Genomic DNA, 144,179 nt, shown 5'->3' with positions numbered 1-144,179 from the left:
GAAAATTATCTGAGAAACAAAGACAGCAGATAAACCAGCACAGGAAAACTTATTGGCAAAAGCGAAGGAAACCAAAAAGGCATATGAATGTATAGACAGATTGTTTTGTTTGACTGTTGACTTTAGTTTCAGATCAAAGTTCTCGCAAAAGTTGATTAATCTTTCTCCATTTTTCATGGGCAGGAGATGGGTTGTTCCCTTAGTTGTTTAAACTTGTTTTAGAAAAAGGGATTAGGACTTGGTAAATGTTTAAAGGAATAACCCTTGTCAGATTATGTGTAAACAAAATTAATTTACATTGTTTGGCCTTCGCTGATGACTTAGCGGTGTTGTCCAATAACAGACAGAAGCGATTGCATCCATTGAGGAACTCCATGAAATTGTATCCAGAATAAGACTCTAGATTTCATATCAGAAAACTCACTACATCTCTTCGGTAACGAGATGAATAACCAATGAAAACCCAGTATGGCAAAATATCTCAAGTGTCTAAATTCAAATGCCTGAGGGAAGTCATCCAAAATTCAGAACTCAATCGCGAAGCAAACAAAGAAAGTGTCTCTAAACTACAAATAGCATACACAATCACTTGGAGCAGATATAATTTTTAAAAAAATTATCTCGAAATGCAAAATTAAGACATTATAAAACTATAATCAAGCATGAAGCATTATATGAATCTGAAAAACTGACCATTGGGGCAGATCATTGATTAAAGATGTAGAAATGTAAACAAGAGAAACTTTAAGGACTATTCTGTACAGGAGGAATTTGGAAATCTCATGACCTGTACCGATACTCAGAGAAAATCTCAGACACATTTAGGAAAATACGTTTGAAATTTTATGGACATATTCCTAGAATGAGTAATCAGAAATTGACCAAAGTAATTCCGAACGTTGCCCTATAAGAGGGTAAAAAGTAAATGGATGCTGGAAGTTGGAAACGTTCTTCAGGAAATAGACATCACAGATGACATTGCGTTAGACAGATCCAACTTCAGAAAGTTAGTCGACAATCACCGCTTTAAATATCATCCAAACACTACCACAATAAAACCTGGTCAGAATATTGCAATAAAAACCACAGTGAGATGATGAAGAGATTTTGGAAGAAAATAAGCAACGACATCAGTTCGCAAGTTCAATCGTGCTCCTCAGTTGGGCATAACGAAGAAGGAAATAATTATAATAGAGCATGGTAAGGTAGAAAGAGGTGACAGCTTTAAGTATCACGGCGAAATTGTACTGCTGAAAACCAGCGAGAGAGAAGCCCATTATACTAGGTGAGAGAAGATGGCTCCCGCTTTACGCAGGGCACATTATTTATACAAGAGGAAAGCCTTCTCAAGGCGAGATAAACTAAGACACTTCAATACAGTAATCAAAACAGCGTGTCTGTATGCTATCGAATGCCTCCGAATGACAGGAATGTCGGGACTAAGAGAAGCAGAGAAATTTGAGAGAAGATTCCTGCGCAGGTTAATGGGTCCAAAATTGTGGATGGCCAGTTTAGTTTAAGAGGAAGGAGAGAATTATACCAAGAAAGCGAAAGATTGATTGAGTCAATGAAGAAAGGAAGACTCAAAATGTTATGGATATCTGTTTAAAATGGACGAGAAGGGTCTGACAAAACAGAGTTTTATAACACTTGACGGTAGACCTAATGTTTCCGACAAATTGTTCAGGGAGGTAAGAAAGTACCTTGAGCAAACAAAGTGTAGGTCAGTGATCGACAGCTTCAAAGGCTTCCATCACGAAGAGAAAATACAAGATGGACTGAGGAGAGAAGACAGCCTGCCAGAGAAAGAACGCGAAGATTTTGGTCTATAAAGAAGGCTTCGACTAATGTGTAATAGTTGCTTAACGTAAACGAATATGAAAATAATAATAATAATAATCTTAAAAAATGAGCACATGCTAGTCTACAATAAAATATCTACAGCATACCCCCTAAATTCATGCTAGCTCAGACACTAATACACGTTCTTCTAACAGGAGACCTTATATAGAACTGAATGCCCCGCTTTGAATATGAAAGAGCTGATAAAGAAACTGAAAACCAAGTAATGGAGGATCTTCAGATCATATTGTGCCTTACAGACTCCAATACCCACCAAGCGCACACTGAGCATGTATCTGAAGTACTTCAGTAACGTAGAAATACCTACTTGCGTGGGTTGCTAAATACAGGCACACCTTACCAATTGTTCCTGTCCTCTTCTGCTCCGGATTCCTATCGGTAAGTCTGCGTGTACGGTTCGGCGATTAATTAAAACGAAGTTAAATAGGACAGGAATCGTCGTCGTGTGAGTTAAGGAAGGATCACATCACAAACTATACTTTATTGTCACAAAACATAAGATTTGATAAATACAAAAAAATTTGAATCCCTGATCACACAAATGAATTTACAAATGTATGACTCATATAGCCATGAGGTGGCAATACTTCGTCTGCGGCGTGAAGTTTCATAAATGCTGGAAATGGTAACTTCGTTTGAGCAGGCTTGCTTCTGAATTCGTTCACTAAAACGTCCGACAAAGAAAATACATGTGATGAGGGAGAGAAGATTTCGTTCGTCAAACTAACACTAGACTGTTCCCATACAATCGAGAAAATATACACCCGTACACTTCAGGACTGTAGGTTTACCTCCGAAAAAATAGGAAAATATCACACACAGAGGTTAATAATCAAGCACCGCTGAGATGCGAACTCAAGACCCTGTTTGCATACGGGCGACCCCTCTCAAACAACACAAACAAAGACAAACAATATAGCACAAATTCACAACACACACTAAATCCATCCACCTTCATTGGAATCTGAAATAAATATACAAATACATGTGGTCTTCTTACAGCATAGCACAGGAAACATTCTTCTCGGAGAATTCGAACTAGGTTCCGGTGAACGACTTTGCCAGGAGGGGTTGGCTCTCAAGGCTGTCTACAGGCCAGGCCAAACTAGAAACTATGTCATCAGGGCTCCCTTCATTCTTAAACGTATGGCATCCGTCAAGCGCCCCGGCTCCCCTCAACAGATGAGAAAGCACACTTCATTACTACAGACAATTCATAGGCGCTACTTGGCTTTCTTAAATCGCAAGCATTATCTCATCCATATCCATGCAAACTCATGCTAATGCTTAGGATTCCATGCTGGGCCGTCTATAAGGCCATTCAAATCTAATGAAGTCATGTCTGTAAATTCATATCTCTGGACTCTCCGGTCCGGGGTTCATGCTATACTCACATCCAAGAGAAACCCGATGCGATTATTGAGATGATCCTCATTAACACAATATTGTGGTCATCTGCCCTTATCTGAACCACATCTGTAATTCATGCAGCCCCCAAATAACACGCACATCTATACTTAGGACGCCCATAAATCCGTTAAAGCCTCCCCTTCGATGTTATAGGGCCGTTCCGGTCCCTACCTTTTGATGTTCATATTGCTACAAGACACCACACTACACCTAGAGAAATCACATAATCTAGAAACATAGGACAACACTACATCTAACATAAATCCCACAAAATCAATTACGAATAATATCTGATACAAAGCTATCATTCTTAAGCATGCAAAGTCCTGAGTGAAAAACCATACTTGCCTCGAGAGCTAAAAATTAATTATTTACAAACATATGCGAAGCTAATCCTGTACCTAATCCATTCAATAATAAGAAGTCTGCCCAAACTTATCTGGTTACGTTGACCTTTGCGGTCCTCCATTGTGGACACTCAGAAGTGCCTAGCCCTCCATTACACCGTCGTATTTACAAGAAGACAGCCCTGAGTTCTGCACTAGTAGTCCTCCCATGGTCCGGCTTCTGCTTGATCGTGTTGAGTCCGTGGATCTGCTACTATTGCCTTCTGCTTGACGTGTTGACCAGTAGATCTGCCTCTGCTGTCCTCTTGACTCCTAGTAGCTGCGCCTGGGTACGCAGTCAGACATCTGCACGTTCCCGTCGGTCACTCTTACGCGACTATCGCGCTAACTGTCAGGAGATACAGAATTAACGTATATTCCCCTATACAACTATCTCCCCCACTTAAAACAGCGTTAGGACTCCTATCTCTCTTATCCACGAATAGTTATTTGACAAAGTTTGATGCTTAACCGCACCCGCTCTCCTGATAATCATGCAGTTATTGAGTAGTTTTGTTCTAGTGAGCTATTCTACTGCATCTACGCTCCTGAACTCTGGTGTTAATTATCAAGCACAGTCCCAGCTATGATAAGTTCCATAGCCCTATCATTCAGCATGCTAATTCCTATCCCATTCAAGATAGAATGATAAATGGGAGTCCTACACGTATAGTTTGTGCTAGTGAGCACAGTTCTTTTTTAATATAGATTTTGCGGCCTAGATTCACTATGATAGAACCTTCACAGCGCGCGGTTCAGAATAGTTAGGAAGGGAGTTTACCTACAAAACACTGTTCTATATTTACTGTTCGTCTCGCGATCTAGCCTATGGCAATCTCAAATATTAAACACTGTTCTATACTTTCAGTTCGCTTTTTTTATCCAGCCTCTCCTCAGCTAACACACGTTTCGCACTTCCAATAGAGTTCTGTCCGACTCGTTGGCTGAACGGTCAGCGTACTGACCTTCGGTTCAGAGGGTCCCGGGTTCGATTCCCGGCTGGGTCGGGGATTTTAACCTTAACTGGTTAATTCCAATAGCACGGGGGCTGGGTGCATGTGCTGTCTTCATCATCATTTCATCCTCATCACGACGCGCAGGTCACCTAGGGGTGTCGAATAGAAAGACCTGCACCTGGCGAGCCGAACTTGTCTTCGGACACTCCCGGCACTAAAAGCCATACGCCATTTCATTTCAATAGAGTTCTGACTGAAACCTCTTCGCTCGGAAGTCACTATTTATTAGGCCATCTAGGCAAGCCACGCCAAGTGATTCCCCAAAATACACACTTGAGGTCCACTTGAGCTCTTTGTGTGGAGAAGAGTTTATTATCGTGGTTTTGCCGGAAATACTGAATAATTGCCGCTAATGATAATTAGAGAAACACATCCTATTACGACATTCAGAAAATTCTGCTTGATTTTTCTATCGTTTTATCTTTGCAGGATTCAGTCTGTGGGCGAAGATACACTCCCAGTTTCTCGTCTAGTCAACCCTGCATTCTTCCGCTTTTCTTCCTAGTGGATTGGTACAAGTATATCCCCAGACAACATTCGAGTAGTTTCATCTCTCTTTGGATACCTTGACTCTCTCACACAGAGCACCACGCCCTATCTGACGCTCCCAAATCCCCCTCGCACACTAGGTGTACAGCTGACGCCTTTTTGCTATCGACTGGCTGATTTTATACTTGATGTATTAGATATTGCCTACTCTGACCATGAACGATACGGTTCACTATGAAAGAAAATGCGTGCACAAGAAATGAATCACCGACTCATCTCGACAAAGGATGCTTGTCTCTTATGGTCTCGTGAGCTGAATGTGCACAGGGATACTGACAAATAAGTTCTTCACCTATTTTGCAGATAATAAAACCAAAAGTCCGCTTTACTGAGGTAGAGGATTTCAAGAACGCAATTCCCTTACAGCGAAACTTAAATCACACGACAATTTTCAAGAAAACCTGAAACTAAAATCACAAAATGAGTGTACCCACATCTTAATAGCCCCTAACTCAATCCCTGTGAATAAAGGCTGGTCGTGAAAGACCAGAATTATTACAGATATATAACGTTCTGTTCATTATTAGAGTATGATATTGTACTTGTTATGAATTAAAATTGAATCAAATAGTTCTCTTGTGTAGTTTTTAAGGCTGAGCCTTCATGGCTCAGGCGGGGGCGTGCCGACATCTCACCGCTGGGTTCCGTGATTCAAATTCCGGTCATTCCATGTGAAATGTTTGCTAGACAAAACGGAGGTGGAACAGGTTTTTCTCCGGGTATTTCGGTGTTCCCTGTCACCTTTCATTCCAGCAACACTCTCCAATATAATTTAATTTCATCTATCGGTCATTAATCATTGCCCTAAAGGAGCGTGAAAGGCTTCCGCTACAGGCACAATTCCTATCCTTGCCGCTAGATGGGAGATTCATTCATTCCAGTCCTGAGACGGTCGAATGACTGAAAAAGGGATGTGGATTTTCACTTTTCAGTTTTCAAGGCATAATTTTGTTGCGTATGATTTTCTACCATCTAAACCTTTTTTGTTTTGTTTTTTCGTGGAGAATTGTGTAAATGCCACATATACCTCTTAGAAACGGACATATTTAAGTTCTCATCTCCCTTCATTCCCAGCCCTCATTACTTTGTTAATGTTGCACAACTACTCACGGCTTAACATAAACCTCTATCAGCTTTGCGTATTTCCATTAGGCTCTGAATTAATCAGTTACGTGTTAGTTAATGAAGCATGAACTACCATCCATTCATATTCCCCTGCAAACAAAATCGTGACTAACACCATCTGCTGTTCATATTTATCAGCTCTTGTTCACTGGTTTTTGTGGTAACAACAAACACTTAAATTACATTGTATCGTTGGAAAATGAAGCTAGAAAATTTGTTGTACATAATTACAGAAGCTCTTCCAATATTTCATCACGGTTATGGCATGTAAATACTTTCATCGAAGACGGGGACGCAGCATATACACACACTTATACAAAGATGCACGAAATCTATAATTTTGAAGATAAGGAAATAGAATGTTGCACCGTGCTTGACGTGATGTTAACACACTTGCTGAAAAGTTTTCCGTCTTTTAGATGTAATTTTAGCATTTGTGATCCAATTTTAAGTTTTATTTTTTACATTCATAAAAGTAAGGAGATTTTTCTACTGTGGCTCCAGTCATACAGATTATTTCTTGTATTAATTGTTCCTACCTGTTTAGATAATAAATAATAAGTCCGTAATGTTGTGTATTACTGTGGAGGGGGAGGAGTGTTGTATGAGTTGCAGGGATGCTGGGGACTTACAATCACCCAGTCCCCAAGCCAGCGGGGTTATCCACTTACGATTCAAATCTCCGACATGGACAAGCATCGAACCCGAGGCCTTGTGAACCGAATGCGACTACGCTGACCATTCATCCAAGGAGCCGGGCTATAGTAAAATATCAAAAACCAATCGATATTTTCCAAAACAAACGGCTCAAGGAACACAAATCTTGGCAGAATACAAAATGATGTCACTCACATAATTCAATACATATAAGTGAGGCATTGACAAGGGAAAGGTAGTCATAAAATGTGAATTTTACAGGAGAAGAAAAATATTTTTTCCAACATTCTGAAGCAGATGTTACTGAAAATAAATCACATGAAATCAAGGAGTAATTCACGTATTAGTTTAACACACAAATGCGTGCTGATTATGACTCAGGCATAAATTGTGCGATAAAATAGGTTGTGAAAAATCACTGTCTGATCAGTTTGTCAGCTGATGTGTATGTTTCATGCAGAAATTTCACGATAAAATAAATTATATTTTTCATCCATGAAATCCAGTATAACCAATACTTCCCTTATGGTTCCCTTATGGTTAGTCTCCTTCCAAGTGGATGAAAGGTATGTACGTTGTTAATCGCATGATAGGAGGATATGGTGCTCTTTCCGCGGTTCTAACTCGTTAAATGATTGCCTCTTCTTGACTGAGGGTATTTCGGTCCTCAAATCCTCATCCAGCTCACAGTGCTAATATAAGTCGATTAGTATTTAAATATATATTGCTTTCTATGGTGAAGTCACAACTGTCCCCAGGCGTCATCATGATTACATAAAATGGTCGAAGATGTTTATCCTCTGTGAATACTGTATTCCCGCATCTCCTTCCGGACCTATTGTTGACCACACGTAGTACTTATTTTTGACAGCAAAGAACTAGTATGAACGTCATGTCAAATGCTAGAAATAACGACTTACCATTTTGAATGGAGGTATTCTGGCAACTGAAATATCAATATGACGAACTATAATAGCTATAAACAAGGTTTACTCGCAGTTGACTTTCAACAAATGGCAAAGATTACACCTAATTCCACCAGAGGCAAGGGATGGCTTACTACCTTCTCCATAACAAACCTTGTGGACTTAATACAGGTTCCGTGTTGCGCCAATCATAGAAACTAACCTACTGAACCAGTTGACTTGCTATCTTTTCCATGCAATTGGCACGAGCGTTTAGTACTTTCTCCATGAAATAAACTAAATTTCGATTTTTTTAACTACTTTTCCATTGTCAACGCCTCAATCACGATCTGAACATCGTAATTGAGGCGTACTTACATAGACAGATTTCCTTACCAGGTATGGCACAATAAAAACTCTGAAGTAAATGGTGATGAATTAACCCACACACACGCAAATAAACAAAGTCTAGGCCCTAATGCAATATTCCCTCGGCATACTGCATATCAAGGGCTATGAAAAAGAAGCAGCAATCCGGAAAGGGGTGATGCAATTCTGCAGTGTGTCCCACCTCCTTTTCAATGCTTATATAGAATAGGCAGTAAAGGAAATCAAAGAAGAATTTTGGAAAGGGAATCACAATTCAAAGAGAGGAAATCAAAACCCTGAGATATGCCGATTATATTGTTATTTTATATGAGACTGCAGAAGATGTGGAGAAGTTGCTGAATGGTACGGGCAGAGTCTTGGGAAAGGAGTACAAGATGAAAATAAATAAGTCCAAAACAAAACGAATGGACTGCAGTCGTAGGAAGTCAGGTGACGCAGGAAATATTCGATTAGGAAATGAAATCTTAAGGGAAGTGGATGAATATTATTCCTTGGATAGTAAAATAACTAACGATAAGTAAGTAAGTAAGGAGGGCATAAAATGCAGACTAGCACAAGCATGGAAGGCCTTTCTTAAGAAAATAAATTTGCTCCATTCGAACATCGATTTAGGAATTATCATTCTTTCTTAATCTGCTTATCCTTCAGGGTTGGTTCTTCCCTAGGACTCAGCGAGGGATCCCACCTCTACCGCCTCAACGGCAGTGTCCTGCAGCTTCAGACTCTGGGTCGGGGGATACAAGTTGGGAGAATGCCCAGTACCTCGCTCAGGCGGCCTCACCTGCTATGCTGAACAGGGCCCTTGGTAGGGGATGGGATGATTGGAAGACATAGACAAGGAAGAGGGAAGGAAGCGACGTTGCTTTAAGTTAGGCACCATCCCGGCATTTGCCTGGAGGAGAAGTGGGAAACCACGGAAAATCACTTCCAGGATGGCTGAGGTTGACTCAGTTGACCTCCCGAGGCTGAGTGGACCCCGTTTCAGCCCTCGTACCACTTTTCAAATTTCGTGGCAGAACCGGGAATCGAACCCGGGCCTCCGGGAGTGGCAGCTAATCACACTAAAATTTAGGCATTATGAAATATGTTTTTGAAGACTTTCGTTTAGAGCAGGGCCTCTCAAACGCCCAAAATCTCCCGCGTGCAAACTGCGGGGCAGAGTTCCTGTGCACAGTGCATCGGCCCCATTCGGCTCGGCTCGGGCCAACGCTTCGTCTCTGGGCTACTCGGCTAAACTCGGCTCAACTCGGCTCAACTCGGCTTGGATTTGGAGCGCTACGGAGCAAGTGAAGAAGAGGGAGACAGACGGAGCGATCGAGACAGGCGTGGGGAAAAAGAGAGACAGCCCTATTGCTCCAAATCCAGGAGTGAGGGTCTGCACTCTGGTCAACCAAGAGAAGTCGTCTTCTACATCGTGCACATTGCAAGCACCAGGTGCATGCACCCTGAGAAGCCCTGGTTTAGAGCGTGACATTGTATGGAAGTGATATATGGACGATAATTCGCTCAGAAAGAAAGAGAATGTAAGTTTTTGAAATGTGGTTTTACAGAAGAATGCTAAAGGCGAGATGGATAGATGGAATCACAAATGAAGAGATACTAAATCGAATTGGTGAGAGGAGATCTTTATGGCTTAATTTACGAGAAGAAGAGACAGAATGATAAGACACATCTTAAGACACCCAGGACTTGTGCAGTTGGTTTTTGAGGGAAGTGTAGAGGGTAAGAACGGTATGGGTAGACTAAGGTATGAATATGACAAGCAGATTAGGGCAGATGTAGGATGCAGCAGTTGTGTAGAAATAAAAAGGTTACAGTAGGATAGGGTGGCATGCAGAGCTGCATCAAACCAGTCTATGGACTAATGACTCAAGCAACAAGAACTGTATATGCTGTAAGGAAATGCCTGTGAAAAATTTGTCTTCACTTCGCAACCTGCGTATACAGGTGGTAGCATTGTCTGATGAACTCGACAAGCCGCTAAGAACAACGGAGCATCGTTCAGGGAGCTTTCTGAAGTGCTACTTAGGAAAAAAATACTGTTTACGCGTTGGCGCAAAATCGATATACTTGTATTCGCTCCAAGTCGACGGTTATCGTATCTCATATTACCTCCATAAACCGGCGTGTAATATACGATGGTGTATCGTCACAACAAATGCTAAGACATATCTCACCGAAAGTCAAAAGCAATGGCGGCCCGTCAAATAGAAAATTGGGTGTTCGCAAAATTTAACAGTAACAATAACGTATGAAGTGAAATGCTTGCCACTCGCCTAACTGAGCTGTGTGTAAGGGTATACCTTTTTAATATTGAATTTATTGAGCTCATGGTAGTCTCGTTTGATCAACATAAAAAAATCTAGTCTATGTGAAAACTCAATTGACATACACAATTAATCAGTACTTTTTCGAAGCAAGTCCAGACATAATGACAGATTACGCAATAAAAGTAACTCGCAATAGTCTTCACCAGCATAAAGACCGCGGGTTACCAAAGGATGTGATACTAATGGCAGTGGGCTACGAAGGGCGGGGGGATTAGAGGATATATCCCTCATGAGCTGCTTATACTCCTTATTATAAATAGATACTAAAGCAAAATGAAAATGAAAATCCACAGACTGTTTTCAGTCATTCGAACGGGTCACGAATGGAATGAATGAAGCTCCCATCTAGCAGCGAGGATAGGAATTGTGCCGGCTGCCGAAGCCTGTCGCACTCCCCTGGAGCAATGATTAATGTATGACAGATGAAATGAAATGATATTAGTGAGTGTTGCCGGAATGAAATATGACAGATAAAATCGGAATACCCAGAGAAACACGTGTCTCGCCTCCGCTTTGTCCAGCACAAATCTCACATGGAGTGACCCGAATGTGAACTACAGAACCCAGCGGTGAGAGACCGGCGCGCTGCCGCCTGAGCCATGGAGGCTCTATAGATACTAAAACATAATAAAGTAATCGAAACATCCATTGACAAAAACATCTTTTTAAAACGTGCTTTATTATTTGTATTATTACTGCCATTCATATCCTCCCCGTAAGAGCGTCCCTATTTGAGGTGCCAGTCCGCCGACCTCTCACTGCAGGGTTCCGTGGTTCAAATTCCGGTCACTCCAAGTGTTAAGCGGAGGCGAGACAGGTTTTACTCTAGGTACTCCGGTTTTCCCTCTCATCCTTCATTCTAGCAACACTCTCCAATATCATTTCATTCGTCAGTCTTAATCATTGCTCCAGAGCAGCGCGACAGGGTTTGGCAGCCGGCATAATTTCTATCATCGCCGCTAGATGGGGGCTTCATTATATCCATTCTTGACCCGGCTGAAACTGGAAACAAGCTGCGGATTTTCATTTTTCATCCTCCCTGCCCCCCGTTTAATGTATTTAAATGGAACCCTTCGCATTTAAAGTGTTTTTATAATATATTTTTAACTGCGTTGTGCCCAACTAAGGAGCCGATTAATTTGCTTTCTTTTCTTCCAATTATTATAATAATAATAATTATTAATATTATTATTATTTTTATTATTTTTATTATTATTATTATTATTACTGTTGTTCCACTGCCCCCAAGGAAAAGTCCTATCTACGTCACTGCTGCGGGATACTGAACTCTAAACCAAATACTATTGCTTTCCAAACAAATATGACATGGCACAAAATCTGTAGAGATAGCAGCACCATCCAGCAAGGTTTGGTTGCTGGAGTTCTGACGAAAGAGCACATTGGAAGTGTGCACTTCCGTTACGGTAACAGCGCCGTAAGGTATGATGTCATCATCACTCACGCATGCGTGAAACGTGCCACGGCGAGAGCAGAAGACCCATGTGCACATGCAAGCAATGCTGGAAGTTTGAAGCTTAGAACCCAGCAAATTTTAAATGCGGCAGATCAGAATTCTAATTAATAAATGAGATACCGAGTAATTAAAGGGTGTTGTTATGTAATTGTCCACGAGCCACCACTGGTCAAAGGTATCTCTGGTTTGCGAATGAGACAATGACACAAGCATTACATATACGGCTACACGCCGAGTGTCCCTTTGGCTGAGTGGTGGCGTGCTAGCGCTTGAACACTGAGGCTGAATATACGAACCCCGACGTGACCTATTGTTTGTATGATTTTCACTTAACATTTCACTATCGATCAATCTATTTTACTATTAGTAACATGAAATCACTTTTCGTTCCGCCTTTCACGTGAATTTGGATACGAGTAATAATAATAAAAATAATAATAATCTGCTACAACTCATTTTGAACAAGTATATTAGTAAACAACGTGGTCTACTCAGCTTCAGAAGGTCAATTGAGTAGAAGGGGCTTCGATTTCCACCTCAGCCATCCTCGAAATTGTTTTCCGTGGTTTCCCTATTCTCCTAAAAGCAAATGCCGGGATGATACCTAGCTTAAGGCCACGGCTACTTTCTCCCCCCTCCTGGTCTATCCCTTCCGATCTTTTCATCTCCCGACAAGGCCCCTGTTCAGCATAACAGGTGAGGCCGCCGGGGCGTGGTACTCGTCCTTCTCCCCTGGTGCATACCTCCGACCAAAAGTCTCACGCTCCTACGGACGTGAATGAAAAGCAAAGTCAGCTGAATGAGACGAAGGGGATTTTATTATACAAGGTAAGTCCATATCTCTGCTATGTTTATCAGTTTTAACACACATATATTCGGCTTAGAAGAGAGATGGCACCGGAATCTCAACTCTTCTGTTTTTAATGCTATTTTCTCGGGGCGTCGATATAGAGATCTTTTGCCCCTACTTGCATCATGTGATATGAACCTAAGTGTAATTGGAATGGAGGAAGTGTAGAGTGTTGAATGTGAGGAAAGGAACGTTAAACACGACACAAACTCCCGGTTCCCAGGCCAGGGATATTAATCATTTACAATTAAAAACCCCTGGCCCAGCCGGGAACCGAATCCGGGGCTGCCGGGTTACAGGTGGACGCGTTGCCCCCTACACCGCGAGGCCGGACTAACCCTCCTGGCTACTAGCCAAGAAGGTAATTGGGGATCAATTTTATTTTAAAAAAGGATCAGTTAGTGCAACGAAAGGTACACTTCTGATCACGACAATCTTCTTGTCTTCTAATGTAGGTTGAAACAAAAAGACCGAGCGTGGTGGTCGTGCGGTTAGGGGAACGCAGCTGTGAGCTTGCTTCCGGAAGGTAGTGGGTTCTAACTCCATCACATCGTGAGTGCGACATAAAGCAACTTGTAAGAAAACGGAAGAAGAACGCAACACGGTTAATGCCAGTACTGGAAACATACGTGGAAGGTATGCGTACCTTTTCTGTGATTTCATTAAGGTAATGTGCGTATTGCTATGCATTGCTAACTTAAACTATTTCATGAGACCAAGCTGGACCTCTGTGAGGGTAGTGACGACGCAGGAGAATGGCTGAAGTTGTCCAACATTGATCTGTGACCAATTGTAGTGGTTATTGATCAGGAACCGAAACTGTCCTTTTATTCCTTTCACATACATGTTTTGTAATAATAAGGTATACTTTAACTTGTACCCCCATGCCATACGAGATGATGGTAATTATTCCTGAATTGATAGTCTGCCTCCTTGGTGCCCAAAATGTACTTTTTCCATTTTCATGAGCACACCAGGAACAGATTCTAGTGGGAGATTTAAAGTTCCGTTCCCGAGCAATAATATTCTAGTGGGAGTACTAACATTAAGTGGCTGAGACATAAAGCAGCACACAGAAAACGAAGGAACAACGGTCCTATAATCATTGACCCTAAAGCCAACATCTTCGAAGTCAAGGTTAGCTTCCACTACTGTCAATGATCACGTCACGCTGTTGTGATTTGTTATTAATTTCACAAAGCAGGGTCTAATTAAAAAGACCATAACGTAAATTTAGTTCTGGGAGTGTCAACGTTGAGTATCATAGTTTCAACTGAAGCAACTGTATTTGCGACTGAAATTCTTTCATTTTATCAGCAAAAAAAAAAAAAAAAAACCGAATAACAATATTCACTGAGTGACCAGAAGTCATGGGTGGCTTAAGGAGGCAACTGCACCGCACAGGCTTCACCAACTGACGACGAACTCCTGTCCGTCTACCGACACCTCGACACAACGACGTGCAGGGGCCCCGCGAACATCGGCAGTAGACCACGGAACAGTGACACAGTGACAGTGTGTGGTTTCCAGTTGTATCGAGCTGATGGGCGCGTGAGAGCGTGGTTTATGCCCCATGAAGCTATGGATCCTTCGTGTCAACGAGGTTGTGTACAGGCGGGAGGTGCCTCAGTTCTGCTCTGGGCGGCGTCCTCATGGTCGCAATTAGGCCCCACTCTCGGCTGAAGGGAGTGGTGACAGGGGCATGTAATGTGGACATTCTTTCAGACCATCTGCATCCCTTTCTGCCCCCGAGGGTCTAACAAAAGATGGAAATAAGTTCATATCTAAACATTTTTCGTAAACCTACCAGCGTGTTGTGTTATGGTCTCATTACGATGGGGCACCGACCCGTTTTCATCGTAGGTCTAGGCAACACCTAACAGCGGTCACCCGTGAGCGATGGACTGCTCGGGGAAGTCCAATACCTTATCTTGCCCGTTCGCCTGATCTTAGGCCTCTAGATTTTTGGCTTCGCGGACATGAAAATACCATGGTGTATGCGGTACGAACAAATGATGTGGATAAACTACGACAGAGGTGCTCACGCTGGGCATTCCGTCCCGCGGGCGCCCAGCATTGTAAGCGGGCGGGCAGGCAGGCGATGAGCGTATGTCATTCAACCACAGTAACGTGGCTACGTCACAGGCCGTGAAGCTTGGACGAAGTTCTCCCAGTCACTCTATCACTGCAGCGATACCCGAGAATGAAATCCACGTCATTTTCAATTTACGTTGTAAGAAATAAGTTATTTATGTTCATTGTGGTTTATGTATTTTGACCGGGTACAATAAACTGTTAGGCCTGCAACCTCAAGTATTTTTATAATGTACGTAATGAATTGCAGATTTTCACTATTAAAATTTAAGAGGTGCTTTAGAAACATTTCTAATACAATACGGAGTTAATGTGGATAAGCTGTGGCTTGTAGTTGTTTGGGTTTAAATTGTCTGATAAACTCACTAACAATCCAATCATGCTTACCAAGAATAACATCAGCTAGGTTACTTGTTTGAAGGCATACTCTATACCTATCTGATAGATATATTTACATTGTTGTCGTACTTTAATCTTGAATAGTAAATATATATGTCAGAGCTTCCCAAACGCCCAAAATCTCACGCTTTCAACCTGAGGCGCAGAGTTCCCGTGCACAGTGCATCGGTCCCACTCGGCTCGGCTCGGAGCAGCGCGTCGTCTCGGGGCTACTCGGCTAAGCTCGGCTCAACTCGGCTTGGATTTGGAGCGCTATGGAGCAAGTGAGGAAGAGGGCGACAGCGGAGCGAGCGAGACAGGCGTGGGAAAAAAGAGAGACAGCGCTATTGCTCCAAATCGATGAGGGGGTCTGCACTCTGTTCAGCCAAGCGAAGTCGTCTTTTACACCGTGCACAGCGCAATGCACTGGTGCGTGGACCCTGAGAGGCCCTGATCTATATCCTCAGTCGTGATGGAACTCCCTCTCGCCATTTAGTGGCTAGCTATTATCATCGGACGCTTGTTAAATTTTAAATGTTACTTTCAGAAATTCATTGAACAGGTGAATTCACACAAAACTAGAACACTGTGCAAAATTAGGCAATAAATTTGTTGAATGTTGTAATTATCTTACTTTTTGCTTAATGAATAACAGGCATTTTACTTTTTGAAAAATAGAAATACTGTCATGTCTACCCCAAGAATTATAAATCTTAGCTTGTACGCTTAAACCCTGTATCTTTGCAGACTGTAACAAAAAATTATAACGTGTGAGTTTTTTTGGAACGTGTAAATACAAGAAAATAAAACTGATTTCTTATATCGGGCGCAGTAAAAATCAGTCCGGAATATCTTGAGAAGGCCAGGTTTTTTCTGCGATTATACCGTTAGTAGTAAAATAACTAACGATGGCAGAAATAAGGAGGACATAAAATGCAGACTAGCACAAGCAAGGAAGAGCTTTCTTAAGAAAAAAATATTTGCTCACTTCAAACATTGATATAGCAATTAGAAAGATGTTTCTGAAGACTTTCGTGTGGAGCGTGGCATTGTATGGAAGTGAAACATGGACGATAACTAGCTCAGAACGAAAGAGAATAGAAGCTTTTGAAATGTGGTGTTACAGAAGAATGCTGAAGGTGAGATGGATAGATCGAATCACAAATGAAGAAATACTGAATCGAATTGGCGAGAGGAGATCGACTTGGCTAAATTTGACGAGAACAAGAGATAGAATGATAGGACACATCCTAAGGCACCCAGGACTTGTTCAGTTGGTTTTTGAAGGAAGTGTAGGTGGTAATAACAGTAGGGGTAGACCAAGGTATGAATATGACAAGCAGATTAGAGCAGATGTAGGATGCAGTAGTTATGTAGAAATGAAAAGGTTAGCACAGGATAGGGTGGCATGGAGGGCTGCATCAAACTAGTCTGTGGACTGATGACTCAAACAACAATACCGCTTTATTTTAAATATTGCACCTCAATCAGCATTTCACTGAGTAGTAGAGGAGAGCTTCGTAATCATAATCGAACGTCAATGCTCCCTCGCTTCCTGTAAAGTGTGTCCGCTCTCTCGCTTCACTGTGACGTATGCTTGTTACGTAAGCTGCTTGCATTTACGTCACGCCAGCCCGGTCGCACTGGGTTAGCCTCAATGGGCGGCCAGCTGAGCACCACTGCACTACGAGAATGCGTGTTCAAATCTGCCAACAACCAGGGGTGTTCCAACGAACACGTGATTCCATGCGACGTAGGGTGGAAGGTTGCATTGCGATGGTTGACAATCACTTCGAACACATGTTATGAAGAGTAGATCAAAGTCATGGTGATCACTGATAGTAGTGGTAGTGGACAATAACTCTGAAAATATTGTGTTTGCGCTCAAAGTTTATAGGACTTTTCTTCCTTCGTTTATTACGTGCTGCCTCCTCTGCAAATATTTTAGCCTTTTTCAAGGACACCATGTACAAAGGAATTTGTTGATTAAGAAAGGGCATCATTAAATTTGTTTAGAAATTGAATTGAATTTCTCATTTTGAATGGTCATCACATCTTTTTATAAAGAAAAGAGATCAGTCCAGCGTCTCCTTCACTGTAATATTGTGATTGAAAAGATAGCGTTTTGTAAAGGAAGGGCATCGGTCCGGACTGAAGTCTACTTTTATGCTACTCAGTTGTAAACCTCTTTTATCAAGAAAGGTCACACTCCACAAGATTAAACAAATCTGTATAATTCAACTACTGATGATAAATTCCTCACATATATTCAGAGGGATCCTAATATTTTTTTCTCCACTTGATGGTAACAATTTTTACATTTCTATTGTGATAGTAAAATGTCCATATAGTCTTTCTCAATTTTCCAACAATTAGCTAAAATGGACTGAACCATTTCATAAAGGGACGAGAATTAACTGTTTACCAATATAGTCTAATTTTTGTTTGTACTGAAAGTACCATCATGATGTAAATAAATCAAGTGTAAAATACTTTAAATAATAACTGTTTAACCTGCTCGTCATCCACCACACTGTGATATCTACATTTTGAGGCATATGGTTACACACGAGATAAATACTCCCACGGCATCCAAAAGGGCAGAGCTTGTCTACTATTAATAAAAGTAAGTACGGGTAATTACAGCAAATTTAAACATAGGCTGATGAAACTCCACTTCATGTTTCGAAAAACAATGTACAAATTAAACTGCAAAAAAATGAAATATGGAAATTAATTACAGGTACATACATTTCATGGGCAATTATTACAAATTCTGCTTTGTTATTCATTTCACAAAGCAAGGTCTTATATGCTGTATATGGAACGTTGGTCATCACAAAGACCATTGAATAACATTATGACGTTATTAAATCAGCTCGTGTTACCTGGGTGTATATATATTGCTCAGGGCGATTCATAAAATGAGAACCGCACAACTTTCACAGGATGAAAAAAATACGCAAACATTAATTCCACATAGACGTACTTTGTGTTGGTGGTTCGGTGAAGTATACAAAATCAGGTTTTAATATTCACTCAACGTAATCAAAACCCAATAGCTTAATACTTAAAGTCTGTTATCGAATTTATGAGTTTCTTATTCACGTATTTTGAAAACTGGTATAAATATGATACGCAAATAGAATATGCACAGGAGATTTTCAAGTTACAGTGGTAGGTCAGCAGAGTAAAAATTAGTTGTGTCAAATTGCGACATAACCCCATATTTCAGCCATGGCGCAACGCTCATTAAACGCCATAGGGATTACGAAAAAGAAGGATGGATAGGGTAAACCAACAAAATATGAGAACATGTGCCAAACACAGAAATGAACTTATCCAGTATGAAAGGAGTCCGTCGGGAAGATAACTGAAACACCCCCTCCCCAGAAAAACCAAGGAACTGGACCAGCGGGAAAATACAGAGTTAACTACTGAATGGTACACATGTAAATTTAAATTATAATTAATATAGAAATGTGTAGACAAGAAATTCAGTTTTGTGGGAATATAGGGAATAATTCAGTAAATAAAAAAGAAAAGTGTTTAACAAATAGGTACGTAACTAATATTTGGTGAATAAAGGTTTAGTAAATAAAAAACTGGCGCACCAACATACTTAGTTTAACTCACTTTAAGGATTAATTTGTTTCAAAAATATTATGGTGAATTCATAAATTTAAGTCTCCTAGAAAAATATTATCTTGGGTGAATCAATGTAAAAATTTATCGTAGTTCCCAGTGGAGGGATAAACACACGAGGAAACATCATATTAAGCGTAGATCAAGTTAAGCGACACAATATAATAAGAGTGTAAGTACTACCCTGAAAAAGTATCTACTCAAGAAATCCGACCAAGAAAGATCAATCACCGATCATTAAAACAAATAAACACAAAATATTAAACCAGAAGGATTAATAAACAGGCAAATGCTATCACATTGATGGAGAAATAAATAGTATGTATCCAAGTACGAACTCAGCAATCCATCCATCCATAGCACTGAGCATCAACACCAATAATGCCCAAGAAAAACAAAAACAAACCAGCGTCCCCACGTGGAAAAAGAAAGGACAAGGAACAAAACCGATAAACGCGCAAGCAAGCAACATTCGGGGGGGGGGGGGACACAACAATGCAAGATCAAAGAAAGAAAAGCGCATGAAAATCTCTACTAGATCTACGACAAATCCCCACGTAATGTGTTAAAAATATTATGTAGAATGGCAATGTTTAATAGTTAATGTGTCCTAATAGATTAAAGAATAATATCTTGAATTATTCACATTCAATTACACATTGAATAATAATAATTGGTTACGTAACCATATTGAAAAATGAAAAGTTTTAGCAGCCTAGAAAAAATTAAAATAACAATGGAAATAATAATAATAATAATAATAACAATAATAATAATAATAATAATAATAATAATAATAATAATAATAATAATAATAATTTATTCAATTACTTTTCAAGTCCATGTTACATCCAACGGTTCTACGCATTTATATACACATTTCTCGCACACCATTTACGGTACCTGGACCGCCTCCATCTGGTCCATCATTCTTTACAAGTCCTCCGTCCAAACTCGTTATCCAAGTTGCCTCGTCTGAAGTCGATTAGCACACTCTCACGCGTTCTTTTTAGTACGATGGGCTATAGGGAGGCCTGTAGCTGTTTGCTCACTTCCAATTTGTCCATGTGTTTCTTGAACAAGTTGGTGACTAACCCGTCCCACGTTATTACCATAGGGACCATCGTCACCTTGGCTTCAATGTACATAAGTGAGAGTTCGTTGGCTAGCATCTCGTACTTTCTTCCTTTAGTCGAACCAGTCTGTTTCAGGATATTTTTGTTTGTGATCCCAACTTCAACATTCCTTACAAGTTCATGTATCATCAGATCCGGTTTGTTGTGTTCAATGCGAAGCTCAGTCTGTATGATGACATCTGACTTTATTCTAATCCGCTGATTGGATATGACATTTTCCACTTTATAGTTCTTTATTTTCTTACAATTATTCAGCCCATACTTTTTGGTGAACATGAAATGCAAGCATCTGATAACGTCATTGTGGCGTGTTTTGTAGTCCCAATTAAGCATTCGTCCACATTGTGTTGCCAGATGGTCTAGTGTCTTATTGCCCTGGTTGCAGTGTGGGCACCTATGGAATATACTCCCATGACTAAAGAAGATGTTTCTGTCTTGTATCTTACAGAACATTCCTTCTTCCTGTGTAGATATATTCCCTCTCATTAGCCATAACGATGACTGTTTTACGTCTACAAATTTCTCCTGTTGTTCACGGAACAATGTGGAATGCATTGACTTAGCCATGATTCGATCCATTCGCATCTGTTTTTGTATCTGCTTAACTACTTTTACTGTTACATCGTTTCCTTCCTCAATTAGGTACTTCCGTTTCAAATGTTCTTCAATCAGCCCAAGATGGGTTGCATTTCTTCTTTCACTTTCTGCGATAAACTTCGTTCTTGTGTTTGTTGACAAATATGTACACAGTTCAAGTAAAATCAATTCGGCCTTCTCAGAAACATTTTGTAGTCCTCTTCTTAACTCATGTCTCTTCAGGTACAGTCGTTCCATATTACCTGCTGTTCTGACGATATTCTGCTCTCTCAAGATTCCTCTTACATTCAGATCAATGTTGTTAAATTCTTCGTGCTCGTACGGGATTAGGCCAATATAATAGTTAATAGTTGACAACGCAAATTTATTGCTGCAAACAGGATTCTTGCGTTCAACTTTGTTTGGCATACATTTATTACGCGTAATTCGATCTTGTTTTCTATGAAAACTTTATTCTCAGGTTTAATTACATTTCTCGAGGCTTCTAATATTCCTAGGTATTTGTAACCTTCCACCTCATTTACCTTATCTCCAAAGATATGGTTCGAATTGATATTGTTCGCTGACTTTTGCTGATTGATTGCAAAACCCGTGTTGTCGAGACATTGATTCGTCCACTGGCCCAGCTCGTTCAATGTCTGCGCATCTTTGGCGAACGATTTAATGTCATCGATGAAAATGAAGTGGTTGCACTCAGTTCTTCCTTGTTCATTTCTTGAAATTCTCGCAGTTCTTATTTAAGATTCTGCTTAACGATTCCATAACAATTACGAACAACTTGGGTGATAGAGCATCTCCTTGTAATATTGCTCTATTTACTTTCAAGTCACCAACCACTTTATTTCCACATATTAATGTTCTTTGTCAAGTGTTCTATTGACAAATTTAATGATGTTTTCTGGCATATGTACCTTCCGTAGGCATTCAATTAGATTTGCATGTGACAACGAATCATACGCTTTCTGAATGTCCACCCAAGCAGTACACAATTTATTATTGTACTTTTCGTTTACGGTTTTGCTTATAAGTGCTTGTTCCTTAGCGCTTTGACATCGGTTGCGTGTTCCCATTTGATTACTTGAGATAATATGGATCACGTTACAGAAATCATTGACTATTACCACGAAAACTTTGCTGATTAATTTGAATAAATTCGAAAGGCATGTAATTAGCCTCAGGAGCTGCCGTATGTTTGCATTCGGGAATTTTGGAATCAAATATGTTATCCCAGCATAAAGCCCTTCATGGATCAAGTCTGGGTTTTGAATTATTTCGTAGATTAGTTGTTCTAACCTCTCATGTAGTGCATACATTCTCTTAATAAAGTAATTATATACAAAATCAGGTTCTGTTGCTTTCCAGTTCGCTAGGTACTTTATACACCTGGATATGACCTGTTTTATCTTATCTCTATCCATGTCTACCTTCACTTCCGCTGGACTTAGTTCTTGGATCAGTTGTTCATAATCTTGTCTTTCATCATATATCCAAATTGTAGTCCAAAAGCGTTTGGTTTCTTCAAGATGAATATATTCAATTACTGTAAATCTATCGCCTTCAAGGTCACGATAGAAGGTCTTCCTATTAAACTCAAATTTTCGGTTTGTGTTCCTAGATGGTATACGACTTTCAGCTATCACTATCTTCTTCTTGTAAATAGCTACTTCCTCAAGAATCGTATCACGCATCTTCTGAATATCACTACTCTTGTTTGAATGAATTTGATTTTCTCGACATATTCTAATCAATTATTTACTTGCTCTTTCATTTGGGCGGTGGGCTTCAATTGTTTCCAATTTTCTATTCAATTTGTTGATCGTGGCTTCGATAGAGCTTTTCCAGCCAGATACCATCTCATACGTCTGTTGGCATGCATACAACACGTCATTCATTTCGGCGATCGTAGTTATTTTCTGATCTGCTCGTTCCGATTTTATGATTACATTCATCATTTCGAGTATTTCTTGATTTATTTCCTGGCTAAATATATTCTTAGTTCTTGTTTTTGCCTCTTTCTTCTTACAATATTCATCAATATTTGTCAATAATATTCGTTTCACTTTGAGGAACAAGTCTGTGTTCTTCACCATAGATGGCATTTGTATTGAATTATTTTCTTTGAGGTTTTCCGTTTCAGATGCATTAATATTCTGACTCGATTGTATAAGCATTCTTTCTGATTATATTAGACATGTTTGAAAAATGAATAACACCGAGCTCGATAGCTGCAGTCGCTTAAGAGCTGAAAGTATCCAGTAATCGGGAGATAGTGGGTTCGAGCCCCACTGTCGGCAGCTCTGAAGATGGTTTTCCGTGGTTCCCCATTTTCACACAAGTCAAATGCCGGGGCTGTACCTTAATTAAGGCCACGGCTGCTTCCTTTCACTTCCTAGGTCTTTCCTATCCCATCGTCGCCATAAAACATATCTGCGTCGGTGCGACGTAAAACAAATAGCAAAAAAAAAATAATTAATAACTGGTTTGATATAAGGCAGTTTGGGTTTAGGAAAGGTTATTTCTCTGAAGCCCAACTTGTAGGATTCCAGCAAGATATAGCAGATATCCTGGATTCAGGAGGTCAATTGGGCTGTATCGCGATTGACCTGTCTAAGGCATTTGATAGGGCAAAAATGAGTGCAATTGGACTTGACAAAAGAGTGACTGAATGGGTTGCTCTGTTTCTAGAAAATAGAGAATTAGAGTAGGTGAAGCTTTATCTATCCCTGTAAAAATTAAGAGGGGAATTCCTCAAGGCAGTATTATTGGACCTTTACGTTTTCTTATATATATATATCAATGATATGTGTAAAGAAGTTGAATCAGAGATAAGGCTTTTCGCAGATGATGTTATTCTGTACAGAGTGATAAATAAGTTACAAGATTGTGTGCAACTGCAAAATGACCTCGATAATGTTGTAAGATGGACAGTAGGCAATGGTATGATGATAAACGGGGATAAAAGTCAGGTTGCGGGTTTCACAAATAGGAAAATCCTCTCAGTTTTAATTACTGCGTTGATGGGGTGAAAGTTCCCTTTGGGGATCATTGTAAATACCTAGATATTAATATAAGGAAAGATCTTCATTGGGGTAATCACATAAATGGAATTGTAAATAAAGGGTACAGATCTCTGCACATGGTTATGAGAGTATTGAGGGGTTGTATGAAGGATGTAAAGGAGAGAGCATATTTATCTGTGGTGAGACCCCAACTAGAGTATGGTTCCAGTTTATGGGACCATTACCAGGTTAGCTTGGTTCAGGAACTGGAAAAAATCCAAAGAAAAGCAGCTCGAATTGTTCTGGGTGATTGCCGATAAAAGAGTAGCGTTACGAAACTGTTGCAAAGTTTGGGCTAGGAAGACCTGGGAGAAAGGAGACGAGCTGCTCGACTAAGTGGTATGTTCCGAGCTGTCAGTGGAGAGATGGCGTGGGAGGACATCAGTAGACGAATAAGTTTGGATGGTGTCTTTAAAATTAGAAAAGATGACAATATAAAGATTAAGTTGGAATTCAAGAGGACAAATTGAGCAAATATTATTTTATAGGAAGGGGATTTAGGGATTGGAATAACTTTCCAAGGGGGATGTTCAATAAATTTCCAATTTCTTTGAAATCATTTAAGAAAAGGCTAGGGAAACAACAGATAGAGAATCTGCCACCTGGCCGACTGCCCTAAATGCAGATCAGTAGTGATTGATTGATTGATTGATTGATTGATTTCTGACATCAATTTCTCCTTGGTCAAAGCGTTGTTGAAACTCTTTGGTTATTTTCGGCCACCATCCTCGGGGCATCCTTCTAAACCGTGCATCAATCATCTGCTGTAATCTTTCGATCCATTTTACTTTGTCGCATTCTTTAATCTCATTGACTAATGTTACAAATACAAGCTCTTTGTTTTGTGCTTCTGCCGCCCCGAGCATGTTTGGGCCATCTTCCCTCTCTCCCTCACCTTGTTGTACAGCTGTAGACAGGATTATTAGGTCGGTATCTCGCGAGACATCGTTTGATTCTTTCAGTTTATTTGATGATTCGATGCTCGGAGTAACCATTTGATTTTGATCACCCGTGATTGTGTTAGTAGATGTTTATATTTATCACCAGAACATTACGCGAATGACCCACATTAGCACTAGGTGTATAACTGCGCTCTGGTGTTGTTTCCTCACAACTCAAGTGATAGTTCCACAAACGTATTGCTCCAATATGCCTTTAACGGTGATTTTATGAACTACTTATTACGTTTCGATGTTGTCTAAGCTTCGATCCTAACTTTTATTCGTTTAGGTTAAGTACATTCATGCAACCGTAGTTCGTGATTCTTAACGACACCAAATACTTCACACAGACTCACCTTTATTGTCCGTTGATCAGCGTTTGCTTCTTACACTCCTCACAACTAATACTGTCTGTACTGTGCAATATTGCTTTTATAAGTACCAATTCACTATCACTCGCAAACGATACGACCTATCACACAGCCGCCATCATTGAATAATAATAATAATGATAATAATAATAATAATAATAATAATAATAATAATAATAATAATAATAATAATAATAATAATAAAGGAAATGATGGTTACACACCGCATTCAAACAACACGAGGCAAGTTACGGTCTCAATATAAAGCAATAATAATCAACAAAACCAAAACGGTGTAGGAAGAAAAGATAAAGACCGAAGTGTACGAGGGCGAGGAATAGCATGTCCCAAAATTATACATATATAAATAATAGTTAAATCCGAGCTCAAAACAAATAATTCAAGGAAAACACGGATAAACAAGCGAAAAGAGGTTAAAGCAGAAACAGAAAATTTAGATAAGTGGAATAATATTCAAATCTCAGTCCACAATAATGCACCTAGGAATTTTAAAAACAACAAAATGGCGCACAAACGGCGTCACAGAGAGAGGAACACAAAATCATCATATCACAGCTTTCACAGGAAAACGAATTAAAATTACGCACAAAAAGATAAAATTGCATGACCAAAAATATTAAATACATGGGTAGTTATCACATGCAGTCCACATGCGCTGAAAATGCACGTTATTTATGAACAAAAGTTAATTGTACGTAACGGAACTGAGTAGATATTACATTTTCTGAATTAACAACACTCACAGGGATGTTAGGATAAGTTTTAACAGACTCCTGCTGATCTGAGCTTCATTTTTACAGTCGGCCGCCGAGACATGATTCGACAGGTCTGCTCTCCATGGAGTCCAACGACAGACAGTCAGCGCTTCAGGCTAGCGTACACACGAACATTTGAACCGGGCGAATTACTTTCACTCTGGCGGAAAGTGTTTGCGCTATCGCACACTAGGTACGAGTAAGCTTTTTCATTACCATATGCCGTGAGAGTCCACAATAAGTCACATGTGACACTCAGAAGCCACAACAAATGAGTCGCTCACAAGTAATAAAAACTCGAGTAGATGTAAGCTTTATGTGAGCAGAATGAAATGAAATCAATGTCCAAATACACCTTGAAATGCTATAAAAGTACATATGCCGTATAGAGACATAAACCGAATACAGCAGCTTATTCATAGAAAATTTAAATTCCAATAAGCATGTCTATAACTTTAGTTACGTCATAAAATACACCGAGTAGCCCAAAGTCACGGGTAAATGTGTTCCATTAGAAAATGTGCCGTGTATAACCCCTACGCTTTGCGGCTAGTTGCGGCGTAGCTGAGGAGTCTGTCACAGACACCAGTGTCGTGAAGATGGTAACACGTCGCGAGTTAATAGACTTTGAACGTGGGATGATCATCGGCGCACGCCGCATGGGTCGTAGCATTGCGGGATTTACGCAAGATTTCGGGTTTCTGAGGTCAACAGTATCAAGGGTGGATCTTCAATATCGCAGAGAGAATGTTACCACCTGCGTTAACCGCCGCACGAGAAGACCACAGGTGTTTAACGAACGGACATCACTTCGGCTGCTCAGAACCATACTGGGCGCTCGACGGGCTACTGTGAGTCAGATCACCGCTCAGTTGAACGTTGGGAGTCAGGAACCCGTTTCTACCAGAACGGCAAGGAGACAACTCCACCGCATAGGCTTCACAAGCCGACGATCAACCCCTGTCTCTTTGCTGATACTTCGACACAGAGCTGAACGGCGTGCATGGGCCCGCGAACATCGGCAGTGGACCATGGAACAGTGGCGGCGTGTGGTATGGTCTGATAAATCCCGGTTCCAGTTGTATCGAGCTGATGGGCGCGTAAGAATGTGGCGTATGCTCCATGAAGTTATGAATCCTTCTTGTCAACGAGGTTGTGTCCAGATGTGGGGTGGCTCAGTTCTGGTCTGGTCTGATGGAGATGCCATGTCTCAACAGGACAATACGCCATGTCACCGCTCTGTGGTTCGAGGAGCACACCAGTGGAGTTACGACTGTGGATTGTCCCTCCAGATACCCCAATCTTGATCAAATCGAGCATTTATTGCAGGGCCTCTCAAACGCCCAAAATCTCACGCGTGCAGATAGAGGCGCAAGAGCTCCGTGCACTGTGCATCGCTGCCGCTCGGCATGGCTCGGATCAACGCTTCGTCTCTGGGCTACTCGGCTAAGCTCGGCTCAACTCCCCTATACTCGGCTCAAGTCAGCCCGAATTTGGAGCGCTACGGCGCAAGTGGGGCAGAGGGAGACAGGCGGAGCGAGCGAGACAGGCGTGAGGAAAGAGAGAGTTAGCGCTATTGCTCCAAATCGAGGAGTGGGGGTCTGCACTCTGGTCAACCAAGCCAAGTCGTCTTTTGCACCGTGCACAGTGCATGCACCACGCGCATGCACCCGGAGAGGCCCTGATTTATTGGATGCTCTCCATGCTGGTATACGCTCCATGATCACGTCACCAACTGCACAGGACCAGTTGCAGTTAGCAGTGCAAGATGTGATGGTCCTGATCCGTCCAGAACGATTCCAAAACCTTGTAGAGTCGATGCCTCGCCGTATTGTTGCCGTTTTGAGGGCTCGTGGACTAGCAACTCCTTATTAACATCACATTCAGTGTCTTCCCTAGCTGCCTCTGTGGATCAGCGGTAGAGTGTCGGCCTCCGGATCCCAAGATAGCGGGTTCAAACCCGGCAGAGGTAGTCGGATTTTTGAAGGGCGGAAAAAAGTCCATTCGACACTCCATGTCGTACGATGTCGGCATGTAAAAGATCTCTGGTGACACATTTGGTGTTTACCCGACAAAATTCATTAAAAATCTCAGCCATAGACGCCCAAGAGAGTTTCGGTTTACTCGGTCTGCCATCTAGTGGTGGCCTAGAGTAAAACGGAACGTCGAATTTGACGAGCAGACAGCCAGATGGCGTCAGATTGAAATGTCTGCACACGGTAGCTGAGGCCATACGATTATTATTATTAGTGTCTTCCCTTGACTTTTAGTAACTCAGTGTACACGCACGCACATTAATGGTGTCCCGAGATAAACAATCAACACTGCCCCACTTTAGTACTGAAAAGGAGGGGGGAGAGTAAAGGGATAGTGTTGAAGGCCAATCAAGTACTGAAAAGGAGGGGAAGGGAGTGAACAGGTAGTGCTGAATACACAGTGTGTGTATTCCGGCGTTATACTGTAACATTGTAATAAGATGGCTCCTATCCTATCACAGGTGAATCGAGGCCGTATTATTGGCATGTGGGAGGCTCACATGGTCCCCCAAGCAATAGCACAAGCAGTACCATGCAGTCTTAAGACAGTTTGGAGATGGATAGAAATATGGCAAGAACGAGGTGAAGAAAGATCGGTATATCCGATATAACGCAGCTACAATATATTCCTAACTAGTATAAAATACTTTTCGGTTAAAAACCTCCTTTTCCTCTTAATACTGTAATTATCAGAGTAGGTTACTTTTTAATTTTTTATGTAAAATGCTATTTGTTCGGGGCGTCGAACTATAGAGTTCTTTTGCTCCTGCTTGCACAATATATGAACCTGCATGTAATTGGAATTGCGGAAGTGTAGAGTGTTGAATGTGAGGAACGTTAAGGATGACACAAATACCCAGTCCGCAGGCCAGGGATATTAATCATTTACAATAAAAGCACCCTGACCCGGCCGGGAATCGAACCCGGGGCGGCCGGACGCGTTGCCCCGTACACCGCGGGGCCGAGTGAAGTAGGTAACCTAATGCTGTACTTCAATACATCCGCCACTGTGCCCATTTCGATCACAACGAAGTCTTGTAGCGGGCTGTCTGCATGCAGTCCATGCAGCAATGCGTTAAGCGAGAAGGTGAGTCATTGTGCCTTCGATACTACTCCTTCACTCCCTTACCCCATGTTTGTACTTGATTGGCCTTCAACACTACCCCTTCACTCTCACCCCTTCTTTTCAGTACTGGAGTGGGGCAGTGTTGATTGTTTATGTCGGGACACCATTAATGTGCACGTCTGTACACTATACAGATATTCGCTTTCTTTTGCTGATGAAATGGAAGAATTTTAATTCCAAATACAGATGCTTAAGTTGAAACTAGGAGACTCAACATTGATGTTTCCAAAAATAAATTTATGATATTCAGCCACTAAAGTTATGAGAATAAAACAAACTAACAGGTTCGCTGTCTGAAAATATAATCTCCGAAAATCTGGATCTTGATACTGAGATGACTGCTACCGCGAGTTGGCCGTGCTGTTAGGGGAGCGCAGCTGTGAGCTTGCATCCGGGAGATAGTGGGTTCGAACCCCAGTGTCGGTAGCCCTGAAGATGGATTTCCGTTGTCTCCCACTTTTTCACCAAGCAAAATTCTGGGACTGTACATAAAGGCCACGGCCGCTTCCTTCCCACTCCTAGGCCTTCCTTCTCCGATCGTCGCCATAAGATCTATCTGTGTCGGTGCAGCGGACGTAAAAAAAGTAAAAAAAAAATGAAAAATGGATGCTCGCACTGAAACTTAGCCCGTACTGCATTTGCAAAGCAAAGAAGCAAAGTCATCTCCGTACAGGCCATGAAGGCCCTTGGAGGGGTGGAACGTAAAGGCTTCCACTATCCGTAACCTCGGCACTTGATGGGGTAGAGTGGTTAGCTCTACGTCAGGCCGCCTTTGCCCCCAGGAATTAACCTGGTACTCATTTTTGGTGTAGGCTGAGTGAACCTCAGGGCTATGTGCACCTCCGAAAGTGGAAATCTCGTTTCTTAAATTTCACGACTTCCTGACGGGGATTCGAACCCACGTCCTTCCGGGCGGACCGAGCACGCCTTTACCGCCTCGGCCAGGCAGCCCCTCTGTACTGCATTTGATATAATGATATATCTCTCCTAAGTTAACAATTCAATATTTCATTTCAGCCAAGGAGTATTAATATGTTTTTCCTGCTCTGCGACCTTGTATAGAATGCTAGAAGCCGTCATTATTATTTTGAAGGGAAGAACAGATACATAATTTCCTCACTTATCTTCGATGGGAAGAGGAAACGGTCTAGATCCATCGCTTCGAAGAATAAAGATAACGCAAGTAAAAGGGAGAAACTGGCATGAAGTTGGCCGATGAAGAATATCCCGCTCAATATTATTCCCCAGCAGAAAGGTGTTAAACCGCCTATAAAAATACCCAGATGAAATCATTTCATTCTTCCTGAGATACTCTCCAGTTTATCTGACTTGGCACTTAATGCCAATTTGACCCTGTTTTAATGCCGGATGCTCTACCTGCTACCAACTCTATGTAAAGGGGTGTATTCTGTACTTTGGTGTTTGGTAGTGTGGTATGTTCTGTTTAGATGAAGATATGTGTACTGAGACGAACACAAACAGACATACAAAGTGATCCGAGGGCGCAGTTCAAGCTGTGTAGCCTTTAGCATGTATTCAGGAGAGAATAGTTTCCAACTCCACTATAAACAATCCTGAAAATTGATTTCCTGTTATCACACCAGGCAAGTGTTCGGACTACTCCTTAACTGAAGAAACGGTCGATTTCTTCCGTAGCTCAGTCCCATCCTGTGGTCGCATAGGGGAATTCAACCTACAGTCCGGTTAGAAACTGAAAGTGAAGGCTATTGAGAATCACATACAGTTGATATATCACCACGATATGTCTAGCTGAAAGTAGGCTAAACTGAAAGTGGCATACGGATCCGAAGAATGTAACAGCTTAATAATAATAATAATAATAATAATAATAATAATAATAATAATAATAATAATAATAATAATAATAATAATAATAATAATATAATTATAATTATAATAATAATTATAATTATTAATGATTATTATATGATTATTATTATTATTATTATTATTATTATTATTATTATTATTATAGTAATAGTAATGTTATTTTCTTTACGTCCCACTAACTAATTTTACTGTTTTCGGAGCCAGAATCTTCTGAAATATGCTCTCTAGAGTGGGGATATCATTAAAGGGAACAATCTGGGGTTGGAGAGGGGTGGTGTTCAATTCCGATTCAGCACGATAATATTTGAAGGTGCTCATATAAAATAGTTTTGTGTCTTTCGCTTTACTAGCTTGTAAAAGATTACCTGTGGGAGAATATTTAAACAGTTTGGCGTCTCTGGAAGCAGCAAAGATGGGTAGTAGAATGTCATCATCTTCATCATCATCATCATCTGTTTACCCTCCAGGTTCGGCTTTTCCCTCGGACTCGGCGAGGGATCCCACCTCTACCGCCTCAAGGGCAGTGTCCTGGAGCTTCAGACTCTTGGTCGGGGGATACAACTGGGGAGTATGACCAGTACCTCGCCCAGGCGGCCTCACCTGCTATGCTGAACAGGGGCCTTGTGGGGGGATGGGAAGATTGGAAGGGATAGGCAAGGAAGAGGGAAGGAAGCGGCCGTGGCCTTAAGTTAGGTACCATCCCGGCATTCGCCTGGAGGAGAAGTGGGAAAACACGGAAAACCCTTTCCAGGATGGCTGAGGTGGGAATCGAACCCACCTCTACTCAGTTGACCTCCCTAGGCTGAGTGGACCCCCTTCCAGCCCTCATACCACTTTTCAAATTTCGTGACAGAGCCGGGAATCGAACCCGGGCCTCCGGGGGTGGCAGCTAATCACACTAACCACTACACCACAGAGGCGGACGGTAGTAGAATGTAAAGGCATGAACATCACTAGTAGTTTATTAGATATTCCTTGACAAGTAGCACAGTTTGAGGTCGTATATTGTCATCCCATAAGAATCATTGTCCACAAGCCAAGATGTCACATGTCGTGAAATTTTTTAGTTTAGAACTTTGGCCAGTAATGTTTTGTCATCTAAGGTTCAATATTGTACGAATATTGTCGACAAATTCTCGCTATTCGTAATATATGTACTGCGGGTCAGTATTTCTCCAAATATATTATCAGATAGCGGTTTTCATAGGGGCGTGATAAACGAGTAGCATCTTCACTATCTCTTCAACAAAGCAGTTCAAATGAATGTTTGAATTAAATATGACTTCAATTCCTTATCAATCAGATTTAACGTAGCACAGGAAGCATCGTAGTAATGACCAGGATATAAAATCTCTTCTGTTTATGAAATACCTACGTTCATTATATGATAAATCACATCCCCTTGGAACTGATATATTTTATGATACACCCCAAATGAATTTAATGCATCTTGCAGTATATTTTGAATTCATTTTATAATTTGTTAATTAGTTATAGCAAAGCAAAGCAATCTCCATACAGGCCATGAAGGCCTTTGGAGGGGTGGAAGGTAAAGGCTTCCACTATTCCTAAACTCGGCACTTGATGGGCTAGAGTGGGTTGCTCTATGTCCGGCCGCCATTTTGATGTAGGCTGAGTGTACCTCAGGACCATGTGCACCTCTGAAAGTGGAAATTTTATTTCTTAAATTTTTCTACTTCCTGACGGGGATTCGAACCCACGTCCTTCCAGACGAACCGAGCACGACGTTACCGCCTCGGCCAGGTAGCCCCTTTGCCAATTAGTGGTCCTTATTTTCTCATTGTCTTTTAATTTTCATTAAATGATTTTAATATTATAAAGCATAGGCTAATGTTTTTATTTGTCTATGTAATAATTATATGGTTAATATTGGGTAATTTTTCATTACTAAGCAAGGTTGGCCCGCCTCTGTGGTGTAGTGGTTACTGTGATTAGCTGCCACCCCCGGAGGCCCGGGTTCGATTCCGAACTCTGCCACGAAATTTTTGAAAAAGTGGTACGAGGGCTGGAACGGGATCCACTAGGTCAACTGAGTAGAGGTGTGTTCGATTCCTACCTCAGCCATCCTGGAAGTGGTTTTCCGTGGTTTTCCACTTCTCCTCCAGGCAAATGCCAAGATGGTACCTAACTTAAAGCCACGGCCGCTTCCTTCCCTCTTCCTTGTCTGTCCCTTCCAATCTTCTCATTCCCCCGCAGGGCCCCTGTTCAGCATAGCAAGTGAGGCCGCCTGGGCGAGGTATTGGTCATCCTCCCCAGTTGTATACCCAGAGTCTGAAGCTCCAGGACACTGCCACCCAAGAGGCGGTAGCGGTGGGATCCCTCGCTGAGTCGGAGGAAGAAAAACGATCCTGGAGGGTAAACAGATAAACATGAAGATGAAAAAATAAATAAATATGTATAAGCTTTCTTGTATGCCTCCTTGCTGCTATTAGCAGAAGATTTTCATAATATTTTATATTTGTGAACTCTAACGCCTCTGAATTATACCAACTGAACCGAACTTGTTGAAACAATGATAACATTCACGTCTAAAACTAAACAGTCAAATGCAAAAGCAATCTCGATACAGGTCTTGAAGGCCTTTGAAAATCTTTGTTATTTGCTTTACGTCGCTCCGGCACAGATAGGTCTTATGGCGACGATGAGGCAGGAAGGGGCTAGGAGTGGGAAGGAATCGGCCGTGGCCTTAATTAAGGTACAGCCCAAGCATTTGCTTGGCGTGAAAATGGGAAACCACGGAAAACCATCTTCAGGGGTGCCGACAGTGGGGCTCGAACCCACGATCTCCAGAATACTGGATACTGGTCGCACTTAAGCGACTGCAGCTATCGAGCTCGGTCCTTTGAAAATCCTAGGCACTAAGTGGTGGTAAGTGGTTAATGGTTGCTTCCAGGAGTTATATCCAGCTACCAGTTTTTCTTGTCGACTGATTGAACGTCAGGGTCAAGTATCTCTCCAAAATTTGAAGCCCTATTCCGAAGTTCCTTGACTTTCTGATGGGGGCCCGAACCCAAATCATTTAGACTGAATTGAGCACGCCTTTACAGCTGTATAGAACTTGATTTATATTCTCCGAGTATATATCTGTTGCTGCGATGAATTGATAAGAAATAAAGCGTGGGAGAAAACATGAGTCACAAGGAAACTTTCGTACTGGTCGAGCAAGTAGAACATATTCAGGAAACATTATGAAGTATTTCTAGAGCACGATCAAGCAAAGCATTCACCACACACCACAGTACAATAGGAGGCAATCAAAGCTGAAAGACTAAAAGCATGTTACCAGTAAATCACTATACACAAGGTCACTCAGGACATTACTTGCATACGTATATAAAAACTCTGGCTCGCGTGTGAAACATGTGTATCTTTCTCTTGCTTACCAAAGAAATACGAGCCTGTGAAAGTAAGTGCAATTTTGTAGATTTCCTTTGATGGAACATAATGTAGCAAGTATACAATAAACATGATTTCTTATCAAAGTAAATCACTTATAGCACACAAAAAAGTCCGTCATTTTTAGGTAAATTAACTAAATTGGTAGGCCAAACATAAACATGTGGGGTGAAAATAGGTTCTCTTAACACTACTTTGACATCAATTTTCGTAAGTTTACTTCTATTAAACTTTGCTACATGCAAGCATTTGTACGAAAGCTTGAAAAGAAGAGTACTTCTACTGAGTGTATTATTATTCTTGCCTTAATTAGTCCTTAACATCAAGGTCACCAACCTAACTTTAAAAGATAAAATTTCCTTGATCTCTTCTAGAAAGTGGCAAGAATGTATAAAACCGAAAACCACTTGCAACATGACAGCATAATACTGCTGGAGCAGGTTCCATAATGTTTCCTTATTGTATAAACGTAGAGTACCTTTCTCTCTCTCTCTCTCTCTCTCTAGTCTGAGAGAAAGCCAAACCGATGATAGTGAAATTTAGCACAGATGCTCCTATGAGGTCATAAATAAGAGCTAAGAAACCCTTTGGTGATAAATATCGTTAAAACTTGTGAACTAATATTTGATTGAGGTTTCTTTCTTTAACTATCTTCTCCTGCTTTTTCTTTGTCTTCTACCGCTTATTCCACACCGATGGGGTCGCGGATGCGAACTGTTTAGCACGTGTGGATTTAAGAATGTTTTACGACTGAACGCCCTTCCCAGCGCCACCATATGTGGCGGGATGTAATATCCCTTGTGTGTTCATGTGGTGGTTTGCAGTGTGAAGTGTTGTGTGAATATGAAGAGTAGAGTGCTGGAACAAAAACAAACACCTTTTCCCCAAGCCAGAAATATTAATTAGACGCGATTAGAGTCCTCCACCCAGCGGGAATCAAACCGGGTACATTCTGAAAGGAATGGCTCAACTATGACCATTCAACCATGGGGTCTGACTGTTTCTTTACCAGTATAATTACGTAAAGTGAAATCCGTGCGAAGAATGGGTATTCCCGTTAGTAAATAATATTAATAATAATCCGTTTCGAGTTATAAATTGATTAAATCCAACAACCTCAGTACAAACTTCAATAAGAAGAAGACAGACAAGCGTAATTTTGAAAACTCTGCACTGTCACTTCCAAGATGGCCGTGCAGTTAGAGTCGGGCAGCTGTGAGCTTACATTCAGGGGATAGTGGGGTTCACTGCCATCAGCCCTTGAGGCGGTTTTTCGTGGTCTCCCGTTATCACACCGGGCAAATGCTGGGGCTGTACCTGCATTAGGGCCATGGCTGCTTCCTCCCCACTCTTAAGCCTTTCCTATACCATCGTCACCATAAGACCTGTCTGTGTCGGTGACACGTAAAGAAAATTGTAATTTGATTTTAAAAAATAGAATATGGACAAGTCCAATTTTAGAAACTCGTAACGATGATTTTCAAAACAGAAGAATGTTTAATTAGGGATACCATGATTACAAACATACAGCAATTACCTATAATTTTCTGAGCTTAGTCCGGTCGTATTTGAAAGTGCCCAAATACGAAAGCCTTGTAAATTTTTAGCGCATGTAAGAATTCCTGCGGTTTAACATTCTGGCACTTCTGCCTCTCCGAAGAGCATACCAGGTGTATGCATAAGTTTTTGCCGCTTTTTGTTGCAAAGCAAACACGCAATTATTAAGGGAAATTAATTTTTTATTTATTCAAAATATTGGCCATCGGCTTCTAAACTTCGCCCATCTTTCAGGTAAGGTATGAATACCATGCCTGAAAAACTGATTGTCTTTTGTGGCAAAACATTCGTCAAGCCATTTTCCAACTGCCTGGAAATTTCTGAAGTGCTGTTCTGCGAGTGCGTGCCCTATTGACGCGAGGAGATCAATCAATCAAACAATCAATAATGATCTGCATACAAGACAGTCGCTCAGGTGGCAGGCTCCCTATCTGTTACTTTCCTAGTCTTTTGTTAAATGATTTCAATGACATTGGATATTTATAGAACATCTCCCTCGGTAAGTTATTCCAATCCCTAACTCCCCTCCCTATAAATGAATATTTGCCCCAGTTTGTTCACTTGAATTCCAACTTTATCTTCATACTTTTAAAAACACCACTCAAACTTATTCGTTTACTAATGTCATTCCACGACATCTATCCATTGACAGCTCGGGACATACCACCTAGCCGAGCAGCTCGTCTTCTTTCTCCCAACTTTTCCCAGCCCAAACTTTGCAACATTTTTGTAACGCTACTCATTTGTCGGAAATCACTCAGAACAAATCGACCTGCTTTTCTTTGGATTTTTTCCAGTTCTTGAATCAAGTAATACCGGGGTGAGTCCCATACACTGGCACCATACTCTAGTTGGGTTCCTACCAGAGAATTATATGCCCTCTCCTTACTACAACCCTTAAACATCCCCAGAACCATGTACAGAGATTTGTACCTTTTATTTACAATTTCATTTATGTGATTACCCCAATGAAGATCCTACCTTATATTAACACCTAAGTACTTACAGTGATCCCCATAAGGGACTTTCAACCCATCAACGCAGTAATTAAAAACTGATAGGACTTTTCCTATTTGTGAAACTCACAACCTTACTTCTAATCCCGATTATCGTCATACCACTGCCTGCTGTCCATCTCACAACATTATCGAGGTCATTTAGCAGTTGCCCACAATCTTGGAACTTATTTATTACTCTATACAGAATAACATCATCTGCATAAGCCTTATCTCTGATTCCACTTCTTTACTCATATTATTTATATATAATCATAAGAATCATAGAGGTCCAATAATACTGTCATGATGAATTCTCCTCTTAATTATTACAGTGTCAGATAAAGTTTTGCCTAATCTAATTCTCTGAGATCTATTTTCTAGAAATATAGCCACCCATTCAATCAAACTTTTGTCTAGTCCAGTTGCACTCATTTTTATCAGTAGTCTCCCATTATCCACTCTATCGAATTCTTTAGACAGGTCAGTCGCGATACAGTCCATTTTACCTCCTAAATCCAAGATATCTGCTATTTCTTGCTGGAATCCTACAAGTTGAGCTTCAGAGGAGTAACCTTTCCTAAACCCGAACTGACTTCTATCGAAATAGTTATTAATTTCGCTAACATGTCTAATATAATAAGAAAGACTGCTTTTCCAAAAGTCAGATCGCGCCAGATCGGGGCAGTACGGCGGGTGTGGAAGGTTACCCCATCCAAGCGAATTCAAGATGTCTTGCACTGGTTTTGCTGTGTGAGACTGAGCATTGTAGTGTAACAAAATCACTTTGCCGTATCTTCTGGTCCATTCTGGTAGTATTTCGATTCATTCTTTATTTAAATTAATCATTTGTTGGCGATAGCGTTTTGCATTAACGGGTTCATCCAGTAACGCCTGCAACTGCTCGTCTTTGCACTGTTGTGGTCTACCAGAGCGCGGACTGTCTTCCACACTGATATCACCACGTTTAAATCGTCGAAACCATGTCTCACGTGTTCTAATCGAAGGATCATGTTCACCATATGTTTCTACCAGCAAACGTTGACTTTTCACAGTCTTTTTTTATATTATTAAATAAGAAAAGCAATGCTTGCAGCAAATGTTCTTTTTCGGACACAAACGTCAACATGATCACTGAACGATACAACACAGACGCTAGTGTTTGGCAAACTCAACTTGTGTGTTTGGCAGGGGCGGCCGTACCTTATGTGCTGAAGTGCTGCAGCACATTGCCTGTTGTGAAAATAAATTTTAAAAATATTATCTGCAATCAAATACACGTCAGCCAAAGAATGGGAAATTATTCAACTCCCCTCTCAACCAGGTAACTACTGGTGCGCTCCACGCCGGGTGCTGTGCGATCACAGCTCAGCGAGCTTTTAGCCAGAAACCAGGAACTCTGCCTTTTGCGCATGCGTGCCAAACTTTACCGATACAAAGAGAATGTGTTCCGATAGGCTGTGGAAACAACAGCCAAGATCACTTCACAGCGATTCTTCGTTCGACCACAGAGAAGCAGCACTTGCACTAGTCACACTTTCATTACGAACGATATGAGAACGTGGCAGCTGGCACCCTCTTGGCTCAGCGGTAGTATTTAAGAGGGAATCGCAAACGGGAAAACAAAAGCTGTTCGCGCCAGGTCTTTTAATACCAAAGAGGATAGAATACTACCAACTTGCCTATTCCATAGCCACATTTGTAAATCGATTAACTATAAAAATTGTACATTTTATGTTGTCAAAATAAGGACATGATTTTGTGATTTTCTTTAATTAAAAATGTCTAGTTTATAAATGACACTATAAAAACATAACATATAATTTTGCATTACGACGTTGCTGGTTTTATTTCAATGATGTTGGTAACATTGGGAAGTTCTGTTTTTGCGCACTCACACCAAGTGTTTGAGGTCGTGAATATTTTGCCATTGCAGGTGTTATTGTGTGTTTCATTATATAGTTTTATAGTTTTCTTGGGAGGAATGTGTATATGTGTTGGGGTTGTTTGCGTGTTTGTTCAGTGTGGAAAACTTAGTGGAGAGCCTCTTGAAAACCACATACCGGTGTGTTTCTAAATATTTTTATTTTTTGGAATGGAGTGGGTTACAACACAACTGATTTTCTTCACCAGCTGCCACTGGTGTTTGGTAGGTTAATATCAGACGAACAAACGTACGTACGTATGAAGCCGCGTATACACTTGAGCATTCGCCCCGAATGAGCATGTGTTGCCGATGGGGGAGCGCACAAGCACGACCCGCATGCCAATCTTTTGAGCAAGTTTCCACTGTGTTCGGACCTCGTGCGGACCGAGAACACGGTCTGTGTTTAGGTGTAGTGTAGTGTTTTGCCTGACCTGAGGCTACAATGGTGAATCGAAAATTGATCATCACCAGTTATTGTTATATGTATTTATTGCATTCCTTGAAAACAAAAAGGAAAAAGCGGTGATGGCAAAGAAAACTCTATGAAGAGAGATGCAATGCTCAATTGTTAAAAGCGGTCGGACATGAAACAGATGGCAATTTAAATTTTGTTACGAGAATGTCATCCGAGGATTTTGAATGGATACTGCATAGTATCAGGGCTACGATTGAGAGAGTGGACAATACATTTAGGAAAGCCATATCTGAACAGGAACGCCTATTGCGATTTCTGGCTACAGGAGATTCTTACACGAGTTTGCAGTACCTCTTCAAAATTTCGAAACAAGCCATTCGCAGAATCATGCCTGAAGTGTGCCAAGCCATCGTAAAGGATTATGCGAGGGTAAGCAAAATAATATTTAAATAAAACAGTCTATGAAAAAGAATTTTATTATAGCAAATACAGAGAAAAATACTTAAGTATTAATGAAACAACAGGAGTTTACATATTTATTTTCTTGCGGCACTCGTCTTTTAGAAATTGCATGAGGGCAGCAATTTCACTCCAAGCATCGTCCTTTTCTAAGATATTGTAATAGAACTCGTCCTTGGGATTCCACAGAACGGGATACTTGTGGTAGTACCCCAGGAGGATAAGAGAATTATCCTGGGACAATTCCATTTCAACTTGAAATTATCTTTCACACACACTTCTTTCACTTCACTTCACTTGCACGAGCGAGATCGCATATGCATAGAGGAAGCACTCGGCTCATACTGTTCGGGCTACCCCTCTCGTCACCAACGGTCCACACTGAGGTACCGACAACATTCGGATCGGGCTGAGGCGTGCGGATCCATTCGGTTCGCCCTGTACTCATCTGAGCAAAACTGGGCAAACGCATGCTCGTTCGCGGCGAATGCTCAAGTGTATACGCGGCTTCAGACGTACGTGTAAATTCATTCGCTGCGTACCCTTCGCTGGCGCCAACTCTCAGTGAAACCGGAAAGAACTTACGCATACACCTGGTAAAAGTAGTTAGGGAAGCATAAATCCAATAACATTATTATTATTTTCTCTACGTTTTAGGGAAGTTAACAAAGGTTTGCGTAAGTTCAATCTGAAAAGCATACAGCTGAAAGGAGAAAAAGAACCTACGCTTTGTTGCTCTACCCTTGTATCTGAAATGCATCAATAATGTTCTTTACATTTTTAACACATCTAACAACGGCAAAAATATAATAATGTTATTGATCTAATGTGGCACTAACTACTTTAACGGTTTTCGAAGACCCCGAGAGAATTTTATCCAGCGGGAGTTCTTTAACGTGCCCGTACTGACGTATTTGAATACCTTCAAATTCTTGAGTCGGAATCGAACCCACCATATTGAGTTTGGAAGCTCAGAGTTATCCACCTCGGCAACTACAGAACATAAAGCATGACTTCAAACATTACAAGATAGTAACAATTTCCATTAGCTTTTGAAGGGCACAAGCATTATATGATTACTGAACCATCACTTTTTAATATTATTCAGATATCCAGCACCAAACCCCGCGGCGCAACAGCCCTGAAGGGCCTTAGCCTACCAAGCCACCGCTGCTCAGCCCCAAGGCCTGCAGATTACGAGGTGTCATGTGGTTGGCACGATGAATCCTCTCGGCCGTATTTTTGGCTCTCTAACCGGGTCCACTATCTCATCGTCAGATAGTTCTTCAATTGTAAGCATGTAGGCGAAGTGAACCTCGAACGAGCCCTCAAATCCAGGTAAAAAAATCGCTAACCTGGCCGGGAATCGAACGCGGGGCCTCCAGGTAAGGGACAGACACGCTACTCCTACACCGTGGGGCCGGAAATTCAGATACCCATACAGGATAATTTTAAATTGAAACTTGGGTTTGTGGTATTTGAATGAACGTCTTTTCTTTAAATCATATCTATAGTCCTCTGAACCGACTCTGAAAATTTTAAGTCATCTTACATTTTACTCCTGCTGTACATTTTTATCGTCTGTCATGAAGGTAAGAACGTTTTTATCTAGCACATAACATTCTCAACTTAATATGCAGATGGAAGATTTACCGTAAACTTTAACTCGACCTCTGTCGTGTCACAGGAAGACCGTGGCACTGCTATTCACAAGATAAGGTCTTTCTTTAATGTAAGCTGATTCTCTCTTCGAACAAAAGGAGGTACTACTACTATGTGGTAATAAAGTGTCTGTTGCGGTTGGCTTTGAACGTTATCAGCCTGCAGCTCTGGCTGAGAGCAGCCACTTCTCAACGAACAAAAGACCGTGCTATACTTACAAGATAGTAGAGTTCGTCAGCTCACGTTGGTCTTAAATATCTCTTTTTATCAGCCTTGAGGTCCCGCTGACAGTTATCACTGTTTCTCCTCCGCTTTTCCCAAACCTGTCGGATCGCAAATACGAACTGTGTCGCACGTGTGGATTTGGCTCTGTTCTATGGTCAGATGCCCTTCCTTATCGTTATTGCGTGTTTCTATGGTGGTTCGGCGTGCTGTCTGAATATGAAGAGGTGAGTGTTGGGACAAATGCAAACAAAGTGTCTTCGAGCCACAAGAATTTATCTCGCACTCTTAAAATCCCCGGCACGGTCGGTAATCGAATCCGGGCTTCCTAGGGTGGCAGCTAATATCACCAACCACTACACCACAGAGGCGGACTACGGTTACTTCATAACATAAATTTGATTTAGTCTCTTCACGATTCCTAGAACTTTGAGCATTGAATTTTGTTGCATCGTAATACTATTTCCTGTTCATAAGCAAGCAGGAGATGTCTAGCTGAGGTGACAAAGACATATTCTGTTCACCAGAATGGACGTGGGTTCGATTCTGGGCAAAAATGTCGACAAATTTAGAAACTAAGATACCACTTTTAAAGAGGCACATATGGCACTAAAGTTCACTCAGCCTGCATAGCAAATGAGTATGTATGTTCAGTCTTCAGCCCTAAGGCTGGATGGATCCTCAGTAGCTCTGCCATCAGCTGTCATAGATGGCCTAGGCATTACTGAAGAGGCGTACTAGAGAAATGAGGAGTGAGGTTGTTTCCCGTTGCTTTCCTCACCGAGCCAGAAGTTGTTATTACATATCAGTCTGCCAAGCCCACTGAAATGCATGCACCAACCGACCCTATGAGCAACATTTTTACACCATTCATAGCTGGGACTGGCTGCAGAAGGAATGGTATTACTAGCATCGCCCATACTTCAGTCACTTTCATATTGTCAAAGCCAAGGATAAGACAGTGACAGATCAATGAAAGTACCAAAATTGCTCTAGCCCATGCCAGAAGACATAGTGCACTGTAAACACTAGGTCCTGCCAGCAAGATCGGGTTTATTACTGGGGTCAAAGTCAGCCGGACATAGAGCTAAATCTTTCAGATCCTGTCCACAGATACGTGTAAGTCAGGAAAATACTTATTTTTTGCTTCATATTTCCTGTACCTCACGGGATTTTAGACTTCGTTCTGTGTGTTTTTACTGGCTGATGCTCCAATTTTCTCCACGGAACCGAGCAAAGTAGCCGCGCGGTTTGGGTCACGTAGCTGTCAGCTTGCATCCGGGAGATAGTGGGTTCGAAACCCACTGTCGGCAGCCCTGAAGATCGTTTATCGTGGTTTCCCATTTTCACACCAGGAAAATGCTGGGGCTGTACCTTAATTGAGACCACTGTCGCTTCCTTCCTATTTCTAGCCCTTTCCTCTCTCATCGTCACCATATCGTCGACTCATTGTGTCACTGTGACGTAAAGGACATTGTTAACTTTCGTCAAGGACCTGCAGCGCTTGTGCAATGTTGATGTGTGTCTGTCTCTTCCAAAGAATGTAAACGTTCCCGGAAACATTCGTGAAGTAGAGGACCGCATATAATTCACCAGTTAAAATAAACTATATCACTAGAAAAAAAAAGGAAAGTATGCAAACCGATGTCCAAAACATTATTAAGTGCGATAGACTTTTGTGTCACCCCTAAAACTAAAGGACTTAAGCAATATGTATCATTTAATTCTTAACATTTTGTGTAAATGCAGGTAAAAGGCAAATACATTTTGAACATTTGACGGTTCTGACGCAGATTACACTCACAAAGTACAGTATGTGCACGTTCCAATTTATGTAAAATATATTTGAAATTTAAAATATTGAACCCATGACCTTTGTGCCCTAAGAACATTATGCATAGTGTAACAATTAAACTAAAAGTTGGATTCTTGATAGCATGGATTTGACACGTGACGAGGGGGTGATTACCTTCGGTCCCACGCTCTGGGGTACGTGACGTCAACCACACGTGTCGACGGCGGAAGAATCTCAAGTCATTTTTATGAACTATTTCAAAGCGCGTGTACATGGCGTGACCAAGCCAAGTAAAAAAAATATAGTGCCTATCAAAGGGGGTCAATCATCTCACAAATCGAACCCCTAAAATTTTTAAATGTCCATGAACACTACCGCCAGAAATGTAGCAAACATGTAGTCACTTTCAAAACTCTTGAAATTACAGTTGAGGTAAGTCAGAAAATTTATAGAAATTTTCTTGGCGGCAAAGGGAGATATCCGAAGAGAGGGGGTAACTGCTATAAATATGAAGGGACGCCATGACGAACTCTCCTTCTCCGGCATTTGTGATACAAAGCGGACGAAAAATTGTTGAGCTGCTCTGCGAAATCAAACAACGAAAGTAGACTGAGTTCAACTGCAGATTTCAGCCGGTGTGGCTAGGTCTTGAGTCCATGAGGAGATAGTTTTCTTGAGTGAAATAATTGTACCAGATAGGACGGTCAAAGTACTGAATAAATTCTAATGTGATCAAGTAATTCGTGTGCCGAAATAATTATAGTCCATCGTGTGCGCCCAGCAAACAAGTGAAGGGTATTTTCTTTTTTTTATGCTTTATTCCAGGAAACCTGAAGAAAATAATAATAAACTGTGAAGCCATGAATGTAAAAATGGCTAAATAAAGTGCCAGGGTCGTGGGTGAGCCCTATGACGAACACTGGCGTGACGACATGAGGTAGGTGACTTTCCATCTTACTACCTCTTATATCTTGTCTCGTGATCTCTAAAGGTGTATTTAAATGGGGATATACAACGCAGTGGTCACCCCTACTAAGTTTTGTAAATGTGAGAGTACGACTAAAAGAGTCATTTGTTTTATTTTCCACTTGGAAAAAAATTTTGAAGTCTTGCGAGTGCCGTGTAATGTAGTAAAAAGTTATTGAATAGGGTTCCGAAGTGATATCACGTCCAATGTAGATCGTCATCCGTGTGAGTGTACTGCCTATATTTTGTGATGTCAAATTAAGATGTTCATTCGACGTAAAATTTTTCTGTCTGCAATTTGACGTTAATAATAATAATCCATGGTTACTCATTTTCAATCGAGTGGAAGCGCGCTGTCGGGTGAGAACCTAGGGTGATGAATTTGGTCACGGAGAGAAACGTTTTTTTAATGCCCATTTTAAACTGTGTCTGACTGACAATAAAAAGATCTAGTAGAATGTTTCAGTCATTTTGTTCGTAAAAATCAAGTTATTAAATACGATATCATTTATGCGAAGTTATTCACTATTAATGCATTGTGCGATATTAGACGTCGAGATTTCTAGTAAGGATTTTATTCCAGTTCTTTGTCGATGATAATTGTGGAGCTGGGAAACAGAGGTTAGTTTTGTTGATATGAGATTTGTGAATCAGGTTGGACCTGTCATTGAAGCCGGGATACGGAAGCCCGAGGAATGTTTTATATGAGTTGAGATGAGATGTGCGAATCAGGTTAGAGTCCTGTCATTGAAGCCGGGACATGATAGCCCGAGGAATATTTTATAATGTTGAGAATGGAAAGAAATTCATAGAAATCCATAACGGTATCAATTGGCGACGCGTATAATTAGTGTGGGCATCTTGAAGCATAATCTGTGCATTTTGTTGGTTAGAATATCGTATTTGTTTAATTATGTCGGCAGAGTTTAAAGGGAGCATTTTGAGAAGCCAGTCAACTGTGAATAAACCAGGTGTTTCGTGTAACTGCCAAGCGAACTCGGGGGATGAGAGACCTCAGCTATGATAACGGGACCCGTGTGGAATTGAGATTGTAATTCTCGGCCAGGGAAAACGTTAAAATGCTGGATTTCGTTGAAATTCATAGCCGGTAATGATCTAAGTATTGTGAAATACTGTAATTGGGGACGTAATGAACATTTGAAATCACGAACTTTGAGTATAAAGAACAGAGTAACCAAATTCAGGGTTGTCCAAAATATAGAGCGATGGCTGTGATGATCGGTTTGTCTGTGAGGGGTGTGCAAAATTCATAATGGTATGACGAGATGTGACATCGTAATTATATGGCGAGTTGTTTGGTTTGTACGTAGATTATTAGGATATCCAAGTGTTAATAACGGTTAGGACTAGATTAGATTTTAAAAGTGTGAGATCACAAGACAAGATATATAGCTGGACATGAATTATGTAACAAATTCTTTTCCAGCCAGATAAACATCGCAATATTGAATTCACATCACAGCTGCGTAGGAATGTGTGAAGAAACCAGAGTCCGCGGAGATAAAATTTACTGATCTTTAACATTTCGTTAAATCATTTAAATTTATTTAATTATTAAATTCAGTGAAACCGCATTTAATCAAGCGAATAACTTGGAGATGCATTCTGGAAATTTTAGTTTGTTTTTCTGGGGAATATTAAAATATAAAGTAACGATTAAAGGGACATATCCGAAGGAAATGGATTTTACTGCCACAAAATTTGTGAGCATTGCTATTGTTGTAATTATTGAACTTTGATTGATTGAGCAGTGAATGTGCTGGGGATAGTAAAGTGGAAACTTTGGTCATCAACCGATGTAACTTAATTGTGTTTAGCCTTCAGCCTGGAAACTTGGATGGTCAGGGGTCATCAACCTCAGTGACTTAGATTAGGGCCATATGCCATTGTAGCATCATTTCCTTGCGGTCATCATCCACAATGACTATAAAGTAACTTAGAAGATTAGATGTCGTCCATGACATAGACGCAGGTCACATCGATTCAATTAAGGGTCCATGCCGTAGAACCACTGTGTGGCACACACCGATTGGACGGCCTTAATTATTCCCAGAGTCCAGAGTTCGTGTTACGAGGGCTGGACCATAACGAATCACTATGATGGTACATGTGGTCTCACATGGAAGCCGAATTTAAGGATTTCCAGACTTTCCTTTCTTAAATGATTAATAATTGAGACAATGGTTTCTAGTAAGAATGCCCGTCAGGCAGTTACGTTAAAGTCTCACACCAGTGTTCTGACGTTTTTGTAAAATGATTGTGGTGTCCAGTAGACACAATTGACTTCTATGATACCGTTGACATAGAATGCTTCAAAATTTCCTGAATAAATAGGAATCTTTTAAATAGACCTTTCATTCCAGTAGATAGATTAGAATTACTGAACCCTACCATTACCTCAGCAAGTGACGAAGAACCCGACACGACCCAAGAGACAGATCTCATGAACTTTGCTGATAGGTAAGAAAGGTAGGTATCCCTCAATATGGACCTAAAGGGTTCAGTAAATACCTAGGTGTTTTTCCTGTAATGTGTCATTCCCTTTCCACATGGCAAAACATAGAATTTATATTCTTGCTGTAACAATCTAAGAGGGCTCTGCTACTTATAAGGAACCAATCTCACTTTGTCTGGTGAGCACAATATTGTTGATATCGAATGCCGTTGAACGTCTATTTCTCAGCTGCAAGAGAAAACCTTGGCCAGTTGGGAACAATGGAAGATTCATCTTAAATTGTGTGAGAAATATCTGCCTTTGAATAGGAAGGTAATATGTAAGAGATGTAAGTTACGTTTCAAATATTTGTTATTGTTAACAGAATGAAGAAGTATTTTTAACATTTACAATGAACAAGGAATGGAGAACGAATCTCTGGCCTTAAACAGAAAGGTTCACTCCACGTACATGTAAATCAAACTCCTTAGGTACGATAATATGTGTGACTACTCTTGAAATACTGAGAATGAATCACAAAACCTACAGATATGATCGTCCTGAATATTTTACGACGCCAAGTGATTTCGCACCAATGGATTCTCCATTCTAATTTTTGATTCGGTATGGCTTGATAAGGAGCGCGTTTGCGCTTACGGGCACTTTGTTGTTTTCTTCTTCTCTTCCCACTCTCTCTTCCAGTGTTGCCAACTTATATTTTCAAGATCCGCTAAAAACTACTAAAAATCCGGTAAAATTCCGCCAAGAAATCCGATCTCAAATAATGAGTAATAAAAATGAGCAATATTAATAAATAATAATAATAATAATAATAATAATAATAATAATAATAATAATAATAATAATAATAATAATAATAATAATAATAATAATAATAATAATAATAATAATAATAAAAAATGTCTCCACTCAACAGATCTGTGAGTTTCACTGGGATTAACCCCCTGCCTGCGACCCGGCGAGCTAAAACTTGTAGGCGTTTTACTGCCGGGTGCAAACTAGGTGAATCCCCTACCTCAAGGGCCACACACAGAACAGGCCAGTTCATTAAACGGTCGTCCTTCATAGCATAAATATAATGCTACTTTCTCACAGTTTCATTATCTGTCGTCATTCGTCAACGAAGAGATAAATAACCATTCCCCACGCATTAAAAATTTATGACACCATGAGCTCATAACATCAAATCCAAATAACATGTCTTCCTCATGTGACTGGTAGCTACTGGAGAAGAAATACGGAATAGCTCGGAGACAGACTGGAGTACAAATTTTTTTTAAAAAAACTTAAAATCGATAAAACACTAAATTCCGCTATAATAAATCTAGAATTCCGCCAAAAATCCGCTGTCCGCTAAATGATATATTTCTCCGCCGACAGTCTTCTAATTTCGCCAAATTTAGCGGAAAATCCGCTAAGTTGGCAACACGGCTCTCTTCATCCTATCGCCGTGTTTCATTATTACGTCGTTCAGTCCATCCTGTATTTACTCGAGTAAGCTTTACAGAAATTTGTGTTTGTGAGTTAATGTTCTGAACTTTATTCCAATTTTAGTGGTTTCTTCATTAAATCCAATTTCACTTAGGGCTTCACTGACTTCTTTTAACAAATTATTGTGACTTTTCACTGATAAGGCTCAGTTTAAAATTCTTTGTGAGCCTGTTATTATCCATTCTATATAAGTGACCATAAAATTGCAATCTTCGTTTCCTAATGGTATCTGTGCTTTCTTTTTGTAACTTGATAGATTTCAAGTGATCTCTTTCTCATCAAATTCCATTTTCGCACTTTGGTATTAAGGTTTTTCTCAGGATTTTCCTTTCTTGTTTCTCGATTATCTTTATTCGAGATTTGCCACCAATTATAATTCTTTTAGATGTATAAAGAGCTTATGTTCTAACTACTGTTATGATGTCGTAATTTTGCTTTTTCTATATAGTTCGTTTATTTTATGTGTTCCAAAGCCTGCCTGGTGGCCATGATAGTTAAGGCGTTGATGTCTGAACGGTCTTATATCGTGGTTAGCCGGTTCGAACCCCGTTGGTCGAAAAACATTTCATCATCAGAATGTAGGGGAGGTGGTGGTATACAATTTATAATGATTAGATTGCGTGGGAAATTACAGGATTACATTTCAAATCTCTCCGTGCTAATATAGAGTGAGGGCATACGACGACGCTGACGTCGGATGGTGATGTTAAGCCTTGAGCAGACCCGTTGATGCTATTCGACAGTATTAGGCTATCTGCCGGAAAAAGGTTTTACCTTCTCCCATCCTACTATCATATATTACGTCATTTAATTCATCTCATTAACTCCTCTGATGACGTTGACGTAAGGAAGGGCATCCGGTAATTAAAATCCGCCAGGACAGATTCATCTCACCTCATATCCGACCGCGTAGAGAAACGGGACAGGGTTTGGACAAACATTGTATGTGTTTCAAGTAATAATTCAATATTCAATAATTTCACCTGGATACTTAAGTTTGTCAAGTTGAGCGATATTTCCATATTTGGTAATTAACGGTTGACTGTTGAAACCTGATCTAATCCCTTCCATATTCTTTGTCTTTACATAAGAAATTTGGAGTCCTATTTTGGCTGCTATTTCACAGAGTTTTTCTACAGACTGGATTGCTAGGAAATTGAGGTGAATATTGTAATTCTGAGATCGACTACGGTTGATCTCCCCATCAACTTTCAACTGATTAGGTTTTGTAATCGATGTAGTGTTTCATATGTAATTTGCTGCTCATGCATGTTAAAACATATGATGTGCTATTTACAAATAATTCGCCGCGCTGACTACCTGCAGGCTTTCCGCTAGGCAACAGTGGCTTAATAGGTTAAGAAACATTAGAGATGTAGCACCATGGAAAGTTGAACTTCCTCTTAAAACAATAATCACCACAACCACTACCTCCAATATTCCGTGAAGTATTGGCTCCTCAAATGTTAATGGACTTTTGGATCACCGTATACATTTTAAATTTAAGTAATATGTGGTATAGCATCCAAAATGGATTCCCAAAAGGTGAAGCAAGCTGTCATAATTTTGATGTGATACACCGATTATTCTGATACCGGAAAATGAATACGGTGTTAGACGGTTACAGTTACGTTTAAAACGACGCCGCAAACTCTGACTGACAGTTTTGATGAATACAAGAGAGAAACATGAACCTGGGGCTGCCTAATTTGGAGACGTTGCTGGAGGCTATCAAAATGGACATAATCATCATGTTTAGCCAGGAAAATCGCATATTAGAAGTCATCGGAGACCGTGCCATAGTATTCATTTTTTACTCCCCATTGGGTTCAAATTAGGCCTACATTGAGCTCGTTAGTTGAATTGCATTCAACATTTCCCATCAGACTAGTCTTGACGAGTGCATGTCCTCTTTTGACGATGGTTCCAGAAGTTACTGGGATTTCTGTTACATTGCCCGTAAATTAAGCATAGTTTAAATCATCAGTTTTCTTTTCTATCTCTTTTCCTTTCTTAATCCGTTTACCCTTTAGGGTTGTTTTTCCCTCGGACTCAGCGAGGGATCCCACCCCTAGCGCATCAAGGGGCAGTGTCCTGGAGCGTGAGACTTTGGATCTGAAGGATACAGCCGGGGAGGAGGACCAGTACCTCTCCCAGGTGGCCTCACGTGCTCTGCTAAACAGGGACCTTATGAAAGGATAGTAAGATTGGAAGGGATAGGCAAGGAAGAGGGGAGGAAATGGGCGTGGCCTTAAGTTCGGTACCATCCCAGCATGTGCCTGGAGGGGAAGTAGGAAACCACAGAAAATCACTTCGAGGATGGCTGAGGGAGGAATCGAACCCCTCTCTACTCAGTTGACTGCTTGAGACTGAGTGTAGCCCGTTACAGCCCTCGTACCACTTTAAATTTCGTGGCAGAGCCGGAAATCGAACCCTGGCCTCCGGGGGTGGCAGTTAATCACACTAATCACTACACCACAGGGGCTGACTTCTCTTTATATTACTTCAGATTATAAGTTACTCCGTTGTACACAGTACAAAATTATCCATTAAGGAATTATTTTTATTTATTTATTTATTTATTTATTTATTTATTTATTTATTTATTTATTTATTTATTTATTTATTTATTTATTTATTTATTTATTTATTTATTTATTTATTTATTTATTTATTTATTTATTAGTTTCCAATTGAAAGTACACAAGTAATGAAACCTAAAAGTATCTTCTTTACATAGAAGATATGTACGTATTAACTAACACTAATTGGTTACTCCTAACCATTGAAGGTAATGAGAATAATTAATAATCAAAAAGAACTATTAAAACTGTAAATCAAATGACAAGATGAGATTACTAAATAATGAGTAAATAGTACATTATATGCATTCAAATCCAGTGTTGCCAACTTATATTTTCAAGATCCGCTAAATACTACTAAAAATCCGCTAAAATTCCGCCAAGAAATCCGATCTCAAATAATGAGTAATAAAAATGAGCAATAATAATAATAATAATAATAGGATCCTCCGTGGCTCAGACGGCAGCGCGTCGGCCTCTCACCGCTGGATACCGTGGTTCAAATCTTGGTCACTCCATGTGAGATTTGTGCTGGACAAAGCGGAGGCGGGACAGGTTTTTCTCCGGGTACTCCGGTTTTCCCTGTCATCTTTCATTCCAGCAACACTCTCCATTCTCATTTCATAGCATCTATCAGTCATTACTAAATCACTTTGGGAGTGGTGACCCCTTCGTACTAATAGCCTATATACGTTTCATTCATTCCATTCCTGACCCGGTCAATGACTGGAAAACAGGTTGTAGGTTTTCATTTTCAATAATAATAATAATAATAATAATAATAATAATAATAATAATAATAATAATAATAATAATAATAATAATAAAAGTAAATGTCTGCACTCACCTGATCTGTGAGTTTCACTGGGATTAACCCCCTGTCTGCGAGCCGGCGAGCTAAAACATGTAGGCGTTTTAGTGCAGGGTGCAAACTAGGTGAATCCCCTACTTCAAGGTCCACACACAAAACAGGCCAGTTCATTAAACGGTCTTCCTTCATAGCATAAATAATATAAATGCTACTCTCTCACAGTTTCATTATCTGTCGTCATTCGTCAACTAAGAGATAAGTACCCTTTCCCACTCATTACAAATTTATGATACCATGATCTCATAACATCAAATGCCAATAACACGTTTTCCTCATGTGACTGCTAGCTCCTGGTAAGAAATACAGAATAGCTCGGAGAAAGACTGGAGTACAAATTTAAAAAAAAAAACGAAAAATTGATAAAACACTAAATTCCGCTATAATAAATCTAGAATTCCGCAAAAAAATCCGCTGTCTGCTAAATGATATTTTTCTCCGACGACAGTCTTCTAATTCCGCCAAATTTAGCGGAAAATTCGCTAAGTTGGCAACACTGTTCAAATCTACACCAATATACTGTAATTCTGGGAAATCGTTTTGAAAGGGTGTCCATTATTGAAGGAACATAATGTTGTAGTGCAAAAGTTAAAGTATTCTCCAAACCTAACCTAAGTTTTGGGTGATCGATGTCAAAGTAATAAATCTTTTTTTTTTTTTTTTTTTTTTTTTTTTGCTAGGGGCTTTACGTCGCACCGACACAGATAGGTCTTATGGCGACGATGGGATAGGAAAGGCCTAGGAGTTGGAAGGAAGCGGCCGTGGCCTTAATTAAGGTACAGCCCCAGCATTTGCCTGGTGTGAAAATGGGAAACCACGGAAAACCATCTTCAGGGCTGCCGATAGTGGGATTCGAACCTACTATCTCCCGGATGCAAGCTCACAGCCGCGCGCCTCTACGCGCACAAGTAATAAATCAAAGGGTTTATGAACTAAATTGACAGCTCTAATTATATCAGTTTATCTTGGCACTCGACAATTATTCATTTCTTTATTGAAGAGCTTACATTTCTAAACAAATAAATACAGCTAAATACTACATAATACAGTAAAACAATAAGTAGACACGTACACGATGAAAGAAAACAACGTTAATTTAACAAATGTATACCAATAAAAATAAAAAAAAACAATGCTTGTCGGTTGGGTTAGTTTAAGTCTCATAAGTTAACTATGCTCAATTATAATAATTACCATAATATTAATGAATTAAATAACACAATTGCACACTGCAGTGAAAAATATATTACTGGTTCTACAAATAATAGTAATGTTGGTGTTTAAAATATTGCCCAAACTTAGCGTACGTTTTAGGTTATACATGAAAAATCAATAAGCCGAAGGGTAAAAATCACAACTCTTGAAGACATTCCTATATTGTGTGACTAAAATGTCACGAAGACACTGTTCTTGTTTCAAATGCTCAGCTTTTGAAAAACTGAATGTAATGCATGTTATTGCCTTTAAATCCAGCACTACTTTTACGGTTTTCGGAGATGCCAAGGTGCAGAGGTTCTTTTATGTACCAGTGAATCTACCGACATGAGGCTGACGTATTTGAGCGCCTTCAAATACCGCCGGACTGAGCCACGATCGAACATGTCAAGTTGGGATCAGAAGGCCACTGTGGTACTGTAATGCTAGCTATATTTTTGGTTTGTGCTGAAGTCGGATTAGTAACCTAAGTAATGGTGAAAGCCCGAAAATGTAATGTTATGCTCTAATATGGAATTAATCTAGAAGTAAATTGCGAAGGTGATGTAAATGATTTCTCTCCATGTTTATTGTTACTCTAATACTATGAGTAACAGTACACTGTACGTACATAATCTTTTTTTTTTTTTTTTTTTTTTTTTGCTAATGACTTTACCTCGCACCTACAAAGAAAGGTCTTACGGCGACAATGGCACACGATAGGCCTAGTACTTGAAGGAAGCGACCTGGCCTTAATTAAGGTACAGCCCCAGCATTTTCCTGGTGTGAAAATGGGAAAGCACAGAAAACCATCTTCAGGGGTGCCCACAGTGCCATCAGAACCCACTATCTCCCGGATGCAAACTCACAGCTGCGCGCCCAAAACCGCACGGCCACCTAGCCCGGTACCTACATAATCTATATAATATATATATATATATATGTATATAAAAGATGTCAATTACCAATTTGCTTTTGATGCGCGTATTTCTGCAGCTACAAAACAGTCACTATTTTTAAAGAGTGATAGCATCCACACATGGTAGATTGTCTGACTGCTTTCTTGAACACTTATACTATCATTTTGAATAATAATAATAATAATAATAATAATAATAATAATAATAATAATAATAATAATAATAATAATAATAATAATAATAATAGTATAAGCGCCGTGCCCGTGGTGTAGAGGTAGCGTGCCTGCCTCTTACCCGGAGGCCCCGAGTTCAATTCCCGGCCAGGTCAGGGATTTTTACCTGGACCTGAGGGCTGGTTCGAGATCCACTCAGCCTACGTGATTAGAATTGAGGAGCTATCTGACGGTAGGATAGCGCCCCCGGTCTAGAAAGCCAAGAATAACGGCCGAGAAGATTCGTCGTGCTGACCACACGACACCACGTAATCTGCAGGCCTTCGGGCTGAGCAGCTGTCGCTTGGTAGGCCAAGGCCCTTCAAGGGCTGTAGTGCCATGGGATTTGGTTTGGTTAATAATAATAATAATAATAATAATAATAATAATAATAATAATAATAATAATAATAATAATAATTTCGTGTGGCTATTGCTAGCCGGGGGCAGACATTGTAAGGCAGACCCTCCGATGAGGGTAGCCGGCACCTGCCAAGCTTAGGGAACTGCGTATTATTGTGGTGGGGGATAGTGTTATGTGTGGTGTGTGAGTTGCAGGGATGTTGGGGCAGCACAAATACCCAGCCCCCGGGCCATTGAAATTAACCAATGAAGCTTAAATTCCTCGACGCGGCCGGGAATCGAACCCGGGACCCTCTGAATCGAAGACCAGTACGCTGACCATTCAGCCAACGACTCGGAAATTTTGAAGTTATTCGCTGTCACGAATAATAGACATTCGGCTTTTGGTAACAGCTACTGCACAGTGGCTGGTAGAGCTGCATACGGTACTGGATCGTGACGTCACAGCCCGCCGGTTACGTCAAGAGGTCGTTTTACTCGCCTTGCGGAAAGAATCTTTTCAATATCTTTTTAATGGTAGAAAACAAGGCAACTTACCACAATGTAAAATATTTACGTACTATTCATTTGTGTAGGCCTACTTTCAAAAAAATTTTTTTTGACAATTACGCATGTTCCCTATCCTGGATATAAAGACTCCATTCTACCTCTATTGAGCATTTTTAAACCCATACGGTCTGTTTGTAACAGAGATAGCAGGTTCATAAAGACCACTTTTCCACAAAAAATTCAAACGTTACCATACAAAACAGTCGTTGACAAATTTCTTCATGAAAAAGTACACGAGACGCCACGTATTGTTGACTTGTGTTCCTACCGAGCTCGATAGCTGCAGTCGCTTAAGTGCGGCCAGTATCCAGTATTCGGGAGATAGTAGGTTCGAACCCCACTATCGGCAGCCCTGAAACTGGTTTTCCGTGGTTTCCCATTTTCACACCAGGAAAATGCTGAGGCTGTACCTTAATTAAGGCCACGGCCGCTTCCTTCCCACTCCTAGCTACTTCCTGTCCCATTGTCGCCATAAGACCTATCAGTGTCGGTGCGACGTAAAGCAACTAGCAAAAACAAAAACAAAAAAAATTGTGCTCCTAAATAAAAAACTCAGATGTCTTCAAAAAACAGTGTATTAAATAATTTTCCTTTCAGAGTGCTAAATGATCATAAATAAATACCTACAGTATGTCCTTCGGCAAAATGTGTGGCGCGATGTTACCTAGAAACCGTGCAGCCTGTGATGTGAAATATTGATGGATGGCCATGGCACACAGATTCAATCAATCAATCAATCAATCAATCAATCAATCAATCAATCAATCAATCAATCAATCAATCAATCAATCAATCAATCAATCAATCAATCAATCAATCAATCAATCAATCAATCAATCAATCAATCAATCAATCAATAAATAAATAAATCAATCAATCAATCAATCAATCAATCAATCAATCAATCAATCGATACTAATCTGCATTTAGGGCAGTCGCCCAGGTGGCAGATTCCCTATCTGTTGTTTTCCTAGCCTTTTCTTAAATCCAAATTTATTGAACATCTCCCTTGGTAAGTTATTCCAGTCCCTAACTCCTCTTCCTATAAATGAATATTTGCCCCAATTTGTCCTCTTGAATTCCAACTCTATCTTCATACTGTGATCTTTCCTACTTTTAAAGACGCCACTCAAACCTATTTGTCTAGTAATGTCATTCTACGGCATCTCTGACTACTCGGAACATACCACTTAATCGAGCAGTTCGTCTTCTTTCTCCCAGTTCTTCCCAGCCCAAACTTTGCAACACTTTTATAACGCTACTCTTTTGTCGTAAATCACCCAGAACAAATCGAGCTGCTTTTCTCTGGATTTTTTTCCAGTTCTTGAATCAAGTAATCCTAGTGAGGGTCGCATACACTGGAGCCATACTCTAGTTGGTGTCTTGCCAGAGACTTACATGCCCTCTCCTTTACATCCTTACTACAACCCCTAAACACTCTCATAACTATGTGCAGAGATCTGTACCCTTTATTTACAATCCCATTTATGTGATTCATGTTCTGTGCAGCCCTCAAGTGGCTGTTCCTTGGTAACATCACGTTACAAAATTTATGACATAACATCATTATTACATACTATCCACTTCATTCCGTATCGATATTGTAATCAAGATAACAGATGAGGCGGAACCTCTTACTTAATTCTTATCTTGATAACATCATGAAGTAACACAAATGTTCGGATGATTCAGAGTTCTAAGGTAGGGCTATATTCGTTTCAAAACTTGTTCGACACTTGCGTTCAGAATATCTGGCTCACTCCGTAAATAACATTATCGTGTCTTTTCTTCCACAAGGTTAGTACATTTAACTAACACTTGACTCCATCCAGTCCTCCTTACCGTTTTCTTTGAATTACTTCGACCCTGTCATGACTGACTTAAAGTAATTCCGGAGAAGAAAACAAGAATATAATTTTAGTGTCCATCTAGCCAATAATATAACTTAGGGCTAGTGCAAGCACAATGTTAATATAATCGTACATTATTCACTAAATTTATACTGTTTTGACCAAATTAATTAAATTATATAGTTTATATTGAAGCCTCCGTGGCTTAGGCAGGAGTGCACCGACCTCTTAAAGCTTGGTTCCATGGTTCAAATCCCCGTCACTCCATGTGAGATTTGTGCTGGACAAAATGGAGGCGAGTGAGGTGTATTTCCGGGTACTCCGGTTTTCCATGTCATCTTACTTTCCAGAAACATTCTCCAATACCATTACATTTCATCTGTCAGTCATTAATCATTGCTCCAGAGGAGTGTGACAGCCTTTGGCAGCCGACATAATTCCTATCCTCGCCACTAGATGGTGCTTCATTCATTCCATTCATAACCCGGTCAAATGACTGGAAACAGGTGGTGGATTTTCATTTTCTATTTAAGCAAAGTATTAGTCCTCTACCCTATCTTACGTATGACCCCCCTTGTGGGTGAAGGTGTTAGATTAACATCCATGGTATTCCCTGACGGTCGTAAAAGGCGACTAAAAGGTGCACGAAGGGCTCTCAATTTGGGAGCGTGGGTTGGCGACCAAGGAGCCTGGTTCCTGGTATTGCTTCCACTAACTTGTGCCAGACTCCTCAATTTCTTCTACTATATTCGACCGCCTATGGTCAATTATTTTTCCCTTCCCACTCGGACGGTATAAGAGCACTCGAGACCCAGGGGGTCTCTGATTTTCACGCCCTTCGTGGCTCTTTTCTTTGGAAGATACCGTTTTTCGAAATCTAGGATCCCTTACATTTTTCTCTCTGATTAGTGATGTATAGAGGATGGTTGCCCCGTTTTACTTTCTCTTAAAACTATAATCACCACCATCACCACCTCTTACGCATGAAGTATATTAATGAGGACTTTCATCCACAGTGCCACCTAGCCCTGTTGAAACACCGGATCCCGTGAGATCCCCGAAGTTAAGCAACTTCGTGCGTGGTCAAGATTTGGATTGGTTGAAACGCGCTGTTGGGCGGGGGGGGGGGGGGGGTTAAGGGAATGGAGGAGGGGAAAGGAACTGGGCACTCTACCGTACGTGAACTCCTGCTCAGGCACACCTCTGCGGAGGTTCGGACCTGCCTTCGGGCAGAATACACCCTTACCTTATCATCCACAGTGGAATATAAATATCAATAAATTTAATCTCAGCAACTTGATATAAATGTTAGAAAGTCGATGATGATTCTTGAATTTAAACGGACCTAACATCTAGGACATCGGTCCTGTTAGAAAGTCGTTCCAGTTATCGCTGTGTGTGATATCAACACTGTTTACAAATATCTCTGTTATTCAACGAAGAAGACTCCATTGGGAGTTTGCACTGACATTCACTGGAGCCGAAAACAACTTTCCTCACACTGCGTCGGCGAGTACACAATAGCCTGAAGGGATTGTTTCCTTATTCCATCTCGAGACTTGATTGCTTCTCCCAATCACTCCCTGGCATCTTTCAACGTCCGGATGTTCATGTAGCAAACAAAAACGAAATAACAACAACGCTTGTCAGCTAAGTTCCTCGTGGAGCACAAGGCTCTATTTCCGGATACTACTCTTTCATCCTCACAGCATTGTGTTGCTTGTCTTGTGTGTGTTACAGTTTTTCTTGTCCTCGCTCTTAGTTTTGATATATAAAGAGAAATGTAACTTGGTAGCAATTTTGAGTCGGCAAATTGTCGGACGGATTTGTAGCAAAAATGAAATGAGAGAAATGACACACAACTACCGTCACAAATAAAGTTGAAGGAACTCAATTCTTTCGGAAGATAAATATCACGATCCATGAGAGGAAACCAATCTAACTCACTTCTCATCTTGGCTTAAACGCTTCATTATCGAGTGAGTTGGTCGTGAGGTTGCATTCGGGTGATAAGGGCTCGAATCCCACTGTGACAGCCCTCAAAATAGTTTTCCGTGGTCTCCCAATTTTACACCACGCAAATGCTGGGGCTGCACCATAATTAAGGCTTCGGCTGCTTCGTTTCCACTCCTAGCCCTATTGTATCGACCCCATAAGACGTACATGCGTCGGTGCGACGTAAAACGAATTAAAAAGTGAAACCGCTTCATTATCGTAGCGCAATAGGTTTTTGAGTTAACCGTATAGCAGCATAATATTCGGTGGTGCTCCTTGAGATCTAACCAGCCTCCGGACTGAAGGTATGTCAGACAAACAATTATGAAGCATGAGCTTAGTTTGTGATATCTGGAGCCATTTCTTTTTAGTTTCGACTCAGTGAAATGACATGGCGGATGGCTTTTAGTGCCGGGAGTGTCCGAGGACTAGTTCGGCTCATCAGACGCAGGTCTTTTGATTTTACGCCTATAGGCAATCTACGCGTCGTGATGAGGATGAAATGATGATTAAAAGGACACTTGGGCTCTACACCCACCCCCCGTTCAAGTGAAATTAACCAAATATGGTTAAAATTCCTGACCCTGCCGGGAATCGAACTCGAGACCCCTTTCACCAAAGGCTAGCACGCTAACCATTTAGGCATGGAGCCGGACGTTCGACTCTGTTAATTTATGACTGTTAGGTTCTGCAGTCTTCCGAAACTAATTTTGAATTACTGTAATAATTGTATAAACTCCGTGCAAGATAAAACATGTGGTTACAAAATATACCTAAAATAAATAAATTAATTTAATTAAGTTATACCTCAAAAAGAAACAGCCAGCCCCGTGGTGCAGGAGTAGCGTGCCTGCCTCGTAACCGGAGGCCCCGTTTTCCATTCCCGGCCAGTTTAGGGAACTTAATCTTGATCTGAGTGCTGGTTCGAGGTCTACTCAGTCTACGTGATTGTAATTGAGGAGCTATAGGACAGTGAGATGACGGCCCCGGTCTAGAAAGCTAAGAATAACGGTCGGGAGGATTCGTCCTGCTCACCACACGACACCTCGTACTCTGTAGGCTTTCGGGGTGAGCAGCGGTCGCAGGTAGTTCACAAATGTACTTTTCAGAATTAGTTTCAGCAGACTTCAGAACTTAACAGTTGTATTTTAAACAATAAGAACATGAGAATATGACAGTAAAGTTACTGTTTTGGGGAATATGCAAAATAAAACCTTCAAATTGTGCGATAAAATACAGGATGGCAAGGATATCACTTCAAAATCACAAGGTATCTTCGAAAAATCAGGTAACATCATAAGGAACCTTATTTTACGGAATATAAGATTTACATTTACTATGCAAAGTTATGTGGGAAACGACATGGAAAGGAATGTGATTGTAGCGGGGGATCTGAATTTACCAATTGGGAAGGAAATACGAACGACAGGAAGCATGACCAACAAATGGCAAATAAGTTAATATGGGAAGAACAACTGATTTAGAAAGTAATGGAATTAACTAAAGTACAAAACGCCGTTCAGCAAATAAAAGAGAAGTACATGAAACCAGAGGAGAAAAAGAGAAAGTCATGGATGACAGATGAAATACTGAACCTAATGGAGAAAAGAAGAGTCAATAAAGGAAAACCTGCAGAATACAGAAAGATAAATGCAGACATCAGAAGAAAGATCAGGGAGGCAAAAGAAAAAGAAAAAGTGGAGCAATGTGAGGAGATTGAGTTATATCAAAGTAGGTATGACAGCTTCAATGTACACAGGAAAGTAAGAGAAGTAACAGGGAAATACAGGAATGGCACTGGTGGAAAGTTAATAGATGAAGCCGGCAACTTGATGGTGGATTTAGAAGACAAGAAAAAGATCTGGAAAAAATATATAGAAGATTTATTTTAAGACACTAGATGTGCTTTTACACAAAATACAAATGAAATAAGTGGCACAGATATATTAGAAGAAGAAGTTCAAACAGCCATCAATCAGATGAAGGACGGAAAGGCAGTGGGACCAGATAAAGTAGAAGCAGAGTTCTTAAAACTGATGGATGAACATCATGTAAAATGGTTGACCAAAATTTTCAATCGAATTTATGTATCCGGGAATATTCCATCGGAATGGCTCAAATCAGAGTTCATCACCTTGCCAAAAAAGCAAAACGCAAACCAATGTGGAGATTACCGCACAATAAGCTTGATGAGTCATCTCTTGAAAGTGTTCTTGAGAGTGGTACACAGAAGAATATACAGACTGTGTGAAGATCAGATAGCCCCTAATCAATTTGGGTTTATTAAAGCAGTAGATACGAGAGAAGCCTTGTTCAGTGTGCAGGTCCTCTTTCAGAGATGTAGAGATGTAAATAAGAATGTATTTGCTTGTTTAATAGACTACCAGAAAGCCTTTGACTGTGTAAAACATGAAAAATTGATGGATATTTTGAGAAATATTGGAATGGAGGAAAGAGATCAGCGAATCATCAAGACGCTGTACTGGAATCAAACAGCGGTGTTGCGTGTTGAAGGAGAACACACCGAAGCAGTAAAAATCCTGAGAGGAGTGAGGCAAGGATGTATCTTGTCACCTATACTATTTAATTTGTATTCAGAATACATATTTAGAGAAGCCTTGGAAGATATAGAAGAAGGAATTTTGATAAATGGAGTGAGATTAAACAACATCCGGTATGCTGATGATACAATTGTATTTGCTGATACTATCCAAGTGCTACAATCACTAATGGATAGAATTGTAAGAGTCAGCAGCCAATACGGGCTTGAAATAAACATCGCAAAGACAAAACTCATGGTTAAAAGTAAGGAAAATATTTCCGGAATAAATTTGGTTATAAATCAAAAGAGTATAGAAAGGGTAAAACAATATACATACCTTGGAACCATAATAAATGAAGACTGGGAGTGCTCACAAGAAGTCAAGGTACGCATTGGAAAAGCAAGAAGTGTGTTCCAGAAAATGAGTAATGTGTTTAAAAGCCACAATCTAACTTTAGGGACTAAAATCAGACTTCTGCACTGTTATGTATTTTCTCTTCTTTTATATGGTGTAGAGACATGGACCTTAAATAAAAACACAGAGAAGAAGCTGGAGGCGTTTGAAACATGGCTTTATAGGCGGATCCTGAGAATATCTTGGACCCAGAGAATTACAAACGTGGAAGTAATGAGAAGGATGAACACAACACCTCAGTTGATCAAGATAGTGAAATGCCGAAAGCTGCAGTATCTGGGACATATAATGCGCAACACAGATAGATACAACCTACTCCAAAAAATACTCCAGGGGAAAGTCAACAGCAAAAGAGGTCCTGGAAGAAGAAGAATATCTTGGCTTGACAATCTTAGAGGCTGGTGCAATATGTCATCAGTTGAACTGTTCCGCTCTGCCACAAACAAGACGAAAATAGCCATCATGATCGCCAACATCCGAAACGGATAGGCACCGAAAGAAGAAGAAGAAGAAGAATGGAACCAACTAGAGGGGAAAATATCCTGGATGTCGTGCTGGTAAAACCAGATGAGCTCTATAGAGAAAAAGAAGTAATAGATGGCATTAGTGATCACGAAGCTGTTTTTTTCGTAGTTAAAAATAAATGTGTTGGAAAGGAAGGTCTTAAAAGTAGGACTACTAGGCAGTACCATATGGCTGATAAAGCAGGCATGTGGCAGTTTTTAAAAAGTAACTGTGATCGGTGGAAAACGGTAAAAAAATGTAAACACACTCTGGGATGTGTTTAAAGCAATTGTTGAGGAATGCGAAAACAGGTTTGTACCCATAAAGGTGGTAAGAAATGGTAAAGATCCACTACATTATAACAGATACTAAGAAGAAGGTGCAGATTGTAAAGAAATAGAGTTAGAAATGGCTGTGGAAGTAAGGAGAAATTGAAGGAACTTACTAGGAAATTGATTCTAGCAAAGAAGGCAGCTAATAATAACATGATGGCAAGCATAATTGGCAGTCATATACATTTTAGTGATAAATGGAAGGGGATGTATAGGTATTTTAAGGCAGAAACAGGTTCCAAGAAGGACATTCCAGGAATAATTAATGAACAAGGGGAGTGTGTACGTGAGGATCTTCAAAAGGCAGAAGTATTCAGTCAGCAGTATGTAAAGATTGTTGGTTACAAGGATAATGTCCAGATAGAAGAGGAGAATATTGCTAAAGAAGTATTAAAATTTAAATATGATAACAATGACATTTACAATAAGACACAAAAGTTGAAAACTAGAAAAGCGGCTGGAATTGATAAGATTTCTGGGGATATACTAAAGACAATGGGTTGGGATATAGTACCATATCTGAAGTACTTATTTGATTACTGTTTGCTTGAAGGAGCTATACCAAATGAATGGCGAGTTGCTATAGTGGCCTCTGTGTATAAAGGAAAGGATGATAGACATAAAGCTGAAAATTACAGGCCAGTAAGTTTGACATGCATTGCATGTAAGCTAGGGAAGGCATTTTTTCTGATTATATTAGACATGTTTGTGAAATTAATAACTGGTTCAATAGAAGGCAGTTCGGTTTTAGGACAGGTTATTCCACTGAAGCTCAACTTGTAGGATTCCAGCGAGATATAGCAGATATCTTGGATTCAGGAGGTCAAATGGACTGTATTGCGATTGACCTGTCTAAAGCATTTGATAGGGTGGATCATGCGAGACTACTGGAAAAAATGTGTGCAATTGGACTAGACAAAAGAGTGACTGAATGGGTTGCTATATTTCTAGAAAATAGATCTCAGAGAATTAGAGTGGGCGAAGCTCCATCTGACTCTGTAATAATTAAGAGGAGAATTCCTCAGGGCAGTATTCTTGGACCTTTAAGTTTTCTTATATATAAAAATGATATGAGTAAAGAAGTGGAATCAGAGGTAAGGCTTTTTGCAGATAATGTTATTCTGCATAGAGTAATAAATAAGTTACACGATTGTGAGCAACTGCAACGTGACCTCGATAATGTTGATATACGGGGTTAAAAGTCAGGTTGTGAGTTTCACAAATAGGAAAAGTCCTCTCACTTTTAATTACTGTGTTGATGGGGTGAAAGTTCCCTTTGGGAATCATTATAAGTATCTAGGTGTTAACGTAAGGAAAGATCTTCATTGGGATAATCACATAAATGGGATTGTAAAAATGGGTACAGATCTCTGCACATGATTATGAGGGTGTTTAGAGGTTGTAGTAAGGATGTAAAGGAGAGGGCATGTAAGTCTCTGGTAAGACCCCAACTAGAGTATAGTTCCAGTGTATGGGATTCTCACCAGGATTACCTGATTCAAGAAGTGGAAAAAATCCAAAGAAAAGCAGCTCGATTTGTTCTGGGTGATTTCAGACAAAAGAGTAGCATTACAAAAATGTTCCAATGTTTGGGCTGGGAAGAACTGGGAGAAAGAAGCCGAGCTGCTCGACTAAGTGGTATGTTCCGAGCTGTCAGCGGAGAGATGGCGTGAAATGACATTAGTAAACGAATACGTTTGAGTGGCGTCTTTAGAGGTAGGAAAGATCACAATATGAAGATAAAGTTGGAATTCAAGAGGACAAATTGGGGCAAATATTCGTTTATAGGAAGGGGTGTTAGAGATTGGAATAACTTACCAAGGGAGATGTTCAATAAATTTCCAATTTCTTTGAAATCATTTAGGAAAAGGCTAGGAAAGCAACAGATAGGGAATCTGCCACCTGGGCGACTGCTCTAAATGCAGATCAGGATTGATTGATTGATTGATTGATTGATTGATTGATTGATTGATTGATTGATTGATTGATTGATTGATTGATTGATTGATTGATTGATTGATTGATTGATTGATTGATTGATTGATTGATTGATTGATTGATTGATGTAACTATACTTGTCCAAGCATTTGTTCGAACGGTACATCAAAGCGTCGATACTAGCATCGATGAAAATTGCGTTCATTCCTCGAAACCTCGTCATGGCGCACGGCGTTTTGATTGAATCGCTTACCACCCAGGTACTACTTCAACGATCCGATGAGGTGAAGAACACTGGATGCCAGTTGGAAGCTGTAGGGAGGATTGTCCGGTATCTCCCGCCAGAAGTGTTGTGCTGTTGGCTGTGTGTGGCCTGTTGTTTTCATGCAGCAACGCGTCGACTGTTTAATTAACACCAGGTTTTTTTCCACAAACACTTCAGTGTGCCACAGCAACTTGTACCAGTCACTGTCGCTCCCCTGGTGAGGAATTCAACCATTTAGAAGAGGGGTTTCCAATTTATAAGGGCTCGAGGGCCATGTTGGAAATCTTAGTCATGTTCGCGGGCCGCACTTGATTAGGCCAATTTTCGTAAAATTCTGTAAATGGTACAGAAGCACCATTATGAAATAATATGTAGCCTATAGTTCAATTGAAATGAGGGTTTGATCATTTTAATTGCTTAAAACATTATTTTGAATTACATAATAGAGTGACCTCAGCTTGTCAGGTTCGGTTCTGGCTCAGTCCGGTGGTATTTGAAGGTGCTCAAATACGTTAGCCACGTGGTTGGTAGATTTACTGGCACGTTAAAGAACTCCTGTGGGACAAAATTTCGACCCCTCGACGTCTCCGAAAACCATCAGAAGTAGCCAGTGGGACGCAAAAGTAATATTATTACTTTAAATTTGGATTTTCAATGTTTTAAAATAAAGAAATCTGTTTAGAACAAGCGAATACTTGAAAAGAGGAACTAGTACACATTAAATAATAATTAGTTCTGACTTGGGTCTGTAAGGTGTATAAAATTTAATACGTTTTTGAACGAGCTAATAAATATTTTTGTGACTTTTCTCACATTATTTCTTACAGTTCTCTCGCGGGCCGTAAAAATGGCCTCGCGGCCACATGCGGCCCGCGGGCCGCCATTTCGAAACACCTGATTTATACCATACTCCCCGCAACTCCATCCTGTTACCCAGTGAGTTCCATCTCTTCGGACCGTTGAAGAAGTAGCTGGATGGTAAGCGATTCAACGACAGACAATATGGCCGTTTGGCGTGTCTCCATGTCGTGGTTTGAAGGACGACCTCTCTTGGTCAACTACTATTCTTTTTCAACCCCGATGGTATTAGGTTTCCGAGGCCTAGGGAGTCCTTCATTTTCACGTACTTTGTGGCCCTTGCTTTATCTTTTATCGACACCTTCGTTTTTCAAATGATTGGACCTCTTCCTTTTCCCCCTTCTGATTAGTGTTAATGGAGGAAGGTTTCCTAGTTGTATTTTCTCTTAAAACAATAATCACCACCGCCACATCAGGGACTGAACGGCGAAAGCAGAGTTCTTCCATGTAGGCATAGATGCCAAGGTGTACCGCTGGAACAAGTGCTTGGATAAGAATTGTGACTGCTTGGATAGAAACGTCTGTCAGTGACCTATTACTGTGTATCTTTATAACAATACTAGCATGTGCCCGCGGCTTTGCCCGCATTTAGTAATTCAACCATTAGATGTTTCTAAACTCTTTATTCAAAAGCACATTAAAGCATTATATTTATTAACTCACATCTTTTTGACGTAAAGTGCATGAAATGCATTATTTTTTTATTTTATATTGTTACTTTCAATGTTTAAGATACCGGGTTGATGGATGGTGCAAATAATATTAAAACCATATTAAATACAAAATATATTGTTTCCTCAGAGCTTCGGAATAAAATATAATAACGTCCTTCCATTTGGAGGTAAGATGTATATACTACTGTAATGTGTTTGCATTTCGAACTGTTGAACAATCCACATACAGTTGACAATGGCAAAAGCACCGTTTTCGAAGATGGAGTCCTACAACTTTAAGCAATTGTCCTATGTCAAAATTTCAGATCTCTGTGTGTCGTAGATTTGACTGAGCTTCGCATACATATACACCAACACTTTCGAATATTACGGGCTGATGGCTCCTCGTGTTGCGGGCCGAAAATGGCTTCCTACTCAATGGATAGAAAAATTACAGTCCGAGGAATACTACTTCGCCCGCGGCATGCTCAGTCATAATGGTGGCTTCAATAACATTCGTCATCAGTTTCAGAGCCTTGTTCATTGGAGAGGGAAGGATTCATATTCCTGAGAAGGATAATCGGTGCCACAATCGTCCACCCCAAGATGTTCGAGGGTAACGCAGGTGACTGCACTTTGTTCTAAATCTCTGTCGCGTAGTTGACAGCCTCATCTGTATGGCATGTCGTGTCAATAGACTTTTCAATTTATAGGAAACCGGGTAATTCTTGTGAGTGTTGCTTGTTGATGACGTTGACAGCTTCATGTCTTGGTGCAAGTATTGCTCTCATACACAGCCATTCGTCTTAGGTGAAAACCTATGCCCACCTATGACAAGCATTTTAGATCTTTGTTTGCCGTGGATTTGGCTGGGCATCGCACACATCAACACACAGACAGACAGACAGACAGACAGACAGACAGACAGACAGACAGACAGACAGACAGACAGACAGACATCATGGATTGAAGGAAAATGGCTCCCTATTCCACGGACTTACAATGGTATCCTGACTGATTTATATATTATTCCTTGTATATTATTATAGTCTATCATGTGTCATATAAATGTTTCTTCTAAATGTATGTGTCCAACCCTTGTCCGCTTTCTCTACGGGGTTTGGATATGAAGTGAGACGAATCTTCGTAGCAAATTTTTACGACCGGATGACTTGCATGGCGTCAACCTAATCAGATGAGTTAATGAGATGGAATGAATGACATTATGATAGTAAGAATGAAGAGGATGAAACCCGGCGCCGGCACAATGCCCACTCCTCTCGAATAGCTCGGGACTTTACGTCCCGATCCGACGGACGAATCACCATCAACAGCGCCTTCACACCAAAAACGGATTCCTAAGCCCTGGACGTAAAATGGCTCCTTGCATATTATGTTCTCTACCTATCTTATATATGTTGCCGAGCGACAGCGACTCTATGCATTTAATCTTGGTGACAGCACATTGGATTATCATATACCAATGCACGTTTCCCGATGGTTTTCCGTTCATTACTCACCAACGAAAGCGAAAATGAAAATTCCGGCTTCGAGGTGCATTCGGACCCCTATCCAGCTACCTATGTTCAAAATTTCAGATCTCTGCGTGTTGTAGATTTTGCTGGGCATCGCGCACAGACAGACAGACAGACAGACAGACAGACAGACACTTCCTTTTATAATTATAGATACAGCCTATTAAGAGATGAAGTGCAATTATATTGGAGAGTGTCTTTGGAATGAAATATGATAGGGAAAAACGGAGTACCTGGAGAGAAACCTGTCCCGCCTCCGTTTTGTCCAGCACAAATCCCACATGAAGTGACCGGAATTTGAACCACGCAACCCAGTAGTGAGAGGCCGGTGCGCTGCCACCTGAGCCACGGAGGCCCTGTGTATCTCCTTGCCAGCACTTGCTACATTATTTCTTCAAGCTCCCTTGTGGAGAATCAGGTTTGGAAACACAACTGAGTTATGTGCATATTTCTGAGAGTGAAAACGTTGAGAAGTCGATTACTGAGATACATAGAAGTAGGCCTGCAAACAGATGCTGTTGTTAAAACTCTGCTCTACAAACAATAATATTCAGTAGAATTCCGATTTTTACACAGCCGGAGACCCCGATTTCTATTTCCCGTCCGGTCAGAAACTTTTATCTGGATCTGAGGGCTGGTGTGAGGTCCACTAAGCTTACGTGATTACAATTGATGAGCTATCTGACGGTGAGAAAGCGGTCCCGGTCTAGGACATCAAGAACAACGGCCGAGAGGAATCGTCGTGCTGACCACACGACACCTCATAATCTGCAGGCATTTTGGCTGAGCAGCGGTCGCTTGGTAAGCCATGGCCTTTCGGGGCTTCTTTCGTTTAGTAAGCTCCTTTTCCTTTCGAAGCTCAAATAGAAGATTCTATTATGTATTATAGAATAATATAATATCTCATTATGTCCTCAACATAACACTATGAGCGTCAATCCTTCCAATAAAACTCAGACTCAAAGATTTAATTCAATACAGCGACACCATGAGGACGCTAAATGGCGTTACAGTTCCTGTCACACGGGTTCTGATAATGACGTTAACCTCAGGACACTTTCTATTTCCTCCAAACTTTGACAGATTTGGCACTAACGAAATGAAGTGTTCTAGAAAGAGCAAAAGTGAAACTTCAGTAGAAGACACGGAAGGGAAGAACAATATGATATGTCCAGGTTAGAAGTCACATTAATATTCCTCTAAGACGAAGAGGGAAATAGGACAGGCTCTTCGAGCACAAATTATCTTCTGCACAAGCCGATATTCCACAACAACGTACACAGTGCAAGGGTGTTCAGCGGGTAGAGATAAAGCATACTAGTACAGATGGCTGTGGCAGAATGTAAAACTTTATTCTCTTACAAATCCTGTCATGGAAAACGTCCGGTTTCTTGGCTGAATGGTCAGAGTAGTGCTATTCGGTTCAGAGACGCCCCGGTCTATTCCCGAAGGGGTCGGAGATTTTAACCTCAAACGGTTAATTCCCTTGGGTAGGGGAGTGGGTGTTTGTACTGTTTGAAACATCCCTGGAACACAAAACAATAACACACAGTTTTTGCACACAACAGATGCTGCCCACCCTCGTTGGAAGGTCTGCCTTACAAGGGCTGCACTAAGCTAGAAATAGCCATACGAAATTAAAACAAATAAATGCAATCGTAAGATAACGACATAAGGGACAAAATTCTATTTGGTATATTTATGCAAATGTTGAATTTAAATAATAATAATAATAATAATAATAATAATAATAATAATAATAATAATAATAATAATAATAATAATAATAATAATAATAATAATAATAATAAATTGCTGGCATTAATTAGAGCCACCCTGACCGATACAAAATCCAAGGTGAAGTTCCACGGATGTCTGTCGCATTCCTTTGACATCAAAACAGGAGTCCGACAAGGTGATGGGCTATCCCCAATACTCTTCAACTGTGTTCTTGAAAAGATCATCAGAACCTGGCGGGTGAGATTACAAGAAACCAACTACAGTCCATTGAGAATAGGAACCAAATCCAAGGGGATCGCAACAGACTGCTTAGCATTTGCCGATGATATTGCTGTTCTCTCAAACGACATAGAAACCGCTAGAGCTCAAGTTGAAATTTTAAAGGAAATTGCCGAACAAACTGGTTTGCAGATATCGTTTGAGAAAACAGAAGTAATGACTAACATCAATGAGGCTCCACCAAAACTCCATACAAAATACGGGGACATCACCCGGGTAGACAAATTCAAATACCTGGGTGAGATCATCATGAAAAATGAACTGGACAAAGAAGCACTTCAGGAGCGAGTACGCAAACTTGAAATAGCCTACCAAACATCCCGCACAATCTACAACAAAAAATGCCTTTCCCAAAACACCAAGATTCGTCACTATGAAACAGTTCTGAAGCCAGTAGTTCTATATGCAGCCGAAACCCTGTCTCTAAATGGAAGGAAGTTTGAATCGTTGTGGTAGGTTAGAGAATCTGAAAAGGGAGATGGATAGGCTAAAGTTAGATGTAGTTGGTATAAGTGAAGTACGTTGGCAGGAAGAACAAGATTTTTGGTCAGGCGACTACCGAATTATCAACACAAAATCAAACAGGGAAATGCAGGAGTTGGTTTAATAATGAGTAAGAAAATAGGGCAGCGGGTAAGCTACTATGACCAGCATAGTGAAAGAATTATTGTCGTCAAGATAGACACCAAACCAATGTCCACCACAATAGTGCAGGTCTATATGCCTACTAGCTCAGCGGATGATGAAGAAATCGAAAGAATGTATGAGGAGATAGAAGATTTAATACGATATGTAAAAGGTGACGAGAATCTAATTGTGATGGGAGACTGGAATGCAGTGGTAGGCCAAGGAAGAGAAGGTAGTACAGTAGGAGAATTTGGATTGGGACAAAGGAACGAAAGAGGAAGTCGGCTGGTTGAATTCTGCACTGATCATAATTTAGTCCTTGCCAATACTTGGTTCAACCACCACAAACGACGTCTGTATACGTGGACGAGACCTGGAGACACCGGAAGGTATCAAATAGACTTCATTATGATTAGGCAGAGATTCAGAAACCAGGTGTTGGATTGCAAAACATTCCCAGGAGCAGACGTGGACTCTGACCACAACTTGTTGGTCATGAAATGCCATCTCAAGTTGAAGAAATTGAAGAAAGGAAAGAATTCAAAAAGATGGGATCTAGACAAGTTGAAAGAAAAGAGTGTGAGGGATTGTTTCAAGGAACATGTTGTACAAGGACTAAATGAAAAGGCTGAAGGAAACACTATAGAGGAAGAGTGGAGAGTTATGAAAAATGAAGTCAGTAGGGCTGCTGAAGAAATGTTAGGAAGGAAGAAAAGATCAACTAAGAATCAGTGAATAACTCAGGAGATACTAGACCTGATTGATGAACGACGAAAATACAAGAATGCTAGAAATGAAGAGGGCAGAAAAGAATACAGGCGATTAAAGAATCAAGTGGATAGAAAGTGCAAGGTAGCTAAGGAAGAATGGCTGAAGGAGAAGTGCAAGGATGTTGAAGGCTGTATGGTCCTGGGAAAGGTAGATGCTGCATACAGGAAAATAAAGGAAACCTTTGGAGAAAGGAAATCTAGGTGTATGAATATTAAGAGCTCAGATGGAAAGCCACTTCTAGGGAAAGAAGACAAAGCAGAAAGATGGCAGGATCATATCCAACAGTTGTATCAAGGTAAAGATGTAGATAATTTGGTTCTGGAACATGAAGAGGCTGTTGATGCTGATGAAATGGGAGACCCAATTTTGAGGTCAGAGTTCGACAGAGCTGTGAGTAACCTAAATAGGAACAAGGCACCTGGAATTGATGACATTCCCTCTGAATTACTGACTGCCTTAGGAGAAACCAGCATGGCAAGGTTATTTCATTTAGTGTGCAAGATGGATGAGACAGGAGAAGTCCCATCCGATTTTCGGAAGAATGTTGTTATACCTATTCCCAAGAAAGCCGATGCTGACAGGTGAGAAATCTACCGCACCATTAGTTTAGTATCTCATGCCTGCAAAATTTTAACACGTATTATTTACAGAAGAATGGAAAAACAAGTTTAATTTGAGTTGGGAGAAGATCAATTTGGCTTCAGAAGAAATGAAGGAACACGTGAAGGAATCCTGACTTTACGTCTGATCTTAGAGGATCGAATCAAGAAGGACAAGCCCACGTACATGGCATTCATAGATCTAGAAAAGGCATTCGATAATGTTGATTGGACCAAGCTATTTATGATTCTGAAGATGATAGGGATCAGATACCGAGAACGAAGAATTATCTACAATCTGTATAAAAGTCAGTCTGCAGTGATAAGAATCGAGGGCTTTGAAAAAGAAGCAACAATCCAGAAAGGAGTGAGGCAAGGCTGCAGTTTGTCCCCTCTCCTTTTCAATGTTTACATAGAACAGGCAGTAAAGGAAATCAAAGAGAAATTTGGAAAGGGAATCACAGTCCAAGGAGAGGAAATCAAAACCTTGAGATTTGCCGATGATATTGTTATTTTATCTGAGACTGCAGAAGATCTCGAGAAGTTGCTGAATGGTATGGATGAAGTCTTGGGTAAGAAGTGCAAGATGAAAATAAATAAGTCCAAAAAAAGTGATGGTGTGCAGTCGAACGAAGGCAGGTGATGCAGGAAATATTAGATTAGGACATGGAGTCTTAATGGAAGTAGATGAATATTGTTACTTGGGTAGTAAAATAACTAACGATGGCAGAAGTAAGGAGGACATAAAATGCAGACTAGCACAAGCAAGGAAGAGCTTTCTTAAGAAAAGAAATTTGCTCACTTCAAATATTGATATCGGAATTAGAAAAATGTTTTTGAAGACTTTTGTGTGGAGCGTGGCATTGTATGGAAGTGAAACATGGACGATAACTGGCTCAGAAAGAAAGAGAATAGAAGCTTTTGAAATGTGGTGCTACAGAAGAATGCTGAAGGTGAGATGGATAGTTCGAATCACGAATGAAGAGATACTGAATCGAATTGGTGAGAGGAGATCGATTTGGCTAAATTTGACGAGAAGAAGGGATAGAATGATAGGACACATCTTAAAACACGCAGGACTTGTTCAGTTGGTTTTTGAAGGAAGTGTAGGTGATAAGAACGGTAGGGGTAGACCAAGGTATGAATATGACAAGCAGATTAGAGCAGATGTAGGATACAATAGTTATGTAGAGATGAAAAGGTTAGCACAGGATAGGGTGGCATGGAGGGCTGCATCAAACCAGTCTATAGACTGACGACTCAAACAACAACATATCGGAGATATATCGATATTTTGAAGACCGATATTTTAATGACATCGATATTTTAATACTGATGTATCGAAAAACCGATATATCGATATTTTGATGAAGCATTGTATGGTTTGTGGGTTCTCACAAATTCGGTACCTAACACCTTCATCATAGGCTACAGGAATTCACCCCCAAACTATCACATTAATTCGTTCCCAGCCATCCAGCTAGACGTACGAAGTGATCTGTCAATAATTTTGAAGAGCAATAAGAAGCAATTCGATATGTATTTTTGAAGTAAGGAATACATCAGATATTACATTCATACATAAAATAAGAATGATTTAAGGAATATGTACCAAAGGAATATCTGAAACAGTAGCAGCCTGTCGTCTTCGAAGCGCGAAAAATTTAAAAGCTACGCTTCCAAAGAAATCATGACTTGTTACCGTATGCTCTTTATATTCCATATTGTGTTTAAAATTAATATCGCCATTTGATATATTTTGTTTTTGGATCCGATAAGAATGTTTGTATCTTGCTGGAAATATGATTAAATAGGCATGTGTGGGGTAAACCGAAGAAGCACTTCAGGAAAATGCTATTTTCAGAGCTATTCATTAAATTAAATTCCTCTAATCCCCTCCACCGGCCAGGCGGAAACGACAACTCTTAATAATGGCCTGGTGTGAAATGAATTGATTGCTCAAAGTGACAAAGTACGAAAGCTGACAAACTTTTCACTCCTTGGTTTTACTCCTCATCCACCATATGTTTGAATGAATGTGCATACTTTCAATCACCACAGTGTTCATTCCTCTTTTGATACAACAGGTTCTTTCGAGTAAGAGGCAGGTATCTCGCGAAAGTCTCACAGCGCCTTGACTTCTGTATGAAGTAATGCACATCTGAGAGATATTCTGTTTCTAGGCACAAGTTTGAGAGGAGAGAACGTTGTTGACATTTTAACATCCCCTCAGACAAAACATTCCAATATTATATTAGAGCAGTGCTCTCCAAATTGTTCATGTACTGAGGTGCACTTGACTCTTGGCTAAGGAGGCGCGGGCACCGTTTGATGATGATGATGATGATGATAATAATAAGAAGAAGGTAAACATGAACTGCCTAGAAGAAACTAAGGCGGACCTCTAAGGAATGAATATTACGGACGATATCATAGAAGATCGTGGAGCCTTTAGTACAATAGTAGCCAAGCACAAATTTGTGGAGAAACCTAAAAGGAAAACTGGTGTAATGTGGTCCACAGAACTCAAGATGGAACACAGTGCATTCATAAAAAGATTTTACGGGGATAAGAAGGCGAAAACCATTAGGCCGAAAAACAATTTCAAACGCACACTTTGAATGGGCATAAGGAAGAATGAAATAAAGAATAATAATACACTCATGTTTATAAAAACCAGAACACCTTGAAAGACCAGAGATAGAAAGTTCATATTCACAGGACATGTGGATTAGTATAACCAAACCAAACCCCATGGCACTACAGCCCTTGAAGGACCTTGGCCTACCAAGCGACCGCTGCTCAGCTCGAAGGCCTGCAGTTTACGAGGTGTCGTGTGGTCAGCACGACGAATCCTCTCGGCCGTTATTCTTGGCTTTCTAGACCGGGGCCGCTATCTCACCGTCAGATAGCGGTGGATTAGTATATTCTGAGGATATTATTAGCATTTAAACTATGTCGACCCTAAGGTTCAAGGTCACATCGATGTCTCGGCGCACCACCGCCGACTGGTAAAATGTGCCTGAGGCTCTCGTTGTCGCTATAAACTGAAGGTAATGGATCAGTGTGACTTGAGCAGACGTCCAGGATGCCGCGCAGACGTATATGAGAACCGTATCGTTAAATGAGTGAGTTTCAAAGTGGGTGCGTTATTGGCTTGAGAGAATATGATGCATTCATCCGGGAAATTGCTGCTAGTGTGGGACGAAGTGTGTCGGCAGTGCAACGGGTGTGTACAGAATGGTTCATAGAAGGCCAAAGAACACGACGAGGTGGGTCTGGTCACACCACACAGAACCCCCCCCCCCTTCCCCGAGAAGATCGACACCTCATCCGAATGGCATTGCAGGACAGATCTGCGTCATTCTCGGCTCTGGTGCAAAAGTGAAACAGTATAACACATCGTTAATTATCAGGAGTGACAGTCCGTCGGCATTTATTACGGTCTGGATTACCGGCGCGTTTTCCACTTCTCCACCTACCAGCTTACCATAGACTAATGTGCATAAAAATGTTAGAATGCAACGGTGTATGGAACGACGTCAGGAATGGCTGCAGATAGTGTTTTCGGACGATCCAGGTTATACTTGTTTGAAAATGATGGCCGCATTTTGGTTCGCCGCAGACAGTGGGAGAGGCATCACATTGACTGAATTCGCACAAGACATACAGCGCCAACTCAGGGCCTTATGGTGTGGGGTGCTATTGGGTTCAACCATAAATCACAGTTAATGAGTGTCCAGGTCACTGTGACCTGTTTGACCTACGTGAATACCATATTTGAGCAAGATAATGCGCGACCAGATGTTGCTGCAGAAACACGTGCCTTTTTGTTGTAACAGGATGTCAGATTGTTGCCCTGGCCTACCCGATCACCTGACTTGTCACCAGTAGAAAATGTGTGGGATATGGTGAAATTACGGATGCGGCGCTGTGACCAAATACCAACCACCAAAGAGGAACTGTGGATCCAGGTGAATGCATCATTGATGTCTACACTCCACGACGCCATTCGCGCCTTATACGCGTCAATGCCATCACGCATGGAACAAGTTATCAGTGCCCATTGAGGACCCAGTGCCTACTAGGCAACAGGACGCATGCTGAACCTAGGTGTTGTTGTATGTTCAGTCCTCAGTCCTAAAGCTGCTTGGAACCTCAACAGCTCTGCCATCAGCTGTCATAGATGGCCTAGGCATCACTGAAGAGGCATACCAGGGAAATTAACAGTGAGGTAGTTTCCCGTTGCTTTCCTCGCCGAGCCAGAAGTTGTTATTACATATCAGTCTGGCAAACCCACTGAAATGCATGAACCAACCGACCCTACGAGCATTCATACCATTCATGGCAGGGACTGGCTGCAGAAGGAATGCCATTACTAGCATCGCTCATACCTCAGTCACTTTCATATTGTCGAAGCCAAGGATAAGACAGAAACAGATTAATGAAAGTAACAAAATTTCTCTAGTCCATACCAGAAGACATAGTGCACTGTAAACACTAGGTCCTGCCAGCAAAGGCATAAACCTAGGTGACTGAAATACTAATCGTTTCTGCAGAACATACTAATGAACATGTCCTGTGAATATGAACTTCCTACCTCTAGTCTTTCAAGATGTTCTTTTTTATGAACATGAGTGTAATAAGAAACATGTACGCTAATAATGAAGGAATATTTTTAAACGTATCGTACTTACGTATTCAATGAGAAATTTGGCATCTCATGTTCGCTGTAATTTAAGGAACTGTATTGCTGCTCATCTTTACTATTAAAACTGTGGGTTAGTAAACATTTAGACATGATTAGAATCACTGTATAAAATAAAAATTCGAATTAATTACTGATGGATAATTTACGCGGTCAACATAAATGAAAATTGAAGGGGTGAAAATACAATACTTTACTGAATACAAATAAAGTTTGAATCCAAGTTAGAGAAGAGCAAATACAATTTACTTATACAAGTAGATAAATAGCACACTGTTTGTGCTTACGATACAGTCCAAATTCTACTGAGGATTTTGTGAAACTGTCCACTGGCGTGAACAGAAGATGTTTTGCGAGGATGTCGGGAAGGATGGATTTATGAAACTTTCACAATGCTATCCTTTCCTGAAAAGTGTTCTAACTCGGAAATACCAAGTCTCAACATATTCACCTCATCCCTCAGCCATTCTCGATAACGCCTAGCACTCAAAAGAATGCAGGTGTTATAATGTACAGACCTGTCACAATACACGGAGTACGTTGAAAGCACACATCATCTGAAATATTAGAAGATGTAGTCTAAAGAATAAGCATTGCTAAAATTATGAAGAGAAAGAGGTGAATCAGAATTGTGGGGATGCCCGGGAATAATAATTTAACCATTAGTAGTATGTTCAAAAATATTCCGAAACTTTCAGCTACTGTTAATGTTGGCACAATTAAATCTGAGTTTGGAGGGTGCTTAAAAAGTATGCTTCGGGCGCCGCCCGTTTTGGACAGGCCTGTATTAGAGTAGCAATATGAAATCAAATACCAGGTAATTCAGGTAGCCTTTCATAAATATTAATAAAGGAAAACTTTCTTCAGCTAACCCCATTTATTTCTGGGGTCGCTGAAGACACCCAGGATTATTTTGATTTTGCCCGGGGTTTAAGACCAAATGCCCTTCCTGATGCCACGTGATCCTTGAGATGAAAATCTCGATCCAGGATAGACCGGGATCAGACCCTCAGCCTTTCTTTTACTTATCAATCAATCAATCAATCAATCAATCAATCAATCAATCAATCAATCAATCAATCAATCAATCAATCAATCAATCAATCAATCAATCAATCAATCAATCAATACTGATCTGCATTTAGGGCGGTCGTCCAGGTGGCAGATTCCATATGTTGTTTTTCTAGCCTTTTCTTAAATGATTACAAAGAAATTGGAAATTTATTGAACATCTCCCTTGGTAAGTTATTCCAATCACTAACTCCCCTTTCTATAAACGAATATTTGCCCCAAATTTTTCCTCTTGAATTCCAACTTTACCTTCATATTGTGATAGTAACCCAGCAGCTGAGCCCCTGAACTAATCTGAAATAATGATGTGATCTGTATAACACAGGGGTTTCCCAATGGCAACCCGCGAAGCTGTATTTTGAGCCACGCGAGAGCATTTTAAGAAATAAAATGAAGAAAATTTACCAAAAAAATATGGCATTGCTCGTTCAAAAATGTGTTAATTTGTATACTCCTTATAGACCCAAGTCAGAACTAATACATTCATTAATATTGTACCCTCTTTCTAGGTATTCACTTGATTTGAATACATTACTTTTATTTAAAGAATTAAAATCAATATTTCACTATTTTATGTAATGGTAAAATAGTGTTTTAAGCAATTAAAACTACCAAACCTTTATTTCAATTGAATTAAGCATATTATACTGGCATCTCTGTTTTATTTGCAGCATTGTGTAAAAAATGACCTATTATTAAAATGCTGCCCGCGTTCATGTCTATGGTTTCCAATGTGGCTCTTGAACCTTTAAATACTTGAAACACCTCGTAAAAAATGTTGTAACATTGCTAAAAGGAACAAATTCAACCTTAAAATTTAACATTAAATAAACGAATTGATAACACAGTGTATTAACATTGTTAAAACTAGCTCAATTTATAGCATATTTGAACTTCCTTTCATAAAAAATAAACAGGGGAGTGTTGAAAATAAAGTATGCTGATATGATTTCAATAATATTATCAAATACACTCATCTACAGAGGCAGGCCATGATCGTTAGAGTGTCAGTTCTAAATGTTTTATTTTTTTTTCTATTTGCTTTACGTCGCACCGACACAACATGGCGACGATGGGACAGGAAAGGCCTAGGAATGGGTAGGAAGCGGCCGTGGCCTTAATTAAGTTACAACCCCAGCATTTTCCTGGTGTGAAAATGGGAAATCACGGAAAACTACCTTCAGGGCTGCCGACAGTGGGGTTCGAACCTATTATCTCCCGGATGCAAGCTCACAGCTGCGCGGCCCTAACCGCACGGTCAACTCGCCCGGTCTACATGGTTTGACACCACGGTTAGCCGGTTCGAGTCTCGTAGGTCGGAAAAATTAACCAACAGAAAACTGGTCGGCAGGGTAGGAGAGTTTGTGGTATACATTCTCTGATCACTAGATTGCACGGCAGAAATCTGGATTAAATTACAAACCTCATATTGAGTGAGGGAATTTATTCTGTTGATGGTGATGCATCCGTCGGCTGGACGACGTTAAGCCTTGAACAGAGCCCTTGGTGCTTTTCGACAGGAGTAGGTTATGTGCTGTTACTGGATTTCACCCTCTCCCTTCCTACTATCATGTATGACGTCATTCATCTTATTAACTCTTCTGATGAGGTTGACGTTGGGAAGGACATCCGGTCGTAAAACTCGCTACGAAAATTCATCGCATTTCATACTCGACCCCACAGAGCAATGGGACACAGGTAGGATAGACAGACATGTACAATCGATCTACATCATCAATGGAATTTATTCATTTTTCTTTGTCATTTTCATCAGTCTTGCATTCACTGAAACTCGGTGTATCTTCTTCTTCTCCTTTTCTTCTTCTTTTTTTCATGGGGCCTCTAAATATTAGCTCTAATTAGCGTCGACCTCTAAGATCTTTTGCTACCATGTTTTTCCTTCATTCTCACCTAGATATACCCGCTCCTTTCACAAAGCTGCAGGTTGTTCTTATTGGGTCTTCCTGTATTTTCTCTCTCTCTTCACGTGGTAGTCCTAGAGTGGAGAGTCAGATTCTACCCAGTGCCTCACATTCGAAAAGTATGTGTTCAGCTGGTTCCTCTGCTTCATTGCATTTCCTACATATATTGTCTCTTATTACTCCAATTCTATATAGGTGTTTTTTCATATGGCAGTGTCCTGTCAACAGTCCTACTAACCATCTTATATTTTCTCTGTTGAGTTTCAATAGTACTTTAGTATGCTTCTTGTTTGGTCCTTTTATCAGTTCCTTTGCAAGCCTGCATCCTGGAGTATTTTTCTAGTTCTCCATTTGTTTCTCTTGTACCTATTTTCCTATGTAGTGTCGGACTTGTCCATAGGAAATCCCGCATACAGGTTCTGGGTCTATAAAATGTGTTTCTGCCCTTTCATGGCATGATATCTTCCTTTTCAGTTTCTTCTATACCTGCATGCCCTGGTACCCATATTAATTTGACAATGTTTTACTTTGAGAGCTTCAGGAGAAGTGAATGGCAATACCAGACAATTCTGGATGTTATCCGGACTACGTCTAGTACCTCAATGGCCGCTTGGATGTCTGTAAAAAAGAAAATGTTCTTATTCCTATAGATCATTTTCAGATTTTCTTCAAAACATGTTGTGATAGCTATCATTTCATCTTGAAAGATTGTAGTGTGTCTGCCCAGGCTCATCTGGATCGATCTCTCAGGTCTTCCCCCAATGATCCCTCCTCGTGTGCAATCCCCAGTCTTTGAGCCATCCGTCTACCGCATTATATCTTTTTCAGTATTCCATTTGTTGATATCCCAGTCTTTTTTTATTATCTGGCTCTCAGACGGTTTTTAAAAGTTGTACTTTGGTATCATGTGCTCAGAAGGCGTGTGTAGAACTTGCTGTTATTACTCTGTTAATTTTACAGTGTCCTAGATTGGGTCAACTCGGTGTGTAGGATACTATCTGCGTTTCAGGAGAAGTCGCGACAGCTTGTAAGTACGGCACGAGTAAGAGATACTACACTAAGCTACAAACATTGGTCGTGACAAACAGTGCGAGCTATCTGAAAGCAGGCCCGGATTAAGGGGCGGGGTGGGGGGTTGGCTATAGGGGCTGCGGGGCTGCAGCCCCGAGCCCCGCGTGCCAAGGGGCTCCGGTCCTTGGCCGAACCTAAAATTGTATAAAAAGGCCTGCTGCTCAACCTCCGTGCATGTGTATGACTACTTACGCTCCCAAAATATCGAACACGCACTCTTCCTTCCTTCTTATCAGCTGTCCACGTTAGTATTTCATCACTGCTAGAATCAGTTACCGTCCGGAGTCACGAATCCTCGCTACTTACGCACTGTTATTATTGTAAAGGTTATTGTTGACGAAAATTTCAATCTGGCAGCTTGCGAGTACGGGCAGAGGGGAAGAGGGAACAGGTCTAGGAAGTGAGCGGGAGGAGACAGGAAAAGCACGGTGGAATGTGAATGCTATACTATATCTTTGCATCAGGAAGAGAACTTATAATTCACCCCTGATTATTTCACCATTCGTAAGTTACAACTGTAATATTCTTGTAAAATGGATAGAAAATATCCTAGTGGTGCCAAAAAACGTACATTTGAAAGAAATTGAAAAGTTGCCGAGAAAATCAACATTTTTTGACAGGAAGTCTACAAGTGCTTCGACGACTGAAGAGACTGTTACTGGTGAATTGGAAATCTTCTACAGGTAAGCGAATAGTGTAATATCTAAGTCTGCTGTTTTCACGGAACTGGAAAGCATGAACATTAGGAAGATGGTTTTAGGAACAATAAAAGGGAATCCTGATGTGTATTTTAAACTTCAGTCACATTGTTTGGAATACTCGGAGTCGTAAATAATAAATTGCCGATCTGATTGGTGTAGTGGTAGCAATAATGACTGCCACCTCCGAAGACCCAGGTACCTTCCCCGGCGATGCCTGGGAGAGGGCTTGGTTACGAAGAATGGGAACCACATTTTTAAATAGCCCAGGGTCCACTTAGTTTTTTCCGGGTTGAACCATGTTGTATTTTTCTGTAAATTGCGTACAGTTTGCCTATTTTTTTTTGTCAAGGCGACTGAAATACCCCTACTCTATCCGAGGTAATCAGTTTCCCAGTTAATCTTTTCAAACTGCTAGTTTGATTGCTGCCTGGGAGACTAATTAACTCGGATTGAGTAAAGGTATTTCAGTCGCTTTGACAAAAAATACTACAATGTATTCGAAACGTCGGCAAACTGTACGCAATTTACATAAATACTGTTCTACCCGAAATAAGGACTAAATATCTCTACACATCGTGGAAGCTTCATTTCGACGATACGAATCCTCGCATTATTTGTTGAAAACGAATCTTGTCTTTTACAAGCATGGAGCCCACTCTTTATTTAGAAAAATCCACAGCCTGTTTCCAGTAATTCTACCGGGTCAGGAATGGAATAAATGAAGCCCCTATCCAGCGGCGAGGACAGGAATTACGCCGGCTGCCGAAGCCTGTCGCACTTCTCTGGGGCAATGATTAATGACTGACGAATGAAATGAAGTGATAGAGGAGAGTGTTGCTGGAATGAAGGATGACAGGGAAAACCGGAGTACCCGAAGAAAACCCTGTCCCACCTCCGCTTTGTCCAGCACAAATCTCACATGGAGTGACCGGGATTTGAACCACGGTATCCAATGGTCAGAGGCTGCCGCCTGAGCCATGGAGGCTTACTCTTAATTATATTAATGAATTTAGGAAATTATTAGTTACTTTGCATGTCTGCTACGTTTCATGCCGCCTACAAGGGCTTACTAAACCATACTGAAAACTGTACACGTCCACCTCTGTGGTGTAGTGGTTACTGTGATTAGCTGCCACCCCCGGAGGTCCGGGTTCGATTCCCGGCTCTGCCACGAAATTTGAAAAGTGGTACGAACGCTGGAACGGGGTCCACTCAGCCTCAGAACGTCAACTGAGTAAAGGTGGGTTCGATTCCCTCCTCAGCCATCCTGGAAGTGGTTTTCCGTGGTTTCCCACTTCCCCCCCACCCAAGGCAAATGCCGGGACGGTGCATAACTTAAGGCCACGGACGCTTCCTTCCCTCTTCATTGTCTATCCCTTCCAATCTTCCCATCCCTCCGCAAGGACCCTGTTCGGCATAGCAGGTGAGGCCACCTGGGCGAGGTACTGGTCATCCTCCCCAGTTGTATCCCCCGATCCAGAATCTGAAACTCCAGGACATTGCCCTTGAGGCAGTAGATGTGTGATTCCTCGCTGTGCCCGAGGGAAAAATCAACCCTGGAGGATAAGCAGATTAAGAAGAGGAAGAAGAAGAAACTGTACACTATTAATGCTTTTCACCTTGTATTACAGAAAATAATCAAACGATGTATTTTGAACTGCAGCTATACTACTGTCGTATATTATTTGATTCTATCTTCTGCGTGCACAGCGATTCTTATTCGAACTACCTCGACCTGGTACAGCTTGTGGGTCCCACGTGACGTCACAGCTTCGCTTTGCTACTGCGCATTGATACAACACGCTTGTTCATTCGGAGTAAGTCTTGTATACCGTACTGTGGTGTGACTAAGGATGGTCAAGAACTTTCGTCCAGGAGCAAAATCATAATATCGTCAAATAGGTAAACAAGTTCGTCACGGTGCCGAATGCACACAGCGCATTACTCCTTTACAACTGCCACCGGGAATGAATTGTTTAGAAGCCCTCTTATAGACTACTGCTGCTACTACTGAATGTTTTCATTTCTTCCCTGAAGTACAGCCTCCGTGGCTCAGGCGGCAGCGCTTTGGCCTCTCACCGCTGGGTTCCGTGGTTCAAATCCTGCTCACTCCATGTGTGATTTCTGCTGGATAAAGCGGAGGCGGGACAGGTTTTTCTCCGGGTACTGGGATACAGTTTGTAGGTTTTCATTTTTCTTCTCTTGAAGTTGGAGGCGGGCCTCCTAGACGGTGATGCCGTCTCTCAGGTCAGGAGATTTGTATGGGAGAAGGTGAGAGGGTAGGCGGCCTGGTCTATACTAGAAACTGTCCTGACATTCGCCTTAGTGCAGGAGAATGAAAAACTACGGAAATCCATTCTCATGACAGCCGATGGTGGAGACCAGCACCTCTCCGTCTCCAGAATACAGAGGCGTAGAGCCACGGCAGAACCGCGACCTCTCCCCTTTGCTCTGTTGGCTGGTAGGAATGCAGAGCTGTCGGACCACGGACCAGCCGTAGCCACTTCTGGGCCGGGACCCACTCTGCATCCGTCGACCGTTGTTTTGCCGCGCAAAAATTTAAATCCGGAAATAAAACAGTATATATTTCCCTGTTGAATGTGCTGTTATGTGTACCTGATTTTTTCATATTTATTCAATGTTATTATCGTACTAGCTGTATTATAGCTGCCTGTGTGGATCAGTGGTAGAATGTCGGCCTCTGGATCCCAAGGTAGTGGGTTCAAACCTGGCAGAAGTAGTCGGATTTTTGAAGGGTGGAAAATGTCCATTCGACACTCCATGTCGTAGGATGTTTTCATGTAATAAAAGATCTCTGGTGACACATTTGGTGTTTACCGGACAAAATTCATTAAATCTCAGCCATAGACGCCCAAGAGAGTTTCGGTTCACTCGGTCTGCCATCTAGTAGGCTTAGAGTAAAACGGAACGTCGAAATTGGCAAGCAGACAGCCAGATGGCGTCAAATTGAAATGTCTGCACACGGTAGTTGAGACCATACGAATATTATTATTATTATTATTATTATTATTATTATTATTATTATTATTATTATTATTATTATTATTATTATTATTATTATTATTATTATTATTGTACCGGGCGGTACACCTCCACGCCGCTAATTTAAAAATTGCGCCAGGTGAAACTCCTCTGCTGGAGGAAGTCTGAACTTTATCTACGCTGTTAATTCTTTACCTTCTCAGAAGATGTCACCACGTGGAAAATTTTGAGTTTTTGAACTGTGTCATTTTTGATGTGTTTTTGTTTCGCTTGAAGTAAGAAGTGTAAACTTTCTCTCCTAGAGGACACTACTGAAGATCAACAATAGTGCAACCTAGTGCGGAGTCAAAGAACTATTTTGTTGGAGAAAATTTAATTTCAAGAGTTTGTTCTTTGTTAAATTTCTTTCAGTCATTGTTTAATTTGGCAATATTCACCCCTTCTTTCCCCTTGTGTTGAACCTAACCAATCCCGAATTTCTTAAATTAATTTCTATCCAATCAGATGTATCTTCCCCCAACTTGAATATGTTGCTGTGTCCTACCCAATAAAGTGTTTGTGGGAGGGTGTTTTCATTCCCCTAACGCCTAGAAACTTCCGCGAGAGTATTTAAACTGCTGATTTTTGGGTCTCTCGGCCACTTCTGTTCCATCTTTCAGTGTATTAAGTACATAGCAGGAGGCGGGAAGCGCCTCTTTCCTCGGCAGCGGTCAGCAACAAGGTAATGGCCGATTAATAAATTCTTTCTTTGCTAGCTCAGCAGTTTAACTTTCGGGGCGGGTTCTAAGCGTTCCACTATGTAACCTTTTCCTAAAATGTAACTTCTCTTTTCATCTATTCTCTTGTAAAGCTACATACTGGGATAGAGAGTGCTAACCCTCTCGAGCTCCCACTCACATTGTCTGGAGGTGAACTTATTTTCTCAACCAATTCTTCCGTAATGTAATGTAAATTGTTATTTTCTTAAGTCACCTCTGTAGTATGGGATTAGCCCTTGCACTAACGGCCTAAGGCCAAGTAGGTCTTAAACAAAGTGTATTAGGAGTGCAAGTTCGCCTCCCCTCAAATTGTATTTTAGAGGTCATGTATTAACCTTCTTGTCATTTAATAGACCTCAGTAGGTTGGGTATTTTACCCCTGTGTATATGTCCTTTGAGGACAGCTTAAAGGTGGAGTTTGGTGTGGCCTGGGAGAGGCTTAAAATTGAGAGCGAGTGGCTCTTTTGAAAATGGTATATTGTATGCCTCGAGGAGGCTTTTCAGTGTAATTTGGAGCAAGGGCTCCTAGGTATGAATGGGGTTTTCTGCCCCTCTGTTAAAATTGTGTTTGGGGTAAAACTGAGCTGATTGCCCAAGAATTATGTTTCTGACTTTTGAAGCCCCAAATGGGGTACCTATGTAAATGTATTTTTCAATTGTGTTTCGGCTACTAAGTACCTGTTCTATTTGCTGTTACCTAATTTTGAAAAGAAAATATAACCTTGTTAAATTTTAAAATTAATTTCACTTTAGTAGCTTGAGACCTATTCACCACCCAGCACCTTCTTTCATGCATAACTACCACCAAAACACGGTAACAATTATTATTATTATTGGCTGTGTTATCCTTCGCGGACGGGACAATCATATAGCAAGTGCAAAGTTATCTATCTCCCCAGCTACATACATTCCGCCCATATACAGGCGTGTTGCTTTACTCAGAACGCAGCAGTAATCCCATCTATCGGAAATTAGTTTTCTGTAGAAGAGACAAATCACATCACAACAATAGTGTTATTCTTGGTCATTTTTATGAGCTTTCGATATGGTAGGCCTTCATATTTAGTTTTCTTCCGAGTCTGCGGCGTTTTCTTCAAGCGATTGCTCTTTTACGATTCTCTTTTTTTCATTTTTGTAATCATTTTCACCAATTTTTCGTCCATATGGACCGATGACCAAACGGTTTTACACCTGAAGACTGTCATAACCAAAACTATCGTCAGTTAACACCATTGAACAAGATTTCCATGCTGGCAATGCTTGGCATTGATATGGACTATGCAACAAAACTCTGAACTCATAAATTCTATTGTCATAGTCGGTAAGACAAAATATATTAGACATAAATGATTGGAAATTAAATTCTATATAACTTAGTTAGGCAGTATTAATCGATAAAACCACTAATAACAAAGATTGAGAATAACATTTTTGGACTTCCCCATAACTACCATTTCACTCAGCGTGAATAAAACTATATATGGCTTAGATTGTATCTCCTCATTTTCTGACTTTACATACCGAATTTCATCAAATGCCGCCTCTGTGGTGTAGTGGTTAGCGTGATTAGCTGCCACCCCCGGAGGTCCGGGTTCGATTCCCGGCTCTGCCACGAAATTTGAAAAGTGGTACGAGGGCTGGAACGGGGTCCACTCAGCCTCGGGAGGTCAACTGAGTAGAGGTGGGTTCGATTCCCACCTCAGCCATCCTGGAAGTGGTTTTCCGTTGTTTCCCACTTCTCCTCCAGGCGAATGCCGGGATGGTACCTAACTTAAGGCCACGGCCGCTTCCTTCCCTCTTCCTTGCCTATCCCATCCAGTCTTCCCATCCCTCCCCAAGGCCCCCTGTTCAGCATAGCAGGTGAGGCCGCCTGGGCGAGGTACTGGTCATACTCCCCAGTTGTATCCCCCGACCAAGAGTCTGAAGCTCCAGGACACTGCCCTTGAGGCGGTAGAGGTGGGATCCCTCGCTAAGTCCGAGGGAAAAGCCGAACCTGGAGGGTAAACAGATGATGATGATGATGATGATTTCATCAAATACTCTTCAGCCATTTTCTCGCGATGCGCGTACATACATACATACATTCAGACAGACAGACAGACAGACAGACAGACACGACAGAAAATTAAAAATGACATATCCTTGTTACTGTGGTCACGACTGATACAGAAATACAATTATTTTAAAATTCTGAGCAATGTACAGACGAAACTCTTATTTTGTATATACAGGTTGGCTGGAAACAACATAAACCTTATATATGAGCGCTAAGAGGTTTGATCATACTGATAAATAATTTGAAAGAAAATGATTAGATATCCCGCGCCATTGTTATTTTATAAGCGATCTGATGAAATGACAACGGAGCGAGATAGCGACGTACATTGTTCAAATTACTTATCAGTATGACGAAAGCTCCAACGATCATATACTCGGGTCACGTTGATTTCGAATATCCTGTACATATGTTATATATTTAATGTTGTAGTTATTCGCTAAAGTCACAATAATTGCAACTCGTGCGTCATATTCTCTCTAGATTATTTCTGGAGCTCATGTGATTAATATTGCCTTTCATCGTGGTTTTACTCTGTTTGAGATACTAATGGTGAAAATTTCATGAACTCAAGGGACCATCGATGTATTGCTATAGACACAATTCAGGTAACGTAGACAGCCACTGACTAGATAATTAAGAACTACGGGTGCACATACGTGTGTATAGGGAATGAATGGATTACGGTTAGTAAATCAAGTTTGAAGCTTCTTGAATAAATAAGTATAATTCCATTGATAGAGAATCCGTGATCAATGTTTTGAAAGAATTTAACTTTGATTAAAAAACTACAAATATTATACGAGATATATTAACAAACAACCCATCTAAAGTCAGATTCTGTGGACAATTGTCCAAAACAAATTCAATAAAAACACGAGTCAGATAGAGAGATAGTTTGTCACTTTTACTTTTTAGCTCTGCTCTGGAAAAGGTGATTAGAGAGTGGAGAAAACGTGACACGAAAGGCGTTAAATTGAGATATGAAAAGTGAAAACCTACAACCTGTTTTTCGGTCAGTGACCGGGTCAGGGATGGAATGAATGAATCCCCCCTCTTGCGGTGAGGATAGGAATTGTGCCGGCTGCTGAGGCCTGTCGCACTCCTCTGGAGCAATGTTTAATGACTGACAGATTAAATGAAATTATAGTGGAGATTGTTGCTGGAATGAAAGATGACAGGGAAAACTGGAGTACCCGGAGGAAAACCTATCCTGCCTCCGCTTTGTCCAGCACAAATCTCACATGGAGTGGTCGAATTTGAACCACAGAACCCAGCGGTGAGAGGCCGACGCGCTGCCGCCTGAGCCACAGAGGCTTTAAATTGGGATATCAGGAAGATAATATATTGCTTGGCTTTCGAGGATGGCATTGCCTTGATTGCGGACACACCGGAGAACGCCAAAATCCAAAATCCAAAACTTAATAGAGCAAGCAGGAAAAAGAGGTTTACAAATCTCCTTCCCAAAGAGAGAATTTTTAAAAAAAGGTAAAGTTTGCCCTGATAAAATAATCATAAATCAAAACAAAATCATAAAGTCAACTCCTTTAACCTCCTGAGGCCTGGCATCCTTTTAAAAGGACACTGTTTAAAATAGGACTATCCCATAAAGGAAGTATTGTAAAAGTTAAATAAAAATTGACCTATTGTTTGTGCTCAGATTTTTGGGAATTCTCTTACCTCAGTGTGATATGCTTCTAACTTCACTGTCTCCCACCAGTACATCGTTAAAGAAGTATACACTTTTATGAGATTTGACCAAAAGAGAAATGTTCTGGGCCTCAGGAGGTTAAATATTTAGGTGAATGGATAAACTTAAACAACACTGAAAGACACAGTTTGGAGATAAGAGCAAAGAAGATGAACGTAACATTCTAGATCACTAGAAATACATACTAAAAGAAAAAGTTTTCATGGGACACCCAATTAAACATTACAGTACAATTGTAAGGCCTGAGGCTCTGTATGGAGCCGAAACAGTGAAACTAATGCGGAGAGGTGAAATAAACAAAATTACTAACATGGCTAGCGTGATTAACTGCCACCCCAGGAGGCCCGGGTTCGATTCCCGGCTCTGCCACGAAATTTGAAAAGTGGTACGAGGGCTGGAACGGGGTCCACTCAGCCTCGGGAGGTCAACTGAGTAGAGGCGGGTTCGATTCCCACCTCAGCCATCCTGGAAGTGGTTTTCCGTGGTTTCCCACTTCTCCTCCAGGCGAATGCCGGGATGGTACCTAACTTAAGGCCGCGGCCGATTCCTTCCTTCTTCCTTGCCTATCCCTTCCAATCTTCCCATCCCTCCACAAGGCCCCTGTTCAGCATAGCAGGTGAGGCCGCCTGGGCGAGGTACTTGTCATTCTCCCCAGTTTCATCCCCGACCAAGCGTCTGAAGCTCCAGGACACTGCCCTTGAGGCGGTAGAGGTGGGATCCCTCGCTGAGTCCGAGGGAAAAGCCGACCCTGGAGGATAAACAGATGATGATGATGATGATGACGAACATAGCAAGAAGACTGGATAGAAGCTTTCTTGGCCCAAGGACATCACGAGCAGATCTAATAAAGAAGTCTATGTACGTGTGGAAAATAATAGTACACGCCATGTGTAAAAGGAGATTGTCGCTTTTCGGTAATTTTAAAAAGAATGAATAATGAGAGACTGGTAAAAATAATATAATAAAATCCTTAAATGATCTCAAAGACACAAACATCGACATTAAGGATATACATAATAGGAACTTGTTTAGGGACAGAATTCAAAAAGTGATCTTCAGGAATGAACAAGAAATAAAAAGAAAGCAGCCCCAGCTCCGGGAACAGAGATAAGTACGAATGAAACAGGTGTGGGTGGAGAGCAAGAAGGAACATAGCAAGGATTGAAGTATTGATTTAACGTGCCCTGTAAAAGTACTATAGGAATAAATAAATAAATCATAAACAAAAAAGAAAAACATATATCTATCTACTCAGGCTGGAGCCGAACGTTCTCGTCGCTTCCCTCTCAACGCTCTGCCAGTCTGTTGTATGGTGTGGTCTATCGATTTCCCTGTAATTTTAACTGTTTAACTGCCAGCGGCTACCTCATTTGAAAAGTGCTGCAAGCTGGAATTCCATTAAATGGGTGAAAATTACTAAATATTTCTGATCCACTGTGGCTCAGATACTTATAGGAGGGTATAAAATGTTCCTTTGTACCATAATACTTTGTGGGTGTTCTAATAAACTTCAACCAGAAAAATTTCTACCACTTAATCAGATACCGAGTTCTGTAATAAAGTTCAACTGCATGTTCTCTGGTGCTGTTAGTTAATATTTTAAGGAAGTACAGTGAATTAATTAATCCCCATCAATAATCAGAGGAGAAAATAGAAGTCTGCTCTTCGAAGAATGAAGCCTGAGGAAATGTAACGGCTAAAAAGGATGTTGAAATTAGAGTTTTCTAAACCTTGAGAACTTAATATCGTCGGAGTTGGAGGAGTACGTATAGGAAATATGAATATGAGGAGACTGGCTGAAGTATGAGGAAGCAGTACCACTATAGTCGTAATATTGACAGTTCTGACAGTTCTTAGAGGGAGGGAGGTCCGTTTACTGCCTGCCTGGGCGGGGGAAAGTCTGTACGGGGTATGGTTGCCATGGAAATTTGTGTGGACCCACAGCGGTTGCCATGGAGAAAATCCTCCTAGGCGGCTCGTGGTGCTTGGAGTTGCCAAAACTCTCACTTCTGAGTTACAATACAACACAACACAGTGGTCTGAACGAACGAACAAGTGAGCCGCAAGCGAAGGGAAGGAGAAAGGAATTCAGGAACTTGGCAACACCGTGCAATGCTCCTCCCTCCAGCCCTATCAGTCAAAATGCTTTCCTGTGATTTCCAATCCTAGCTTCGAACGTGAGAATCCCTAGGGGATGCATCTTTTTAAGGAAAGAAAAAAATTATGGAATTTAAATGTTGGTTGGTCATATCAAGATGTCGACGCTGAAGAAACAAAATTTTGTATCTCACATTGTTCTGCCTATCCATTAGTTTTCTTAAAACAGGTCACACCTCCCAGTCACATATGGATATGCAGTCCATCAGGACCACTTTCGTTGAGTTCATTTTCCTATGCAAGTGTTTAAAGAAGTATATTTTCCCTTCGTGATCATTTCAGTAGGAGCTGCCTGGCCGAGGCCGTAAAGGCGTGCTCGGCTCGCCCAGAAGGACGTGGGTTCGAATCCCCGTCAGGAAGTCGTAAAATTTAAGAAATGAGATTTCCACTTCCGGAGGTGCATATGGCCCTGAGGTTCACTCAGCCTACACCAAAAATGACTACCAGGGTAATTCCTGGGGGCAAAGGCGGCCGGGCGTAGAGCTAACCACTCTACCCCATCAAGTGCCGACGTTACGGATAGTGGAAGCCTTTACCTTCCACCCCTCCAAGGGCCTTAATGGCCTGTAGGGAGATGACTTTGCCTTATGCTTTTTTTTTTGATCATTTCAGTACCTTAGTTTCGGTCTTCCCACCCGGAAGGCTGTTTCGTATCCCGGTTGATTCTGGACTGAGATTTTCATCTCGAATCAGTCGGCGTCAGGAAGGGAATCTGGCCTTGAACCCCCAACAAAATCCAAAATGAATCTAGGTGGCTTCAGAGACCTCAGAACTAAGTGGGATAAGCTGAAGAAAGTATTATTTCTAAAATTACCATCACTTGTGATATAATGATATCACACTGTCACACTCTTTCAGAACTGTTTTCATTTATTTCATTTATTTTCTTGGACATAAAATACCATAGACCACCTATGTGGTGTAGTGGTTAGTGTGATTAGCTGCCACCCCCGGAGGGCCGAGTTCGATTCCCGACTCTGCCTCGAAATTTGAAAAGTGGTACCAGGTCTGGACGCGGTCCACTCAGACTTGCGAGGTCAACGAGTAGAGGGGGTTCTATTCTCTCATCATCCATCCTCGAAGTAACATTCCGTGGTTTTCCACTTCCCCTCTAGACAAGTGCCGGGATAGTACCTAACTTAAGGCCACGGCCGCTTCCTTCTCTCTTCCTTGTGTATCCCTTCCGGACTTTCCATCCCTCCTCAAGGCTCCTGTTTACCATAGCAGGCGAGGCTGCCTGGACAAGGTACTGGTCCACGTTCTCAGTTGTATCCCTGACTCAAAGTCTCACGCTCCAGGATACTGTCCTTGAGGTGGTAGAGGTATGATCCCTTGCTGAGTCCGAGGGAATAACCAACCCTGGAGGGTAAGCGGAAGAAATTAAATTAAATACTTACAAATTGCCAACGGCCGTAGCCGTGTTGAATCACCGGATCCCGTGAGATCTCCGAAGTTAAGCAACATTGGGCGTGGTCAGGAGTTGGATGGGTTGCCACGCGCTGTTGGTGGGGGGTAAGGGAATGGAGGAGCGGAAAGGAACTGGCCACCCTACCGCACGTAAACTCCGGCTCAGGAGCACCTCTGCGGAGGTTCGGACCTGCCTTCGGGCAGAATAACCCTTACCTTACCTACTTACAAATTACTTACAAATACAGAAGTACAGGCACTGCAGGACACAGTTATTCATACCCGCGAAGTTCTGATTGAGTTGCTCAGGCGGTAAAATCGTTGTCCTTCTGAGACCAAGTTGGTACTTGAAGATGCTGAAATACGTCATCCTGTGTCCATAGATTTTTCTTCGCGGGACAAAACTTGAGCACCCCGGAGCCTCCGTAAAACCTTAAAAGTAGTAATGGGGACGTATAACCAATAACAACATTATTGTTATCATTATTACTGCAAAACGTTGTTTAATCATATTTTGTTATTTAAAACTAGTTCTTAATTCTAATTTTTCCGAATAGCTGACACTTCTTAACAGCAGGCATTTGTGCGTTCCAGTTATAGGAAGTTCCACTTTGCATAATGAAATGGCGTATGGCTTTTAAGTGCCGGGAGTGTCCGAGGACATGTTCGACTCACCAGGTGCAGATCTTTTGATTTAACACCTGTAGGATGAAATGATGATGAAGACGAAACATACATCCAGCTACCGAGCCAGCGAATTTAACCAATGGTGGTTAAAATTCCAGACACTGCTGGGAATCGAACCCGAGAACCCTGTGACCAAAGGGAAGTACGCTAACCATTTAGACACGCGGCCGGACTCCACTCTTCATAGTAAAATGTCGAATAGGAAACAAATACTCATCTGTCATAATGCATGGATGGAACATGGATAAATAACAACTTTTCTCATTTTTTAAATTTAAATTCGTGTGGCTATTTCTAGCCGAGTGCAGCCCTTGTAAGGCAAACCCTCCGATGAGGGTGGGCGGCATCTGCCATGTGTTAGGTAACTGCGAGTTATTGTGGTGTGTGAGTTGCAGGGATGTTGGTGACAGCACAAACATCCAGCCCCCGGGCCATTGGAATTAACTAATTAAGGTTAAAATTCCCGACCCTGCCGGGGATGGAACCCGGGACCCTCTGAAACGAAGGCCAGTACGCTGACCATTCGGCCAACGAGTCGGACACTTTTCTCATTAAATTTGCGACATGGGATTTTAAAACATTTTCCCCTGTTAACAAACGTTTCAGGGAATTCAAACGAAATGTTTAAATGCGAAATTAAAAATAAGTCATGAATTTCAAACCACAAGACTGCCGACGGTAGGGTTCGAAACCGCTATTTCCCGAATGCAAGCTAAAAGGTACACGCTTTGAGCTGCGTACCACACTTACAGCAGCGGTCAGAAGTATAGGATCACATAAAAAATTCATGAAATATCATCTAGTACCCTCAATTATGCTACTAGGCCTCTCTATTTTTTTTCTTGAGCTCTTGGGTGTAATATGATATACGTCCCCTTATTTCATTGAGTTACGCCAAGTATTATAGATGTTATACATTTTTAAGCGTTGTGGACCCATCAGAAAGTTAATTTTTTGGGGGAAATTTTATGTAGCCTACTATACTAATACTTTAGTGCCTCCGTGGCTCAGACGGCGGCGCGTCGATCTCTCACCGCTGGATACCGTGGTTCAAATCCCGGTCGTTCCATGTGAGATTTGTGTTGGACAAAGCGGAGGCGGGACAGATTTTTCTCCGGGTACTGCGGTTTTCCCTGTCATCCTTCATTCCAGCAACACTCTCCATTCTCATTTCATAGCATCCATCAGTCGTTAATAAATCACTTCGGGAGTGGTGACCCCATCGTACTAATAGCCTCTATCTGTTTCATTCATTCCATCCCTGACCCGTCAATGACTGGGAAACAGGTTGTAGGTTTTCATTTTCATTTATACTCTAATTGGTTGCAAGTATCGCCACCAACATTCTTGTGTAGACTTAGCAATAGCTGGGGGTCGTTTTAGTATAAAAATCCGAAAAATTGCGGCACCGAGTTTTGTGCGTTTACTTTTTATTTATCAAACCAGCGCGAAAAAGGTCAATTTTCATTCTTCTTGTCATAGGTCTCAATGTGAGCTATCGGCATCTGAAATGTGCTCTTGGATGCCATCTGCAGAGTGCAAATGAAACTATCAGAGCAGATAAGTCTGACGCCGATAGCTCGCGCCGAGACCTTGGGCCATACATGATAAAGACAAAGAAAAATTATCCACCTTGGCACTGCTTCGGAAAAAAAACGGTGCGGTATATTTTAGGAATGTGTATATTTACATTAAAATGGCCCCCACCTATTTCAAAGTCCACAAAGAAATCTTCGCGGTGATACTTGCAACCAATTACAATACACAGTACACCAAATTACCATTTAAAAAAAAAAAAATGGTGTGACCTTTCAAGAGTTAAAAATTCATAAATTCTACAGTACTTGCACCCACTCAATGAAATCCGGCGACATATATCCTATGAGTTGTGAGATCTAAGAAATAAAATTACACAGGTCTAGTGGCACAATTTTGGGTTCTAGATGATATTTCGTGGTTTCTTTATGTGGCCCTATACGTTTGACAAGTACTGTAAATAGCCATTAAAATAAGCCTCCTTTGCGGAAACTTTCATATACTTTTGGATTCATAAAAAGTTATTCTATTCAGTGAAGAGAAACATTAAAAAAATGTGAATTGTTAACGACTTTGTTTTCTACGTTCAGGTGCCCTTAAGGCCCGGCTGCTATCAAGCTTTTATTATCTCAGCGCCATCGATAACCTGCATGCGTTACTGCGACGTTAAACTGCCAGAAGATAAATCATTCGAGACTGTAAAAAGGAAACTGGAGCCGTTTTGTTATAAGCGAAGTCTCTTGACAGCAGTCCTCAGTCTGATGTTCAAGATCTCGTGATAAAACTGGCGATGCTACTGAAACTTGTCCCTAAAGACCGGATGATGTATCGACGAGCGCAGTCCCTTAGGAATCTCACAATGTGACACTCGCGTCGAAGAAATTAAGAGAGAATCAATAGGAGTATCGGATGTACCGGAGTATAAAGAACAATGAACATCCTCGAGATAGAACCTTATGTTTCGTAAGTAAAGAAACTGAAAGAGAGTGTCAGTTCTAATCCTCTCTGGTTCACTTAAAGTTGAAAAGGTTGTTGATGCTCATAATTTCCGTTGTTGATCATTGTTTCTATTTTAGGAGATTGAGACATAATGATCAACAGTCTCGTTTCCTATCTGAATAATAATAATAATAATATGACAATGATGTTGGAGAAATTATATTTGATGAAGTGCAAAGGATAGAAAATAAACACCATTGTCATAAAGAAGCAGGAACAGATGAAATTAGTCCTGAAATGGCGAGGTATAGTGGAAAGGCAGGGGTAAAATGGCTTCATAGAGTAATCAGGTTAGTATGGAGTGTTAGTTAAGTACCTTCAGATTGGACAAAAGCAGTAGTTGCACTTATCTATTAGCAAGGGAACAGGAAGGATTGCAGCAACCATCGAGGTATCTCATTGAATAGTATACGGCAAAGTGTACACTGGAATCTTGGAAGGGAGGGTGCATGTAGTGGTTGAAAGGAAGTTGGATGAAAACCAGTGTAGTTTCAGACCACAGAGGGGCTGTCTGGATCAAAGTTTGAGCATACGGCAGGTAATTGAAAAATGCTACGAGAAGAATAGGCAGTTAAGTTCATGATTATAAATAATAATGGTGCATGGCCTCCGGAGAGGCCTGGTACAAGTCTTTTTCCAGTAGACGGCCTATTAAGCGACCTGCATGTCTGTGAAGATGAGGGCCCTATCTAGGATTATTTCTAACGTTGAATACGCCACACAAACACACCCAGCCCCCGAGCCATTGGAACTAACCAATTAAGGTTTATTTCCCTGACCCGGCCGGGAATCGAACCCGGGACCCTCTGAACCGAAGGCCAGTACGCTGACCATTCAGCCAACGAGTCGGATAGTTTATGAATAGCAGACCTAGAGAAGTCATATGACTGAGTACCGAGGGAAAATATGTTCGCTGTAATGAGGAATACAGGATTAAGGGTAGATTATTAATATCTTTTGTGTTGACAATTGGATTGAAGTGAGAATTGACTATAGAATGAGTACTTGGTTCAGATACTTACAGGGGTTAGACAAGGCTGTAATATTTCATCTTTGTTGTTCGTAATGTATATGGGTCATCTGTTGAATGGTATTAAGTGGTAAGGAGGGATTCGGTTAAGTGGAAATGAAGTAAGCAGTCTGGCATATGCTGACGACATGGTGCTAATGGCAGATTGTGTCGAAAGCCTGCAGTCTAATACCTTGGAACTTGAATATGGCAGTACCGGGCGAGTTGGCCGTGCGGTTATAGGCACGCGGCTGTGAGCTTGCATCCGAGTGATAGTGGGTTCGAATCCCACTGTCGGCAGCCGTGAATATTGTTTTCCGTGATTTCCCATTTTAGCACCAGGCAAATGCGGGGGCTGTTCCTTAATTAAGGCCACGGCCGCTTCCTTCCAACTCCTAGGCCTTTCCGGTCAATAGTGTTCTGTAAGAAGGAAGTCTGCCCCCGGTCTACACTATATTTACATCGCTCTGTTTTCAGACAAACTTTGCTTTGTGGGAGAGAAATCTGAGTGGATTCATATATCTTATTCATCAGTTAGAATTAATAGACATGAACGTAGCGAAAATGATTGTTGGTACAAACCACGTGGGAACATTGGCAGGAGGGTACTCGGAAGGTGGTGAGGTCATGTGAGGATAGGTTGCCTAGGAGGATAATAAACTCTGTTACAGAAGGTAAAATGGTTAGAGGAAGACCAAAACGGCGATGATTGGACACAGTTTCCAATGACTTAAATATAAGAGATATAGAACTAAACGAGGCAACAGAACTAGTTAGAAATAGAGGATTGTGGCGGTGATTAGGTAATTCACAGGAGCTTACAGACTGAACGCTGTAAGTCACAACAGTCTATAATGAAAGTGTATGTATGCATGTATAATGTCCGCTTCTGTGGTGTAGTAATTAGCGTGATTAGCTGAGAACCCCAGAGGACTGGGTTCCGTTCCCGGCTCTGCCACGGAATTTGAAAAGTGGTACGAGGGCTGGAGCGGGGTCCACTCATCCTCGGGAGGTGAACTGAGTAGAGGATGGTTGTATCCCCCTCATCCGTCCTCGAAGTGGTATTTGCGTGGTTTCCCATTTCTCCTCCAGACAAATGCCGGGATGGTACCTATCTTAAGGCCACGGCCGCTTCCTTCCCTCTTCCTTGACTATCCCTTCCGTTCTTCCCATCCCTCCACAAGGCCCCTGTTCAGCATAGCGGGTGAGGCCGCCTGGGCGGGGAACTGGTCATCCTGCTCAGTTGTATCCCCATGACCCAAATCCTCAAACTCTAGGACACTGCCGTCGAGGAAAGAGAGGGAAGGACCGTGCCTGGAGGGTAAACGGGTTAAGAAATAAACAAATAAAATAATAATAATAATAATAATAATAATAATAATAATAATAATAATAATAATAATAATAATAATAATAATAATAATAATAATAATAACAATCTCTAGGCGGAAGCACCTGGGTGATACTGTTCTCAATTTACATTTTTCTCTTTGTTTTCTTTGTAATCCTGTGAGAAGTCGACAGGTCACGACCAAGGTTTATTTTTGTCTCTTTTGGTTGTCTTTACGGCCTCATGTCTGTCTGCTCCGCGAGAGAAAATCCGAGTTAATCCTGAAGAAGAACGGTGGGAGCAGTCTTGTTAGAAAGGCTAATTGGCCTGCCAGTTGTTCGTCAAGGAACGGAAATCCACGAGCGTCTTGGCAATCCACTGAGAGCGGCGCGGCGTGTTCTCTAAATGTAGCTTCTATCACTTACAAGGAAGGAGGAATATTCCATAGATTAATAACTTTGTAGGTTCTTTAAAGATGCAGCCTTTGTAAACTGTTTAAACGCTAGCACGTTACGCTGGAGGATTTATGGAGTTCGAAACCGAATTGGAAATGTTGGCCAATACATCAGAACTTTTTTTTATCTTATACAGCTTTCTACCGCTACGAATACTTTTTTGGCAATTCATCCTTTGTTGATATTTGAAATAATATATGTACCGGGTGTATGCGTAAGTTTTTCCGGTTTTTGCGGTAAAGAAAACTCGTAAATTTCAAGAGAAATTCACCTTTTGTTTATTCAAAATATTGGCCATCGGCTTCTACACACTTCGCCCATCTTTCAGGTAAGGTATGAATACCATGACAGAAAAAATGATTGTCTTTTGCAGCAAACCATTTGTCGAGCCATTTTTCAACTTCCTCGAAATTGCTGAAGTGCTGCTCTGCGAGCGCATGCCCCGTTGATGCGAAGAGATGATAGATGACGCCAGGTCGGGGCAGTACGGCGAGTGCGGAAGGATGTCCCATCCAAGCGATTTCAAGGTGTCTTTCACTGTGTGAGACGGCGCATTGTCCTGTAACAAAATAATTTTGCCATGTCTTCTAGCCCATTCCGGTCGTCTTTCGATCAATGCATAATTTAAATTAAACATTTTTTGGCGATGGCGTTTTGCTTTAACGGTTTTGGCAGGCTTCAAGAGGTCATAATACACACTACCTTCGGTGCGACGTAAAGCAAATCGTAAAAATTAAGTACACAATACCGATCTGGTCCCACCAGACACAAAGCATGGTCTTCTTGCCGAAGCGATTTGTCGAAATCATGTCTCACATGTTCTAATCGATGGTGCGTACTCAGCATGTTTCCATACCTGCCAACCCTTTCGATTTACCCGGAAACTTCCCGTTTTTTAAGTCGTCTTCCATTTTTCCGATTTATTATTATTTCCTCCTATTTTGGACCAATATAACCTCCAGTATGGTCAATAATCTTCCCCTAGGATAACGGATAATTTTTTTCTTGTGTAATTTACGCAATTAATTTTCAAGTGTATTTATCTGGTGCCTTATTTCGCAAGTGTATCGTGTTTCTCGCTGACCTCAGCAGCGTGTGTGCTTTACAGCTGCGGATATGGGACGGAAATCGTCCTACAAGCAAGGGAGGCAAGTTAGCGCGCACTAGTAACTCAGTTAATCGAGACGAAAGAATGAGTTCGTTTTTGTGTGGCTCGCGCACCGTTAACATCGTTTCTGCGCGTAGTTTCGTTGGAGTTGTACGCCGCGGGTTTTTTCTTGCGGTTCTGTGACTTTACCCCCTGTCAAAGTCGTATGTTAGTAATGTATGAGACACATTGATCTGTTATTTATATGGCAGTTCGCGTATTTCTGTGCATTTGTGTGCATTCTTACTTCATAATTTTAATGAGTTGCATATATTTCAGGGAGTTGTTCCGGCGACAGTTTCTGGTAATTTATCTTCACGTTACGGCCAACAAACATAACAAACGTTATCTCCAAGTGTTCGGAGATACCTATAAAGTTAAATTTCCGTTGATTTTACAGTGTAATAAAGGGAACTACTATGCATTTTGTAGCTTGTGTCGGTGTAATGTAAATATCATTATTCGTGTGTATGTGTCATAAATGAAAAGGATTAGGTACATTTTCTTGTAACCATTTTTGTGTTTTCTTAGTTTAAGGTTTTAAATGTAATGGTCAGTTCGCATTCTAACTGTAGATCTGTATGCCTTGTACTCCGTCCTTTTTTACCTAGACTGAGGCACAATATCTGTGATGAAATCCAAGAATTGAGAAAGCTCCCTATTTTTGATTTCTAGTAAGAGGCAGGTATGCGTTTCTACCAGGAAACGATGACTTTCCACAGCAAATGTTCCTTTTCATGCACAAACGTCGACATGATCACTGAACAATACAACACAGACGCTAGTGTTTGGCGGACTCAACTTGTGTGTGTTGGTAGGTTAATGCCAGACGAACGAACTGACGCATGTGTCAAACTCATACGCTGTTTGCTGCTCGCTGGCGCCATCTCTTAATGAAACCGGAAAAGACTTATGCATACACTTGGTATATCTACCCGTTATTCCAATTTCCTGATGCCGGGTGGGGAATGAGGTGAGATGAAATTGTAATGCATATTTTTACGGCAGAATTCTCTTCCTGATTCCAACCTCATTTGAGCTAATGTATTGAATGATGGTGAATGGAACCGGGTAAGGAAGTGGAAGGAATCGTCTGTAGCCTATGAATATGAACTGTCCCCGCGTTTACCTGGAAATGGCAATTGGGAAACCATTGAAAACCATTCTCAGCATAGTCGACAGTTGGGTGCGAACCCACTCACTAGAGTGCAGAGTTCTGCTCTATAGTCTCAGAGCGTTAACAAGCGCGGCCAGTCCGACCTCTAATAATAATAATAATAATAATAATAATAATAATAATAATAATAATAATAAAGGTGTGATCAAAAGTTTCCATTTCAGAGCGTTGCTGCAGTGGACATGCAAAGTAGTGCGACTCCGATGCCCGTGAAATGTGGCAGATGCGTCATGCCGGGGAGCGTTTGTTAAATGAGGCCACGTGAACTATGGCGATGTCATTACGAAATGCGTACAAACAGGACCAACGTGCTGTTATTCAGTTCTTGGTTGCCGAAGGAAAAAAGTAGATGGACATCCATCGGAGGATGAAGACTGTGTATGGGGCTGCATGTCTGTCGAAAACCATCGTTGTGAAATGGTGCACCAAGTTTCGTGCGGGTCACGTTTCGACAAAAGATGCCGGTCGAACTAGAAGGCCAACCTCATCCATTATGGACAACAACTCAAGTGGGAGACACTCGAGAACCCGCCCTACATGAGATTATCACGCCGTCGGTCCCCTCAAAAAGCCCTTGAAGAGGCGACGCTTCCTGTCGGACGAGGATCTGCAGCCAAGACCCTACACCGCTGGCTGCGCAGTAGCGTGTGACTGGAGAAGAGATGCCCATGCGCGTATCGCCATGTTGCGGGCACTTCACAGCTCGCCGAGGAGACCGTAGTATGGAATTCATGCATTAACTTCAATTACGCACGAATGAAAACACCTGTCGACTGGTTATTTTTATTCCTGCGATACAGGATAACACGGTAAGAAAAGATGTTCATTAGATACATACAAAATAAAATAATGTTAAAAAGGTGCAGCTTTAGAAAGCAGAAGATCCTCACGGAAATGTTGTATTCCAAGCATCAGGGAAACTTAGCTTTCCCAGGTCCTAATTCATTAATCATGAATGGCACAGCCTACACTGACTAACGTGAATACACGCAATAAGTACACAAGAATCAAGACGGTAATAACACGGAAATGATACTTATGCATATAAACTGAACACATTTGCATTTCCGCAAATCATTTGGATAGCAAGTCTATAAGTAACAGATGTAATAAAACAACATTTAGAAAACTGGAAAAGAAGACTTCAAAATACACTACTAATGATAGTAGAGTAAATATATACCTCCGTAGATAAACACATGTATTACATTTAAAGAACACTCTCCAAAAACAGGAAAAAACATTGTATACCAGTACATTAAATTAAAAATCTTCAAGAAAGAATATGTAGCTCACATTAGGCCTACTATAATGATCACCGGGCGAGTTGGCCGTGCGGTTAGGAGCGCGCAGCTGTGAGCTTGCGTCCAGGAGATAGTGGGTTCGAATCCCAATGTCGGCAGCCCTGAAGGTGGTTTTCCGTGGTTTCCCATGTTCACCCCAGTCAAATGCTTGGGCTGTACCTTAATTAAGACTACGGCCGCTTCCGTCCCATTCCTAGGCCTTTCCTATCACATCGTCGCCATAAGACCGATCTGTGTCGGTGCGACGTAAAGCAAAATAGCAAAAATAGCCACTATAATGATCATGTTTGGAACTGATTTGTTTACGTATTCGGAATAGACACATGCAATTAAATCCTAGACTCGGCAGTTAAGCTTTCATGAAAATACCAAGACATTCTCAAAGTACAGCAGTTTACAACTTCAGTATTATTTACAGATCATGAGGAGAAAAGTAATCTTTTACCTGTGACTTAGGAGACTGGAGAAAATCAATAATCCATCAATTCTTTCAATATTTACAGAATTTACAAACAGTTGTATCAAAAGCATGGGTCTGTAATATTGGCAAAAAGAGAACCTGTGGAGTAGAATGTTTTCTATGAAAGTTACACGGCAGATCTTTTCTTTATGATGAGTAATCACAGCAGGTATTATTCAGTACTATGAACAGATTGTTGAAAAGGTACATGACTGCAGGAATCTATAAAAAATATAAATAAAGCTATGCCCAGTGCTCACCACAAGTAACTTTACTTTACTAATTCCCATCTGAATTAAGTATTTATGTTTTATTATTTCCAGGTTATGAAATATTATATCAGGATGATAATACCTTCAATTATGATCTCTATATGGTTTGGAAAATAGCTATCTAAAATCTACTGAGATATGCTGAGATTTTTTATATGCTTTGTGGGGCTTTCTGCACTAAAATAATTGTGCTCAGATGAAATGCACTGTGTAACAGTACTGATTGAACTGCTACATGGACTGGGATATATGGTGTTATTCTGTTGATTTGTCCCTCCAAAATCGAACTTCCTTTTTAAAATCCTACAAGGAGACTTTTCAATCTGAAAAATAAAAAAAATACGTGGCCATTCGGTCTACCATAAGTAAAACCTTATCCTTCATAAAAAAATAAAATGTAATACAATATCTAATCCAAATTACTTGACCTATAGGTACCTTTTTTAGATGATCTGGAAAGTCAAACAGTGTTGGCACTGCATCATCTTTCAGAATTTTGTTCCCTTCAGATTTGCCAAAAACTTGCTTCTCTGAAGTGAATTGAAAATAGTCTATCGGGATAAATTGGAACAATCTTGTCTCTTTTAACAGCAACAAGCCACTTCGACAGAAGTTCAGGCTTATTCAATGTTAACCTGTAAGCAATATGTCTAAAAATAATAGCCATGTATTCAAAATCAAAGAAATGTAAATATTTCTAACTTTTATTCTCAACCATTCCTGGAACAATGACAGAACATTCTCCCATTGATTTAACACAAAATATTCTTCTTCTTCATAAATAGAACCTCATGTGATATATTTCAGAACAGCGTGGTGGAGCCAGAAGTCATTCACATTTCACTACATTATTTTACATTTTGAAATTCTTCCTGAAAAAGCTCATTACACTAGTGCTACTCTACATCATCAATACCTAGCTTAATTTACGTTTCTCTGAATTAAATATACTTTTATCAGTTGGTTAAATTTAAGAGAGGAAAAATATATCATTCAGGATGCAAAATTCCCTCTCACACGACTCTCATCTTAAATACCAATATTAGGCCTACTAATTTTATAAACTCGAACTGAAAGGAGATTTCCTGAGCACGAATTAAAATTGAAAATGTGTTCTAACTTTTCTATTACAGGAACATTATGATTCGCATAAGGAAGAAGGTAAAGGAGCTTGAATATTAAGCATATATGAATATAACAGTTAAACACGTAGTTTGATTAGTGTTTTCTAGTGCAAAGTAGGAGTCAAACTAGTCAAATTCCTCTGGAACAGCATATTGTTTTTATTATAAAGGAGATGTGAAAACATGGATAATGGTATCAATAAATCATTTTCAAATAATTGTTAATAATCTGAAACCATAATTTGACCTAAAAATAGATGGGTTTACCAAACTTTATCAATGATATTTTTCGGATTCTAGGCCCGTTTTTATCGACATTTGAATACGGGTACACACTCTGTAAGAACAAAATGTGCGCTTTTTCAGAATAGCTGTTTAGTTCTTAAGAATTGTCCATAATGAAATTAAAAACGCCAAGAAGAAGAAGCCTAAACATTGAGAATGCCACGTCCATACATCCCTGAATCCACCACTCTGTATCCCATTCTCGATTACGGTAATTTTATAACATTTCAATTTCTACTCACTTGTGAAAAGAAATACCAGATCCTTTCTGATAACGATTTGTGCAATTTAAAGCTGCACAAGAGGTCACCATCGTGAATAGTTCTCCACTCCGCACTTACGGCTTCACTTAGGCCTACTCTCCTTTAATATCACCAATCAATGTAAGCTCGCACTTATCACTAAACAATAGTTGCCAATATTATAAATTATCACTTTATCACATTGCACAACCACAGATCCGCTAACCGATAGGAATCACCATGAAAAACACACAAGAATCTGTAAACATCACCACGTGTTAATTCATGCATTCAGAACTGAAGTGCCCTCAATATGGCGATGAGCGAAGATATTCAATGTTTCGCATAGCACCAGCGCGCTCTGTGAGTCTAGATAAGTAATATTAAAGTCTTTGTGTGCAGCACGAGGTTACGGACTATTTCACGCAGCAGGACAGGGTGTCTTACCACACGGGGATCTTCAACCTCGTGCCTCAGTGCTCACGGCGATTTTGCCTGATTGGCACCCCGATTCAGGAATCTACGGCCGTCGAGCGGAAGCATTTTGATCACTCCTTATAATTATAATAATCCTCCGCTGTTTTCCCCACACATTTGTGAGATTGAGAGTGCGAACTCTCACACCGGTAGGCTTGGTCTTGACGAGGATGCCCTTCCTGACGCAAAACATATATGGAGGGATGTATCCGCTACTGCGTGTTTCTGTGGCAAGTAGTGTGATATGCCGTTTGTATATGAATATAAACATAGTACAAGGATAAACACCAACCTCAGCCCACGAGTTATAGAAATTAAGCAGACACAGTTGATATCGTCGACCGACCCGTTCGGTAATCCAAGCCACTACACTCTGAACTGATGACCAAGACGCTGACCATTTAGGAAATATTTCAGTTCAACAGTGATAATAATAACAATTATACTGCAGAGTACAGTACAGATAAGACTGTTTGCAGATGATGTTATTTTGTGCAGAGTAATAAATAAGTTACAAGATTGTGAGCGGCTGCAGGGTGACCTCCATAGTGTTGTGAGGTGGGCGGTGGACAATGGTATGTTGATAAACGGGGTTGAAAGTCAGGTTGTGAGTTTCACAAATAGGAAACGTCCTGTCAGTTTTAATTACTGCGTTGATGGGGTGAAAGGTCCTTTTGGATATCATTGTAAGTACCAAGGTGTTAGAATAAGAAAAGACCTTCATTGGGGTAATCACATAAATATGATTGTTATAAAGGGTACAGATCTCTGCACATGGTTATGAGGGTATTTAGGGGTTGTAGTAAGGATGTAAAGGAGAGGGCATATATGTCTCTGGTAAGACCCCAACTAGAGTATAGTTCCAGTGTATGGGACCCTCAAGAGGATTACTTGATGCAAGAACTGGAAAAAAATCCAAAGAAAAGCAACTCGATTTGTTCTGGGTGATTTCCGACAAAAGAGTAGCGTTACAAAAGTGTTGCAAAGTTTGGGCTGGGAAGATTTGGGAGAAAGGAGACGAGCTGCTCGATTAAGTGTACGTTCTGAGCTGTCAGAGGAGAGATGGCGTGGGAGGACATCAGTAGACGAATAAGTTTGAGTGGTGTCTTTAAACGTAGGAAAGATCACAATATGAAGATAAAGTTGGAATTAAAGAGGACAAATTGGGGCAAATATTCGTTTATATGAAGGGGAGTTAGGGATTGGAATAACTTACCAAGGGAAATGTTCAATAATTTTCCAATTTCTTTGCGATCATTTAAGAAAAGGCTAGGAAAACAACAGATAGGGAATCTGCTACCTGGGCGACTGCCCTAAATGCAGATCAGTAGTGATTGATTGATTGCTTGTCTTCTAATCCCAAATCGGCGGTTCTGACCCTGTCTCCTGTTGGTAGATTCACCGGCACATAAGTAAACTCCTGTGGGACAAAATTCCACCGTAAAAGTAGTTCAATAAAAATATTGTTGTCGTTTTTAGATCACACTAACTACTTTTGATGGTTTTCGGAGACGCCAAGGTGCCAACATTTTGTCTCTCAAGATTTTTTACTTGTCAGTAAATCTACCGGCACCAGACTGACGTATTTGAGCACTGCATTCAAGAGGATGAACAAACTTATTTGTAACAGGGAGTTTAAGATCAATCCACGTCTTCCTTTACTCCGGAATTGTGAATTTTCTGTCGTATTTTATAGTGCCGAGACTTGGACCTTAACAGAGAACACCGCCAAAAAACTTTGAGATCCTTCGAGATGTGGTGCTACCAACACCTGCTCAGAATATCATGGGTTGATAGAATACGCAAGACTGAAGTACTCCAATGCCTGAACAAAGAGCTAGAGGTCATGCAAAAATCAAAAAGAAGAATACTACTGTGGGCATATCAATTGAAAAGATAAACATAGCCTTCTTCAGATTATCCTACAAGGAAAATTTGAAGGAAGGAGAAGTAAGGGAAGAAGGAGAATATCTTCGCTACGGAATCTACGAGAATTGCATGGGCTCAGCACCCTTACCTTTTCTGAGTTGCTGAGAACAAGAGCCGGATCACCCGGACATTCAATGACTATATGGTACAAGAAGAAGAAATACCACCGAACTGAGCCAGGATCGAACCTGAGGTCAGAAGGCCAGCGCCTTAACCATCTGAGCCACTCAACGGCGTAGTTATAACGAGAATTGTTATCGAATAGATGCCGGCCCCGTGGTGTAGGGGTAGCGTGTCTGCCTCTCACCCGGAGGTCCCGGGTTCGATTCCCGGCCAGGTCAGGGATTTTTACCTGGACCTGAGGGCTGGTTCGAGGTCCACTCAGCCTACGTGATTAGAATTGAGGAGCTATCTGACGGTGAGATAGCGGCCCCGGTCTAGAAAGCCAAGAATAACGACCGAGAGGATTCGTCGTGCTGACCTCACGACACCTCGTAATCTGCAGGCCTTCGGGCTGAGCAGCGGTCACTTGGTAGGCCAAGGCCCTTCAAGGGCTGTAGTGCCATGGGGTTTGGTTTGGTTTGGTTTATCGAATAGATACATTTATGAGATCCACATTGGCGTCCATTAGAAGGCCGTTAACTGTCCTTTAATTTTTCTATATTTGTTCAAGTTTGAAATAAGTAACAGTGATCATTCATTTTATAAGATAAAGCAATGAAATTGTTGTAAATGCATTCTCTTGAAAATAGTACCGAGAGAAAGGTATGGGTGTACAAGGAAAGACGTTTATTCTGAAGTGCTCTTATTTATATATTTGTGTTTTTACAAAGTGGTGAAGTTACGACTCTTGGCCCTCTCTTACACTTAACCACATATAATTTTTAGACTTTTACCGCGATAATTTAAAATAAGGGTAGATAAGGGTTAATTCTGCCCGAAGGCAGGTTCAAACCTACGCAGAAGTGTGCCTGAGCCGGAGTTTACGTACGGTAGGGTGGCCAATTCCTTTCCGCTCCTCCATTCCCTCACCCCCCACCAACAGCGCGTGGCAAACCATCCAAACCTTGAACGCACCCAGTGTTGCTTAACTTCGGAGATCTCAGAGGATCCGGTGTGTCAGCACGTCTACGGCCGTTGGCAATTTAAAATTACATGGTATTCAATTACAATTTATGAGATAAGACAAGTAAATCAGATAAGGAGTAACAATAATTAAGATTATTGTTGATGAAAAAATTATGGGGTAAGTAGATAGTGGACAATAACAGAAGGATATCAAATTAACAAGTTAAGGATGTATCTACGAAGTAGCTTAAAGGAAAACTTATTCTAACATAGGCAAAAAGTAATTAATTGAATATTACTATGTTACAATCTGAGTTCACTGAAAACCATGTTACTATGTTATCTATTTCTAGAAACAGTGCATAGTCTTAAATGAGAAGAGTAAATACGTAAATGCGATAGCCTAAGATACTTAAATCTAACACATAATTTGTGGTTTCATTCACACGTCATTCATTCTTACATTCATTCGAGTCAACTGTATGTACTCTGGAGGAATTTACGGTAGGCTGTTTTAAACGTCTTAGACGAATAAAACATTTTAATATATATCGGGATCGTATGCTACAACCTCGAAGCAGCGACCGGGAATGAATGGCTGTAGGTATTTCTACGATGCGGTGCTATTTCAATTAGTGATCCGGAACGTGCAATTAAGAAAAAACCTAAAATTGGATGAGAAGTAGTTGGGGCTGTTTGTGGAAAGCAACTGATAGACGAGGGTCATTTGGTGAGTTTTCTACGGTCATTAAAATCTAAGCACCTCAACTTTTCGTTGTATGGTGTTACATGAGCATCATTTCGGAGCTGGAAGGCATATTGAATGCTGAAGTTCTGTACAAATTGTAGTTTTGCTGTTTGTTCACAGGTAAGGTCTATCAGTGTAATGTCACAGTAGTAAATAATTGGAAATAGAAGTGTTTTCATGAGTTTTAATTTAAGGTCCGCTTTTAGGAAAGAAGGGTTGCTCTTGGGACTAATGAAAGCAGGATGAAAATAATGATCCTAGCATTTTAAAGTGGTAGCAATGTCGAAAGAATTCTGGGGCTCTGTGACTGTCAGACCACACCTCGCAGTTTGAAAGCTCCAACTGCAGTCATATAATAGCGGTGATGTTTACTGTTGTGCCGGCCCCGTGGTATAGGGGTAGCGTGCCTGCCTCTTACCCGGACGCTCCAGGTTCGATTCCGGGCCAGGTCAGGGATTTTTACCTAGACCTGAGGGCTGTTTTGAGGTTCACTCAGCCTACGTGATTAGAATTGAGGAGCTATCTGACGGTGAGATAGCGGCCCCGGTCTCGAAAACCAAGAATAACGGCCAAGGGGATTCGTCGTGCTGACCACACGACACCTCGCAATCTGCAGGCCTTCGGGCTGAACAGCGGTCGTTTCGTAGGCCAAGGCCCTTCAAGGGCTGCAGTGCCATGGGGTTTTGGGGGGGGGGGGTTACTGTTGTATCGAAGCCATTGCCCCCGTGCACTTGGAGCATGAGTTTAGAGCCCTTAGATGAGTACTAACATTGCTTCTACTTACATCTGTCAGTGTCCACACTTTCATCTGTCCTATCCTGTTTTTCTTTCCGACTCCGACGGTATTAAGTTTTCCAGGCTTCGAGAGTCTTTGAATTTCACGCACTTTTTGGCAGATACCTTAATTTTTCGAAGCGTCGGTCCCCTTGAAGTTTTTGACTCTGATTAGGGTTAATAGAGGATAGTTTCCCAAAAGTACTTCCTCTTAAAACAATAATCACTTCCACGTTGAATGTCTGGTATCTCACTCGTCGATATCTTTCTGTTTCCTATGATGCTGTTCAGTGATATTAATGCACTCTGATGTGATTCACTGTGTTTCGATCATCATGCCGTAGATTGCTTCGATGTAGCTCTCATGCCACCTATGCTGGGCCGATCTCTTCATTTCTATATAACTACCGCAGCCCACATAACAGGAGATGGTGAGATCTCAGAATAATTCAGTGTGCGTCAGACAAGGCTGCGTCTTTTCCCCTCAACTTTACAAAGTCGAAGGCAGATATTTCTTGAAAGGCACTTGATGTTCGGTTTGGTGACATATCAATTGGTGGGAGAAAAAAATTAAGAACCTGAGGTTTACCGACGACAACACCCTGCGTGCCAGGAGTGAGAAAGTGTTTTCAGATATGCTAAAAAGAGTGCCCACCTGTTCCCATTTCTTGATGGATACAGTATTTTTGTATCCGTCTCTTGGCAGAGGCCAGAGCAAAGTGTAGCTTCCACCGAAGTCCCAGTCTCATCCATGGCTGTGACAATATGGAAGCTCCTGGGGTTTGGGTGGTGCTGAGTAAAGACACTTCGAGCACAACTAGTGTCTGAGTGTTATGAAAGGTGTTGCTCATAGGATCAGTCATGCTGCAGTGGCACCTTCTGGTCCTGTGAGGAAAGCAATGGCAAACTACCTCACTCCTCATCTTGCCTAGTACGCCTCATTTGGACTCTGCCATTGGGTTTTGCAGTTTCCCTATAACTGCATAGCCTTTGGTGGTGCTATTTGAGGATCCAACCAGCCGCTGAGCTGATGATCTAACAGACAAGAGTGAAGAATGTGAGCCTTGAGTACAGACTGGAGCTCAACCTTCAGTACGTTCAAACTCATGATGACTGACAGAGGAGCTCACAGGTCGTTTGAAACAGATGAAGGTAGTGCAATGTGATACGGGAAGTTTCAAGAAAGTGATTAAGAAGAAGGATGTTGCTGTGACGAGTCGTTGAGTTTTGAGATCGTCAGTCAAATATTGATGGGACCCAACGTGAACAAACTTTCCGGTATCCTAAGTGCTGAGTCAAAATTGTGTACAGAGGACACTTGAAATATTTGCTATTTCTGTAGAAAGTTCACTGATCGTAAACCTCCATTTGTGCGGACAAACGAAGATCTTCAAGAGGTTGTCCAGACGCACATTACCTCACTGGCGGCAGACTTCTTTGCAGAGGGTATCGGAAAGTTGCTATGTTCTCCCCATTATAGACTTTTGTTCCACTATTTGGTCCTCATCTGCTATCACAAACATATCTCAAGTAAATAGTATTTTTAACTTTTTCACTTTCATTGTTAAGACACACAATCCTGGTTTTAAGAGCAAAACTGAATCCAACACCTTGAACTACCAGGGTATACTTGATCTGTGAAGCCGTTTACCGTTCTCCGATCTTCGTTACCTTCATAAAATAATCAATGGCTATAACAAATACAATACTCTTCCCACGCACTTCCCTACACACGTTCCCCAAGTACTCCCTCCCCATCCCCGCCAAACACACAACCGGCATATTCATCATGAACTGGGGAAAATACAAGGAAAAGCAGCTCGATTTCTTCTGGATGATTTCCGACAAAAGAGTAGCGTTACAAAAATGTTGCAAAGTTTTGGCTGGGAAGAATTGGGAGAAAGGAGACGAGCTGCTCGACTAAGTGGTATGTTCAGAAGTGTCAATGGAGAGATGGCGTGGAATGACTTTAATAAACGAATAAGTTTGAGTGGTGTCTTTAAAAGTAGGAAAGTTAACAATATGAAGATAAAGTTGGAATTAAGAGGACAAATTGAGACAAATATTCGTTTATAGGTAGGGGAGTTGGGGATTGGAAAACTTACCAAGGGAGATATTCAATAAATTTCAAATGTCTTTGCAATCATTCAGTAAGAGGCCAGGAAAACAGATAGGGCGTCTGCCACCTGGGTGACTGCCCTATATGCAGATTAGTAGTAATTGAAGAAATCATGTGTTCCGTCCGCACCTAACCTTATAACAACGCTCTATCTTCCACCGTCTCCCTACTCTTGGTAACTCACTACCCAATATCGACATATTTACACCTTTTGCATCCTTCAAACCCAAAATGAAAACATTCCTTTGAAGTCCCACCCCACGTTTCCATTTCCTTCCGTCCTTCCAAACCATCACCTTTCTTCCTGCTAACTCTGTAACCGACCCTTGCCAGTTATCGTTGCCTTTCTTATTATTTTGTTATTTTTAATAATGTTATTGTTGATACTCAATTTTGTTCTTTATACCGATTGTTTTCTTATTGTACGTATTTAAATTTGTTATATTATTTATGTAAAATGGCCGTCCATCGGCTGTATGCAATAAATAAATAAATAAATAAATAAATAAATAAATAAATAATTAAATAAATAAATACTTCAGTTCCTTGGACTCATTAGGAAACGACCCGGAGAAAATTTAGAGAAGTCTTATCATGGAATAGAAGGTTAAGGACAGTAGGCCATGGGAAAGGATTGCAACCAGATGAATAGCTTAAGTGAAGATTATCATCGGTTTATGATTTCAATGTGCCTCAAGAAAATCTGAAATTCGCCCAGGATGGCGAAGCTACAGAAGAGAGGTGACCAACAAATAACAAAACCAGTGCGGTCACGACCTCAGAAATAAGTAAATCGAATCGTGATAAGAACGCAGTCCACATACGATCTAATCTGCTTAGAAAACCGGAAAAAGTAGTTTGAGGGACGTAAAACCAACCAACCAACCAATCTGTTCGAATCTGTATGTCATATGAAAAATCTTGAGCAATCTTGCAATTCAATTCCCTCGAAAACCAATTGAACAAGTCCTGGATGTCTGAAAATGTAACCTTTCAAACTCTCTCTATCCTCCGGTCAAAATTCTCCTCATCTTCCTCCTCTCCCCTAAATGGTTCATTTGCGATGCTATCCAACAAAATTTCTGCAGTATTCTATACTGTAATAACGCCACGCAAAAGCTTCACCACCGGGCGAGTTGGCCGTGCGGTTAGAAGCGCGCAGCTATGAGCTTACATCCGGGAGATAGTGGGTTCGAACCCCACTGTCGGCAGCCCTGAAGATGGTTTTCCCTGGTTTCCCATTTTCACACCAGGCAAATGCTGGGGCTGTACCTTAATTAAGGCCACGGCCGATTCCTTCCCATTCCTAGGTCTTTCCCATCCCATCGTAGCCATAAGAGCTATCTGTTTCGGTGCGACGTAAAACAAATAGCAAAAAAAAAGAAAAAGAAAAGCTTCGTCATTTTGCACTACCTATTGGTCATTGGCACCGTCTGGATTTCTATATAAGGACGGCTTCCTTTTTGAATGACCACTCATTTAAGATAAATATATAGCACTCAACAATGTCGGTGGTTATAATACGCTGTGTTGTGGCGACAGTATTGCTCATTGCCGCCAAGCTGTATTGTTAAGATTATTAAAATTATTTTCTTAATCTCTTTGCCCTACAGGGTTGGTTTTTCCCTGGGAAGGAACGAGGGATCCCCACCTCTACTGATGATTATAATACGCTGTGTTGTGGCGACAGAATCGCTCATTGCCGCCAGGCGGTAATGCTAATTTTAAAAAATTATATTACATATCCATCAGTATGTTGGCGACGACGATGGTTGATCTGTACATTAGCGTCACATCGCAAGAGCATAGACATTACAAGAAAACTAATTTAACCGAGCGAGTTCGCCGTGTGGTTAGGGGCATGCAGCTGTGAGCTTGCATTCGGGAGACAGTGGGTTCGAACCCCACTGTCGGCAGCTCTGACGATGATTTTACATGGTTTCCAAATTTTCACACCGGGCAAATTATGAGCCTGTGCCTCAATTAATGCCACGACCGCTTCCTTCCCACTCTTAGCTCTTTTCTAGCCCATCGTTGCCACAAGACCTATCAGTATCGGGGCGACGTAAAACCAATTGTAAAATATTTAAATAACTAATACAGAACAAACAGCGGTATTTGTCTGAAAAACAAGAAATTTCGTGTTTGAATAGTCGTTATTTAAAAACTACACAGTTTCTTTCAATGGAGAAAACAACTTTCTTCCAGTTGTCGTCTGTGAAAACTAGCCACTAGTTGGAAAAAAAAGCTAACTTCAAGTATCGTTAGTCTTTCTGGTTGCATTGCTAAAGCTGCCTTCATAAATATTTTTCCCGCATGCATAACAAACTTTGAAGCGGGAAAAATATATTCCCTAAGAATGCCCTTCCCTGGCATTTACTATCGTTGATTACTTTACTACCCAAGTAACAATATTAATTTACTTCCTTTTCGACTTAATCTGATAGCTTTCCTCCATCATATTTGTTCGACAGATTTATATTACTGATGTTTTAAAGGTATTTATGTTAATTTCATATTCCTCCGAAGTTGTGTCCCAGCAATTCAGAAGTCTCTGCAGGTCCTCTGTAGACTTGAATAAGTTGAGAAATTACAGAGGCTTTATTCCCTATTCTAAAACGTGACTCCTTTCCTAAATTTCTCTCTTACGTCCTTTAACGCATTTTATGTACACACATTAAAAGGTGGAGGAAGAACAAACTACAAACTTGCCTTATTCCTTTCTGGATTGTTGCTTCACTTTGATATCCCTTCTACATTCAAGGTTTCTGAATAGATTGTAGGTTGTTTGTTACAGATTATCTCTATCAGCTTCGTCCTATTACTGTTACCAAAGGATTTTCCTAGATCTACAAATACTCGTCTTTTCCCTCTCAGTTTTGTTCTTCGAAGTCAAACATAGTCAGAATTGCGTGTTTCTACTAGTTAAGAAGCTTCAATTTGCTTTCCAAAAACCTATCAACCACAGTACATGAATTCCATAAGTAGATTTATTGTATATACTTGTATAATAAACAATATCAATAATTTATTAATTAATTACATAATTATGTAGTTCTCTTGTACATAAAATGTTTACAAATTTTAAATAACATGGTGAGTATTTTATTCAGGAATAATATTTTTGTTGTATTACCAGCAATGTTCATGACATCAAACCTGTGAAATATTTAACAAAGGCGAGTAATAAAAATAAGACTATCCCTCAAAATGTCATTGAATCTCTCGTAATTATTTTAATAAATCCCATTCTTACATTTTGTTATTTGTTCCTTTGTTACAGGTAATACATTCCTGGAACACTGCTAGTCGGATTTCTGACGACAAACCGTGGATTTTATGTAAGACAAACTTTATTGCCTTTTAAAGAATTTTGATTGCTAGTTCCAATGTTCTGCTTTAGGAGATATCCTATTTATTTATTCTGCAGTGTGAACTAAGCTAGTACGAAAACAGGTAAGCATTGTGTAACAATAAAAATGGATCCCTCTGGCGAAGGTTGAAAGTATATTATATCAGCGTTGGTCTAGAAGTCCTTCGTTTCTGAGTTTACTTTCAAATATGATATGAATTTATTCTTGTACAGTTATTTGCAGCAAGTATGATTCACTCGCTTGATATTCTTTTAACCAGATGTTCCAAATTACCTCCCTATGCATCAATATTGGCCTCAGATATCACCTCAATCCTCAATCGTCATTAATCCGCATTTAGGGCTGTCACCCAAGTGGCGGATTTCCTTTTAAATGTTTTCAAAGAACTTCAAAATTTGGAAACTGACTTCTGAGTATATTCGTGTTTTGTTCGTTTTGCATGACTGAATTTAACGTCATTTATTTTAGCTCATGGCTGATACAGACATACTAGCAATTGCCCTCTTGAAATACACAATATATGAGAAACATAAACATAAAATATACACAAAAAATGGAATAATGAATAAGGTTCGATAGAAATGAATATCGAAGTCTTCAATCCATCACACAGCTTCCAGAATTACTATCAGGAATTCCTCTTGACATTGTCGACATGCTTTGTCTGCACTTTCGCTGACAATGAGGCGAATTACCTGACGTGATATTCCACAATCGAACGTGGGAGTTGTACATTATTACATTTAAACAGCATGTCCTGCTTCTGCTATGGTCTAATTCTATTGAGGGCAGACCATGTAATATAATTGCCAGCTTTGTTCTTGACAAAATAATGTGTAAATGCAACCTCTTGCTACTTTCTATCGGTCGTTCATTCTTGTTTTCGTAACTATTTCGGTGGCATCACACAGAGAGGTGCTGTAACGCTTCAAATCCCATTACAAGGTGATATCTGTACTTTTATTATTGTTATTATTATTACTATTATTATTATTATTATTATTATTATTATTATTTCCATAGTATTATTATTTTATCTGTGAGATTACCATTATTGTATTATTTTTATTGCTCAATTCCATTCTGCAATGCTTGTTGCTTGCATGATTGTAGTTAAATATATGCATATGCACGTGTGTGTAGATTAACACTAAAAACATGTACAGTAAGAGTTGCTGTATATCAGATGTGGATATGACATTGCTACATTGTGCAATACTGCTGACGTTACTGCTAAGTCATCGCTACGTCATCGTGCGTATTTAGCGGAGAGCTCGCGTTCTTGGAGTTACCTACTGGGTGCCGCGGGCGATTTCACCATTGGGTGTAATATTTGTCGTGAAGTGGGAGTAGATCATAGTTATTTCTGGAGATTGATTAGGTGTGTCAACCAACGTCTATAAAAGGTGGCTGCATATTTTAGCGCCAGTCATTATTCAATTGGAAGCTGAGGCCACAGTTGGTCGGCGACTGAACGAGATGGAGAGGCCTCAGTCAGTCATTAATCAAACGGAAGGTGAAGAGAGAAGAAGTAAAGTGGAAGGTGAACAGTGATGGAGTCAAGTGAAAGGTGAGACCTCAGTCGGTCAGTTCAGTTAGAGGGATACACTTCTCATGAAGGCATAGAGGACAGACTTACAAAGAAGTCTTCTCGATGGAGAAGAAGCAGTCACATGGATACTGAAATGTCAGTGAAACAAACAGGATACATCACCAAATTAGGCTTGATACATCTACAATAAACACCATATCAAAGGAATACGTCGTAATTACACTCAAGGTGTTGATGGTACAGTCAAGTGAACCAGTGTATAATTGTTGAATGACCGGCCAAGAAGAATTCAAATTCATGCCTAGTTTCTTTCAGTTGCAACGTGATAATTTTATATTCTCATCAGTTTTAATCGCAGCAGTTCTCGCTATTTTTATTGAAATTATTTCAAGGATATATTTTGTTCTATCACATTTATTGATCGTTTTATTTAAACAGTAAAATTTCTTAACCTCAAATTTAATGGGGAAACCGAACGCCAATCTCCTTTTCCCAGAACTTATATGCTATGTTGTCAAAAGTAAGCTTATTACACCACACCCTTTTAGTTTTAAATATTACAGTGTAGCCTACCTTTAGCTTAAACGTCACAATTACAGCGCACGAGGGGAAACCGCTATGTGTAACAACCGGATTCCCCAGAAACTTCGATCAGTAAAAGAGGGGTCGAAATAACACATGTTTCGGATTATCCTTCGTAGACACTCGTTCGTTTCCGAGAAAATGACTGGCGAAGTTTCCGACGTACTATACACGCCTATTAGTGCGTAGGAAGTTCAACCAACGCGGTGGCAAAGTGGCTTCCGTGGTACGTAGGCTGGAACGGTGTCCACTCAGCCTCGGGAGGTCAACTGAGTAGAGGGGGGTTCAATTCCCAGCTCAGCCATCTTCGAAGCGGCTTTCCGTGGTTTCCCACTTCTCCTTCAGGCAAATGCCGGGATGGTACCTAACTTAAGGCCACGGCCGCTTCCTTCCCTCTTCCTTGTCTATCCCTACTAATCTTCCCATCACCCCAAAAGGCCCCTATTCAGCATAGCAGGTGAAGCCAGCTGGGCGAGATACTTGTTCTCCCAGATGTATCCCCGTATCCCTCCAAGCCTATATCTCACGCTCTAGGACACTGCCCTTGAGGCGTTAGATGTGGGATCCCTCGCTGAGTCCGAGGGAAAAACCAACACTGGAGGGTAAACAGACTAAGAAAGAAAGAAAGAAAGGAGGGAAGAAGTCGGTTGCTATACGAACGTTTTGTTCACTGCATTTTAAAACATCGTTGTCCTTAATCACCTGTTCTCTCTGGTAAATAATTTCTTTTTTCAATTTGCATTACGTCGCACCGGTACAGATAGGCCTTATGGCGAAGATGGGATAGGAAACGGCTCGAAGTGGGAAGGAAGCGGGCATGGCCTTAATTAAGGTACAGCCCCAGCACATGCCCGCTGTGAAAACGGGAAACGACGGTTTTTCCATTTTCAGGGCTGCCGTCAGTGGGGTTCGAACCCACCAATGATGGTTAACATTTCCGTCCCTGCCGGGTTTCGAACCCTAGACCCTGCGACCAAAGGCCAGCTCGCTAATCATTTAGCCATGGAGCCAGACGTTATTTTCGGGAAAAACGATCCGTTATGCGTAGTTTGTCCCAAACTTATTAACAACAAGTGTTGAAGTCTTCTGTAATATTAGCGTTTCTTTCCCAAGTGATATACCCGCCCAAACCTGCCCCCGCGCAATGCTCGTGCTGTCTATGTTTTGAATTTTTTCTACGATCGGTATCATTCAAGGAAGTGCACCGTATCTCTCTGAAGCATTAATATAAGAATTAACTTACAAAACATTATAATCCCTGAAACATAACACACATATGCCAGGCTGCTCGCGAGCGCCGTACATTCTACTTATAAATTCCCGCATGCACAAATGTTAAATGGGATATCTACTAACTGTTTTTCACAGGGGCATTACTGCCAGGGAGCAAGCTACGTCGGAATATGGTGAGATAACAACCGGACGGTTGCTCGCAGTATATTCCTTAGCGCTACCCATCTAATGCAACACCTTGGATTAGTGAACCTCGTTCAAGTCCGTATATTACTATGCTGGTGTATGTTCTGGTGTAGAGCAGCACTAAATTTACTGTCTGCATATCGACAATGGCTAGTGTGTTCAGCAACGACCAGTACACCCACATCATTGAAATCTGTAGAGAATCTGGTGAGAATGAGGCCGAAGCTCCAGACAGACGTCTGCCTTCTACATACGTATTTCGCCGAACAGTATTATTTTTTGTTTCATACAAACAACTCTTTCATAGAGTGGAATGTCCACACGTATATAAATTAATAAGTTATTCAATTTCCTTTTCTGCACCTTTGTCGTATTTACAAATGCACCCCGCTGTGGAACGTGTGCAGTAAAATTACTGCTATTTGTTTCACTACATCCACAATACAGCACGTGGCAGTACTCCTTCGAAAACAAGTGACTAGGCATCCCTTGCATCACTAGTGCATGCGGGACAATAATGTAAGTAGAAAGAACGGCGCTCGCGAACCACCGGGTATGTATGCTATATAATAAATGCATAGCACTTTTTGTGAAACCCACTTGTAATTCTACTATCACCACAATGCCCTTGCATTCACTAACTTGATAAGAAACATTCGATTAGTAATCGTCAATGGATATAAGTAGATAAATTATACAAAAAAAAAAAAAAAATTGACCGAGCGAGTTTGCCGTGTAACTGCGAGCTTGCATCCGGGAGATAATGGGTTCGAGCCCTACTGCCGGCAGCCTTGAAGATGGATATCCGTGGTTTCCCATTTCACACAAGGAAAATGCTGGGGCTGTATTTTAATTTTCCAAGACCGCTTCCTTCCCACTCCTAGGCCTTTCCTATCCCATCGCCGCCATAAGAACTATCTGTGCCGGTAGGGCGTAAAGAACCTTGTAAATAGAAGTCACTGTGACTGAATAGCATACGCTCATCGTCTGCCTGCCTGCCCGCCCGTTTAAAGTGCTGTGTGCCCGTGAGACGAAATGCCCGGCGTGAGCACCTCTGAACTAGATTCAGTACGTCTGGTTGAAAATGTCATTACAGTTATGTAGTATTTCAGATTCTAGCTTTACCTTTTCAGTTCTTCAGTTGTCCAACGCCGGCCCCGTGTTGTAGGAGTGACGTACCAGCCTCTTACCCGGAGACCCCGGATTCGATTCCCGGCCACGTTAGTGACTTTTACCTGGACCGAAAGGCTGATTTAAGGTCCTCTCAGACTACATGATTAGAATTCAGGAGCTAGTGATGGTGAGATAGCGACCTCGGTCTAGAAAGCCAAAAATAACGACTGAGAGGATTCGTCGTGCTGACCACACGACACCTCGTAATCTGCAGGTCTTCGGGCTGAGCACTGATCGCTTGGTAGGCCAAAGCCCTTCAATGGCTGTAGTGCCATGGAGTTTGGTTTGGTTTTTAGTTGTCCAGCTCCATCGCTAATCGGTTAGCGTGCTGGCCTTTAACCAAGAGGTTGCGGGTTAGATTATCTGTCGAGTCGCGGATTTTTTAACATCAGTATTATAATTCATCATAGGTAGGGCCCCATCCTCACAGACGCGCAGATCTCCTATAGCCATCAAGTCGAAAAACCTGGACCAGGTCTCTCCGGAGACAATACGCCAGCATATTACTGGAACTCCATAAAAGATTTATGTGGTAAAACATGTTTTAAAATTCTTCAAAATCAGAATAATCCGGATATAAAATGGCTCGTGATATTAAAAGGACAAAGAGCAACAATTTAAGAAAATTATGTAAGCCCAATTAAATTTAAAACCTCGGGTGATTAAACAGCTGCTATCATTACAAACCCTGTGAAACTAAACTCCAAATTATATGATGCGGATGTTAATTTTAATTAAACCCGCTGAAATATCTGCGCACCAGATGATAATACTGTAACACATGTCGCTACGTTCTGTCGAGTGCAGTGATGTTATCGCTAAAAACGTCACTATATGTAAATGGCAGAAAGACAGGGCTCATCTTGTTTGTGCTAAATATTATCAGGGGGAGATCAATCAGCACAGCTGACTTAAAAAAAAATATAAATCTTCTTCTAGCGTGGTATAAACGTTGAAAAGATTTTAAATATTTAATTAGAGCTGAAGATATATTCGTCCTCGGTGGAGGAGAATACTTGTCGATGGGTGACAAGCGACATTTCGAAAACTTAAACGAAGTGCAGAATATTGTTCTTATTATTTATTCCTAAAAGCACCCTTTCCTTCCGTAGGGAACTACGGGATACGGTACTCCCGAAATAGCAAAAAATCATTATTCTATAAAAAGGGGAATGAAATTCGTTTTCCAGAATTTCTTTCGTCTACCTTCCAATGTTACACCACCTTAATAATAATAATAATAATAATAATAATAATAATAATAATAATAATAATAATAATAATAATAATAATAATAATAATGGAAACATCACGTGGCAAACAACTAGGCGAGTATCAAGCTGGGTTTGGAAAAGGTAGATCTGGTTTAGAAGAAATATTTAACTTAAAATCAGTAATGCGCAATATAATATTAAATTCAAAGGACATTGTTGTGAGTTTCGTAGATTTCAAAAAGGCCTTTGACTCGGTTGATAGAGAAACCAATGTTAAACTAATTCGTGAGTGTGGAGTGAAAATTAAATTAGCAAAGCAAATACGTGAAACACTTACTGACACACTTCCAAAGGTGAACTTTTCGAGTGAGATATCAAAACTTATTAAGATAAATACCGGGTTACGGCAAGGGGAAGGTTTGTCGCTCCTTATATTCAACTGTGTTCTAGAGAAAATTGTAAGAATTTGGAATGTAAAGCTTAAAGAACATAATATTTTGCCGGCAACTTTGCGGAGTAAAAACAAAGGCATTGAAATAACTTGACTAGCATTTGCAAACGATTTTGCTATGTTGTCAGAAAATCTAACAAGTGCAACAATACAAATCAAACTCTTGGAATAAATATCCAACAAGACAGGTTTGAGAATCACCGTTGAAGAAACAAAGTTTATTAGAAACATCAAGAACTCTCCAAATTTCTGGGCAACAAATATTGGTGCAGTGAAAAGAGTAACGAAATTCAAATATCTGGGAAAGATAATATATTCAAGAAAATGGTTTAGACAAATTTGCAGTCGAAGAAAGGGTTCACAGGATGGAAAGTGCATACGGTATCACAAAGGATTTTTATAACAAAAGTGTCTATCTAAACATCTTAAAATAAGGCACTACGCTACAGTGGGGAAACCGGAATGCTTACATGCAAGTGAATACCTAGTACTAAGCTATATGTTAGATAAACTTGAGGTACTAGAAAGGAGAATCATAAGAAAAATCTTAGGTCCTGTGAAAACAACAGAAGTATATGATATAATTATGAAATATACAGGAATATAGGAAACATAACAGAAACCATAAGTAAAAAGGAGATTGCAATTTTTAGGACATATTTACAAAATGGTTGATTCCAGATTAACAAAAAGGATTTTCAAGTACCTTTGGGACAAAAAAGGCAACAACTAGCTGGATTCAAGAAGTAAAGAAAGATTTAGAAAAAAATAAGAGAAGAAGAAACTATGGACTGAGAGATTTTTAGAATTAGGGTAGTAAGTAGGCCTATGGAAGGATTCCAAGGAAGATTGAACAAGGAACTTGGTGTGAAGTGGTCCGAGGACAGAAATAAACGGCATAGTAAATTGATGAAGGAATATTGGAAGAAACGGCAGAGAAAACAACAAAGTGCGAAAAATTGAACTGAAATTGGCACGTGGCCTTTAGCAGGCCTCATCGAAAAAAAAAGAAATAATAATAATAATAATAGTAATAATAATAGTAATAATAATAATAATAATACTGAGCAAGTTTGTGCGAAGTTTAGGCCACGTAGATATCAACTGCCTTTCGGGAGATAATGATTTCGAACCCTATTCTGGGTCGCCCTCGAGATAGTTTTCTCCGGTTTTCATTTTCACACCTGCAAATGCTGTAGTTTAATTAAGGTCAGAGTCACTTCCTTCGCAATCCTAGCCTTTTATATACCATTATCGTTATAAGACCTAGCTGTGTTCTATCCCATCGTCGCGAAAATCCTTTCTGAGCTGGGTGCAACTTTAAATCACTAACAAAATATTATTATTATTATTATTATTATTATTATTATTATTATTATTATTATTATTATTATTATTATTATTATTATTATTATTATTATTAATATTATTATTATTAAGAATAATGTTTTTTGCTTAATATTTCTTCTATTGATGTCAATGTGTCGGTATATTTTTTGAAGTGCGGGTCATTAACTTGCGCAAGGATATCAGACCAGATATTCTCATTTAAATGCTGTATCAGGATTTGCTTTCCGAGATCTGGAGCATGGAAAGCATCCCTCAAAAATATTGCCGTTAAGAACGTTCTCCTGGCATATTCTATGAGATGAGTTGACTGTGTCTAATAATAATAACAACGGAAGTCCACAAGTTTTTTTTTTTTTTTTTGCTAGTCGCTTTACGTCGCACCGACACGGATAGGTCTTATGGCGTCGTTGGGACAGGAAAGGCCTAGGAATCGGAGGGAAGAGGTCGTGGACTTAATTAAGGTACAGCCCCAGCATTTGCCTGGTGTGAAAATGGGAAACCACGGAAAACCATCTACGGGGCTGCCAACAGTGAGATTCGAACCCACTATCTCTCGGATGCGAGCTCATAGCTGAGCGCTCCTAACCGCAGGGCCAACTTGCCCGGTCACAAGATGTTCTATGTTGACCATAATCTTATAAATGATTGTTGCAGGACGTTACAACGGCTTTTATTACCTGAAGGTAAATGAAATGGCGTATGGGCTTCTAGTGCCGGGAGTGGCCGAGGATAAATTCGGCTCGCCAGGCGCAGGTCTTTTTATTTGACTCCCGTAGGCGCCCTGCGTGTCGTGGTGAGAGTAAAATGATGATTAAAATGACACATACACCCAGCCCCCCGTGTCAGCGAAATTAACCAATTAAGGTTAAATTTTCCGACCCTGCCGGGAATCGAACCCAGGACCCCTGTGACCAAAGGCCAGCACGCTAACCATTTAGCCATGGGGCCGGAGAGCTGAAGGTAATAGGGACCCAGAAGTGTTAAAGGAAGACGAACTTCATTATTGGCTAACACTAAAATACGGATTGGAGTTCACTCGGCTGGATAACATTACATATGCATTGTAATCCTAAATCTCTCGTTCTGCAAATTGGATGCTCTGATTCCATTACGATAGTCGACACAAAATACAATTACAACTTTCAAACAGAGACTGTGCAGTATTTACCGAATTTATCGCTAACGTCAGGGAGAGCTGAAATAGCACTCGGGGTGGGGGAGAGGAAGTAGAGATGGGCGAAGTTGTTCTTTTTCTGGAATAGTTCCGGTAGTTCCTGTTCCGGAAAAATATTTGTTCCGAATGACACTTCCAAAATAACAGTCAAAAGTTTAGGCAGTGGGGAATTAGGAAGTATTAACGAACCTCATAAATGTTAATTTGAAAATTGTTTCCTAACTATTAGTTTAGTTCGTCTCGTTGGCTGAATGGTCAGCGTACTGGCCTTCGGTTCAGAGTGTCCCGGGTTCGATTCCCGGCCGGGTCCGAGGTTTTAAACTTCATTGGTTAATTCCAGTGGCTCGGGGGCTGGGTATTTGTGCTGTCCCCAACTTCCTTGCGACTCACATGGCACACTATCCTCCACCACAATAACACGCAGTTACCTACACATGGCAGATTCCGCCCACCCTCATCGGAGGGTCTGCCTTACAAGGGCTGCTCTCGGCTAGAAATAGCCACACGAAATTGTTATTACTGTTAGTTTCATGCTTTACTTTTAATGTCTTCAGAAAACGCTAACACATGGTTCTATCAATGAAACCTGAGAACGAAACACGACAATTAAATTAAATTAATTTTCAAGTTTCATCTGTCGGTAAATGTTTTATTTTTCTGGTATTTTGTAAATTTTATTTAATCATAAATTACTTTCGACAAGTAGAAAACCTTACAGTTATAGATTAACTAAGGTTTTCATCTGGAAAACGAAGGCAGGTACCAGTATTGGAAAATATGAAACATGTAAGCCCAGCTGAAAGAAGGTATATGATGGTTCAACCTTTCAATTATATTAAAATAAGAAATATAAGTTTTACATTCATACTTAATTACAATTGGTACCGGTTTCGACCATTGTTCTTGGTCAACATTAACCGATCACAAATAAATATAAAAGGTAAACAAAATGAGAAGTTTAAGTAATTCCGTCAGATGCTGTTTACGAAGCACTGTAACACTTTACGGAGCACTGTGTGTTGAAATTTCAATGGTATGAAGGTCTAAGAACAAATACGCATTTTTCAGTTGCAGTTCATGAGGCATAGTATAATTTTATGGATCAGCACTGCGTGTTGATAGTTCCGAAAATCATGAAGAAGTGTAGGCGTAAATGTAGTACGGAGCATGTTCTTGAAGGGTAGCAAGGCATATGTGCCGATCAGCACTTTGCTTCCAAAGGTTTGTGGAAATCAGATGAAAAAATTAAAAAAAAAAAAAAAACATTGTTTCTATGTCATATGTTTCAATAACTTCAAGAATCTAATGAATTTATTTAACTTGGATGTATTTGTTTCAACAAATAATATACAACTGTTTCACTCTTATCAGCATTTCAAGGCTTGATACTTGAACTTATAAAATTTTTTCATCGGATTTCCACAAACTTTTGGAAGCACAGTGCCGATCTGCACATATGTCTTGCTACCCTTCAAGAACTTGCTCCGTACTACATTTACGTATTTGATCTACGACTTCTTCATGACTTTCAGAACTCTCACACGCTTTCCTGATCCATAACATTATACTGAGCCTCATGAACTGCAACTGAAAAATACGTATTTCATCTTAGAATTTTTCAGAACATTGAAGTTTCAACACGCTGTGCTCGATAAAATGATTTAGTGCTTCACAAGCATCAACTAACGGAATTATTTTGACTTCACATTTTATTTACCTGTGCATTGTCTTTTATATCTTTTTGTGATCGGTTATTGATGACCAAGAATAATGTTCCATCATCATCATCATCATCATCATCATCATCATCATCATCATCTGTTTACCCTCCAGGTTCGGCTTTTCCCTCGGACTCGGCGAGGGATCCCACCTCTACCGAATCAAGGGCAGTGTCCTGGAGCCTCAGACTCTTGGTCGGGGGATACAACTGGGGAGTATGACCAGTACCTCGCCCAGGCGGCCTCACCTGCTATGCTGAACAGGGGCCTTGTGGGGGGATGGGAAGATTGGAAGGGATAGGCAAGGAAGAGGGAAGGAAGCGGCCGTGGCCTTAAGTTAGGTACCATCCCGGCATTCGCCTGGAGGAGAAGTGGGAAACCACGGAAAACCACTTCCAGGATGGCTGAGGTGGGAATCGAACCCACCTCTACTCAGTTGACCTCCCGAGGCTGAGGGGACCCCGTTCCAGCCCTCATACCACTTTTCAAATTTCGTGGCAGAGCCGGGAATCGAACGCGGGCCTCCGGGGGTGGCAGCTAATCACACTAACCACTACACCACAGAGGCGGACATAATGTTCCATACTGGTACAAATTATAATTAAGTAGAAATGCAAAAACTGCATTTCTTATTTTAATAGTATTGAAATGTTGAACCATCATATATCTTCTTTCAACTTAAGTGAAGTCACTTCAATACCGAGCACTATAACATTTTTATCTCTTAATGTAAGCCATGTTTTTATATACTGGTATGTATAATAGTCTATTTCTAACACTTCAAATCAACGATTTGCATTGGATAGCACAACACAAACAGCCGTAAATTGCCGTTAAAAGAAAATTGATACGAACAAAGGTTAAAAATCAGTGCCATGCATACGTACCGCGGATTCGGTGTCTGTCAAAATGCTGACTGAGATGCATACCTCTTACAATTACATACTTCGTAGGTTCCCTTACCCTTCTCTTGTTGCTCCAATGCAGAAAATTACTAGTTTCCAAGAACTTCGAAGCCATTGTAGAGAACTAGCACTCACTTTCGCTTGGATTCGGAACAATCAGCCAAACAGCGGATCAGGCGTGGTCCTCGAACACCTCGACCAGTCAAGACAATTCAAGTCGCTCTTGGACCAATCCAGCTGAGTGCAGGCGATACGGAACCCCGTTCTTTCGGAACGGGGTGTTGCTAGATCAATCTCGCTGAAGTGCAGGCGACAGGGAAGATTGTTCTTTCAGAACGGGTGTTGCTAGACCAATCTCGCTGGAGTGCAGGCGACACGGAACAGTGTTCCTTCGGAACAAGATGTTGCTAGACCAATCTCGCTGGAGTGCGAGCGATACGGAACACTGTTATTTCGGAATGGGATGTTGTTAGACCAATCTCGCTGGAGTGCAGGTGACAGGGTACACTGTTCTTTCAGAACGGGTGTTGCTAGACCAATCTCGCTGGAGTGCAGGCGACAGGCTGCACTGTTCTTTCAGAACGGATGTTGCGAGACCAATCTCGCTGGAGGGCAGGTGACAGGGTACACTGTTCTTTCAGAACGGGTGTTGCGAGACCAATCTCGCTGGAGGGCAGGTGACAGGGTACACTGTTCTTTCAGAATGGGTGTTGCTAGACCAATCTCGCTGGAGGGCAGGTGACAGGGTACACTGTTTTTTCAGAACGGGTGTTGTTAGACCAATCTCGCTGGAGGGCAGGTGACAGGGTACACTGTTCTTTCAGAACGGGTGTTGCTAGACCAATCTCGCTGAAGTGCAGGCGACAGGGAAGATTGTTCTTTCAGAACGGGTGTTGCTAGACCAATCTCGCTGGTGTGCAGGCGATACGGAACACTGTTATTTCGGAACGGGATGTTGTTAGACCAATCTCGCTGGAGTGCAGGCGATACGGAACACTATTCCTTCGGAACGACATGTTGATAGACCAATCTCGCTGGAGTGCAGTCGATACGGAACACTATTCCTTCGGAACGACATGTTGATAGACCAATCTCGCTGGAGTGCAGTCGATACGGAACACTATTCCTTCGGAACGACATGTTGATAGACCAATCTCGCTGGAGTGCAGGTGACTCGGAACAGTGTCCTTTTGGAACAGTGTGTTGCTAGACCAATCTCGCTGGAGTGCAGTCGATACGGAACACTATTCCTTCGGAACGACATGTTGATAGACCAATCTCGCTGGAGTGCAGTCGATACGGAACACTATTCCTTCGGAACGACATGTTGATAGACCAATCTCGCTGGAGTGCAGTCGATACGGAACACTATTCCTTCGGAACGACATGTTGATAGACCAATCTCGCTGGAGTGCAGTCGACAGTGAACACTGTTCTTTCAGAACGGGTGTTGCTAGACCAATCTCGCTGGAGTGCAGTCGACAGTGAACACTGTTCTTTCAGAACGGGTGTTGCTAGACCAATCTCGCTGGAGTGCAGTCGACAGGGAACACTGTTCTTTCAGAACGGGTGTTGCTAGATCAATCTCGCTGGAGTGCAGTCGACAGTGAACACTGTTCTTTCAGAACGGGTGTTGCTAGACCAATCTCGCTGGAGTGCAGTCGACAGGGATCACTGTTCTTTCAGAACGGGTGTTGCTAGACCAATCTCGCTGGAGTGCAGTCGACAGTGAACACTGTTCTTTCAGAACGGGTGTTGCTAGACCAATCTCGCTGGAGTGCAGTCGACAGTGAACACTGTTCTTTCAGAACGGGTGTTGCTAGACCAATCTCGCTGGAGTGCAGTCGACAGGGAACACTGTTCTTTCAGAACGGGTGTTGCTAGACCAATCTCGCTGGAGTGCAGTCGACAGTGAACACTGTTCTTTCAGAACGGGTGTTGCTAGACCAATCTCGCTGGAGTGCAGGTGACAGGGTACACTGTTCTTTCAGAACGGGTGTTGCTAGATCAATCTTGCTGGAGTGCAGTCGACAGTGAACACTGTTCTTTCAGAACGGGTGTTGCTAGATCAATCTTGCTGGAGTGCAGTCGACAGTGAACACTGTTCTTTCGGAACGGGGTGTTGCTAGATCAATCTCGCTGGAGTGCAGGCGACACGTAACACTGATCTGCCGGAACCAATCTTGCTGGAGTGCAGGCGACACGGAACACTGTTCTTTCGGAACAGGGTGTTGCTAGACCTACACTCTGAAGTTCAGGTGACACGGAACACTGTTCTGTAGGAACAGGATGTTGCTGTTCTTTCGGAACAGGTTGTTCCGGCGTACTGTTCACTTAATGATCAGTTTCGAGTCCGGAACAGTTCCAAAATAACTTTTGTGTTATTTTTTGGCTATCTATAAGAAGTATAATCGCGTATCATGTAAGGGCATGCTCACTAAAATACTTAAAACCTTTATAACTGCATAAAAATGATGCCTACTTTTATTCCTACTTATCGGTTGACAACATAGCTAGGATACCTACAGTTAAATGTGAAGTACAAATGTCCCTCCTACTTTAACTTCTATTCGAACTACTTGTCTTTTTATAAAAGTAATGCCATTTTTATGCCCCGTTAAGCATCATCTTCTTCATCGGCTTCCATTTCTTCCATTGGATCCGGGTGTTCCTCGTCATCCTCGGCCTCTCCTGGTTCTTCTTCCTCCGGACCTTCTTCAGGGTGTTGTCCTGGGGCGTGGTACAGTTTGAGATTTGCAGCATTGTAAGTGGCCTCTGTTCTCCCATCCATTGACTGTACTTTGTAGGCATTATTCTCTAGGTTCTGGATTATCCTATACGGCCCGATGTAAAGTTCTGCAAACTTGTGGTAGTACTTCCTCGGAGGGTCGGACATGGCTGGTCGTTTGACTAAAACTAGTTCTCCCACACGAAGTGGCCGATGAAATCTCCGGTTTCGATGACGTCTGAGCCGCTTCTCTGCCTGGGCTTTGAGATGGTCCAAAGCTATCCTCACACGAAGTTCAGCCGAAGGCCTGGGATCTTCTGGGCACTGTAGCACGCGGTGCCACGGTCTCTCTGGTTTCTGATCAAAATGTACCGCTATCGGGATCTGCCCCGTAGATTCATGAATCGTCCCGTTGATGCACTCCATGATGATTGGAAGAACATCAACCCATCGCCAATGCTGTCTGGCGCAATAAACTCTGCAGAATTTTGCTATTTCGCGCATGATCCTTTCTGATGGATTGGACTCAGGATGCCTAATAGAACTGAAGATATGCTGGATTTGGAGTTGCTCGATCTCGCGTTTGAACATGGCGGACGTGAACTGAGACCCATGGTCACTCAATATCTTATCTGGCTTCCCCATAGATGGAATGATCTTATTTCGGATCTGTGTCAATACCGACCTGGAATTTGCCTTCTGTACTGGGCACAGCATCACATACTTCGAGAAAACATCTACGCAGACCAAAATGAATTGTAACCCTCTAATTGCCTTGGGTAAGGGCCCGTAAAAGTCTATCGCAAATAGCTCTCGTGGCTTCTCTGGCAACAGCGGCTTAGGTGGTTGCCGCAGGAGATAGGTATTTGGTTTGATTCGTTGACAAGTATCACATGTTGTCAACACGGTCCTAATCATCCGCCTCATTCTCGGCCAGACAAAGGTCTCCTGTAGTGTCGAGGTAACTTTATCGATTCCCGCATGACCGATGGAATGATGTGCGAGCCAAATCAGTTCCACTTGCAGCACGGGCGGAACAACAATACGGTACTTCGTATGATCTTCATCGATGAACTGGTGAAGGATCCCGTTGAAATAGTTATATTTTGGTGCCTGCCTCTCACTCTCCTGGTATTCAGGCGTTCCTGCTGGTATCCTCTTCCTGAAGAAATCGATCAATCGTCGGGTCGCGGGCCAATTCTCTTGCTCTTCTCCGACGCGTTGTAGCCTATCCAACGTCTCACGGTCACCCCCGCTCAACTCTATGTGATGAAGAACTTGGGCTTCCGGTTCGGGGTTTCGGCTTAATGCGTCGGCAATCACATTGTCCTTTCCTGCACAATGTTCGATCTCTAAGTCGAACTGTTGGATGAATGACGTCCAGCGGTTTACTCTCTCGGATGCCATCGTCGACTTCAAAGCAAAGGTCAAAGCTTTATGGTCTGTCCGCAGCACGACCGGGAATCCGTATATATACTTCCTCCAGTGACTGAGGGCTGTAACAATTGCCAACATCTCTAATTCCGTGACGGTATATTGGCATTCATGAGCCCGAAGTCTTCAACTCATGAACGCGATGTAGTTTCTGCGTTTTTCCTGATCCGGCGTCTCCTGGTACAATACCGCCCCTACACCTATCATGGATGCATCGGTTTGGACTACGAATTTGCTCGAAAAGTCGGGGTACCCAAGCTTGATGCTGTTGGCAAGTAATTCCTTTGTCCTTTGGAAAGCTTCGTCACAGTTTGAATCCCATTTCCATCTATTATTCTTCTTCAGGAGGTCCTGAAGAGGAGCTACCGCCTCAGTGTAACTGGGGCAGTGATCGGCGAAAAACCCGCAGATTCCCAAAAACTGCCTGATGTGTTTGACTCGTGTTGGTTTGGGGAAATTTTGAATAGCCTGAATCTTAACGGGATTCGGAGTGACACCCTCCGAATCTATGACGTGTCCCAGGAACAAAATGCTTTTCTGGCAAAAGTTCGACTTATCCAAATTGATTTTGAAGTTGTTTTTATTCAGTTCTGCTAACAACAGGTTCAAGTGTTCCAAATGCTCCTCCAGAGTCTCGCTCGCAATCAAAATGTCGTCTACATAACGCACCGTAAAGTTCTTCACCTGCTCGCTCAAATTCCTATCAAGTGCCCTTATCAAAGCCGATCCTGCGTTCTTGACGCCGAACGGCAAACGGTTGTAGACGTACGTCTGTCCGTCAAACATGAATCCCGTCAGTACCTTGGATTCCCCTGACAACTCAATGTGGTGGTAGGACGATCTCAAGTCGACCCCAGAAAAATAATTTTTGTGACTAAACTTCTTCAAGATATCCTTAATGTTTGGTGCCCTATCGTACTCTGGTACCAAGCGCTCGTTAATGGCACGTGCGTCTACGCACACCCTCAGCGAACCGTTCGTCTTCTCCACGATGACTAAAGGGTTTAAAAATGGCGTCGGAGACTTGGAAATTAACTGGTTTTCTTCCATATCCTTGATGATAGGTCGTACCTTGGCATAATGTTTCTCGGGAATCGGGTACGGATTCCGTCGAAAAGGTTCCCAACTTGTGACGACAAAATTGTATTTGAAATTCGAAATTTTTCCCGGTTGTGACCCAAATGCATCGCGGTGGCGTTCCAAGATTTCTTTCAGTCTAGCTCTTCCCTCTTCACCTATCATTGCTTTACTAATTTTTGATAGCACTGCCTCCTCAAACGTCGGTTCTTCCTCTTCCTGTTCCAAGTTTGCAACCATTCTCTCGAGTCCGATTATTATCTCTTCTTCCTGATGTTTCCCATCCAGGATCTGATCAGGACGGACTTCCTCGTCGTAGGTCACTTGAGTAGTCCAAATCCTCTCATCGACTACGCAGTCTCCAATTTCGTTTAGTTTCACCCCTTCGGACTGCATGTTGATCTCTAGCCTGATCTCATTTCGGTGCATGTCGATAACTGCCTTATAGTCCCTCCAGAAGTCGGCGCCCAATATAATGTTGTATTCCAATTTCTCGAGGATGATAAATGGGTGTGAAGTAATGGCCTCTCCGATCTGCAATTCTAAATAAACCTGAGCCTTGCACACTGTGGTGCGATCTGGGATGATTCCTCGTACCTTCATGTTAGAGACCGGTAATAATGGGATCTGCTCCTTCGATTGGATTTCCCGTATGAGCGTTCTAGATACGACGCTTACGCTGGCTCCCGTGTCTACAAGAGAGCGCACGCGCAATCCATTAGCTCTGATGTACACCACTGGTAATTCCCTGATAATCCTCTTATTCTGTCGGTGTGCGTCTTCGATCAAATCCTCGGGTTGGATCACCCACGCAGCTATGGTAACTGACGTCCTCTGTGAATCGAAAGAATGGTTGCTCCCCGAACCGCAGGCTATCTCCTCACTAGTTAGGCGAAATTTTTTTTTTTTTGCGCTCCGGAGCTACTGGCATACTCCGGAGCATGGGGGTTCAACTCTCTTCCACGTCCTTCCTTCTTGTGGGCTTGCAGTTGCAGGCTTTCTGCCCCTTCGCACATTCCCGCGGCGGCCATACCCTGTATGGGTCTCTGCCACTTGTCAATACCGGGCGGCGTGTTTCGCAGTTGTTCCACATACTGTCGCGATTCATTCCTGCGATCTCGTATGTACTCTTCCCTTCTTCCTGGTCGTTGCCCTGTCGACCGTTGTCCGCTCGGTCCCCAATTCTGGTACGGCCTCCTCCGCTGTCCATACTGGCGATACCGAAGCCTTGGTCCCTGATTCATCCTCTCACGGGGTCCTGGTTCGCGGGTGTTCCAGCCCTCCTGGTATTCCCGTTTCGGTCCATTCCATGTCTGGGGACCCCAATCACTCCTAATTCTCGAGGGGTACATCTCCCGAACTTCATTCGTACTAGTCCCCTGGTTCTTCCTTTTCGGTGGGCTTTCATCCTGAGCTAAGTCGACAACATGGACCGCCTCGCTATGGCGATGTCGCGCCTGCATTCCACTCGTTTGATCGAGCTGCCTCAATATTTGTTCAGCATCGACCGCATTTCGGACATTCGCCGCTATGAGCACCTTCTGTACTTCCGGTGGGAGCTGTTTCCCGATGGCGGAAATCAACTCTAGCTCTGTGGGAGGACTATCCAGTTCTTTAAACTTCAACAACTGGCCCACGAAGTACTCGCAGAAACGGGTCTGCCCTGCACCCGAATACCTTCGCGAATACAATTCTAGCCTCAAATTCTGTTGCGTCTCGATCCCCCAATACTTCTCGAGGAAGCGCCGCCGGAACTCCTCATACCCATCGAAACAATATTTGAACGCCCGGTACCAGACCAAAGGCTGATCCGTTAAGTACCGTTCGACTACTCTCAGTTTTCGGTCCGCTGGAACTCGATGATCAATGAAGTATTGGTCTACCTCAGCAAGGAAACCTTTCGGGGTAAGATGAGTGTTTGACCCGAATTTCTTCGGCTCGTCATTCGTCATCCGGAGGAGATTATATACCGGAATTGCTCCACTCTCTTGCGGGGTCGATTGTCCCCGAGGTTCATTATGCACTTGTGCATTTTCATTTCCCTGCGAAATGTCAACGTTGGCCTCGTGACCAATACTACTGGGCGGACTCACTCTGTCAACGCTATCCTGCTTCTTGAGGATCGATCGCATCACGATCTCACCTCTCGCCTCTTGGAACTTTAACAACTCGACCTCCTCCCGGATTTCCTTAATAAGCTCCGTGTGGACTTCTACTTGGACGGCAGCCTTGTGGGTCTTGTTGCCCCACTCTTCCATCTGTCGGTTCAGGCCTTGGATTTTCCCTCGGACTTCTTCTTGTTCCGCTTCCATCTCTTCGGTCACTTCCTTCCGAAGCTCCATAACTTCTCCATGGGCCTGAGTCTGGACTTCCTTGAGCTTAGCGGTCGCAATATCCTGCACTTGGGTCAGGCGGTCACTGACCTCTTTTGCCACCTTGTCGAGGGCCTCCGTCGTCTGTGTCCTTAGTTCTCGGACTTCCGCCTTGGCCTCCTGCATGTCTCTTGCAACCTCCTCTACGCGGGTGCTCACCTTCTCCATCTCTTCCTCGCACGCGCTCACCCTAGTGTCCGTCACGTCGATCCTATTCGTCACCCTAATCTCTACTTGCTTTAATTGCTGGATGACGTCCTCCAACTTCCCCTCTAACGCCTCGGTCATCTTTGCCTCCAGCCTCGCGGCGTTCTCGTCGCTACGTTCACGACCTAGTCTCATATCCTCTGCGAGCTCGTCTAACGAAGCCTTATTCGTAGCCGCCTGAGCCCGGCAAAGCTCTGCCTGCGTGTCAAACTGCGCCTTAAAGCCTGCTGCCTGCTTGCCTAATTGTTCTTCGAAATGTTCCTTTTGTTCTGCCAATAATTGGCACATCATTTCCCTAATGACCTCCACGTCCATATTAGATTCTATCTTGGAGAAAGCGGATCTCCCGTGGGCAGAAAATTGACCACCGGTGATCGACAGAAAGCATAGATGCATTCAAAAAAAATATATATATATATTTTTTTAAAAATATAAATTTCAGCGTGACCTAACTTTACTCGAAATTCCAACAAATCAATCCAAACTGGGCCTACAAACGGCTTGTGTCACGCCCCCTACCATATTAACGTCACAACTCATTGTATAGGAAATTTCGTCATATCATTTGACAATAATAATAACAATAATAATGCTGATTCTACGTTAGCCCCTTTATCCTGGAATAAGTTTTCCGGTCACGCGCGCGGCCTACCGTGGGCTCGATTTTACGTATGCCGGAAACATGGCATACCCCAGTCACTAATGGATGTTATCACCTTGAGATTGGTAAGATGACGTTAGCAGACAATTACCCGTCTCAAACTGGCAACATCGCATCTGTCACTGCGCAAAAATTAGAGCCTGGGTTGAGGTACCCTGCTCTATCCGCGGCGTCTAAAGCCCTCTTGAAAAAATATTTATATCTGCCAAATGTTGTTACTTCAGCGCACAATCTTTGGCCGATACCCGTAACTGGCGAAATTTGAAGAATTTTGCCGGCCGTTTTAACCTCACACTGAGAGAACCATAACATTATCTCCCAACGAACTGACAACTTCATAGTCTGTCCCGGGTATCCATTTTGAATTTATGAGCGACACTCATGCGGATTTCCACTTAAACTGGACACATGATTTTTCTGTTCTTGTCATTTTCCTATCCTGTTTATTATTCACGTCGCTCCCTTTCATGGCTGATCTTGTGTGAGTTATCACGAGTTGTGACTTACGCACACCCGTACGATGACCATGACAGTCCGGCTGAGTATCACACAATCAGAACAACCCTTGCAGTATCCAATCTATAATTATGAATCTTAGCACTTCGGACATGTGCTTAACGTCTCCATCCGTTCGGTTACGTGGCGGGTACTCCATTCCAAATAATTGCCAACCCGTTCGATACCAAATGTAATCAGATTGTGGCACGAACCTGGCAATTTGACTCCATCATAGCACACTATCCTCCCTGTGAGTGGCCTATCTGTTACTAAAAATGCTACAGTGTAAACTATAAACAATGCCCGGCCACGAAGGGCGCCAAGTATACACCCTACCGGGCTTCGAATGGATGACCCACGCATAAGAATGCCTCCACGTAACGGGGTAAACCCCCACGGATGAGATTTGATTGAAGAGCGGGTCGAATTGCTTAACGAGCTTCGAACCGCTCCCCTTCCTACTTTCTGTGCCGGCCCGGCAGCCTGAGCACTTGGGGAAGTGGTACGTTCAAAGAAAAACAAAAACAACAAATACTTAAGATGGAGCCTTATGTCTATAATATGAAAGTAGGATCTCTGGGTTCAAATGCCTATTGGATACTGCTTAACACTGCTACAAATGACAAGAATCATAAAATAGGGGTTACGAATGCAAATTTATTCAAAAATAACAATTTAAAAAGGTTGATACAGCTCTATACAATGACTCTCCACATATGGGATGAAAAGAAAATAATAATCATTTTAAAATACGAATCGCCCATGGGCGTCGTCTGCATAACGGTATGATTGAGGTTTTGCGACTTGCTATCGTTCATTTTTCCTCATTAATTCATACCGCTCATGAAATTTGTACATTACTCTGTCGATCACACCGTGAGATGACTTGATGTCCCGATACACAAATATCACTAGCTGTTCTAAGCACGAACATAACCGGGGCCTACGCTACATAATATCATATTAAAAGACACATTTGCATAATGCACAAACAAACACAAATACCATTTTTGCTAAACCCCGGACTTCTCATCTGTCACCAAGACCACACGTCGTGCACATAGGTTCTGTTTGAACTCAAAAATATGTGCACATCATTACGAAACATACACAAAACATATGGATATATACACTTCATGCACACCGGAGAACCCTTCCTAGAAAAGAAAACAGCATGGTTATCACAGTCTCCGGCCCAAAGCGCAAGCTTGGAAGCAGCTCGCTCAAGGGCGCCGTCATCATCCGGCGTCGAACTGGCAGACTCCCGACCGAGAGGTACTGTGGGTTTCTGTAGATACCGAGAATAGCTACAATCTCATCTCGCCGGATATCTGGGGGAATCCCTACTCATTTATTAAATACCCTTTTAAAAGAAGTTACCGTGATATTATCATTATACAAGTATTCTTAGCTGAGCCATTTAAACCAACCGAGGGGAGCGCGAGGTTGACCCAGGGCTCCAAGTTAGTCTTAACACAATGGTTTAAAGGGATCCCTCTGTCGCGAGGGCGAGAGCCAGTCATTCACAACAGAAGGAAGGCCGGCCATTCACTTCGCACGGCCGTTCTGATTCTTCTCTCGCTCACACGTCTACCCTCTCATCTCGGGGACACACATATCCACAGCCCGCTTCATTTGTTTATTCATATCATTATGGAATTCCCATGAAATACTCTTTTTATTCACTCCCTTCTCATTATTATCACTGAGACTGTGGGCACGATCACTTCTCAATCATCTCATCGTAAGTTCCTATTCGGCCCTTCCACTACGCCTCATACCGCGTATCTTCTTCCCTTGGGCCTATGGCTCTCATGGCTCCTCGTCCATACCACATAACTACACTTATATTTAAACCTTCTGGCCAAAGATTAGGAACTCATGCCCCTGGGTCTTACCCCGGCTATAGATAAAAAAATACACTCCAAACCATTATGGCCCATTTATCAAAAATCACGGGAGACTTGCACATGGTCCCTCACACCTATCTAGATCACACAGTATGTACCTCTCCCGGTCGGGATTTTCTTCATTCTTGATGTACATGCACGGATTATATCTGTAAGCTAGGCATGCATTATCTGACTGACCCATGAGTTTCCCTGGCATATCCGACAACCACGTGGGACAGTGACTACCAACATTTCGACAATTTCCCTGCTTGCCAGCACTATGTTTCCAACCGCCCCTACGGGAAACTCAAATATTCTCCTAACCTTGTTCCCATATTTGCTAGGACATTCTACATTAAAAATATAACCCTCACGATAAGCTAACCATTAAGAAAGAAATATGAGTCGTCCGGGAATTCAGCTCCCTTAAATTTTACTTCAACATTATAAAATCAATAAAATTTCCATATAGGACATGCATTAACTTACAACATTTTGATATTTACAAAAGAACGCTAATCCTATCCCCGGGTTATGTCATGCTTAGAAATTAAATTTGGACATCACTCATCTGTTTGGTGGCCGTTGTTTCTTCCGCCACGGGAGACCCATGGTGAAGTTCTTAGTACTCCATGACCACTCGGTAGGTGGCGGGCGTGCAGTCCTTCATCCCTGGTCCATACAAGTCCGACATCATGGGGAACTCGTCACAGCTGAAATCTTACAGTAATCCAAGTGGGTAACACTTTTACACTCGTCACACGTCCTCTATTTCAGAGTTTACACCCGCGTTCACAGTAAGAATCGGGTGGCTCACGAGATTCGAGCCCCTGATTCAAAGTAACACGTTGGGTGATTTCAAATTATGAATTTGACTGACTCATTAAAGCCGGCACTGTCTCAGCCGAATTCCAATACTTGTTTGCAAATTATGCCCGCGGGTTTTTACTAGTTTGACACGCAGCACAGGAACAATACCTAGGCTCGTTTGGCCTCCCGTTCACTTCACAAAGCGTGCTGGACACAATGGCGCTTTCAATACACGGTCAAGGGTTTCTGACTTAAACTGGGGCACCGCGGGATATAGTGTCCTCCTCACCGACCCGTAAAAGAACAACCGTCTCTACAATGGCCTGCCCGGCTTATATTATCTTACCCGCCGGAAGCTCGGGGGCGTCAACGTTCACGGTTCATTAAGAACAAGAGCTCCTTTCGTACCAAGAATTGACGATATTTGAATAGTGCATCTTGTAGCCCTCTGTCTCCTCTTTCATTTGAGCCTGGCGTGCTGGACCGACGATCAGCAGTTTTTATGTAATTTGCTTCCCGCCTTTGATTAATTCATAGCGTCCTCTGGGGGGTGGAGCTATCTCCTAAGCGCGATTCTTGGCGTGGGTGACGCCGCTGTATCCACATGTGTTAGCGATATGTTACATCTTGACAGCTGGTGACCTCATTTCTTCCCCTGCATAAGTTATTACATATTTTTAGTCTGGAGAACGCAGAAAATTCCGCTCTATTCAATGGTGTGTCTCGCATAATTTTCCTATGTCTGGATTAAAATATCATTCTATTGTTTACGCGCCAAAATCCGACGTTGGCACCCGTGACACGTGCATAAAAAACCGGAAGTTCCTTGTGTTCGTTTGGCACTCTGGGAAGCTAAGCTCCACCTCGGGGCGTATCTGACTACTCCAGCATCGCGTCCCCTTCTATCTCTCTCTGCAAGTTGAGAGCGTAATTCAGCGGGGGCTTGGCTGTTGCTTTGTCCTCCCTTTGTTCGCAGGCGTTCTTTTCGCGGGTTCCGTTCTGGCAGGACGCCGCTCGATCCCCTTCGCCCATACTGCTACCAATGACGCGACCTTTAGGAGTAATTTTAATGGAGTATAGAGGCCCATATCATTCCCATGGAGCTGTACAGGACACTGTACGGTTTCAGTAATGTGATTGCATGCAGCTGCGTTTGATTACTACCTGTCAAGCCAGAGAGTGCACACTTCCTCTGATCAGCTAACACTACTATTCTCTACATGATACTCTTTGATTCTCTGACCTTCTCCAGCTTCTGAATATACTCAACAAGTAGCAGAACGTTCCTAATAAATGACATGTTGCTAAGAGAAAACAGTCTACGTGCAAACAGACCCATCATGAGATACGCCTTAGACGTTATCTTGGAACACCTATCGAAGCTACACTAGAAAGAGTGAAGAAAATGTGTGTTAAGAAAGTTCTCTGCCTGGCATTAAAACGCTCCTTCGAGAATAACCTATGAGCTCACAAGACAACCGTTCTGTATTGAAGCATTGCGATAAAACTTCCATTGCCTTCTACGACACAACACCAAGCTTTACATCAAGAATTTCAGGATAAAATAAAAAGAATAAGTGGATAGATTTTTACCAAAAAACGACATGATAAAGTCAGAATGGATGAATTCTGACTGCGAACTGCGGCAAATCATAATACTCTTCTATTAAATGTTCATTTCAAACCATTGAACAGGCAGTCAAAACAATATAACTACGACAGGCATATCAAATACGAGTTATCTGACCTACTTATCGAGTGCTGCGGAGGAGCACGGGTCCTCCAGTAATCTTAAAAAAATAACAGGTGCATTCAGAACTTCAGGTGCCTTTTTCACACCTTTCATTTCTCCAGTGCTTTGCCTCATGCGAAAAGCCCCAAGTGCAGCAGCTCTTGTCTGATTGATGTGAAACTTGCTGAAGTTATAGTAATATCCTCAGCTAATAAAAATAATTATAAAGAATTGCTTTTGTTGATTGAAGAAACGTTACATGCATTTGATTATGACAGTATATTATTTATCTACACTACCGCTCATTAATTTCAATACACCCAATAATTGACATCTCGTTCTCTGTAGATAAGGTCTAATACCGTGGGTACGGTTGAAGAAGCAAAGGAATAGTACAACAGTTGTACACAGGTCATGATTTTTGTTTGTGGTCATCGAGATACAATAGTACCCAACAACCAATGCTGTGTACATAAACGTTGTGTACATATCGGATATGTTTTTTTACCTATTTCCAGACGGCCGCCGCATTTGGTGCATCTGTGTTGTTCCCTGTAGTGATGTGATATCTGCAGCGAACGGCAAACATTGCTACGATACATAACATGTGGTTACTGCATGTCAGTTCCTTCGTGACAGTTGAAGTGTGCACATCGCTGGTATGTCTCCACGAGTGGATATATCCATAGAAAAACGTGCTGCAATTGCATCAATTAGCCAAGCAGGTTTATCTATTCGCCAAATTGCGAAACAGTGTAGTGCGACTATAGGAGAGTGCAATATACCTTACACACCCTTCACCGCCAGAAGACAACAGGTAGCAATAAGGACATACCACGACCAGGATGACCTCGTAAAACAACTAAAAGTGATGATAAATGTATCTGAATTACCAGTAAGAGAAATAGATTCCAAACAGCGCCCCAAATTCGTGCAGAATTGGTAGAAATGAATACGACAAAAATATATGTTGCAACAGTAAAAAGTAGACTGATTGAAGCCGGCTTGAAAGGATGTGTCATAACAAGAAAACCCCTTCTAAGGCTCATAAATAAACAGAAGAGACTTGAATGGGCTATAAAACATCGTAATTGGACATCGGAAAAGTGGACGAAGGTGTTATTCACCGATTAATCGAAGTTCGAGATTTTTGGAACCAGAAGGAGAATATTTGTTCGCCGATTTGTAGGGGAAAGGGTATCCCAGCAGTGTGTTCTACCTACAGTTAAACTCGGCGGAGGTTCTATTATGGTTTGGGGATATTTTGCCGGAGATAGAGTTGGCGACATTATGAAAATAGAAGGATGTATGGATCAGAAGCAGTACCACCGCATACTTCAGTATCATGCAGTACCAAGTGGATTGCACTTAATAGGGAAAGGGTTCACCTGACAACAGGATAATGACCCAAAACATTGGTCAGAATACTGTACGAACTACATTGCATCAAAGGAAAAATAAAAAGTACTGAAAGATATGGTATGGCCGTCCCAAAGGCCCAATTGCAATCCCATTGAAATGGTCTGGGACGAAGTGGACAGACGTATCAGGGAAGCTAATATATCCAGCAAGGAACATCTCTGGAATATTGTTAAGGATGTGTGGAATCATACAGATTCACGATACCTACAAAAACTGATTGACCGCATGCCTCGAGTTTGTGAGGCAGTCATTAAATCCAAAGGAGGAGACTTTGATGAAAGTAAAATATAATGTTTGTGATTGTATTATATATGTGTAAGTTAATGTAATTATCTTTTGTGAGAAGTAACGTTTGATTTGTGTTTTAAATCTGAAATACCAGGGTGTATTGAAATTAATGAGCGGTAGTGTATAAACATTAGCAAAAGAGATATTCAAAAACATTCTAGTCTGATACATATTTGAAGAGAAATACATTTTAACTAAGTTATGTTTATATATGTACGTAAACACCATTATCAAATTTTGAATTCATAGAAACCTATATTGTGTCTAAGAATCGTTTATCAGTAAGTCATAACTGTCAAAAAGTAATCATTGACGAAAATTGAATCAACCCACTGCTTTGAAACTTGGTATCTTCTTTTTCCTACAGCTTTTTCCCGCATATGTGGGGTCACGGGTGCGAACTGTGGCACACATGTGGATTTGGCCCTGTTTTAAGGCCGGATGCCCTTCCTGACGCCAACACTATGTGGAGAGATGTAAGAACTATTGCGTGTTTCTGTGGTGGTTGGTAGTTTGGTAGGTTGTCTGAATATATTGAGGAGAGTGTTCGGACGCACACATACACCCAATCCCCGAGCCAGAAGAATTAATCAGAAGCGATTAAAATCCCCGACCTGGCCGAGAATCGAACCCGGAACCGTATGAAACGAGGCCCAGTACGCTGACCAATCAGCCAACGAGGCGGACCGTCTTGAAACTTGGTATGATAGGTAATATTTATTTCATGAACGTGTTCACAAAATTTCGTGCTGATATCTGCAAAATTGTAGAAGTTGAAAATTTCAGTTTTCGTCTCCTTAAGTGAGCCGGACACGTCGGGGATTTTTACCTGGATCTGAGGGCTGCTTCGACGTCCACTCTGCCTATGTGATTACAATTGAGGAGCTATCTGACGGTGAGATAGCGGTCCCGGTCTAGAAAGCCAAGACTAACGGGCGAGAGGATTCGTTGTGCTGACCACACGACACCTCTTAACCTGCAGGCCTTCGGGCTGAGCAGCGGTCTCTTGGTATTCCAAAGCGCTTCAGGGCTGTAGTGCCATGGAGTTAGTTTGGTCCCCTTAAGGCACAGAGCGCGATGGAGAGCATAGAATGCTAAACTGTAATATAGAGTATTCTGAGATAAGACTGCCAACTGCGAAATGACTTTTGTGTATATCCGATAGAGGTCAACAGCTGTATTTATTTACAACTTAAGAGCCTTTCACCGAAACTGTGCCATCACTCCGGGGGACGCGGAGCCTGGCAGCGCATACCCTCTTTACTTTCCCCCAGCTAGTCTCAAGAAGGAAGAAGGCGAGTTAAGTTCGTTCTGAGGAACCCACTTGGAATTTCGTTCAAAGCGCAGATCTGCATGAAATATACCAAAACACTGATGTGATGAACTTAACTCCTCTTGGACTGCCGTTATTTACAAAAATTAGTGTGAAAGTCTTATTTTCTGTATGAAATATTCATGATGTATATTTTGGGTTTATCCCGTGTAGTGAACTATTTAAACACTCTCAACGCGTTTCAAAAGGAGCAGTGCATTTCTTCATAAAGAGAAAACAGAGAAATGAAACATGAAGTATCAGAGATTGCTAACAGAAAGCAACAAAGAACTTAAAATGCTGCCCTAAAACGTAACAGGGACGCCAATTAACACCTTGAGAACCACCTTTGAGAGCAACGGTTACAGCAAAGCTCTGATCTCTCTGGTTGTGAAACTGAAGCATAATCGGACGTCTGTTAAGGAAAAAAGATGTAAAAGGAACTGCTTACCTACCTTACATACGTAACGCACAGATCGTATTGCTAAAATCTTACATACAATACATCCTACAATGTACGAACTGTACTTGGAACTTCAATTAAGATTAGCCAACTCCTGCGAACATCTAATGGCAGTTTGCCTAAATTGCAACAACCTGGTAGCTACAGAATTCCCTGTACTTGTGGCAAGGTTTATATTGGGCTGACTTCGCGGACGATATTTATTCGCATCAAAGAACATAACAGGTGTATCAGACTCAACCGAACTGATAGATCAGCTGTTGCTTGTCATGCCTTAACACCTGGTCATGATGTCATGTTCCAAGGTGTGGATGTTCTTCCGGTTGAAATACGTGAATACCCAGATAATTTCAACCGCGATACAAGCTACAACCTTAGTGAATCATGGATACCTATTATGAGAACCATCAAAAATGATTCTTTACTGTTGCCATTTGTTGTCCCTAGCATGGAGCTAAAATGGTGTCCCTGTTACATCTTAGGGCACCATTTTATGTTCTTGGTTTATTACCAGCGTAATAATTTATACCCTTACTTGGGGTGATTGTGTCATTAATTGCTCTAAGTGCTACAGGTTGCATTCTCTTAGCAACCTTTGATACATCATGTTACATTGTTTGTTTTATCCTGATGAAGAAAGGAAAGGTTCCTTCTGAAACGCGTTGAGAGTGTTTATATAGTTCATTACACTGCATAAACCCAAATATATGCATCATGAATAGTTACC

Source organism: Anabrus simplex, chromosome 1 (assembly GCF_040414725.1).
Source record: "Anabrus simplex isolate iqAnaSimp1 chromosome 1, ASM4041472v1, whole genome shotgun sequence".
In the NCBI taxonomy this organism is placed as follows: Eukaryota; Metazoa; Arthropoda; class Insecta; order Orthoptera; family Tettigoniidae; genus Anabrus; species Anabrus simplex.
The sequence above is the reverse complement of the archived record's forward strand: the minus strand, read 5'-3'. Positions refer to the sequence as shown.